Here is a 130,478-nt window from a genome sequence, read left to right on the forward strand (position 1 = left end):
ATGTTTGCTATTTGGGAGAAAAATATTAGCACAAAATAGAACACACAAGGAATATTAATATTAATAATTAGCTACTCACCAAGCCATGCGACCTCAACACCTAGCAGGTCCAGCAGGTCACGCTTTTGGTCCAGGATGTCGGACCTCACTGCATCAGCTGATTGCAGGTGCTCAGGACCCCAGAGCAGTGATGCACTGCCCAGCGTACCCTTGCCTAGCCCTGCTGTTGCTCCCAGAGACCGTACCCAGACACAGGCCTCCCACCTGCTGCCATAGTGAAGGGGAGGTGGCGTTGGACAAAAGAAATAAGCGCTGCCACCTCCACCTCTGAAAAAAGGCCAGGGATTTACCCCGTCCAGGTGCCGGCTTCTGATAGGAAGGCCGTTCCTGGTTGCCACCCTTTTTTGGGTACTCTTCTTTGCTATGATGCTGGGGGTGGGGGGTTGAAGAGAAAAAAAAATGTAAAGTATTAAAACAAATAGGAATAAGAGGATAGGAAGTAAAAAAAAATAGGAAGGAAGTAGATAGAAAAATGAAAGTACAAAACTCACCAAAACACACAAAAAAGTATAAATAACGCAAAATACACACTTAGGAAGACAGAGGGTAAAATGATAAATAATACAATTCAGAGTTTGTTTTTTTTAGAATTCAAGGATTGAAAAGATTAAAGAAGGAACAAAAAGTAGGCCCCAGCACCATAAACATGATTGGCGCACCCATGTGTGACAGCGTGGTGCAGTTTGCGTGATATTTTTACCTAAACACACAATCCGCATTGCCGTACTGCGGAATTGTCACATGAAAAGGTAGGACAAGCAACTCCGCTTGCTTGAGGAACTCTGCACAGCAGAGTTTTTTGTGGCTTCACAGAGTTTCGTGTAGCACTGCTAAGTGAACTTTGACCACCCATTCTGGTAACGCCTCATGATATCACCTGTTTTATTTTGAGAGCCTAAGGTTGCTGAGTCTTGGGCAGCACATGTGCTGGTGGCACCCCAGTGCTGCAGAGCCTTTCTACTGGGTTTGGCTCATGATGTGTCTCTATCAGGTCATTTGGGGCAGAGCAAGACCTCTGACAGGCTTGTCACCCACTATTATTGGCCCCAAATGTGTCAGGCCTCAGATGCGTGGGCTTTGACACTGTGGAGTCTCTGGATTTAAAGCCAGCCATGGGCAACAGGTTCGTCCTGGTCTTGGTGGGCCATGCTACCTGGTATCCTCAAGCTATCCCTCTAAGGACGGGTGATTGAACCCAACATGACCTGCCATTGATGGGATCTTTAACCGTGTGGGTTTCCCCAAAGAGGTGGTATCTGACCAGGGTAACAAATTCACGTTTTTGTCAATGATGGTCATGTGTAAGGCGTGTGGTGTTACCTACAAGTTCACTAACCCATACCATCCCCAGAGCAAAAGGTTGGTTGAAAGGTTCAACTGTACTGTGAAGGGTATGCTTACGGGTCTCTCCGAACCCATGAGGCTTAAGTGGGACCTCCTCTTACTTTGACTTCTGTTCTGTTCAGCCCTTTTGAATTTCTGTATGGGCTCCCTCTGAGAGGACCTCTCAGTCTGGTAAGCAAGCTCCTAGAAAGCCACTGCAGAATGTATTCAGTTACATGCTGGCCTCCTAGAACCAGGCATCCTAATCAGGAAACTTTTCCAAGAGAGCCTAGAAGCTAGCCAGGAGAACATGAAACCCTGTATGATCAGAATACCACTCTGGTTGAATTTTGACCTGGCCAGAAAGTGTGGGTGATGGCACCCTTAGAGCCCTGTGTTCTCCAAGACAGCTTGCTTTGGCCATTAGAAGCGAAGGAGTGTAAGAATAATGTCAGCTACCTGATAGCCATGCAGACTCCTGGGAACCCTTTGAGGGTCCTATGGGTGAACTGCCTCAAATCACATTTTGAAAGGTCTAAGTTGACCATGCTCTTGGTCACGGATGATGGGTTGGAAGAGGCAAATGAACCTCCCCTCAACCACTAGACTCCAAAGAGAAGGATGGATCAGCAGAGGCTGGGAGCCTCTCCTCTACTCTGACCCTAGAACAGCAGAGAAAATATTTCCAGTTGTTGGGACAATTTGCTACTCTGTTCTCACTCATCCCTGGAGTTACCTTATGGTGAAGAGCAGAATGTTGCCAGTTCCTGGGATTGTTTGCCACTCTGTTACGCTCATCCGAGTAGTCATCCAATGATGCACTATTGACATTGACACTGGGCACAGCCTTCCTATTAAGCAAAAGTCTTACAGGTTGTCTGATAGAGTGAGAAACAGTATCAAGGAGGAGGTCTCTTAGATGCTGGAGTTAGGGGTGATTGAGCCCTCCAACAGTCCTTGGTCCTGCCCTATGGCTTTGGTACCCAAGGCTGCTCCACCAGATGTCACACCTGAACTGCAGTTCTGTGTTGAGAACCGTGGTCTCAGTGCCATCACTAAGACTGACACACACCCCATCCCCTCAGCAGGTAAGCTCATTGACCAGCTTGGAGCTGCCAAGTTCCTTAGCATGTTTGATCTATTGTCAGGGAACTGGCAGAATACCTTGACCGAAGGGGCTCAGGAGAGGTCAGTTTTCTCAACTCCAGAAGGACACTATCAGTTCCATGTCATGCCTTTTGGGTTGAAGAACACCCCAGTCACATTCCAGAGGTTGGTCAACCAAGTCCTGACTGGGTTGGAAAAATGTAGTGCCACCTACCTTGATGACATTGCAGTCTTCAGCTCCAGGTGGGAAGACCATTTGTACCATCTTCAGGAGGTGTTGAAGGCCCTGCAGAGTGCAGGCCTCACTATCAAGGCCAGTAAGTGCCAGGTAGGGCAGATGTCCGTGGTGCAATCAGGACACCAGGTAGGGAGCGGCAAGGTGCAGCCTCTATGTCCAAAGATTGATACCATTCTGGTTTGGACACCCCCAACCCAAACATGGGCAAGAGCCTTCTTAAGGCTCAATGGGTACTACAGTAGATTCATCAAGGGGTATGGCACTATTGTTGCCCCCTTGTCAGAGCTGACTTCAAAGAAGCAGGCCTATCAGGTGATCTGGACAGAGGTGTGCCAGACAGTTTGTGACATCCTGAAGGCGGCCAGTGCACGGCTCCCGGGTTACTGGCTTCTGACTTCAAGGAATTTGTGGTGCAGACTGAAGCCTCAGAGCATAGGGTTGGAGGCATGCTTTCATAGCTAAATGAAGAGGGCCTAGATCAACCTGCAGCCTTGATAGGTAGAAGGTTGCTTCCCAGGTATCAGAGGTGGAGCGCAATAGAAAGGGAAGCTTTTGCTGTGGTCTGGGTGCTAAAGAAGCTAGGACCTTACTTGTTTGAGACTCACTTCCGGGTTCAGAATAGCCACAGGCCACTCAGATGGTTAATGCAGATGAGGGGTGAGAATCCTGAACTGTTGAGGTGGTCCATCTTCCTCTAGGGAATGAACTTTACGGTGGGAACTGCTCTGGAGCAGAACATTCCAACGTTGATGGTCTTTCCAGGTTCTTCCATCTTAATGATGAGAACTCCCAAGGGGTTGGTTAGCTCTCCCCACTTTCAGCTGAGGGGGGCATGTGTTTAAACTGACATCTTTTGACATGCTTTCCCCTGTCTTTTTGCCTCTGACCTCCTGTTTTTGACTGTGTGCCGCATTTTGCTTTTGCTGGTGTTAGGACCCTGGGCACTCTACCACTGCTGACCATTACTACATTGCAAGTGCTCCCTGTCTAAAATGTAATGATATTTGTTTTCTCTGTAATTGGTCTATTTGATTCAATAGTAAGCCTAACACAGTGCCCTGGGTGTGCCTCGGGCCTGCAAACCAAATGCAACTAGTGGGCCTGCAGCACTCATTGTGCCACCCACATGAGTAGCCCTGCAAACATGCCTCAGACCTGCCACCGCAGTGCCTGTGTGTGCTGTTTTAAACTACCATTTCTACTTGGCAAGTGCACCCACTTGCCAGGTCCAAAAATGGCCTTTTATTACATGTAAGGCTCCCCTAAGTTAGTCCCAAGGTAGCCACATAAGCAGTGTGCAATGTATTTGATAGGTAGGACATGCACTGTTGTGTTTAACATGCCCTGGTAGTGAAATACTTCTATTTTTGTTTTTCACTACAACAAGGATTATCTCTTCCATAGGTTAGCATTGAAGCTGCAAGTGTATCTGCCAATTGGGATCTGATTGAAAGTTGGAGTTTGGTGTTTCTGACTCACAATTTAAAAACAAACATGTGGGGAGCGCGTCGTACACGCTCCACTTTCAGACGCACTGCATTTGAATGGATACCAGATCCAACCTATTTTTAACTATTTGACCTTGTTCAAAGTTTATCCAATAATATTCATGATTGTTTGCCAGAATTTCTTCATCTCATTTGTCCAATCCCCATGTTTATCGTGCTGTATTTTTTAAACTTCTCATATTCTCGTGCGCCCATCCGGACTTCTTCAGAAAATAAGATCCAAATACACTGAATAGTTCAGAGCAGCATTCATTTATTTAAAACCCAATGCATTTCGGGCTTGTGTCCAGCCCTTCATCAGGGGTAACCGTAAATGGACAATTACAAATAATGCATCATTTGTAGATAGTACCAAAATCTATTATAAAAACATGTTGTGCATATAACGGTTTGTGCTCAAGCAATCTATTGTTTAATGCTAAACAACAATTTTTTAGATGTATGAAATACAATACAATAATCTAAACCCCATTTACTACATCTTAAAAACCTTATGGCTCATATTCATCACTCACCCAAAAACGTGAATCAGAACAGACTTAATTCTAGAAAATTAATTTGAAAGTGAACCATTTAGCAACCCATTTTTTCTGTCATAGCAACCTTTGGAAGTTGGCCTCACCCAACATTGACTCAAACATCATCTTCCACCGGTAGATATAATCACAAATCCTTCCCCTCCACAATTCAACTCATCTTGCTGTACTCAAATCATGTGCGCATTCTAGCACTATTTCTCCTTCCTTTCCTTCGTAAAACTGCCGTTTTTATGTCTCTCTCCTTGTGGGTGCCAAAAACGTTTGCATTTGTTCTTGCCTTCTTCACATACCAAAACTTTATGTTACAAACCCCCTTGCAATCATCCAAAGTCCTGACATAACTGCTTGCTCCATCGTGTCTTTCCACGAGCGGTATGCGCTGCAGGCAATTGTTTGTCCCCCTTGTAAAAATCTGACTTTTAAACCGTTCGTACTCCGCCCACATAATCATCACCTGACCCCTTGTGAGCTAGTGGGTGAACTGCATTACCCATAATGCACTAGAATGGACGCAAAATGTCCTTAGTCAAAACATATTACAATCCTTTGAGGGCGAGCAACGCGGCGGACAAGATGGCCGCTCCCCCCTGAGCTCTGCTATTTCGGCGGCGCTTTCTCGATGAAGGATCCTTTTCCAGCTAGCGTTTCTGGGCTGAAATGTCTTTTGATGTAGAAAAATGCGAAAATGATGACTCCTCGAAAACGGCTGCCATTTTGTTTTTTCTTTTTCACTCGTTTTTTGTGAACTTTTTTATATCGTTTCAGTTCCCTGGATTTGGCCTTCAAATCACATTTTCTTCATTCATTATTGCTTATATGAGGCATTTTTTCTCTTATTCATCCATGGCTGTTTCCTGATACTGTTTTTTTTACCTCAGACTCTCTATTCTAGTGTCGGTCACTGGCTTCAAGATACACTTTGTGACCCACCTATCTGTGGCATCATCTTCACGCTACTTCCTGCCTCCTGTTGTATTTTATCCTCTTTTAAGGTGTTTTTTTTTCCTCATTGATGCGGCTCATTATGTGATTTCCCAGCTCGCGCATCAAGCAGAGTTGTCTTTTCTCTCACCCTACGCTGGTCCCTTCAGCACTGCAACGATGGAACACGCACATAACTCAAAAGCCTCTACCACAGCTTCTGCTACACGCAAAGACCCGGCTTCAACTGGTAAATGCCTCAAGAAAGACCCCCCCTTCTCCCTCCAAATCTCCATTTCCTGTCACTCTTGAGGATATTATGGAGGAACTTCGTCTCATTCGCCCTTTTATGTCAGATAATACTACCACCTTACAGAGATTGGACGCTAAATGGTCCAACCTGGACAAGAGAGTATCGGATGTCGAACAAAAAATTAGTGACGCTCAAGATGCTGCCGCCAAGGTACATAGCCTCACTAAGGATGTTGAAATGCTCAAGAAAACTTCTGAGGATTTGTAAAATCGAAATAGGCGCAATAATTTGCGCATTCATGGTGTTCCGGAGAATTCGGAGGGGTCAGACATTATCCAATTTTTGATGTCACAAGTCCTACCTATCGTTGATTTGCCTAAGCATGTGGATGTGAACATCCAAAGGGCGCACCGTCTTGGCCCCAAGAATTCTTCTTTTTCCTCAAAGCCCAGAGGCATCATCGCCTATTTTCTTCTTCACTCCGACCTCATGACTATTCTATACTCTGCCAAACAGCACAAACAATTATTATGGTCGGGTCACACACTCTTTTTCTCTCAGGATGTTTCGAAGCAGACTGCTGCACGTCGCAAGGAATTTTTGGACTTACGACCTACTCTTCGATCCATGAACGCTAGATATGGCCTTATCCATCCTTGCTTTTGCAAGGTTACATATGAGGATCCGGCTGATCTTCGCAAATTTATCCACTCTCACAAAGACGATTCCATGGAACACAGCAACTCTTAACCTCTCAATGTTTTTGTTCACTGTAATCCGTCTTTTTTTTTTTAACTCCACGTCTTATTGTTCCTCCTTGTAATATTCCTTTGTTTTGTTACCTTGATTTCTAGGTCTCCTCTTCAAGTGTTTTGGTTACTTGATCCCCCCAATGTACTGTGCTGTTGTTCGTTTTAGTCGCCCCAGTTCGCTGCCTTGCCTTCACAACTGTTTGGTAAGTCTCCTTCATTTGTTTTATATCATCGTGTTTGGTCTCTCATTTCATTTGTATCTTCCTTTTCATTCCTTTATTTCATGTTATTGTGACCATGCATTTGACATCATTTTTTTTGTGCGGTCGTCTTTTCCTGTTGCTCCCGCTCTCACTTTACTGATCTTCACGTTAGTTGTTCTGTATGGCTGAAACCCTTTTGGTTTTTTGCCATCCTTCTCTCTTCTCTCTTTTACAGGGGAGCTGTAATCTCTCACTCCTCTTTTCATCGACCGTCCCTCTCTCCTTTTCTTTTTCTTTCTTCATGGCATTTTTCATGTACTTCTGTTTCTCTATTCTCTCTCACTTTTTTCATTTGTTCTCTCTTCATACACTGTGGTAATGGATTATTATCTCCCTTTTGGGTTATCTCTCTCCGTTCAGATTTTTCCTTCCTTCTCCGTTCTAGATAATCTCTCTACTGCTCTTCTCTATCTTCTCTTTTCTCATTTTTTTCTACCTTTCTGCTTATCTTTCTTTTTTATTTTTAAATGAATGGTCTTAGTGTCATTTCTTGGAACGTTAAAGGTCTTCGTAACCCCATTAAAAAGCAACGGGTTTTATCCCATCTAGCCGGACTGAAATGCCAAGTTGCTCTGTTGCAAGAAACCCACCTCTCCCAAAAAGATCTTTCCTCTCTGCGTAAACAATGGGTGGGTGATGTTTTCTGTTCACTGTCAGTTCACAATAAGAATGGTGTTCTTATTTTGTTTCATAAATCGTTGTCAATTCAGTTAAAAAATTAGATTTCTGACTCTGATGGTAGATTGTTGTACTTATATGTTAAAGTTAATGATACTGATTTATCCTTTTGTAATGTTTATGGTCCAAATGGTGTTGACCCTACTTTTTGGACTGAATTCTCCATGCTTCTCTCTTCTCATGCTAGTGTTGATTTAATTGTTGGAGGTGATTGTAATCAGTTAATTGACCCTTTTCTGGATCGTAAATCTCAGACCAGATATATTCCTAATAAAATGCAAAAGTCCTTTTACCGAGCAATTTCCTCTAGAGGTTTAGTTGACTCCTGGAGACTTTCTCACCCTGATACTTTGGAATTTTCCTTTTTTTCCCCTGTCCATGCTTCCCACTCCCTTATAGATTATATTTTTCTCACCCAACACACTTTTCAATTCATGACAAATGTTGAAATTGGCTCTATTCTCATTTCAGATCATGCCCCTGTCATCCTTGACATTGATTTACCCTCACCTGCTTCCAGTTCTCGCCGTTGGCGTTTCAATAATTCTCTTCTTTTGTACCCTCAGTTTGTCAATCAATTCACTCTTTTTATGGATGTTTTCTTTCATGCTAATCTTAATTCCACTTCTCAATTCCATTTCGTTTGGGATGCATTTAAAGCTTCGGCCAGAGGCTTAATTATTCATTTTGTTTCGCGTAAAAAGAAATTGTCCCTTTCCAAATCCTCTCTTATTCTCAAACATATTAAAGATTTAGAACACTTTTTTTACACATCCAACTCTCCTGAAGCTCTCTCTTCTCTCATTAAAGCTAAACTTAATTTAATAAATTTTCTTGCGACTCTGCCTGCAACCATCTCTTAAAATTTAATTCCAAGATGTACGGCGGGTGCAATAAAGCGGGCAGGTCTCTTACAAATTATCTTAAAATCAAGAAACAAAAATCTAAAATAGCTGTTATATCTGATGCTTCTGGGACTCGTCACTGCACGGATGATAAGATTCTTGATTGTTTTATTCAGTATTACTCCTCTTTATACATACCTGAATCTACTCCGACTCCTTCTCAAATAGATTCCTTTTTTCTCAATAAACACAAATCCTCTTCCGCTAATATCGATTTATCTTCTTTGGATGTCCCTATTTCAGAGAAAGAGATACTACAAGCAATTACTCTTTTACTCAAAGACAAATCTCCTGGTCCAGACGGCTTTACTGTTTGTTTTTATTTTCAGCTCAAAAATTGGCTGATACCTCACCTATCTTCTTTGATATCTTCTTTTCTTTCTGCTGGGGAATCTAAAGGCTCTTTTACCCAAGCCATGCTATGCTTACTCCCCAAAAAGATAAAGATCCTTCCCTTTGTAAAAATTATCGGCCCATTTTCTTTAATCAATACGGATTGTAAAATTTATGACAAAATCTTAGCGTCCCGTTTATCTACCTTTGTTCCAGACCTCATCAATATTTATCAGTCAGACTTCATTAAGGGCAGATCTATCACGGATAATTCCAGAGCTCTAGTTAACATTATTCACCTAGCTTCCAAACTGATAACCCCTCTCGCTGTTATCACCCTCGATGCTGAGAAAGCTTGCGACAGGGTTAATTGGGATTTCATGTTCTGTGCCCTTCGCTGGCATGGTTTTAGTCCTCATATCATCAAACTTATCCAATTATTATATTCGTCCCCCTCTATTTCTATTTGGGTTAATGATGCTCAGTCATCTTATTTTCCTCTACATAGAGGCACTAGACAAGGTTGCCCCCTGTCTCCCCTCCTTTTTATCTAAGCATTAGAACCTTTCCTTGAAAAAATGTGTCTTTCCACCTCCTATTCTGGTTTTGTTTACAAATCATTGGATATCAAATTCACGGCATATGCTGATGACATTTTACTTTATATCTCCAACCCTGCTACCTCCTTACCGGCACTTTTTTCTTTACTTACCGAATATTCTTTAGTCTCTGGCTATAAGTTAAACATTGATAAGTCTGAAGTCTTACCTCTTAACAAGTTTTGTCTTGCCCATATGTTTCATGGTTCCGGTTTTGCATGGAATCCTACCAGTATTAAATGTTTGAGTGTCCTATATTCTTCATCTATTAAAGATACTGTTCAAATTAATCATAAAGATATTCTCTCCAAGCTTTCTGCCCTAGTAGAGCGTTGGTCCCCCTTATTCCTATCTTGGTGGGGTCGATTGGCAACTGTTAAAATAATGCTTCTCCCTATTATTAATTTTTACCTTTCTATGTTACCTATTTCTCTTCCAGCCTATTTTTTTACTCAGATTAATCGTATTCTCGTTCGTTTCCTCTGGAACAACCGTAAATCCAGGATATCCATATCTCGCCTTCAACAACCAAAGCATTTAGGTGGCGTAAATTTTCCCAATCTTGTCCGTTTTCATTCTTCCTTTACTTTGAAGCAAATCTGGCCATTCCTTGCTGATTCGCCTCCCCCCTTCCCACTGCATGGAGTGCTTTAGAGCAAGCTCATCTTTTGCCTTTCCCTTTTCTCGCTGCTATCCATTTATCTCAGCCCCCAAAATGATTTCTTTCTCCCACTTTTAAGCTCTCTAGGGCACTTTCCCTTTCATTGTTTCGCTCCTCTTTTTCTCAAGCACACTTACACTCCCTTATCCCGTTATGGTACAATCACTCTCTGAAGATTAACAACAAGGCTCTCATCTGGAAGGAATGGATTGACAAAGGCATTTTGTATTTAGATGATCTCTTTGTTGATGGTTCCTTACTGGATTTCCCTACCATTTGCTTCTCGTTTCAAATATCCAATACACATTCTCCCCAGTTTCCTGATCTCAAAATAGCCCTATCTACTCTCTCCTCATTCCACACCACCCTATCAGATATTGTCCCACCAGATTCCACTCCTTTAGCTTTTACCTCCCCACACAAAGCGGCTACCATTTATAATATCCTCCCTCTCCCGTTCTATTCCTGACCGCCCCAAATCCAAATCTGAACTTGCATGGGAAAAGGATCTAGCACAGGATTTTTCCTTTCTAATTTGGGAATCCATCTGGTCTAAAATTCACACTGTTTCCTGTTCAGCTAGCACCACTCAGACTCTTTATTTCTTTTATAATAGACTTTTTCTTACCCCAAATGACCTTTTTAAGTTCAAAGTCCTAGACTCCAGCCATTGTTGGTCATGCTCTCATCCTGATGGCACTTTGTTTCATATGTTTTTTCAATGTCCCTTGGTTGCAACCCTTTGGCAGCATATATGGTGTAAGCTGAATGAGATATTAAATTCCAATCATATCTTTGATACTGTTCACATTTTTCTGGGTGGTTCCTCTCCTACTTGGAATGTTTCACGCAAAGTTCGTAATTTTATAGATTTGTTTATAGCCATTTCTTTGCAGATTATTACATCAAGTTGGAAAGATACCTCAAAGATCTCTTCAACTGCCTGGTGGAACTTATTATGTCATCATCACAGACTGGATCGTGCACATGCTACGACTACCCCTCTTTTAATTAAAAGAGATTTGTTATGGTTACCCTTAACTGATTTTCTTTCCAGACGCCTACCCTGATATGCCTCATCTTTCTCCTTTATCTTTCTTTCCTTCTCTCTATATTCCTACTTTCTGTTCCCCTTTCTTCTAGCCTTTCTTTCACTCTTTTATTTTCCTTTTCTTTTTCCCCATCTTCTCTCCTTTCCTAATTCCATAACATTTTAAAAATCATTTTCCCTCAGTATATTTTTTATATTTCCTCTTTTGGGGTTCTTGTTTTTATATTCCACATTCATATTGTATTATCCCATTTTTCCTTTTCTTTTTCTGTTATTGACTGTGTTTCTGTATTGATGTTTTACCTGGCTTATTTGATTCAATAAAGCTTTCTAAACCTAAAAAAACCCATATTACAATCCTTCTATATGTTTCTCATTACCACCGTCCACTAATGTTGCTCGGAACGTGTTTCGCCATGTGTGGAATCTTGAGTATAAATCAACCTTTGTTCAAATTTATCTTGATGCCGGGTACAAGAACCAACATAAGGCAATTTAAAAATACATATTTTAATGAAGTTGCTTTTTAATTTGCGGGTCTGGAAATGCCACTTTTAGAAAGTGTGTCCCTTGCTCACTTTGCCACTGGATTCAAGCTAGCCTGGCTGATGAATGGTGTTACCCAGAAACTGGTCCCAGGATGCTGTTTTCTAGTTCAAGAAAGACCTGGATCGGCAGTTTGTGCTGGACTGTTTCCATGAGGCAAAGGGTCAAGACTGATTTGCATATAGCTGGGTCTGAACTGAGATGGCAAAGTGAGCTAAAGAATGATGATGAATTCATCCCAGATCTGTGACTGGGGTGAGTTCTGAAAAGATTGAGCACTCTGTCCATCCTCTCCTTGTGTTTGCTACGTTTGCCCTAAGTTTGCAGGGTATGCCCAGACGTGGGTCCCTTGCTCACTTTGCCACTGGATTCAAGGTAGCCTGGCTGATTAAGGGTGCTACCCAGAAGCCGGTCCCAGGATGTTTGTTTCCGCATTAGGGAAGACCTGGCTTGGCAGTTCGGGTGTACTGTTCCCATGAGGCACAGGGTCAAGACTGATTTCCATATAGCTGGGTCTGAACCGAGGTGGAAAAGTGAGCTAAAGAATAAGGGATTTAATCCTGATCTGTGACTGGGGGTGAGTGTCTGAAAAGTTTCAGCACTCCGTCCATCATCTCCTCGTGTTTACTTTTAGAAAGTTGTCATTTTCATGCTTTAGCCATTTTGTGCCTCTGTCTGTCTTTGAATACACATCTGGGTCAAGATGACAGTTGGGCTGTTTGTGCATTTATTCTAGAAAGTCACACATAGGGAGCTGAGGTGTGCCCTGCATATCCTGATTGCCCATCACCAGGCTGCTGGGCCATCCTGAGCTAGAGTGGTGGGAGAAGTGGGCATTGTAACCTGAATAGGACTGTGTGTGTCCCCACACAAAGAAGCCTACAGCCCCTGTAGTGTGTCTGGAGCAAGGACAGGTAAAGGCAGGTTCTCATGCACTACAAAGAATTCTATTTGAAGTTTGCCTACTTCAAAGGCTGCAATGAGTATAAGTATTGGACCTCTAAAACCATAGACAGAAAACACTTCTGAGATGAGGTCATTCTGTCAGGAAGAAGAACTGGATAGCTGTCAGGAGGGACTGCCACTTTGCTGTTTGCTTTGATGTGTTGGCCTGCTGTTTGCTGCTTCCATCATGCGGGTGAAAGGACTAGACTTTGCTTTCTGCATCCTGCTTCCATTGCTCTCCAAGAGCTTGAGTTAGCCTGACTCCTCTTAAGAATGTTCAGGGCCATCAAATACTTCACCTGCAGCCCATGGGCCCCTCTGCAGCAGTGTCCTACTTTTTAAGTGGTGCCAATTACAGTTCTTGGGTCCTTGGAAGTAAGCTTGGAAACCAAGCTACTGGTGCAAATTGAAATTTAAACCAGCGTCCGTCTGCAACTCTGGCGTTGTTCTGCCACCTGCACTGGGGCTGTGGTCCTGGTCAATGTACCGACTGTGACTTGCACCAAAGGCTCCGATGATGACGCAGCCCCCGAGGCTCCGCCACTACATGAGTGTCAAGCACCACACCAGCAAACTGCGTGGCACAGTGCTCTTACTCTGACACCTGTGACCTGGTCCAAAATGGAAGCCTTGCAGCAAGACTCTCGACACCTCTTCGACGCTGCTCCACCTCCCCTTCAGCAGTAAGGAACCTATGCATCACCTCTCCTTCCCAACTCCATAACCGGCTCTTGCTCTATCGAGGTTGGACTGACTTTGTGGAGTCATCAATGTTGACCGTGACCATAAAGCCCCGGTTGGAGCTTTTTTTGACTTCTAAGAGCTGCACCTGATTTAATCTCTAAAAGTGATATTTTGATTTGTGCATGTTGGAGTTTTGTCATTTTGTTCTTGTTTTATTCAGATTAATATTGGCTATTTTCTTAAACCGGTATGAAGACCTATTTGTAGTGTTTTCACTGTGTTACTCTGTTTGTGTGTGTGATTCTCTGTGTGTGTGTGTACACATTCTTTATACATTGTCTCTAGGATAAGGCTGACTGCGCTTGCCGAATTACCGAAGTTGGTGTGTAACTTACTTGACCTGACTAGAGTGGTGGGTTCTGCCTGGCTTAGATGCCTACCCTACCCAACCAGAAACCCCATTTCTAACCGTAACACCAATGTTATTCTATGGGAGAGGTAGGCTCTGCAGTAGTGAAAAATAAATGTAAGAGTTTTTCAATACCAGGACATGCACAACCTAAAATAATGTCCTACTTTTTAAATACACTGCACCTGCCCTCATGGCTGTCTATTGCCTATCCCAACGGTCACTTACATGTAGGAAAAAAGAAAGGTTTTGGCCTGGTACAAGCTTTATTTTGCCAGACCGAAATGGCAATTTAAAACTGCACCCACAGGCTGTAATGGCAGGCATGGGATGTGTTTAAAAGGGCCACTTAAGTGGTTGGCACAATATGTGCTGTAGTTCCTAAAAATGCACATAGGTACGGTGATCTCCGCCTGCTTCCTCCAGCTATGTAAAATCAGAAAGATAAGCAGGCTACTGTCCCATGCTGCATTGGTACAGGTGGTGATAGCTTTTCATATTGTCTCGTCTAGACTACGCACACATCACATTCGTGTGACTTCCACTAGGCCTTACTAGGCGACTTCAGCTGGTAAAGAACCAAGCGGTCCGACTAATACACAAACAGCCCAGATGGCAACACGCTTCCCCCTCCTCAGGAAGCTTCACTGGCTCCCAGTCCCCCCAGCGCTGCGCCTTCAAAGTCGGCTGCCTGGTGTTCAAACGGTTGCAGCCCCAAATTCATTGATAATCTCATCTCTCGCTACACCCCCACTCAAAATCTCTGCTCAGCCCAACTCCACCTTCTGATGGTGCCCACCTTCAAACTGAAGCGCCAAGGGGGTTGCATGTTTGCAACCCCTACCCCATGCTTGTGGAACTCCATCCCCCTGGAAATAAGACTCAGCACCATTCTACTCAACTTCAGAAAATCTCTCAAAACCTGGTTATTCACACAAGCTTACGAATGATCTGCTCTGGACTGGCAACCCACTAGTTTTCTCAGCGCCATGAAACCAAATGGTGTACGAGCGCTTTACAAATCATTGATCACATAACATAACAGTCCCACTTGTTTTTTCTAAAGACAATTGTCCCTAGACAATGGAGATGTGAGTTAATACATAAAGACTCAATCAGTAGTATATCTCTCTGTCCAGCCGGACAGGCTTTTAATAAGTAATCAAAGTCAGTTCTTCAAATCTACTAAAAGAGTGGGGCACAAGCCTGCATTCAACATAGCGAAAAAAAACAAGGGGACGTACAACATACAGTGAAGGGTTCAGGCATAAAGAGTTTGTTTGTTAGGAGCGAACTTCAAATAGAACAAACAGATCGAAATAGAGACACCATTACACATTAGACATAACCATTTCCAGAGTGTATATGGCGTACAAAGTGTTGACGGTGTTTCGATCCCTTAAATGAATGCTGGGATCATCCTTAGGACATTTCAAATTGCATGCCTTTATACTGTGGCCTATAAAATGGCGAAGGGGATGAGCACCCTGAATAGGGTGCGTAGCCTGCAGGAGATTAGGCAGTGCTCCTATCCCTATGGGGAAGAGGTGCTTAAGGGCACTATGGCACAATGAGGAAGATCCCGGTCATTGGGGATGACGCTGTGACTGTGGGGTGTATGGCTGTCAAGGGTCTGATGATGTCGCAGATAGTGCGCAGATAGTGCATAATGAGCCGTGTCCGCAGTCTCGAGTCACTGGTGGCTCTGGGCGAGTCAGGCTGTAGTCGGGTCACAGCGTCTGCTTCCTGTCCCACTTGCAGCTTTTAATTTTGCAGGGTCTGGGTACATGTAGTATCATTTTACTAGGGACTTATACGAAAATTAAAAATGTCAGCTGGGGATAAGCCAATGTTAACATGCTTTAAGGAGTGAGCACGTGTGATTTAGCACTGGTTAGCAGTGGTAAAGGGCTCAAGGCTAGCAAAACATTATCAGCAAAAATGGAAAATGAAGGCAAAACGTTTGAGGGACGACCAACCTAAGGCTGACAGGTCTAAAAGCAAGTATACACCTGGCTGTCTCAGGAAACCCTAACCAGCTTGAGACACTTCAGAAAAACACTCAAAAAAAGGACATGGCTGTGAAAGCATTAATTCATGTGATCTCCTCATTCCGGCAGACTTACTCAGTTTTTACAATGCACAAAAAATGTACTTGGTCACTATTATGTAAACGAAAGTTGAGGGATCCCTTTATTGTGCTAGAGTATCCCAAAGTGTTCACAGGACTAAGAAACATAGAAGATAATGAAGGATTTTTAAATTCACCTGCACATGAGCAAATCTTAAGGGCTTTTCATATTTAAAAGGTAGTAGACCAGAACCTGCAAGACCTATTCACTATGAACATCATGTCATAATACCAGAGATCCGCTCCCATGTTGTCACCTCTGGTCGCAATACACAAACATAATCTAGAAGGAAAACTTTGTTCATGTACCATGTTTCTAAAGACAAACAAAGACATCAGATAGGGACGGTGCACGAAGCCTCACTTTAGCAACATGATAACACACTTGAGTGGTGCCAAGATTTTCTCAAAGATGGATCTAAAAAATGACAGTCAGCCGGTGGAACTTCACAATAACTCTCTTGACATCACACCTTTCAGAAACCATCTTGCTTGTCCCTTTAAAAGAGCATAAACTTTGATGATTCTTTGGTCGGGAAAATATTTCAAATATTGACTGGCTTTACCTGCAGTGCTGATATTCTGGTGTTTGGAGCCACATTAAAAAATATGATAAAATCCTTGAGCTCAAATGCTAAGCCCAGCAAAAGGGCAGCCTAACCATGACTGTAGAAAAATGTAATTACCACAAGAAAAAGCACTGAATTATTATGATCACTTTTTTATTCAAAGACTTGAGCAAGATCCAGACACGGGTAAGGAACTGAACACACTGGCTTCCACTGAGGTAAGCAGAAAAATGTACATAAGGCGTTAGATGTATATCAAAACATTTTGTAATTAAAAATCTGTTGTGTTGTATCTCTGACTTCTCATTTATCTATCTCTGTGTGATATAGATAGGGAGAATGCCTGTCTGCGGTCAGAAAAAGAAATAATAATACATTTAAAAATGTAGAATTGTTATCAATTGATATGGCTATCATTTTTATTAAATAAACTAAATCATGCATACTTCCAAAATCTTTTACTGGGAAATCACTACTCTTTAAAGCAAAAAATATAATTAATTAAGTAAGCAAACTAGCAATAACAATTACGAAAAAATAAACCTTTCATTTTTTTTCTCTTAGTTTTACATATATCGAAGGTATCAAAACGCTTTTAACGATGACCAGTTGCTCTACACACGGTCACACTCATTTATGCAAGACACAGGGAGATTATGGGCTACATGCATCAAAATTGTAAATAGTGAATGCCTAATTGTGAATTCCAGAAGGAAAATAGGATGTTTTGCAAAAAGGAACATGAAAAGTTTTCCTTTCATTTTTTAAGAGTAGGCAGTGATCTGTGGGACCATTGCCTGATCTTAAAATACACTGTAACAAACATTCACAAAGGGGAAGGTGTCCCTCGGGGACCCCTTTCCATTTGCAATTCTTAATGCTGCTTGATAGTTAAAATAGTTCAATTGAATTCCTAAAACTAATTTATTTCAATTGTCCCTCTCCATACACGCATACATCAGGGAGAGGTTGGCACAGGTGGAAAGTGAATCCACCTTCCTTCGTGTATATCATTAAATACCCCTCAAACAGTAGTACTATGCTGCCCTGCTTCGGAGTTCAAAATACCTATACTCTGTTTTCTATAAAGGAGAGTCACAAACGTAATGGATGGATGCCTCCTTCCTGAAACTCAACGGAACAAAGACGGAGATCATGATGTTGGGGCATGATGCTCCATCCACGGTAGACGGATGGTAGCCTACCTCCCTGGGTCACCCCCCTTCTCCCAAGAAGAAAATTAAAAGTTTAGGGGTCTGGTTAGATCCGACCCTCAACTTTTTGGCACAAGCGCAGAAGGTCGCAGCGACTTGTTTTGCCTTGATGAGATCTTTCAGAAAAATCATGGATTTGCTTCCGTTTGAGGCAAGGAGGATTTTAGTCCAGGCCCTGATTCTAACACGCCTGGACTACGCTAATGCAGTATACTTGGGAGCACATCTAGGGACACTCAGGGTCCTTCAGACAGTACAGAATTGTGCTGCCCGGATGCTCCTAAAGATTCCACGTAGAACGTCCGCCAGACCAGCACTCCGACAACTCCATTGGTTACCAATACAACAAAGGATCGAATTTAAGGCGATGACTATGGTTCACAAAGCCTTGACCAAGACAGGTCCTGGTCTAATTCAACCTCTGTTCTGCCCCTATCAAACCAATAGGACCCTGAGATCTAGTAGTAAGAACTTTCTGGCAGTCCCAAGAATAAGGAGAACCCGTATGGGCGGCAGACGTCTTTCTGTCCAAGCAGCTAAACTTTGGAACAATCTGCCGGACCCTATTCGGATGGAAGAGAACCATCTTAGGTTTAGAAAAATGTTAAAAACCTTCCTATTTCTTTAATCTCTCGGGTGATGAATTGGTTCACTGCAGCGCTGGGATGCCTCCGGGTAACCATGCGCTATAGAAATGAGTATTCATTCATTCATTCATTCATTCATTCATAATACCTTAGGTGAGGCCTTATGTTATGTTTGTGGGTGAAATTGATTTTGATTCGGAAAGAGACCATCTGGTCTTGTTCGACGTAGAGTCTCTCTACACTTCCATTCCCCAGGATGAGACCCTGGAAGTGGTTACCTCTATTCTTGAAGAGTGCAATTTAGACACAATAACACCAGTACCTTTTATCATGGCTTTGGCTAGATTAGCCATGAAAGAGAACTTTTTTCGCTATGAGGAGACGATCTACCTGCAAACGTCCGGCACAAGCATGGGCAGTGTTTTCGCGCCCAGCTTGGCCTGTTTATATGTCCACCAATTTGAATAGCAACATGTCCTCACCCCGGATAATCCATTCCACTCATCTATTAGATGGTGGAAAAGATACATCAACGATGTATTAGTGGAGTGGAGAGGTGATAAGAACTCTATTGTAGCTTTTCATCAATGGCTCAATGGTAGAAATGATTTTTTGAAGTTCACATTTAAGTTTGATAAAGAAAGATTGTCCTTTCTGGACCTCTCGATATATGTTACTTCTGCAGGCTTGCAGAGCAAACTTTACAGAAAGCCAATGGCAAGGAACTCTTTACTCCTGTATGATAGCCATCATCCCAAGGCCCTCCGAGACAATTTGCCTTACGGGCAATTTCTGAGAATACGGAGAAATTGCTCTAATTGGGGGGATTTTGAGACCCACGCCAGCAACCTAACTACACAACTTCTCAAAAGACATTATCACGCACACTTGTTAAGCGTTCACGGAAAAGGGCGAGTAACAGTAATCGAGAATCACTCCTGGAACCGCCGGTAGACAAGGCTCCCTCAGATATATTGACACTGGTGAGCACATTCAATACCAGAAGCAACCAGATTCAGAAGATTGTTCGCTACCATTGGCGGATCTTGAATCACGGTAAAGATAAGATCCCCCAACCACTATTTACCTTCAGAAAATCAAGCAGCATTCGGGATCATCTTGTGCATACTCACCCGAGGGAATCCCCGAGATGGACAGTAGGAACTTTATGGGATTTACCACCAGTTTCGAGGCATCATCCTTGCGGAATTTGCTCTGTCTGTCCCCAAACAAAACATTCCAATCAAATAGACATAGGCACAAACCGGCCTTGGGTACAGACTCATTTCACGAATTGCAACAGTGACAATCTTATCTATCTGTTGACATTTCCGTGCTCCACCCGATACGTTGGCATGACCACGCGTAAAGTGAGAGTACGGATGTTAGAGCACAAGAGTTCGTTCCGTTGTAGAAAATCATCAACTGGTCTGACTAAACATTACCTGGAGAAACAGCACAGAGAAGATGAATTTTATTGGACAGTTCTCGAAAAACCTCTGATCCCATCGCACATCGTGATGTTTCTAAATATTTATTTAGGAAGGAACAGAAATGGATCTACAAGCTCAGAACGAACATAGACGGACTCAACGATGAAATACCGTGGGTCTCACTGTGAATTCTTAAATTGACATTTGCATGGCCTATAATACCATGAGAGAATTTGCATTCTGTAAGTAAGCATCCACAGACAATTGAGCAGTAAACACATCTGGAGGTGCACAGCGGCCCTATCATGCCCATACAACTTTGATTTTAATTTTTGGATGACCCGAGGTGGTGTAGAATGTATGAGCATCCTTTTCTGACTAAGGGTGGATATACATGCAACCTGCTAGATACGAGCAGACAGCACGTGTTGATTTAAATATTAGACATTAGAGACATGGACCCCACACGTGCTACTGATGCAAGATGTTGCTAGTATATAGCTTATTGCCATTAGCTATATGATAGGAATTAAAATTGACAATTTGTGTGTAATAATGATATAGATAAGCGGAGCAGGCGCTATGAGGCACTCACAACCCTAGTACGATAGGGATTGACAGACCAGAACTAATATATCTGTGGTATAATATGAATTACGATCAGACCCTTGTACTATTAGACTGATTTTCTGTACAAACGTGGCTATTGAACCATGGAACCCCGTTTGAACTACTCAGGGCGACGCTGTAACGTCATTTTGTAGTTCTAAGCATGACTCGCTTCTAATAACGCTCAGTGTAGCCAGTAAATCTCGCAGGAACTACTCGAAATGACGCTGTGACGTCATTTTGTAGTCCTGGACGCGAGTTGATTCCAGGAAATGTACCGGCAAACCGGCATTCGGGGAATACTTCAACAATATTGAGATGCGTGCCAGTATAAGTGTATTTGATGAGTGAGTCGACCGAAGTAATGTCGACTCGGGTGAAGCCAGTTACGTTTAGAATTGAAATAAGATAACTCGGGCGCGAGCTCCGCGCTAAGACACAAAGTAGTGCCTCTAGCTTTGATCCTTAAGTATGCCTGTCCCCTTACGCCGGTGCCTCCCCCAAAGACTCAGGCTTGAGCTTTGAGGCACCGATGGACAGGTAAGACAAGGTCGGATCTGGGCAGTAAGAAAGATCTGGGCAGCAAGAAAATCCATAAGGATATTTCATATTTAGTGGCATAGAGTTAGAAGTACTTCAGGGATATACAACCATAATGATACTGAGCGTGTATTATATACGATGGCTGATGTTTTCAACATGCCTTTGTTAGCAACCTAGGAAGGGAAAAGGGTGTGCCAGATTTCTCTTTACCTGGTGGTTAAGAAGATTACTAAGCTTGCTGGCATGTTCCAAAATATTACCATTTCTTATTAAAAACACACAAATGGGTTTGGCACAAAGGGTTTGTGGCCTGCCCTCATGTTTTAACGCGATGTGTGTGTGTTCTAAATTGTCTGTTTAAGGGATTTGTTTTGGAGTTGAGAGAGAGATCCCGTTTGGAGGGATTTGAATGTGGCCAAGGGACCAATGTTTCTAACCATGAGGGGCTTTGATGAACTCAGGAGTATGAACATCATTGTTTCTCTCTGGTTATTGTCTCTTGACCTTTAAAGCGGGCCTTGAAAAACCTGAGCACGGTCCAGGTGAGGTGAGCTCTAGTCCCCGGTGAAGCTGGGTGAGGAAAAGCATTTTACTTTGCACTAATTTGGAATGGGAATGGCGCATGACTGCATTTACATAGAGTAAATCTATCACATGAATGTTTATTGTTTGTTATTGTTCTTCTGTATCTCTTTTTAGATGTGCGTCAGCATTCACTGGCATGGAGGATTAGCTTTATACAGGTTGTATTTGTTCCAACCTTGAGATTTGTGTTATATCTTATAATCACATCATTTTTCAGCAGTAGAAACACATTTAGAGCAGAGGCCCTGATGAAATGCCAGGGGACTTTATGCCCCATTAGGCAGAAACATGTTGTCCTTGTTTTACGACAGAGATTTGTTTCCACTGTCGCCTTCACTGTTCTGTTTTTAATTAGGGGACATGTCCTTTGTCTAATAAAGTTTTGTTAGGACATTCCACTCTATTTTACTATCACCACTAATTTACTTTGCACTGCACTTCCACTAACTTTTTGTTACCATCATTGATCGGCTGTCGCATGGTCGTCCATAAGTGCCTATGGACTCGATCTTGCTCCATCAGCACAATCGTGGTTAAATGGTCTCGATGATCAAGGGACCGACCACGTGCTATGGGAGAACCAGATGATAGGACTGATCATTAAGTTCACTTTTGATGGTTATCTACTTTTGAGCAATTGGTATTGAGTACTGTGGTACTATATGTACGTTTTTTCATGCACACTGACCCATTGTAATTTTGTATCGTTCTCAGCTATCCAGGGTAACTAGGGTACCCACTCACAAGTTAGATTTGAGTGCAGGATAGCTAGCCGCACGTCGTGCTGCTTTAGACCCCTTGTGTTCCTTTTGTGTATTGTATATTGAGTTGGGGACTTGAACCAGGAGTGGTCTTTAAATATTGGCATGTCCCTATGACCCTCTCCTCCTCGTTTGTTATGAGATGTTTGTGGGTGGAACAGCAGAACAGTAAATACTGCTTTCTTAACTTTTGTGACCTCTGTCATTCATTCTCAGGCCAAGACAGACACATGGTTGCTGGCACCTGACTGTATAGTTGTGGATTGCAGGCTTTTTTAGCTGCATCTTCAAATTGGGAGGCAGCCTACCTGTTTACTTAGTAGCCTGTGTTGTCTGCCAAGCTTTGAACTGTTGTTGTCCTCCAGAGAGTCAGATGCGTGTGTTTAGAAAGGCTATAGTGCCCTTGGGGTATTGGAGGACTCCAAGGTGTGAGTCCCAGAATATCTTCAGCTACAGGAAGATGTCCTTCCATGTTATGTGTCATAAACAAGAGATAATTGTCTTTGCTAACCCTGCCTTTCCCTTTGCGGCTCACTCTCCAGACTATGTGCATAGTTTTCTTTGTGATACTAATCAGGTAAAGCTTTTCGCTGCGTTTTGGTAGTTTGATAAAAGCATACTGTACCTAAAAATGATGGTATTGCATTTTTTACATGCAATGGCAAAGGAATTTCTCTATGAAAACACCATTTTAAAGCAAATGTAGATTTTTTCACATCACAAAGAAAACACTACTGACCTATGTGTGCATTATGTCGCCAATCAGAAAGCACTCACTGCCCTTTTCACTTCAACTACACCTCATCCAACCCGCCATCTCTGTTGCATGCCTTTCTATTGTCTATAGCTTTAATAATCACAAACAACAAAGGTCCTGTTCATACTGTGAATATATTACTCAGGGCCCTTCCTATCCATTGTAGTCTATAAACTTAATGTGTTGGACCAGAGGTTAACCTCTGTACAGGAGGGACCTAGATCACCATTCTGTTAAAAAATATGTTATAAAATCTCTGTTGTGTTAATTCGTTTAAGTCTCCAATGGTCAAAGCCACCCCCTGGTGTGATATGACTGAGCTCCGATTTCTTTGCCTTCAAAGATCAGATGTACCTACAGGTATCTGGTACCTCAATGGGGGCTACATTTGCTCCCAGCCTGGCCTCCATCTATGTAGGCCAGTTTGAGTCCAATCACATCAATCATGACACCAATCTCTTCCAGAGGAACATTGTCCTCTGGAAGAGATATATAGATGATGTGCTGTGCATATGGTCAGGTACAGAAACGCAACTCAATGTGTTCTTGGAGTGGTTAAACAATCTTGACGAATGTTCAAAGTTTACATGGATGGTCAATAGATCAACAGTGACTTATCTTGACCTTGACATTCAGGCCGAAAATAACAAGCTGGTGACTAATGTGCATCAGAAACCGACGGACAAAAATTCATCACTTCACTACAGGTCCTATCATCCCAGGGCCCTTCGGGATAATATGCCTGTGGGGCAATTCCTGCGACATCGCAGGAATTTTTCGTCGATCCAGACATATTCAGAACAGGCAGAGGATTTTCTAGAAAATTGGAGGACCGCGCATCCCCCAAAAAGGTCATCAAGCAGGCAAGAAAGAGAACCCTAAATACCACTTGTGCCGCACTACTTGAAAGGACACCAAAGAATAGTGGAGACAGTATTCTGGTGGTTACCACCTTTGGACCACTATCTACTAAAATCAAACAAATTATCAGGAGGCATTGGCACTTGCTTAGTACCTGTAGCATGAAAATGCCCCAGCCAAGAGTCCCCTTCAAGCGGTCAGCGAATTTACGTGACTGCCTGGTACACAGCTGACCCACTCAAGAATTTAGAGAGACTGGTGTGCCCCATGGGCATTATCCATGTGGGATTTGTTCAGTGTGCAGGCTTACTGCCCCTGTCAAGAGCGTGGCTCTTGCTAGTAAAAATAAACCTGTTATTTGAACAGTTTAAGCAACTGCAACACCGTAAATGTCATCTATAGACTCACGTGTCCGTGTGGTCTACATTACATCGGACTCACGACATGGAGAGTCAAAGTCAGGATACAAGAACACCTGAGCACACTGAGAACAGGTAAACTGACCACAAAACGTGTGCAGCATTTCCATGTATTCAATCACAATCCTAAGGACATCCGATGGGTTGTGCTCGAAAGGGTAGTGGGCGACCACAACTATATGGAGACTAGATTGATCATGGGGGAGGCACGCTGGATCTATCAGGAGAGGGGGGATCAGCATGGGCTGAATGACCTCATTGAATGGAACAGAGTAAATGTGCATTAAAATCCCAGTATTTTGATCAGCAGGATTAATTCATTGCCTTAGTCCTTCCTATTCGCATCCCCCGTAGACATGAATGGGGATACTGTCTGGATGTAAGTGGAGGACCTACATAGAAAAATGACCAGACATTTAGGCATGGTTATGTACGACTTCGTTGTCAGTATATCCTAGAGTTTACATCCCTCTGCCACACATTATAAAAGCCTCTGATGGAACAGTTCGTGCATATAGTATCTCAGAGGTAGACAGAAACTGAACGGGACCTCTTTAACACATACATAGAATGTAATATGTATATCCCATTTAGATTTCTGCGGATAATGGGCTTTGTAGAAGTTTGCCATGTTGAATTCTGGTTTTACAAAACAAAAATTGTTTATAAAATAATAAACTACAAAAGTGCATGAATGAGGTCGCTGCATATCATGCACAGCACAGGTCGTTTATATTATTGCAGACTGGGTGCTAAAACAAGAACTCAGAACAGAAGCAATCTGCATGAGGCACAAAACAGATATATTAATTTGGAGTGTTTTGCTTCATATTGTAAATCCCGCAGCGCATTACTGAAATTGAGCAGTGCCTTACACAATATGGCGCCCACACCTGCCCTTCAATTTGAAAGTATACTGAGGTGCCGGAGAGAGGGGTGTGTCGTGCACGCGATTACGCAGTGCGCTGTGTTTTGAAAATGCAGACCGCCCACCGAACCGACGAGGTGCTGAGAGAACGCCAGACACCAACGCGGTCACGGTGAGCGTGGTCTAAATGGGCAGGAAGGCAGCAGAATTTTGCCCCAAACAGAGCGAGTGGTAAATATCAAATAAGATGCCTTACAAAATAGGCTTATGCGGCTGTCCCACTGGCCAGCCTCTGCATTTAAGGTGATGGAGCCAGGCTACAATAGTGGAGACGGCATGTGGCGCTAAGGGCTTGAGGCAGTCAGCAAAGGTACTTTATTGTTAAACCAGGGGCGGTTGTTTTCGTGCTTATAGAGGAGGGCACATGCACTCTTTAGAGATCAGGGTGAGTTCGAAACCCCTGTCGGCACGTACTACATGATATCGGCCTAACTAAAACCACAAAATTCATACCTTTTTATTATTCCTTTTACAACTGTTTTACAGATTGATGCTTGCAGCAACCACGACAGCTAGTGAGATAGTGGACGCGTACACACTCACATGCTAAGAGGGGCACAGGTATGCCCATGCGGGCAGCAACCCGGTAAAAATTCTGACTCAGTGAGGGTGGTTTTCATAACGATGAAAGTCTACATTTGATCAGGTGCCAACTTATGATGTTGTGTTGTTCTGTTTTTGTCTCCGATAGGAATATATAAAATAGACAACTATTGGTGCAGGGTGGAGCAATTTACCCACGCCCTGATGAAAGTGCCGTGAGTTCCCCCTGGCAATGAAACATGTCAGCTTTTAAATGAGCAGACACACAGCTTGGAATAAATGTATATAGCTAGTGTGGTCTAGCTTGGTTTTAATTGGGAAGGGCAGTGTTTCAGTCTGGATCCCGCCTTCCCCTATAGGGTTGATAGTGCCGCACACTTGGTTAAACTATCTGGTGCATAGGTAGCAGTCGATACCACATGTAGCACCTTGTCTTTTGTCTTTTTCTTCTTGTCTTACTTTTTCACAGTTTGTGTTACGGGTTGGTGGCTGCTGATGATGAGAACCTGAGGATGCAGGCGAGTACCGACCTGTTCACTCCCATGGTGTTACATCCGTGAGGCACCGCCAAGCTTTTCTCACCTTTTTTCCTTTCATTTTTGTTCATATGAGCTCTGTCATCACACCAGGGGGTTTGACCGTGGGAGACTTAAACGAATTAACATAACAGAGTTTTTATAACATATTTTTTAACAGAATGGTGATCCAGTTCCCTCCTATACAGACGGTATAAGGTTAACCGCTGGTCCAACACATTAAGTTTATAGACTACAATGAATTGGAAGGGGCCTGAGTAATATATTCACTGTGTGAACAGGTCTTTTGATGTTTGTGATTACATGAGTGGGGGATGACCATTTTTCTACCCCTTCAGCTCCTTGCTGTACATGGTAAAGCTTTAATAAGCCATGGACAATACAGCTGTCTCACACCAGTTCCCCATTGACTTGGGTTAGGTCAATAGGCTGGTACTCTCTGTAATAATAAATTGGTCTTACTACTTTTTTCCTTATCATAGTGGCCTGCGGCAAACATATTAAGACGATGATTATTATTATCATTATTCTTATTATTTTTCTTATTATTATTATTATTATTAGTTATAATAGTATTTCTAACCCTTTCACTCCCACTGGGGGATTGCATTACAATACTTTACAAAATGTTAAAATGTGTTTCCATTTATTTAAATCTCATGTCATATTCTTTTAAGATCATGTAAAAGTTCACGTGGTCTATTGCTGTTCCTGTATGGACTTTCGAACTTTATGTCCCTATTCTTTTCTCATTTGAATCTTCACCAACACTAAATACAAAGCATGCTCCAATTCTCCAACCCTGGCATCTCTGAAGTCATTTGCTACAGTCTGAAATTTAAAAATGTAATAAAAAGCTGTTCCAAAAAAAGAGTACTCTGCAGCAAGCAAGTAGCACAGAGCAGGTTTAAGAGTGAGACTAGTCAGTGATTAGTGATGACATAAGTGGATAGGAATATAACATTCACATTTACTCAAAGGCCTGACATCCTTGGTGTGGTATTTCTCCAGACATTTTGCCTTCACCCTCTTGTTTTTGTTAGCTTTATATAATCTGTGCACTTTACACCTGCTAGCCAGTGGTAACATTCTTATTCTCTCTCTCTTCAACATGGTAAAATTGGTATACACCTAATTGGTACATATCATTTCCTTATAAGGTCCTAGTATATTGTACTACATGTACTCAAAGCTTTTAATTTAAATACTACCAGTGGGCTGCCGCACTCATTGTGCCACCCACTAAAGTATATTTTAAAACTTAACCCAGACCTGCCACTGCAGCTTGTAGTGCAGCTTTCATCTGCCAAAATAAACCTTTTTGAAGGCCTAACCCTTAATTTTGAATACTTATAATATACCCTAAGGTAGACCCTTACAGCTGATAGGGCAGGGTGCATACTTTTTTAGAAAAGTAGGACATCTGTATTGAAATGTTGTTTGTCCTGACAGTGAAAGGCCCTTAAAGCCATTTTTCACTTCGCAGGCTATCTCTGCCATAGACTAACTCTGGGTTACCTTATGACACTAAATAAGTGATAACATTAGTATTATTAATATTATTCGTTTGGGAACAGATAGAGAAATGCTTCTTCCACTGATGTGAATTATAGCTTAAAATGCTCCTAAATTGTAAAGTTGGAGTTTAATTTACTGTTCTAAAAATACTGCTTTTAGAAAGTTGGCATTTTTCTACCTAAACCAAATATGCCTTTCTACCAGAGTCCAAGGTCACATGACTATGAATGGCTCTCCTGTGGTATGTTATGTATTTCTTCGAGATGTGGAGACAAAAGGGCCTTTGAAATGGGGCAGGATGTCTCTCTTCTGAGCAGGATGTCCTGGGGGTTGTACTTAGCCTTCCCAAGATTCAAAGAGGTAGCCTGCGGGCTGTGTCTGCCCCCTTCCTGACTTCAAGGCTGCCTGCCATACCACTGACAAATGCAGCTCAGTCTTAGGACTGCCTGCCCTTTCTTACACGAGACAGTTTGAAACTAGACCCAGGTAATGAGGAAAGTTAGATAAAACCGCATCCCTCAAGCACAGGTTGGCACTAGGTGTTATACCCTTTCAAACTCTCATCAGAACACTACTGGACCTGTGTAAGGCTCAGAAGAAGGCCTGCCCTTCTGTCTGAAGAAGGAAGACTGGGTCTGCTTGCCTTGAACACAGGATCCCCAGGAGTGACTTCAAAGGTCAGTTGACCTCCTGTTCAAACTACAGGGGTACAAAAAGCTCTTAGAGGCCTTCCCTGTAACTGCCCAGCTGACCAGCTCTAACGGAACCTGCCTTGCTGCTGGCATCTGCTGGAGTGAGTTCTGAATCTCAAGATGTGCCTTCCAGGGTCTTGGCCCTTTGGCTGATATGAGAGTGTACTCCTTCTGCACGTGAAACTCCAGATGTTTGGGGGTCGCTGTGACTGCGATCAGGCTCCTCACATCAGCAACAATCCCTGCCTCTCCCACCAACAAAAAGTTTTGACAGAAAAATTATTTTTGTGTCCCACATAAACTGCACTTGAATTCCAGCAATATAAAGCTCCAGCAAAAATCTCCTCCTCGAGCTGACAATGATCTCCTCGCAACCCCTGCCGAGGTGAAGCTCTAGCTGAGACTCTTACGGTGGACATGGACTCAGAAAAGACAAACTCTTAAACCAGGATGAGCTTGGTCCCAGTATCTGGCCTACACTCCTTTGCTCAAGGCCTGAACTTGTATCTTTGACCGAGTTCAGCACAACCAGATACTGGTGGGTGGCACTTTGTGCTTTTTGGAGCTGTTTTCATCTATTAATTTTAAAATTCATACCTCTGCTTCTACCTATTGGATCTTTGTCATTTAGGTGGCAATTTGGTTATTAAGATGTATTCTATTGTTCTAAGTTGGTTAAATAATTTACACATAGCCTCTAATTTAAATGTGACAGCTTTTAGGCCAAGCTACCAGAGGGTTAAGCTCAAGTTTATTTTTATTGACTTTTGTGGTTCATTCTTAAAAGGAATGTGTTTAATATTTGATTGAGGCTCTCACCCCTCTCAACTAATAACCACATTTCTTACATTGGTGTCCAGTGGTTGGATCCAGTGCTTGCATTTTCAGTGCGAATAATCCCTTCTAATAATCTGACATCACAATTGTTTTTTTATTTCTCCTTGATTTTTGATTTGCCCTTGTTTTCCTTTTTCCAAATGTAATTCCTGCCTCACATTTGTGCACCTGTAGCATTTATTTGCAAAAATGGAGGGAGTCCTCAGCAACATTGAAGGCCACACTATGGTGGAGCTAATCAGTTGTGCAGGGAAATGGGACTGCAGACTGTAAAAGGCTAGGCTGGCGGAAAAAGGAATACAAGATACTCTTCAGTGTATTGGTGGAGGCCCACAGACTACAATGTACAGCACAGGAGCAGGAGGAGGAGGAGGATCAGTATGAGTTGGAAGAGGAGGGAGAGAATCCACTGATGATGAACCCAAAGGAGAGCAGAGGGCCCCACCGTAGGAAGGTTTCATGATAGATCCAGATCAGGAAGAAGGGTGACCACCCACAAGCTGTTCCCTGAGGCACTGGAGGACAGGAGGGCTGAAAGAGAGATAAGGCTGCAAATGACCATTCTGGTCATGTAGAAAGGGAAAGCAGAAGTAGTTGCGAAGAGGGCCCTAGTGGAGGAAAAAGTTGAGGTAGGGAGTGCCCTGGCAGAATTAAAGGCTGAGGCTGAAATAGCCTTGGGAGAGAAAAAACTAACCCTGGAAGAAAAGAAAATACTGATGCCTCATAAAAGGAGTTGAAAAGAACCTGTCCTAAAATTCAAACAGCTCTCACAGTATAGCAGCAATGGCGGCAGAGGCAACCATGTGTCCAATAGAGACAAAAGGGTCCACACTCCAAAAGTCCTTGTACCTAGTTATGCTGTAGACAATGATATTGATATGTGGTTAGCAGCATATGACACATCCCTATGTATGCATAGGGATCCAGAGTAGGATTAGGGGGCTAGTCTATGGAAGCACATGCCAGATGTTGGAAGGGATACCCCAATGGCCCTAAGAGAGCTGACCAGATGATCTATTCACGCCCGAACACAGTCCTTATCACCAAGTTTGGTTTCACTCCAGAGAAGTTCCGCTTGAGGTTCAAGGAAGTCACAAACTGTGTAATCAATCTTGGGTGGATTTTGTGGATTTCTGCAACAAGGCACTGAATAATTGGGTGAAGGGCAACACAGTGAGAGATTTTGATTGGCTGTATAATCTGATTCTGAGAGTCGTTGTACCTTGTCTGGTACAACCTAGCACATCAAGACCCAACTCCCTCAACCAGCCACGTTTATTCGAAGATATATGAGTCTCTTGCAGGCATGAAAATCAATCTGCATAAACTGGAGAATTTTAGCATAGGGAACAACCCGAAATTCTGACACATAAAGTTCTGGGTCCAGTCGGCTCATTGGTCTGGGACTATTCGTTCTCCCCAAAATTGAGCAATATGAAGTTGGGCATGGAGAGATTTCCACGGAAGCTTCTGGATTAAATACAGAACCGCAAGATGAAATTACTCTTTCCACCATCTAGCAGAGTATAATGGCCCGTCGAGTGGAGACTAGGGCAGAAGGGTCACAGACTCAAGGAACGGTTCAAAAATTGCAGAATTCAGTGCGCAGAGTTGCAAAGACTTGCTCAGAGTTTGAAACCAAATTTGTAGAAGCTTAAGTTATCCTGGCAGTACCATCTACAAAACCTCTACCATTCCAGGTAGTTCTTTTGGCTTTGGCAAATCACAAAGTTGTGAGCGGATGATGATCACAGGGTTATAATGGGCACATACTACTGAAAACCTTGCTTAAAATATTTGGTGCCCAATCTTGAATTCAATCGGCTTTTTCTATAGGAAGTCAGTGTAACAAAGGAAGAGCAAAAGATACAGATTGATATTTAGGAATGGCAAATATCAACCAGGGGGCTTCATTTTAAAGAGCCTGAAGTTTATTTAAGAATTTTTTTTTAATATTAGGAAAAAGTGAGTTGCATTAATACATTTTTGACAAAAAAAGTGCAGAGATCACAGATTTCTGTAGATCACGTGGGCTAAAAGGGGAGCGTTTCCTTATTATTTTTAATGTAAAAAAAACAACAAGTGCTAGAATTCACTTGGCCTTCATTATTATTATCTTATCATTAAAGTAAACTCCAAGATTTTTTTACCGACTTGACTCAGGAAGGAAGCTCTCCTAACTACTGCATCTGCCATATTGGTGACCAGAAAGATGTATTTTTTACAAACAACAGAACCACGGTCTTATCTGAGTTAAGTTTCAGGCAGTTACCTGGCATCCAGTTCCTAATTTCACTCCTACAGTCATGGAATCTGGATGCTGTGTCATCTGGATTGCAGATGAGAGAAACCACGATTTTCAGTGCCGTCGGCATAAGACACAACTGTTAATCCATAGGACTTTATTCAATTGGCTAGGTGAGTCATGTAGAGTTTAAAAAGGGTGGGCTAAGAGAAGAGCGCTGTGGCACTTCACAAGGTAGAGAGAAGGAAATGAAAACTTTCAAGAAGAAGCCCAAGAAGGTGATGTGTCAGAACGCATTTGACACTTTGAAGGAGGCCATGCGCACAGCACCAGTGCTTATGGTACCTGTCCCCCAAAGTATTCATAGTGTACATAGATGATCTCACAGCTGATCAATGATGGCTTAGACCTTCCTGTAGCCTTCATTTCCCAAATTCTACATTTTGTACAACTGCACACAATTGTTGCACCGATACAGCTGATTTACTTATGTGACAGCTATGTTTGATGTTAGATGAAGATAAAATGAAATTATCTTTGCATGCAGACTTCAAATAGATGAGGTGTCACCAATCTACAGGGATATCAACTGAAGACATTAGAGTGGGCAATAGGTAAGATTTGCTGTTTCGAAGATGGCCCTGCATGTGGACAGCCAATCATCAAAAGCATGGCTGTCTTGGGAAGGGTTCTGGTAGTGTACTTCTACCGTCACTTTACAAGTGCAGTTTGAACTGAGGTATGCTGGGCAAAACAAGAAGGCTAAGAACTCCAAATGGTATATAAAGTGTCCAACTATTTCAGATGCTAAATGAACACATTGTGGAGGCTACCAAGGCTACCACGCTTGTGATATGGTAAAGGCTGTAGATGGAAAATAATAATCATTGTTCGAATGGGGCCAAAAATAATTTCACCTACATCCTTTCCTACAACGGATCAATGCAATTTGATCACTATAAAGGCACGCAAGATTGTAGTCTTAATGGGGCACATGCATTAAGCCTGCATTTTGCGATTTCCAAATAGTGAATTTTACTGATTCGCTATTTGACAATCACAAAAATGCTATGCATCTAGCAATCGCAAACAAAATTATGATTAATTAACATTACTGTTAGACCTGGCACCATTGGCGTGGGTCTCCCCTGCATTTTTGCCTTTGCCTTCTGTGTTTTTGCTGTGTGTTGGACTCCGTTTACTGGTCTAGATCTTTTGGGCACTTTGCTACTGCTGTTTAGTGCCAAAGTGCCAGTGCTCCCTTTGTAAATTGTTGTTATGGATTAGTGATTCCACGATTGGCATATTTGATGTTCTTGTCAGACTCTAGTATAGTGCACTGTGTGTGCCCTGGGCCTAGGGATGAAGCACTGATGGTGCCATCCACAGAAGCAGCCTGTAAAATCTAACTCTGGCATAGCATTGCAGAGCCTGTGTGCAGTCTGGGACTGCCATGTCGACTTGGCAAGTGCACACATTTGCCAGTCCCTAAAGTAAACCTTCCCTTTTTTACATATTAGTCACCCCGAAGGTAGGCCCAAGGTACCCCTGTGGGCAGGGTGCATTGTATGTGAAAGGTAGAACATGCCCTGATGTGTGTGGCATGTCCTGATAGTGAAATACTGCCTATTTAGTTTTCCTCTGTTGCAAGGCTATCTGTTCCCATAGGACATAATGGGGAGTTTTTGTAAATATCTTATAAACATAACTGACCCTGGGAACAAGGGAGAAAAATAAAGTTTAGTATGCCTGAACTCAGAATGTTAAAATGCATATTTTAGGGAGGGTGATTTTTACATTCTGTGTTTGCAAATACCACTTTTGGAAAGTAGGCATTCTCTTGCCTAACCATCCAGTGGGTCTCTGCTAGATTTGTATATTGCATGCCTGGCTTTTGGATGTCAGGGGCTGGAAAGGGGCAGGGGCTCCAGAAGTCTGATGAGTCAGGGCTGGGCTGAAAAGACATGGGCTGCCTTTAGAGTAGAGAGAGGAGATTTCCTTTCACCTGAATGGGCCTGGTCTGCCTTCAACAATGCTTTCCCCACCTCCAGCTAGGAAGTTAAGACAGAACTGGTTTTGGATGGGCACAGACACTCTCTGCCTTCAGAGAACAAATTATTTTTGTGTATAAAAAGAGGGGCTCAGGCCCTGGACTTTTAGATCACTTCTGGGAATCAAGAGACATTTTTGACAAGGAGAAGAGCTGGAGAAGCTGAGGTTGAATATTGCCCCTGTGCTGTTTGCTGTCTGCAGTGGCTACTTGCTGCCAAGGAAAAGAGAAGAGGACTTTGCTGTTTGCTTTGCCACCTTGAGGATGATCTTCAAGGGCTTGAACCTGAGCTTGCCTCCTGTTCTGCAGTCTCAGGGACACAAATACTTCACCACCACTACCAGCAACACTGAACTTCCTTGCTGAGGGTTTTGATCTGCAAGAGGTGTCTGCTGTTTTTGTGGACCTCTAAAGAACTGTTTTTTGCTCCGAGCTGGAAAATCAATGTAACATCGAAGAAGCTTGATGCATCCGTACCTGTTTCCCACGCGTTGCAGAAGAAACCGTCGCAGCACCTGCCGTGGCTTGAGAAATCCTGCACGCCGCATCAAATGCAATGAACTCTGAAGTCCGAGATCACTGCACTGAGTACGATGCAAGCCCTGCTGTGCGGCTGCAAAATCCTTTCATCGTCCTGGATCGTCGCATTGCATCGAGACACCAAGCCTGTCCCATTGTTGGGGGATGCAGTAAGAAATAGACGCATCGACTCCCCACACAGTAAGAAATCGACACATCAACTCCTCTCCGGAAAAGAACAGACACCTCAACTCCCCTGTGCCACAGTAAGGAACCAACGCATCACCTCCCCCGGAGCAAAGAACTTACACATCACCTTCCCTGAGTGTAAGGAACTGATGCATTACATTCCCTGCAGCCTGTTTTGTTTGTTTTAAGCGTGGACAAAGCACTACGCTACGCTTGCATAGTTTGCGCTACTTCGCATTACGCAAATTGCACGTAGTACAGTGCAAACACACGTAGCGTAGTGCAGCGGCAATTTTTTGCTTGCTTGCGGTCCTCAACGTCAAGTTGGCGACTGTGTGCAAGCAAAATGACATCCCGGCGAGACTTTTTCCTCGTTCACGATCAGCAACATCAAGTTGAGTGGAGATTCTCAACGCGGGGAGGTCAAGTTTCTCATTGTGAGTGGTCGCGTATGCTCGCAACCACTCACAATGAGAAACTACTAGTCCGCATTGAGAAAGCTGTCGCTCAAGTAAAAATCTACAAGAGCGGCAGTAAAAGACAGTTCGCACTGTGCAAGATGCCGTTTTCAAAGATTGCACACTGCGGACAAGCATCCAGCAATGTGCAATCATCTCGAACAGCGCACTACGCAGTTTGCTTAGCGCTACGCGTAGCTCGCGTAGGGTGAAGTGCACTTTGCGTAGCTACGCGTAGCGCTACTTTGCGAACTACGTCCAGGGTTTGTTTGTTTGCGTGACGCATCCAAGGTACTTTGTCTGAAAAGTGTTGCATCTGCAATTTGCTTTGAACTGAACTATTTTTACCATCTGAAAGTCATATTTTTTATGACTTTATTGTGGATTTTTGTTGTTTGGCCTTGTTTTGGTTTAGATAAAGATTACTTATTTTTCTAAACTGGTGTGGTGTCCATTTGTAGTGTTTTTACTATATTATTGTATGTGTTGTGTTCACAAATGCTTTACACACTGCCTCTGAGATAAGCCTGTCAGCTCGTGCCAAGTTACCAAGGGGGTGAGCAGGGGTTATTTTAGTAGTGTATCCCCCTTACCCTGACTAGCAGCAAGGGTCCCAATTTGGACAAAGGTACCTACCTCTTCGAACTAGAGACCCCCATTTCTAATAATTACCTGATAGCGATTCGGCAAATAGCGTATCATTATTAGATAATGACTCCATTCATTCCTATGGGCCTATAGGCTCATAGGAATAAATGGTATTGCATTCGCTAGTTGCGATTATCAACTTGGTCATCACAAATGGCAAATGTGAAGCAAAGGCTGCTCGGGGGCCCAAGGCCCCCTGAAGCACCCCGAGAAAAATGCAAGTGTGCACATGTAAATCACACACATGCCCTAAGGGCATGTGTGTAACACATGGCACTTTGAAAAGGCATTTTTGTTCATTTTTCAAAGCATACACATATTAGCATCATCCTGAAGTTGATGGTAATTAGCAGTTCCTACATGCACAGTTCGCATATAGGAAAGGCTTCTTGCACCTGCATTAGGGAATCATAAATTGCTATTGATCTCCAAATCCCCAGTGGGTCTGCAAAAACTCTTGGACCGATTTAGCTCCTTCTGTACTAATAGAGGCTTAATTATCAACACCTCGAAAACGAAACTGATGGCATTTTCCCCCTCTAAAAGATTTAAAAATAACTTTCTGCTTAACGGGGCCCCCCTGGAGATGGTCGATTCATTTGACTATCTTGGAGTTCGCATTAACAGTCGAATGACTTGGAAGGACCATCTGGCCAAAATTTTACTCAGTCACCAAAGAGTATCTGGGGTGACTCTGAGGGAGCTCCGCGAGTCACATAGTAAACCTGTTTCCCCGGCCATGGCGATTTATGAGGGTCAGATTCTCCCGGCGGCATTATATGGCTCCGAGCTCTGGGGGTTCGAAAATGTATCAGATCTTTCCACAGCAGAAAATAGTTTTCTGAGGAAGGTGGTGGCTCTCCCCGCTTCCACACCACTGATCCCCCTGAGACTAGATTTGGGCAGAAGAGCCCTTAAGGATTTGGTGAGACTACGCCCATTGCTCTTCTGGACCCGTTTAAGAAGGACTGAGGAGCTTGCTAAATATGCTGAAGGGTTGGATGATCTTCTTCTGCTTGACACTGGAAACAAAATAGGATGGCTGAATAATGTGAGAAACCTGGTTCTCAAATTAGGACTAAGTGATGCTTGGGAGTCTCAAACGTCGCCGCCCAAGGAAGTGATTAAAAAACTATATTGGGACTGGGTACAGAGCAAGGCACTGAGTGGTTTGGATGGAGGTTCACTCACGGAGCGATTCTTGCAAATTAAATGGGTGAAAAAACTGGAACCCTTCCTCGACCTGATAACCAAACCTCTAGATAGAGCGCTATATCTAAAACTGAGGTATGGGTCGCTCCCGGTGTATGACTTTACGGCGAGGTGGTCCAACTCTGGTGCCCCACTGCGTTCGTGTCCAGGCTGTGCAGCACCCAAGGAGACTGTGGCCCACCTATTCTTTGCCTGCCCTGCCTACAAAGTGGCCCGGAAAATCTGGCTGAAACCTGTGTGCAGGGAGTTGGGGTTGAGGTGTCACAGTCAGGCACTACGTGTACTTTCTTCAGATTCATCATCCACCTTTATGATATGCGGGGTGGCAAAATTTCTGGGTAGTGTGTGGGTAACGCGCTCCCGGTTACTGAAATTGCACTGTAGGGAACTAACGGTCTGATGTTGTAACCGTTGTAGTAAGCTAGTGACTGTGGTGCATTCCGTAAACCCAGGACTCTTCTTTTATATGCTGTAGCATTTTATAGTTTTTAGTGGGAGAATTGATAAAGTATAAAGTACTATGTATATGTATTCTTTTATAGTGATCAAATTTGCCGAATAAAGATTATTATCAATCAATCAATCAAAATTGCTATTCCCTATCTGCTTTTGCAATTTAGGAAATCACAAAATATAGCGATTACCTAAATTGCGAAGTGCCCATAATATACATGTATCAGAAAAGGCCATTTTGCGATTTGCAAAAGGATGATTTTTGCTATTCGCACTGTTTGCAATCGCAAAATGGCTTGATTCATGTGCCCCAATATGTGTACTTAGGCAATACATGCGCTAAACGTTTAAACTAAGAGGGTTTTATTTCCCAGGACAAGCCGAATAGGTGCATCAAGAGCTCATTTGTGCTGGTGAACAGGTTCTTAGTGAACCTGCTGAATTTTGGTGAAAATGAATAAGGTTTAGATAGCTTTAGTTGTAATTTCTGATATGCAGAATCATGGTGCTCATAGCTCAAACTTAGATCACGCATGGTGTGCAGAGTGAATTGTTTCCCCAATTTTTAACTGTAGCTTTAAGGTTGATGCTGTGGGGGTGAACCAAGGTGATGTCTTTTGACAACCTAAGGCTGGGATCTTGTCTGAATTGATCTTGACTTTTTATGTATTCACTTGTTTCTTAATTGACATGGTTTTGCAACACTGAGCCATTGTCACTTTGTGGGTGTTTTGACTCCAAGCAAAACCAACATACATACCAGGCACTGTGAAAGGATAGTTGGAAGCCAACAAGAAGCAATTAAGTCATATCCAATATTCTTTATTTGTTGCCTTTGAAACTGAAGCTGAAGGCCGATGAGAAGAGTTCAATTTCTAGAAGTTGAGTTCTGCCCTGAAGAGTTATAGTAGTTAAAGTTCCAGTGATAGTTCTCTGTGTTTTAATTATTTAAACCCTGTTTGTTGGCTTGGGTTTAAAGTGGCTGAGTGAAAGGTGTTCCTGGAATGTAATTAGGAAATAGCTTTTGTAAGCATTGAGTCTTTCCCCAGGGGGCCCTGTGCATTGTATACAGATTTTTGCAATGTTTTTTTATTATGCATCGGTTATATAGCAATTATTTTGGGAAAATGTAGACATGGAAAAATTGGTATGAAAGACATCTATGTATTTCTATAATGGGAACAAAGTATAGAGTTTAAAAACAGTAGATATTTGCACATTTCCGAAATCGGGAGTACCCATACTAGCATGAGAATTATAGGTCATTTTTCAAAATGACTTCTTTTATGCACATTGTCTTTCTTTTGCAAGGCAGAAATGCATTGAAAGTCAATAGATAATAATGGTTGCTCTACAATTCAGAGTTCCCCTAAGTCTCCCAATAAAAATTGTACCTCACTTGTGTGGGTATGCCTAGTGCCCACGACAGGAAACGGCCCAAAATGCAAGGTGGACACACCACATTTTCACAGTGAAAAATTGCCATTTTTTTGCCACATGCCTAGCTGTAGTTTTTTAACCCTAGCTCTGCCGGCACCTAAGGAAACCCATCAAACCTATACATTTTTTAATACTAGACAACCAGGGTATTCTAGGGAGGTATGGCTTGTGTGGATCCCTCAATGTTTTCTTATGCAGAATCACCTGCAAACCTCAAATTTAGCTGACAAAATCACTTTTTTCACAAATTTTTGTATGGGAAAGTTGTGGCATCACCGGGCTGACACAAATTTCCTACCACCCAGCGTTCCCCCAGGTCTCCTGATAAAAATTCTGCCTCACTTGTGTAGGAGGCCCAAGTGCCCGTGACAGGCCTGTGAAAATGTGATTTTTTTCAGCTAAATTTAAGGTTTGCAGGGGATTCTGGGTAAGAAAACATTAGGGGATCCATGCAAGCCATACCTCTCTAGAATTCCCTGCATGTCTAGTTTTCAGAAATGTGTGGGTTTGGTAAGTTTCCCTAACAGGCCGCCGAGCACGGGGCGAAAAACACCAGTGATCCCGCTTGCAAAAACGGGTCGTTTTGTGATGGCAATTTTGATGCTGCCTCAAAACGTTTTGGGCCCTTGCCTGTCGCAGGTACTTGGGCCTCTGTAGTATACTACTTCTCTGTAGTGCTTTACTGATTAGAATGTTCATGACATCATGGAATGCCTGGGTGACTCTCTGGCTCTTAGTGTCAGTTGATCAACTCAGGCTGAGCTGCTTAGAGCTGGCTCCTGGTGGGGTTTTTATCTATACTTCCTATCTTCTTCTATCATCTAACTTAGGAGGAATCTACAATAAAGAATCTACTAACTTACACAGCTGGACTGTGCATCATTCATTTACCACAACTTGGCGACGATTTTTAAACTGGATGAACCTACGCGTGAACTAAGAAGAAAGACTACCTAAGAATCCAAAGAACCATAAGACTCAGTAACAAAGTATCTAAGGACTTTCAACATGTTAATTGAAACTTAAGAAACTTTAAGGTAACTCCCTGGTTAACCCCACCAGTGTCCCTTACTACCATGGACAGCCTGCATCCTGGGAGTTTGTGGTTCCATTATCAAAGATTCTGCTGTCATCAGGTAAATGTTGTGAGGAATACAGCAACATACTTCAACCTGTGTGGGAATTGTCCTAGCCCAAAAGCAAGTCTTGTGAAGAAACTGTCTATCACAGTCATCAATCGTCTGAGGGCAAAGAGACTTTTCAACAAACTCTACCTACCCTCCCTGTGTGTTAAAATGGGCGTTTACTTGTAAGACATTCTGCTACTGTCTGCAAGTCTCCTACAGAGAACAAGCATCATCAGCAACATTGTACAAGTCTCTCCTGCAGCACTCTTCGAATGTTCTTTTTGCACACTCTCCAAGACAGACGCTGTCCATTAGTCTGTAGGTCGAATTTGACACCTTTTAAGGAGTGTTTGCAGCCTTGAAACCGACTCAGAAGAGACCAGATAAGCGGTAATGTTGGTGAGTTCTTGTACGTATTTAGTAAAGTGCTGTTCAGTGACTTGGGGTACTTTACACAATGTCGCAGTGACTAATTGCATTGCGAGTGGCATCTTTGACAAGCCAATGTGCATGTATATTGGTGCGGGGTCTAGAGTTGAGTTTTCGTGGTGTGTGAGATACTTTATTTTTCTCAGTTGGACATTAAAGATGTTGCCTCTGCTATTTGGCAGTTTAACCGCTGGCTTTCAAACAGCCCACAACCACTCACCACGCGCATGCACGCGACACGCGCAGCCTTACCTCTTTGTGGATGTTTGCAATCGATCTTCTGTGACGTCTGTCTTCTCCGCCAGCTCATTACTGCAGTGGACGCTTGGTGCATGTTTCAGCAGAGAGCCACCCCGCACTACGTCAGGGATACGTGCCGCCATTTTGTCTTTGAATTCTACAGTCCTTGTCAACGCTGTTGTTAATAAAGTTTCGTGGACATTTATCTCCTCGTCGGTTCCAATGGGCTGTTTATCTACATAAGAATCTCCAAGTGTTAATGGCTGGGGCGGCAGGTAAACAGCAGGACGTGATGAAGAGGTAACAAACTTTTGACTCGTGAACAGATGCGAGACCCAGGAGGAAGTTTCGAATGTTATGACTCTTCTTTCTTTATGCGCTGTTCAGCGTTTGCTCATGGAAATAACTCCAATTCTTTATTGTTCGATGACAACGGCGTGAAGTATTGTTTGGACTTGGGGAGAAGAGTTGAGACGAGTTTTACAGTTTATATCTGTCTGCAATGCCTACTTTTATTTCGTTTTGTGTGTAAGGGGTGGGGGCACCTGTTGAGAGAAAGTTTGAGAGGGGTTTTACAGTTTCACTGTTATTATAATGCCTACTTTCATATCGTTTGTGAGTTAAGGGTGAGGGCACTCAGTTTTTGTTGTTGACACTTGTGAGGGCGGTTAGTGAAATCTGTCTTTTAGACGAGTTGTCGTTTTAAGGGTCAGTACTCTTAGGTCATTGTTGTCCTGGTGTACTCTATTATGGGTGGGTTGTCTGCATGTGGGTAGTCAATGCTCATGTCTGAATCCTAGGGTCATGTAGAACCTTATGGTGTACCCTATCTAGGGGATGTTGTAGTTTTGAGTTTCAAGGGTGAGTATCCTATGTTGTACTCTTATTGGTTGAGGTTGTGCATTTGTGGGTAGCCAATGCCCCATTTCAGTTCCCAGGTTTACAATCCTGCGGAGTACCCTACTTAGGGGTGGTTGTGTATTTGTGGGTAGTCAATGCCCCGTCAATGCCCTATTTCAGTTCCCAGGTTCACTATCCTGCAGTGTACCCTACTTAAGGGAGGTTGTAGATTTGTTGGTAGTCAATGCCCCATTTCAGTTCCCAGGTTCACTATCCTGCGGTGTACCCTACTTAGGGGAAGTTGTGTTTTTGGGGGTAGTCAATGCCCCATTTCAGTTCCCAGGTTCACTATCCTGCGGTGTACCCTACTTAGGGGAAGTTGTGTTTTTGTGGGTAGTCAATGTTCCATTTCTGTTCCCAGGTTGACCATCCAGTGGTGTACCCTACTTAGGGGAAGGTTTGATTTTGAAGGGTTAGTACCCTGTGTTGTTCCCTATTTTTGGTGGAGATTTTTAAACATCGTTTTTTTTTACACTCTGCTTCTGTCAAAGTCTACCTGCCTGAGATTCGTGGCCAAGGGTTTCATGTCAGTGGGACTTTGGGTGAGGTGTTTTATCATATTTTTCTCTGTCAGCATGTTTTTTGTCAGGGGAGCTGGTAAAAGGGTCTGTGTCTATGCTCGCCTTTGTTTATCAGGGTGTTTACTCTCTGGTGTATCCAGTTGTGAGCGTGACCACCTTTCTTTGCTACTTTGGTCTTCATTCATCTAAACCATGCTTTTACCCTAAGTGAAGGGGATGTGGCATATAGTAGCATTTAGTTGTTTTTGTTCACCTAAAATGTATTTCTGCTCATGCTAATGATACCTCATGCAGTACTTGTTGTACATTATTTGATTTGTGTACTTCATTTTATACTTTTGTGTAAATGTCATACTTGAGGTATTTATGTCTTTATTTTTCTCTATTCTTCTGTCATTCCCTAAGGAAAGAGGATGTGTAGTAAACTACTTCTCTGTAGTGCTTTACTGATTAGAATGTTCATGACATCATGGAATGCCTGGGTGACTCTCTGGCTCTTAGTGTCAGTTGATCAACTCAGGCTGAGCTGCTTAGAGCTGGCTCCTGGTGGGGTTTTTATCTATACTTCCTATCTTCTTCTATCATCTAACTTAGGAGGAATCTACAATAAAGAATCTACTAACTTACACAGCTGGACTGTGCATCATTCATTTACCTCAGCCTCCTACAGGAGTGAGGCCTCATTTTTATTGGGAGAACCTAGGGAGCGCTGGGTAGTAGAAAATTTGTGTCAGCCCGGTGTTGCCACCACTTTCCCACACAAACATTTGTAGAAAAAGTGATTTTTTTCAGCTATATTTGAGGTTTGCAGGGGATCCCGGGTAAGAAAGCTTTGGGGGATCCATGCAAGCCTTACTTCCCTGGAATCCCCCGGTTGCCTAGTTTTCACAATTGAGTGAGCTTGGTAGGTTTTCCTAGCTGCGCGTCAAGCACGGGGCCAAAAACCCAGGTGACACCCCTTGCAAAACTAGGTAGTTTTGTGATGGGCAATTTTGATGTCGCTTCAATACGTATTGGGCCCTTGCCTGTTGCGGGTAATTGGGCCTCCCACATGAGTGATGCACCATTTTTATTGGGAGACCCAGGAAAATGATGGGTGGTAGGAAATTTCTGTCAGCCCGGTGATGCCTACACTTTCGCACACAAAAATGTGTTGAAACAGTGATTTTCTAAGCTAAAATTGAGGTTTGCAGGGAATTCTGGGTAAGAAAACGTTGAGGGATCAATGCAAGCCATACCTTGCTAGAACTCCCTAGGTGTCTAGTTTTCAGAAATGTGTGGGTTTGGTAGGTTTCCTCAGATGACCGCCGAGCACAGGGCCATAAACCCAGGTGACCCCCCTTGCAAAACCAAGTGGTTTTGCGATACGCAATTTTGATGTTCCCTCAATATATATTGGGCCCTTGCTTGTCGCGGGAGTTGGGCCTCACACACGAGTGATGAACTATTTTTATTGGAAGACCTGGGAAAATGCTGGGTGGTAGGAAATTTGTGTCAGCCCAGTGATGCCACCACTTTCCCACGCAAAAATGTGTGGAAAAAGTGATTTCTTCAACTAAATTGAGGTTTGCAGGGGCTTCTGGGTAAGAAAATGTTGGAGGATCCACGCAAGCCTAACCTCACTGGAATCCCTTGGGTGTCAGGTTTTCAGAAAGGTGTAGGTTTGGTAGGTTTCCCTAGCTGGCCGCCGAGCACGGGTGGCCCCCCTTGCAAACCCATGTCATTATGTGATAGGCAAATTTGATGTTGCCTCAATAAAGAAACGTTGGGGTATCCATGCAAGCCATACCTCCCTGGAATCCCCTGTGTGTCTAGTTTTTGGAAAAGTGTAGGTTTGACAGGTTCCCCTAGATGGCTGCTGAGCCGGGGCCCAAAAACTCATGTGACCCCCCTTGCAAAACCAGGTCGTTTTGTGATAGGCAATTTTAATATCGCCTGAATACGTTTTGGGCCCTTGCCTGTCGCGGCTACTTGACCCACCCACACAAGTGAGGTACAATTTTTATCAGAAGACTTTGGGGAATGCGGGCTGGGTTGAATTCTGTGGATCCACGCAGATTCCAGAACTTTCCACCACAGAAATGTGAGAAAAATGTGTTTTTTTGGACACATTTTGAGGTTTGCAAAGGATTCTGGGTAACAGAAGCTGGTGAAAGCCAGACAATTCCCCCCATCCTGGATTCCCCTGGGTGTCTAGTCTTTATAAATGTATATGTTGTCTAAGTTTCCCTAGGTGCCAGCAGAGTTAGGGTTCAAAGTCTACAGCTAGACAGTTTGTAAAAAACGGGTCAGTTTTCATTGTGAAAATGTGGTGTGTGCACCTGGTGTTTTGGCCCATTTCCTGTCACAGGCACTAGCGCTACCCACACAAGTGAGGTACCATATTCTTGGAAGACTTTGGGGAATGCGTGGTGGGTGAAATTTTGTGGATCCATGCATATTCCTTCACTTTCCACCACATAAATGTGAGGAAAATATGTTTTTTTACAAAGTTTGAGGTTTGCAAGTGATTCTGGGTAACAGAACCTGGTGAGAGCCCGACAAGTCACCCCATCCTGGATTCCCCTTGTTTTCCCGTTTTCAGAAATGTACCGGTTTGCTAGGTTTCCCTATGTGCAGCTGCGCTAGGGCCCAAAATCGACTAAAAAAGGATTTGGTGCCTAGTGGGTTTTCTGCCATCCTGGGGGGGATTTGGAGGAGGGGAAGTTTTCCCCGATATGGCCCCAAGGGGGGCAGAAAGACTGTAGCTATTTTTTGGGGGGTTGGGGACATTAGGATGCCATTTTCGGAAGCCCCCACCCCTACTTATAAAAAGCCAACATAATCGCTGACGCCTAGTTGTTGTGACGTCAGTATCACTAAGTAAGAAGTAGCCACTAACCTCGGAAGACCATCAGCAGGATGGCAAGCAGAAAGTCCCCCCTACTCCCCTTGGTGCACTCCCACACAGAGTGAAGAATACACTACTATGCACAAATGCACCCCGGGAAAAGGAGTCTCCTTGACAGGCAACTATGTATAAGACCTAAATAGGAAGCCAGGAGTTAGGCAATGGCATACAAGGAACCAATTATACCAAACATGTATAGAGGTTAGCTCTATCTACTCTCAAGTACAATACTCCAGGACATTGGCAGAGATTTAACTCTTAGAAAGGATACATCCGGCAACCTCATTCCTTATATAATGTAGCGCTGGTTCTGACTGCAGAAGGAGTCAGCATAAACAGAAAACCAAAATGCTGTTTCTTCACAGCATTTGGCGTAAAACTGAGAGCCAAAATCAGCAAGTTTCAATGGAAAAACAATAAAATCAGGTTTTAGGAAAAACACTCCTGTGCAGCTTTCCCCTCAGCACACCTAAATACCTGAGGATAGTCGAGCGTGTCAAGGCGCTTTGGTCCTGCAATTCAAATCAGGCGAAACTTGCCTTTCTCAGTTACCGCACTGGGAAGGCACCAGGGAAACCCTCGCAGTGCGAGGGCAGGAGAAGAAATGCAGGAATCCGCAGGCGGTTACAGCTGAAAACAGAACACTTTCCGCTTGCCGGAGCTGGAGTCGAGTACTGGAAAGTTTGTCAACCCCCAATCCTGTGGAAAGGAGGGGCTTTGTAGTAGCGGTTTAGGGAGCAATGCTGGATTCTTCTTCTGGTGTGATGAACATAAGGCTTCTGGGATATGTAGTGCCTTACATTCTCAGGGGGCTGAGATAGCCCCCTGAGCATGTAGAAAGTGAAACTAAAATGAGCCTAAAGGTTCATTCCAGTTTCGGTTTCTGTGAAATAACGTCAGTTCAACGTGTGTGCTGATCGTCAATCCACAGAAACAGCTAGGGGGACCTAGGGAGCTGGGGAAGCTCTTTCCCAGCTCCTGAGGCTTTGGGGGAAAAAAAGAAATCCCTCTGCTGTCTGCAGCAGAGGGATTTTGTGCCGCTGTCCTCATGATGGAATGGTTCCATCATGAGCACAGGAGCACTGATGCACATGATGGAACCATTCCATCATGAGCATTGAAGGGGTTAAAGACCACTACATCACAATGCATTAACCATCCCCAACTCAGTTTCCTTTTCTATTACTTGCCAACTTTAGGCTTGCATTTGACCATGTATATCGCTTCGCTACCTTTTGGCTAGGTTTGCAATATCGACATTCTATACACATAATTACATACATCTACACTATACAGTAAATCTGTACTAATCAGGCGAGAACCTTTACATTGCTGCATTTCTGGAGTCTAGCCAGTCATTGATACCCCAAGTTAACAGTGTATAAACAAAAAACATATATTGTTATTGTGTTTTTAATATTATATAAAAAAGTATATACATCCATAGGGAATTCTTAGTTTAAGGGTGAGAATATACATTAACAATATATGATGTGCAATTTGTTTATGGATACGACATGAACCTCTCTTCATATTAAAAGGAAATGCAAAATCTAATAACATAGGTGCCTCTAGGTACCCCAAGATTATGGGGCCCAAGGACGGAGAAATGCACCTACCAATAGGAAATTCAATGTCCAGAATATGATGTCAAAACCAGAAAGTGTTGTCGGAACCAGTTATGTGGCAGACCGCTCTGTCAATCCCTATTTACAATACTGCAACCAAAATCAATAAGAAAGATACGTATTAATAAAGACTCTGAATCTGGTGAAAACACCACCTATGCGAGCATCAGACGCGGATAAATGTGCGAACTGGGGATTAAAGGTGGAAAGAATCGAACAAGCGTATGAATTATTCTATCCTCCCAGAGAAATCCATGAAACTAAATCAACATCAATGCAGAATGACATGTCACTTACAAAATGGTCAGTATCCATATGGATGTTCAAGAGATGTTTCAATCATGTAGGATCAAGTATACACGGGGTCTTGGTACCAAATACTATGATGAAGGATAAAAGAAAAGAAAAGACTTGTTACAAAATATTCTGTTTTTTGATCAAGAAAGTCTGATAGGTGGAGTCCTGTAAGGATTCAATTTATGGATAATAGACGGTCCATGAACCAATATGTGATTTAATCTAGGATTGATGATCTTGGCACAAGTGAGGCAACAGAGAAGAGGTAAAGAGGAATGTATGCCCAACTTGCCTATAAATATACTATCCAAGTCTTGAGGGTAAAATAAGTAAACATCCAATTCTTCATACGTAAATAAATATCCGGTGCACCAAACTTTAGATGTGCACTATAATCTGGGAAGAGAAAAAACAGAAACCTATTTAATATAAATCCTATTATATGACATTGAAGTAACACTAGAAGGTAACGTCCAATAACAAAAAAGTACCTATGGATGACCAAGTGCCCCCTATAGCGGATATCCTGCCATCAAAAGAAGTGTTTTCGTGGTTCCACCTCCGTAGTTTTAAAATATCCAAGCACATCCAATGAGAAGAAGAAGGATATGGCAACAGGCTATCTATTGTGTAATCAACATACAACTACATGCACCCAAGACCAAATGTATTCAAAGTGTAGTCAAACAGTCCCAGATGTTCATGATGGATGGGAATTTTTATTGACTGCCCTCTATCCATCAGGTAGGAACTAGTACCAAAGTGGTAGCCCAACCATTTCTCTATGCTGGAAAGCATGCTACCTAAATAAAGAAAGAATAGAGAGAAAGAGAATAGCCCCCCAAGGTACAATGAGCCCTGAACCAAAATTTAACTTAACTAAAATGTAACTAATCCTCAACCAAAAGTATGGAAAGAAGGAAAACTAGAAGAACTAAAGAAAAACGATATAAACATGCACTTACCTCGGAGAAGAGAAATAAAGCGGGAGATAGCCGCCCAACCGAAAGGTCCCCTCAGTGTGAATAACGCCTGATGGTAACCCGCCATAACAGCACTGGTATATATACCTGCCTTGATTAGTTGATGGGAATCACCTGCGCGAAAAAAGACCGAAGGAAGTCGACATAACACGGCCGCCATTTTGAACTGGTGAAAAACTACTAGTCTAATGGTACTATTAATGGGAAAAACTAGTTAAAGATTGAAAAAACTATACAATGCTATATGAATAACATCATAAAGCACAAAAAACGGTATAGCTACCCGTTCGTTGTGCATGAAAGGTGGTCCGCTAGAATGTCTCCGATGACCGCCGTGTTAAATCAGTCACCGGATGTCCAATAAGGTGCGGCCATCTTTGAGCGGTGTAAACATACCGCGAAAGCTAATAGGGACCATTAATATGGGCTGTATGATTGTCCGGAGCCTGATAGAACCAGAAGGAATAAATAAAACTACGCCCAATGTGTGCTTTGTATTTCGAAATGTAAACTAAAGTAGCGGGACCGGCGCTATGCATGTAACCGCCTATGAAGCCTACACGAATGTTACAGAAAGTGGCGGCCATGATGGAACGGTCTAGGTCCATACCCTCGGTGGCGGCCATTTCGGAGCAGTAAATCATGCCTCGGAATCTATCAGGTAACTCATATGCCAAATACCACCTAACGCAGACTGCGATGAAAAGGGAGCATAAACCGAGGACTATTCATGAAGTAAGAAGGCAGCCCGACGGTTCCCTGCGGTACTAAAAAGGCCATAGTTGTGGAGACATACCTTGAAAAACATGAACGTGTCGGCCATGTTTAAAAGGTCTACATTTATCGATATAACACGGAATAAGGAACTCGAATAGTAATTCCAGAGTAACAAATCGGGGTAGTATCCACAATATAAACAAAGAGTATCAAAAATACACCCTTGTTAATAATACTAACAACCTGTATGCATATACAACAAAATAATTTTAAATAAGCAGCCGTGTTTAGCCAGACAAAAACAGTCTCTATTTGGCACAGGTATCCTACCTGTAAAGATTTATCAGAAGCCAGTGGGGGTGTATAATAATTATTCACATGTGCTCTTAGAAAAATGTTCTAATTAAATAGACCAGAGCTATATAACCCGAAAGAGGAATCTAACAAACACCAATATGGTGTGTTTAATAGTAACTCACCTGTGCTTTCAAGAATAAAGAATATGGTGTGAGAAATAAAAGCTGTATGGGAGATTCCAACTATCACGGTGCATAAAAATAACTGTACAAAATAAGGAAATGAAATATGAGGTACACATGGAAAGAAACAGAGCGCAATGTCACCCAACCGGACTTAAACAACTGGTTGAAACATGAAGGAGGTGTAAGAAGAAATCATAATAAGAAGAGAGTAATATTCTAACATATATTGCTGTGAATTAACATGGTACACATTCTCATGATAACCATAACGTATAATGTAACCGTATTGTACATTTGAGGTGTTACAAAATTGCCCCATTGCTGGTAATAGTTCGTAACACAGAAAATCCAGCAATGGAACTACAAACATATCGAAGAGAGCCTTACTAACATATGAGCAGTTATTATAACAGAGCGACAACTTCAAGAAAGGTGAGTGTTACAGGCATTTCTAGTCAGAGCACGTGGTCAACTTATGATAGAAAATGATGTAATTCATCGTCGAAATTGTGGCCAAATTCCAGTGTCCTCAATCTACATATCCACATTGCTTCCTTCTTGCGTAATGCTAATAGTCTATCCCCTCCCCTGGGGTTAATCGGGATATGATCTATACCCATAAACCAGATAGTCTCACTGGGTAGATGTTTTTCTAGCATATGATGTGTCATTGCATATTTGAAGTCACCATTCCTATGTGCCCTGACATGTTCCTGTACTCTGATCAGACCCTCCAGCATTTCGCGATTTCGCGATTTGCGAAAAAATCGCGAAAACGGCAGATTAGCGCGATGGCCGCGATATTTGCTGATTTGGCCGCTAAAAAGTGTCTCCGTGAAGAAAGGAAATAAAGAAGGCTTCCTATTGGTTGCACGTGGCACACACGTCACTAGGTGTCGCCGTGCAGCCATAAAAGAGTTGCTGCCTGGCTGCCAAACTCTGCAAAACTCGGTGTACAATGATTCTAGTGTAGTTATATTGTGTGAATGAATTTCACTGTGCAAGATGTACTTTTACAACTTTTAAAATGCCATTTAAATTTGGAATGAATACAGTGACTGTTCCGCACAAATAGTGAGCATGGTGTAGCGTTTCTGATAACTTGGGTCACGGGTGGATAGATGAAACGAAGACTACTAATAGAATAACAATACACTGTTTTACACCATCTTGGTGATAGCCGGGCTGTGCCTTACAGGCGTGGAAGTCTGCTTCGCTCCTCTGGTGTGCTCGCAGCACCATCCCAGGTTTGTTTCTGATTCGCACCCTTGTCGACCGGGAAACCTTTCTTGCCTCTCCTACAGAAACAGAGATGCTTCAGGTGCAGAAAGAAACAGAAGGAAACCACTGGCGGTGTTCTCTTGGGGCCGTGCTGGGCGTTTGTGCACAGTGGTTCATTTAAAGGCAAATAAACGGTGCCGTCGGTGGGGTGAGGGCCTTGCAACTGTGCGCCTCCCCCTGTGTCCGGAAATAGGAACCTGCCCAGCACATAAATCCACACATCTCGACGGCTGCTCCTGTGAACCCCAAACAAAGCATCAACACCCTCTCAAACACCGGCTCCAGGGGGAGCAAGCAATCACCCTCTGGGGCGACACACGTGCTTTTAGTTAAAGAGAAGTAAGAATAAAAAGTTGGCAATTGACGGTAAAGATGCTATTTTTAAATCTCCTTATATTGAAAAATAAAGCAATTAATTGCAAGATGTGAACGGTGTAAAAGCAAAGATGTTCTGAACTGCTGCGGGGGCTCTCCTCGTAAAGACAGGCTTCCATAACCCAGGGAGGTGCCCAGACATTCTTCCGCAGCGGCCGTCATTCATGTCTCGGAGGCATCCACGGACCCCTGTTATTTCAGGTATTTCTGTCATTATGGCCAGTGTCACTCTTGCTATTTTACTGACCATAGATGTTGTATTCAGCTAGTCTAATGGTGTAAAAAGGTAACCTCCAACCAGCGCTACACCAATGTACAGCTCTGCAAAGAGTGAGCATAGTTATGCTTCTGGGGATGTTTTAGGGAGGCTTTCCTTTTCTGAAATCATGACATGATTTGTTGTAATTTAGTTTCTTCTGGCTGTCGGTTGTATATTTTAATGGTCATTCATATTTGCTGTAATTGTGTTACGTTGATGGAGCACTGCGGATCACTTAATAAGTAATGACCACACCTAAAAGAATACATCAATAAATTCGTTTTGTTTAAAAAAATGACTTCAAATTAATAATACCTGGTGATCTCAGGCACCCACCCTATTCCACTACTCCTATGCCCAGGATATCTGACTTCTTGGCCCTCCCCCTTTAGATTTATTATGAGATTAGAATAGCCTTAAACGAAACCAGCATAAGTCAGATGTCCCTACATGTCGCTGTTTGCTTGTGCATATCTGGGTCCTGCCCCTGCATCTGTGATCTAGCCTTACATTCTTCTACTTCCACATTTGGAGCAGCGGAGGGCTTTGTGGCGTGATGAGATGCCCATAGTACAGTGCTGCCACGTTTTCAGCTTCTTATGCATGATACTTCTACAATTACAATAGTCTTCTGTGTGATATTCTCATGTCTCATGTGTGAAACTTTGTGTGACACTTCCCAACGGCATTCATCTGAAGAAGTGGAATAGCTTCTAGAAATACCTAGCATTGTCACCTAAAATGTATAAAAGCAAATCCAAGCCCAGGAATTGTTTCAAGTAGTTCCAAAACTATCCAGTAGGAAACAGACATGTGGGTCCTCTGACTGCTACAGAGCTGTCAAGTTTCCCAGGTCTATGTCTGAATAGCTCACCTGGTACAGGTGTTTTCTACTTGAAGCTGTGAATTTATAAAGGGTTAAACGGGACTACAAGTAACAGCTTGCAGACTAAAAATGCACCAAATTAGCTATTTGCAAAGGTGCGCCCCCCACCACTCCATCAAAATTGCTAGGATTGCTGGTTTTTTCTTTCAATTATATTTATGTGGGTAAGGGGGATAATAAGTAATTTTAAATAATTACAAAATATCGTGCTGACACCGAAGCTCGAACATGAGGCCCCATCTCCCTCGTCGTCAGCTTGCAGGGAGGTAACAGTGCCAAAGGGCTCACTGGTTGGCTGGTTACCGGGCATTTGTAAGTAAACAATGAAAAACCAAATGGTTTTAAAGAATGCTTTAAAACCATTTGTTTTGCTTTCTTTATTTAGAGGTACATACAGGTCCCCATCCACAAAATGAGCCCCCACCGCAGTGAAATCCCCAACCCGCCCCCAATCCCCCTCCCCCCCCCAAAAAAGCTTGGGGAGTCTGGTGCTACAGAAATATATATTGGCAGGTATGGGGTTCGAATACAAATTCTATGGCAGACAGCACAGGCCGTCTGAACAATGCTGTGGGTGGCGTCACTGGCGGGTACCACAAGGCGACATTGCTAGAGCACCCTCACAGGGGATGACACGCTGATAGTCCAGTCCTAGGCGCTGCCTATCCCCTCCCCCCGCTTGTGTAATGCACTGTACAGACCCTCCAGGATTTGAGGCTGAAAATGAATGATTATGAGTAAAATAAAGTGCCGCAAAAATGCCGCTAAATTTCCATATTCGTGCCGCTAAATTTCCATATTTGTGCCGCTAAATTTGCTAATCCATGCCGCTATATCCTGGGGGGTCTGTCTGATTTTGAGTGCCCTCTTTGTGCTGCCCACATAAATTTGATTACATGGACCTCCCAAAACGTACACTACGTAGGGAGTATTGCAATTGATGTAATGATAAATTTTATGCCTATGTGAGGTATTGAAACAGAAGTCTTTTGTTTTATCCTTACCAAGGCCACACATATTGCAACCTCTACAAGTATAAAAGCCTGTTGGCTTGCTACTGAGCCAATCCACCCCTTTTTCTCGGGTGATATAGCTAGGACAGAGGATGTTTCTTAAATTGGGACTCCGTTTGTAAGTGATCTTAGGTTTATCTGGTATGATCCCCTGTAGGCTAGGTATGGAAGTAAGCAAATGCCAATGTTTGCGCAAGGTGTTATAGATTCTTGTGCTCTCTTCTGTGTAGGGGGTGATGAGTGCAACACCAGGAAAATTGTCCTTACTTTTTTTAGATGAAGTTAAGGTAGACTCTCTAGGGACATTGTTGATTCTTTTCAAAGCCTTGTTAAGTATCTGTGGGGGATATCCCCTATTCTGAAATCGATTAGTTGTTTCCTTAATATTTTCTGAGAATGCATCGGGAGTACTGCAGTTTCGGCGCATCCTGACCATTTCCCCATAGGGGATGTTATTCACAATATGTCGAGGGTGCGCACTAGTAAAGTGCAGTGTACTGTTGCAGCTGGTGGCCTTCCTGTAGGTTTTGCTGTTAACCTTATTGTTCTCCACAAAGAATGTAATGTCAAGAAAATTGATTTCACTAGCACTATACTCCATAGTGAACTTGACATTATAGGGATTATTGTTCAAATATTCAAAATAAGTCAGTAGCGCTGGGACAGGTCCATTCCATAACATAATCACGTCATCAATGTACCTGCCCCAGAAAATAACATGCTCTGACCATTCTGCTGCATGGCGACTCCAGGCATGCTCCCGCTCATACCACCCCATGAAGAGGCCGGCATAGGCTGGAGCAAATCTTGAGCCCATTGCTGTGCCCTGGATTTGTTGGTACCACATGGAATCATGCAAAAAGAAGTTCTTGGAGAGAATGATATTAGTCATCTCCAAAAGAACCTCATTGTGATCCATGTAACCTGCCGCCCTTTGTCCAAGAAGACTGGGACGAAACGCGTCGGCTGTTCTATTATCACTTTATTGAAAAATAAATCATCTTAAACAAAACGGATTTGCTGGACATTTATATTTACTAAGTGTCTATTGAAAAACTGCTTGTCTTATGGTGCACCTGTGCTTTTGATTAACTCTTGTTTTAGTTCTGTCTGAACTGGCATTGTGTTGGCGGGTGTCATATCAGTGTGCACATGATCCCCACCTAAGGGTTAAAATAAGGGGAATCTTCTCACATAAGTGGCATAATTTTGTATCAGGTGCATTAGTTTCAAGGTTCCGCCATCCATCATGCTTTAAAACATAATTACATACATCTTTCACTGGTGGTTTCATGTGATCGTATTTCATGAAGTTGTGATATAGTCTAGCAGCCTGATCTCATACTATTTTCAGTGCGCGTATATGGTTCTTTGAGTGACATGTATACATTATATTGCAGTAGTGAAGGCTAGCTAATACCAAAACTTAGGTTATTGCCAATGCATGCTAGGTTTGAAAGAGAAGAATGATTTTCTGCAGAATGGTTAGCTTTGACAACTGTATTTTTTTCATATATACCGACTTTATATATTCGGTTAAATCTAAATCGCATTCTTGTGTTTGTGTACAGCTTACTTGTGCCATCGTGTGAATTCAACTCAGTGACATTTTATGGTCATTTGTGAATGATGCCGTGATTGTGGTCATCGCTCCTGGTGTTGCGACATAACGTCGACCTGCGCGCCAAACTGAGGGACACTGCCACAGAGGTTAGGTACTGGTGTGGAACAGAAGACCAGAGCAACCCTGACCCGTTTATTTAAGCCCTCTGGCCATGCCTGGCCAGAAGGTGCTACAATGTGTGGGTATGCTACCGGGTGGGGGGGTCTTGGAGGCGGCCAGCGGTTATCAACTAGACCGCTACATTCCACCCCAAATCGGTTCAAGACAAAATAAAATTAAACAATGGTTAACACACAAAATCAGAAAATCTTTGGTTCGGCTTGGATTAGGCCTCAAGTCATACCAATGTTGGCTGATGGTCCAACTTGTCCCCAAACTGACTGCTTCTACTTCGCTGGGCAAGCCTCTTGGTCCTGTTTCAAGAGGCAGCGTTGGCGCTGCTGGATCCAGAGCCGGGTCATCAGCGGAGCTTGGGCCTGCATTTTTACACACTCTCTCTCTTCTGCAGGACGGACCAGACCATGGCCTTTCGCCTTCCAGAGTGGGGATTCTTTTAAATCATGACACATTTCGTGTAATGACTTCTCCGTTCTTTTCAGTGGTAATAGCAGTTCCCCTGACTGTCTTGACGAGCCATAGCCCTGGCTCATAAGGTGTGCGGAATTTCCCTCTGCTCCGACGGTTCCTCACCAAGATGACACACCCAGGCTCCATGGGCCGGGTTCGTGATCTTCGCCACTGACTGGCTTTTCGTTGGTCGCTGATCTACGGGCTTGCGTGTTGGCTCCATCGTAAGGTTCTGGCTCCCAGTTCTCAGCTACCAGGATGGTGTCACACCTGTGTCTGGATAGCTTCAACAACCATGGGGACATCTGGGTAGAGTTGTGAGGGGTACTCAGGTACTCCTGCAAAAATGTCTGGAGGGTGATTTCCGGGTCTGACTGTTCGGCCACTGCTATGCGTAAGACTTTGTTCAGGGTCCGCATGAATCGCTCGGACTCGCCGTTGGCCTGGGGCCATTGTGGGGTGATGCGGTGATGTCTTACCCCTAGCCGGGTTAGGAATTCCTTGAAGTCACTTCCTTGGAACGGGGGCCCATTGTCTGTTTTAACTACATGTGGCAGTCCAAAGAGTACAAAGGTTTTCTCTAGCATCGATAGATGGTGGTCAAATGCAGTGCTTCCACGACTGGGTATTTCGTGTAGCCATTGATCAGAACAGCAGTGACCCGCCCATCCAGAAAACTCCCGAAGACAAGGCTCACTCATGACCAATGTGATGGGGCTGTGTGCTCAGTTATCACGGGAGCTGGTGACTCAGGGTAGCTAGTGAGTTGGTACGCTCAGCACCCACGTTCAAAGTCATCCACTGCTTCCTCCAGACCAGGGAAACACACTTTTTCCCTCATCCTGAACTTCCTTCTTCTCGTGCCTTGCTGACCTTCACGTGCCAGAGCAGCAGCTCACTCTTGGAGGCTCAGGGGTATGACGATGCGTGACCCCCTCAACACTATGCCACTCGCTGCGGCACTTAGCTCTTGATGGAATCTCAAGATTTCCGCTAGGCGGGTTCGGTCTGACTCGTTCCATCCATTGACATCGTGGAGAAAACCTGCCCAGGAGCCTTTCTACAACACGTCCAGTACTTTTTTGAGGACCATGTCCGTTCGCGTGTGGGCTTTGATTTCTGAGACGGTGAGGGCTTTTGGGCATGCCCACTGAGTGATCATGTTCACGAAATCTTCGGTTTGCCTCTCTTGGTCTGAATTTCATTCTGTGGGATTCGGCCGGATGGTGCAACAAAAAGTCAGTCGGGCTCTTCGCACCCGGCTGGTAAACCAACTCTAGTTAGTAGTGCTGAAGCTGGATCGCCCATGTCTCGATTCTGGGTGGCAGATGGGGCGCGGTTCCTTCGAATTAAGGGAGCAGCAGCTGATGGTCAGTTACCACGCGGAACAGGTGCCCGCTGTTATGTAGATGAAAATGGTTGCAAGCCCACTTGATGGCCAGTGCCTTGCGTTCAATCTGCGAGTACCAGGTCTCCGTTGCAGTCAATGCTTTGCTTGCGAACGCCAGCGAGACCCACGTCCCTGGTACCATCTCCTGCATCAGCAAAGCTCCCAACCCCACCGGACTGGCATCCACTATCAGTGCTGTTGGCTGTATGGTGTCGAAGTAGGCCATGGTCATTTTTTCTAGCAGAGCCGACTTTACCTCACGTAATGCTTCTTCCTCTTCCTGGCCCCATCTCCATCCAGCATCTTTCTCGTCAGGCTTCGCAGAGGCTCTGCGATTGTAGCGAAGTTGGGTATGAACCTCCCACAGTATGTCAACATGCCTAAGAAACTCTGGGAGCAGGGGTAAGCTGGATGGCTTGAGACTTCCGGGTATCTACCTTCACTCCCTCCTGGCTGAAGATGTACCCGAAGTATTCGATGGATTTTTTGAAAAATTGACACTTCTCCCTGTGGAGCATCACACCATGATCTGCAAGGTGCTGGAGGGTGGCTCGGAGCTGACGGTGATGATCTTCAAGTGTGGTTGAGTGTATTAGAATGTCATCACTGACATTTAGCACCCCTTTGAGCCCGGACAAAATTTCTCTCACGGCGTTCTGAAAGATCTTGCGGCCGACGGTATCCCGAAGTTCAGTCTTTTGTAACGCCTGAGCCCAGGTGCGTTGACAAGGTGGTGAAGTACCTGCTTTCTTCGGCTAACCTTAACTGGTGATATCCAGCATTGAGGTCTAGTTTTGAAAACCACTGGGACCCATTGACGTCTGCTAGGATGTCATCAACTGTCGGTGTTAAATATCTCTCTCTCCATATCGCCTGGTTGGGTATGCGCATGTCTATGCAGACTCTGATCTGTCCGGGTTGCTTCGGTTTTTCAGCTATGACCATGGGGGACATCCAGGGAGTTGGTCCAGTGACTTTTTCTATTACCCCTTTTTGTTCAAGCTTTTGCAGCTCTTGTTCCACTAGCGGTCGTAAGTAAAACGGGATGCGCCGGTGTCGCAGAGCAACAGGCTCTATCAACGTGTCGATGTGTAGCTTTACAGGTGGTCGCTTTATGCTCACTAAGCTTTTAAATAGATATAGGAATAACTCTACAATGTCTTCTCTCTGTAGTGTCTTTACGGCATTTGTGAATATCACCAGGCTCAGGTCTTCCACGGTGTGGCTTCCCACTAGTATGTCTGCTTCCCTGTCAACCACATAAAATGTTTTAGTGACTTTGTAGCTTTCCGACTTCACTTGGACAGTCATTTTCACTTTCAGGGGAAGTGGCATTTGGCTGCTGTATGTGAGGATTCTCACTTTGGATGGTGTGAATGCCCGCCTCGAGTTCAGCTTTTTGTAGTGTTGACTCCCCATGACGTTCATGAGTGTCGATGAGTGCAGTGACAGGGGATCCTGCGATTTCGATGGCACATGTATGCTGAGAATGCTGCCTCCGCTTGAGGTCATTTGCAAAGGATATGAGGTAGCATTCTTCCTCTTCATCAGTGGATGAGTCTTCGATATACAGCCTATGTTATGTCGGTGTCTTCGGTATCCTGGATGCTTCAGGTTCATCTAGTGAGAGGTGTGTCACCAACCTGGCTGGCGGCCTTCGTGTGGAGATCCCACTGTTTCGCATTTCACCTGGCATATGTTCGAAAAGTGATTAGGGATTCCACACTTTGAGCATGTCTTGCCTTTCGCTGGGCAGTCATTTGGAGCGTGTTCCTCCCTTCCACAGTATCCGCACTGTGATTATCCCGGTCTTCTGGTGGGCCATCGTCCCCGGCTTCCAAGAGCTGGGGTGCGAGCAGAGTCCACTCGCTCTGTCTTGACCGTCATTGCCTGTTCAGCTGTGGGGGTAAGCGCTGCTTCCATGGCTGTAGCTCTGACTTCTGACAGGTCATGGGAGCGTGCCAGGACAAGCATATCTTCTAAGGTAATGCAGGGTTGTCTGAGGATGAGGGTCCTCAGGCTTTTGTTGGGGCACCCCTGGATGAGCTGCGCCCGTACTTCTTTGACTTGGTCATCTTCAATGCACGTGCTGGCCAGCTCTCTCAGGTGTGCATGGAAAGTGTCCATGGATTCGCCCTCTCTTTGATGGGCTTGTCGCAATTTAAAACGTTCATAGTCTGAGTTAAGTTGGGGTTCATTATGTGTGTTGAGCACCCTGACTGCAGCTTCGTACTTGGGGGCTCCCGTGTTTGGCAGATGGGCGAAAAGCTTATAGATTTCATCCCCTGCGAAATGCAATAGCAGCGACCTTTTAACCGTGCCATCTGTCTCTCTTGTGGCAATGAAATAGTTGTCTAGGCGGCCGATCCACACGATCCAGCTCGGGGATGCAGTGGCAGGTCCAATCAGCTCACTAAAAGGGGGAAGTGCATTAACTTGAGAGTGCATATGCGCAAGTGGTGCTGGTTGGGGAGCTGCTGTTATTGCAGCCAGTTCAGTCATGGCTGAGTGTAGCACGACGGTCCTCGTGGCTTAGGGTTCTTTTATTCCCTTTTAGGTTGTGTGCCTGTCAGAGCAGTGAGCCTTGCCAATGCTTGTTTGCTATGCTTGCTTTAGTGGTAGCTGCTGACAATTTGTCAACTTGTCTTTGTCAACGCTTGTTTGCTCTTCTGGCTGAGAGCTAACCATGTGCGCATTTGTTGCGTGTCAGCATCGTGGCTCAGGGCTTTAGGTTTGTCCAACTTGATCATGGCAGGGCGCTGCTGTGCGTGCCACGGGCTTCAGTGCGGACGTCGGCTCGATGGTTCTAAATTGGTTGCAGCAGGGCGCTGCGATAAATGCGTGTGCTTTGGGCTTCAGCGCTGGCTCTACCAGGACCTCACCGGGAGCACCAGCGCACTCCTGTCTAACGCTCGGGTGCCACTTCAGAGTTGAGCGTGGGGTTTCTGGCCATACCTCAAGCCTCTGGCCGGTGACTTCTTGACCCTGCTCTGCCGAGCAGAACCTCTCAGGGTCTCGCGCGCCGACGTGCCAGCGGCACATGTGCGTTTCACCATTGTCCTGACAGGCCGACGGGCCGGGTCGGACCGTTCACGCCAGCTAGGGGTATGGCAGGTTCTTTGCATCCCACCCTCGTCGCCAGTGTCGCGATCGTGGTCATCGCACCTGGTGTTGTGCCATAACGTCGACCTGCATGCCAAAATGAGGGACACTGCGACAGAGGTTAGGTTCTGATGTAGGGCGGAAGATTCGAGCAACCCCGGCCCATTTATTTAACCACTTGGATGCTAAGGCCCTGGAAAGATTTATTAACAGTTTCCATTGAAATCAATGGAAACTCCATGACGAGCTGAGCTCGTCATGAGCGTCGAAGGGGTTAAGCCCTCTGGCCACGCCTGGCCAGAAGGTGCTACAATGTGTGGGTATGATTCCAGGTGGGGGTCTCGAAGGCAGCCAGAGGTAATCAACTAGACCGCTACAAAGGAGAAGAGACAGCAGTTGACAGATATGCCTGTCCTATTAAAATGAATGTCAGTTGTAAAGGTATCCACGCAGTACATCAAGGAGAGTAAATGCCTTGACTAAGGTGACCAGAATATTAAAGCCAAAAAACCGGGACATTTCCCAAAAACAGAAGAAGGACTACCCTTTTACTTAAACCCAGCACACAGAGTGACAGTGCTCCTTAGCAGAGAATTACAGAAAAGGTAGTAAGAACATACATAAAATGCCATTTTTAAAGCCTGGTAATGAAATTGCTTTTTTTTTATAACAGTTGATAACTATCCCTACTTTGTAAAACATAAAAAGATACCTCCCACCGTTTTCACCCATCCCTCTCTAAAAACCGGGACAGGAGCTTCATTTCCTGAAATCTGCTGGGACATCTGGGGAAAACCGGGACTGTCCAGGATGCCTGGTCGCCCTAGACTCGACGAATCTGCATGCCACAAGTGAGAACCGGCTCAGTCTTGAACAGCATTGATGGTGCTACTGAATACGTGTGCTGCACTGTGGACATTGGGGCAATGTATACTAGGTGTAGTCATGATATGATATTATGTATGTGATGTGAGACAAGGACACCAACTTTAATGTGCATAACCTTAACATTAGCACGTACTCACTTACATTGATTTTGTTTTTTAATTAAAGCAATGTAGCACATATGCTTACTGGTTAGATTACACAGACATGTTTGGCAATACATTTCATGTATGTTTCCACAGAGGAGATCCTCCAGCGGATCTCCTTCACACCACCAGATCTCTTTGGGGCCCATCGAGAGATGGGGGGGGAAAGTCCGACCAGAGACAATATAAGGTGTGATAAAGGCCGCTTTATTGGGAACAGGTGCATCTTACCACAATACCACTTCCTTGGCCTTTGCTGTACAAAACTAGACCTAACTAAATATATACATACAGACCAAAGCCCCAACCCCCACCCCTAAAATGTTCCCCCGCAAACAGCATATACATAATTACCAACTACCCAAACGCCTGCCTCAACTGTTTAAACACTCCCTCCCCCTCTGTCCAGGAAACCTCATTCCTCCTATCCTACCCCAACTAAACTAGAAAAAACGCCACTCGAAAGCCCCATACGGCTTTCGACCCCCCCCTAGGGCCCCTGCACCTTTGGATACCTGCGCATCCCAAGTGCCCGATCCACTGCCTCTTTGAGCTGCACAATATAGAGCTCCATCCCATAGCGTGACAGATGTACACCATCCTCCCTGAAAAAATATACCACCCCATACCTTAGTTCCGGGTGCTCCATCCTACCCAAACCTTCTTTCTCACAGAAAGCCCGCATTTCCCTGTTAATTTTCCTCCTTGTCCTGTCGACAGCTGCAGGCCTCTATGCCCCCCTCCAGCACCGTCTAGGGATGAATTCAGACCAAATAACTCCACACCCCGCCCACTGCCTCCTAATTTCCAGCAAATCCCTCTTCATTTGTTTCACTAGTACCAGTCCCTTACACTGCACCAAGTCGTTTTCTTTCTCTCAGGTGGATGACTACCACATCCGGACAGACCCCCCCCCCGCACAACATTGTTTAAGGCCGGCACCAACTCATGCCAACGTATGCCCCTTTTCCCCTCCAATGACACCTAAACAACTGTTCATCTGGCTCCAAATTGAGGTTCCTGTGTTTCTCCCATTCGGCCCTCTCCGCTCTCTTAACAAAGGAATGGCCCACCACGTAAATGCTCATCGCCGCCGCAGTAGGCCCCGCCGCCGCACCTGCAACGATACATATGTAAGCAATGGGCCAAACATGTCGAACTTACTCCCCCCCACCCTCTGAATCCTGACGTATGTCCTATAACAGTCCGATTTCCAACACCCCAACCGTTTGATCTCCTCCTTATCCCAACCCCTGCGCGCCGCCTCCGTCACCGCACCAATGTGAAAGGAATGTGTCCCGAATTCCTTCGGGTCCTCACCCATAGACCGTAGGGCGTGCCGCAGGACCCACAGCATCTGCGCCGCCATCACCTGACCGGCCTCTACCCGGTCAAACACCTCCGCACTGTCCTGCGTCTGCGCTCCCGCCAGCCGTCTCCCCCACTCCGCCGGACACACCGCCACTGACCCCCCAGGTCCCAGCTCCACCCATGTACCCTCTCCACGCTGATCAGTCTTTGACCTTCGCAAACGCACCACCACCTCCCGGCCTCGCAACTCCACCTCCCCCCACCTCATTCCCGGCTGTCCTTGCAACCCCACCAACTCTGACACCCGGAAAGCTCCAAAGAACATCCACGACATCAGCGTTGAAAACAAAACCGTCTCCGACTGATCCCTGCACACCCCCGGTAGGCGGCGCACCAAGCCTTCCAGCATCCTCTCCGTAATAGGACGCCGCTGCCGCACCTTCTCCCATCCCTCCAAAAGGCACCCCCCAACTCTCCCGCCGAAGGCGCATATCCCCACCAGAGCTTACCCATGAACGCCACCCCTGCCAACTTTCCCACGATCGTCACCCTCGCCAGCCCCTTGTCCATCAAACCAAGCATGAACTGCACCACCTGCTACTCCCGACGCCATCTGCCCCGCTGCCTTACTGCTACAGAACGTAGAAACTCCAGCCAAGCCTGCTCGTACGCCTTCCACGTGGACGCCGCCAGAGACGCCTTCACCAACTGAACGACCCGCGCTCTCCCACCAACCACAGTTCCTCCGGCACCTGTGTCTTGACTGCGGCCACCTCTGCCACTGTGAACGAGACAAAGCATCCGCAATGTCATTGTCCACCCCCGGCACATGCTGAGCTTGAAAAAGAATGTCATGATCCAAGCACTTCAACACGAAAACGCGCATCAACTTCAGCACTTGGGGTTCCCTCGCGGACTGCCGATTCACGACCTGCACCACCGACATATTGTCCACCCTGAACAAGACTCGCTTGTGCACCAGATCCTGCGCCCACACCGTCACAGCCACCACCAATGGGAAAAGCTCCAGGAGCGCAATACTCCGTCCCCCGGCCTGCCACTGAGCCGCCCAGTAGAGACCGAAGCCGCCGACTCCCGCCACGACCTACAACATCGTGACATCCCACTCCCAGTCCTCCGGCGGCGCCATGGGCACCCCAATGAAGCGCCCCAGAAAAGCCAGCCACATGCTCAAATCCTCTTTAGAACCTGTCGACAGGCGTACGTGATGGTGTGGCAACGTCAGACCGGACAACGCCAGCCCCAGCCGATGGCAAAACGTCCGCCTAGCCCGCACGACAAGGCACGAAAAATTCAAATGCCCCAGTAACACCTGCACCTCCCGAACTATCACCTTCCGCCTGGTCAACATGCCACTCACCAAGTCTATAATCACTGACTGCTTCTCCTCCGGTAGGCGTGCTTCCATGGCCGCTGAGTCGAGCTCTATACCGAGAAAGGTCAGCACCGTGCTGGGACCCTGAGTCTTCTCCGGCGCCAAGGGAACCCCCAGGTAACCCATCAGGTCTGTAAAACTGTCCAGCTGCTGCTGGCAGTCCGTCGAACCGGGCCGACCCACCAGGAAGAAGTCGTCCAGGTAGTGCGTCACCGCCTCAGAGCCTGTGCGCCAGGAAAAAGCCCACTGCAAGAAGGAGCTGAACCTCTCAAACAATGCACATGACACAGAGCACCCCATGGGAAGCGCTCTATCCATGAAAATGAGGCCATCAAACTGGATCCCCAGCAACTGGTGATCCACCGGATGCACCGGCAACAACCGAAACACAGATTTTACGTCACATTTTGCCATAAGTGCACCCCGCCCCGCCGCCGTCACCAACCTCCTTGCCTTATCCACGGACGAGTATGACACCGACGCCAATTCCGCCAAAATATAATCAATCACCGACGTGCCCTCCGGCCATGACAGATGTTGAATCAGTCGAAACTGACCCGGCTCCTTTTTGGGGACCACTCCAATCGGAGAAATGATCAAGCCCGGCAGGGGCGGCTCCAGAAAGGGGCCCACCATCCTCCCTTACTTCACCTCCTTGAAAAACTTCTCCCGGACGATACCTCTGTGCGCGTTCACGGACTTCAGATTCTCAGCCCACCAAGCAATCCGCGGACCCTCGTACCCCAACCGAAAACCCGCCCTGAAACCCCGACGCAGCACGGCCGCATCGTCTGCCCGCGGATAAGCCGCCAAGAGAGGTTCGAGCCTGTCCAGCCTAACCGGTGTATGAGCCTTTGCCCATGGCACCGCTCCCTCCCCTGCCGCCCCCTCTCCCCCCAGCGGGAGCCCCTGCCGGCTGCTGCCCATGTGCGGGACCTCCCCCGATCCCTCAGCAGTGCACCACTGGGTGTTTCTTCCCGCACTTGGAGCATTCGTGCCAAAAACGGCACACTTGCCTGAAACAGGACCCCTTATTGAAGTCCCAACAGGCCCCGACGCCGGTTGGACTCGCGGTGTCCCCCAACCCCACCCCCCTACGGGTGGGACAGGCCGAAAAGGGGGGCAACGCTGGCCGTGTAGATGGTGCGGCCAAACTTCGCCCCACTCATCGTCTGCTGGTACAAGTCCGCATCCAATTCCCCCCACTTTGCCTCCGTATCCGACGCCATGCGCACCCGGAACTCTTCGTCATAATGTGACCACGCATAACCCCGTATGTCACTTGCGCCCGCCGCACCACATCCATATATTTGAACAATGCGACCGACCTGTCCGGATACTTTTCACAGTATACACTGGCGTATATCAGGAAGGCAGCCGACCAATTTTCAATGGTCACTGGCACCTTCGGGCGTCTAGCCAACTCGTGCTCTTCCTCTTTCGAACCCTCCTTGGCCATCAATTCCCTGTGAAGCAACTTCAAAATCTCCACATACTCCCCTTTCCCAATCTTCTCCTTAGTTGCCAGGGACAAGTGCACCCCCAGTGGTTTCGCCACCCCATATAGGGCGATTTCCTGACCGGCACATCACAACTCTCCTTCGCCCCCGTGCCAGTCGCCGCCGCCCCTCCGGACTTTGCCGCGTCCCCCATCCCGGAGCTCACCAATGCCGCGTCCCCCGCCGCCCCCTTCGCCTCCGCACACACCCCCGCATCCATCACATACCTGCCCTTCACCAGTCTCACCAAATCCCCCCCGGCAGCCTCCGTACCGACAGACACCTGGCCTCCCTGAGGCGTGTCCAAGCCACTCCCCCCGGCATCTGTACCCACAGACACCCGGCCTCCATGAGGCCCGCCCAAGCCACTCCCCAACCGTGTACCTGCCTTACCTGGCGTCAAGGCTGGCTTCCGCACCAGATCCCGCCGCCTAACCAGTTCCGCTGGGGGGGCCGTCACTCGCGGCACCGCCTGCCGGGGGCGTACCTGCAAAATACTTCCAACAGCATTCCTCGTTTCCCCCTCCCCCTCCCGCAGCTCTCCTTCCTCCTCCGACTCCATCTCCCTGCCTTCTACTCCATCCCCCCACTGCCTCGACTGGCCACCTCCTGGGTTCACCCTGCTCAGATCCGCCTTGTCCCTGCACGCCCTCATCAACGCCCCCAAGTCCACGCTCTCTCTTCACCCACTCTCAGCTTGGTAATCCGCATAGCCTGACACATTCACGCTCCATCCCCATCCCCCGGCGGCCGTCTTGACCCATCGGGGGGGGGCGGTGGAGACCTATGGCCCTGACATCCTCTGTCCTCACGTGCCTGGTCCCTCGGTGAAGCGTGGCACCCCGTACAAGGCAGAGCCGGCCCATCCTTTCGGCGGGTTGGAGCCACATGCTGCTCACCCGAGCCCCCTCCCAACTGCTCCTGCCAAGAAAAAAGCGAGGAAGTCCAGCATGCCGAAGAAAACTCAACCCCCTCACCCTCCCAACCTCCTGGCGCGCCCCTCCCCCAGGCCACCGAATGCCCTCCCCATTGTGCCGGCCATCCCCCCACCCCTTCCCACCTCCCCCACCCCTCACCCCCGCTTTCCCCCATCGTCCCCCTGCACCTACCCCCCAGTCTAACTCACTCTCCCCCCCACTCCTCAACCCCCCCTCCACCTTCAACTCCTCAATCAGTAACGGCGAGCCGCTCCCCACCTCCAGCTGACCCTCCAGCCCCACCTCCCCGTCCACAGCCTGGGCCAGCCCCCCTCCCCCCACCTACCCACTCCCCACACCCCGAACGCCAGGCAGCCCCCCTTGGTCCCCCCGCCCACCTTCCTCCTGTACCGCGGGCTCCTGTCACCCTTCTCCACCTGTCAAAACCTTCTGCCGGGCACCCCTCCCCTTCTTTTTGGCACCCCCCCGCCCCTCATCACCTCGCCAAACCCCCGCTGCCCCCGTGCCCTCTTCAAGCACCCCAGTCGCCGTGATCTCACCGCCTGCTCCCCCACACCCCCCGCCCCCTCCACGAAAACCAGTGGCGCCTTCCGCGCTCCTCCTCTCTTCCTTGCCTGACCTCTGCCCCGCTTCGGTGCCCCAGCCACCGACCGACCGCCGCCGTGCGTCACTCCGCCTCCCTTCACCACCCCCTCCTCCCTCTGCGCCCGCGACCTAGGCGGCTCGCAGGCCGCAACCGCCGCTGCGGCGCCATCTGCAGCGCGCCGCGGGGGCCTTACCTGCACGTCGCCGCGGAGCAGGTCCATCCTGCCAGCTTCCCCCAAGAGGCGGAGAGCCTCGCGCACTCGGGGATCAGACAACGCCTCCTCCACCATGCCGCACTTCAGGTAATCTCGTTCCAGACCCGCCGGTTCCGTGACCAAACAACCCCCGCTTCCTGCAGGCACTGCTAGAAACAACAACCGCTCGCCAACCACCGCCGCTACAAGCCCTCCTACCCCTAACTTCACACGACCACGAACAAAAACTCTCCTACCTACCACTTGACTGCTGGGTCACTGTCCCTAAAATGGTGGACAGCAACCCAACATGGCCGGTATTATACCCACCAGCCCAAAAATAGCCCAGGGCATGCCCACCAGCCCAAAAGTCGCCCAATGAGCCCAAATCCCCCCAAGCAGCCCAACCAGTCCAAACCTACTTAATGTCCCTTGCCTTTCTAGTCCCCCCCTTCCTCCCGGGGCCCCAAAATTCCCCGGGGGGGCAAGCCTCCCTCCGGTCGGCCACCACCCACAAAGCCCCATTAGACAATCTAGCTTCGTTTCTAAATCTGGCTTCATTCGTACTGATTCTAGACAGGCAGAGATTATTAAAAAAATGCAATGTTGCTCTCTGTCTGCCCTCTGTGTTTAATTTGCTTCTCTCCTACATTATGGACTACCCTACCATGCTAACAACCACAGCAGTCCTGGCTTAGAGACTAGCTAGTTTGTGGTTGCGCATACCGCTCAAAACTCAAACTCACCACACAGCCTAGCCTCTCCCTCAGTACATTATAATGAGTTCATACAACTAACACCTCAATCTCATATTCTGGGTTCATCAGCTATCCAACAGCATTCCCCACTAAATAATGTCAATGAGTGTCAGCATTCCAGACACAACCCAAAATGGTCAAACTCACAAATCACCCAGTCGACAGAGCCTTCACAACTTCATACTCGCAGTATTGAACCAATGGCAACATGGAACTAATCCCATAAAAACCACCGCATGGCCAACAGCCATACATTCATCACAGTCACACACAGCGGCAAAAACTTTCGGCAACGTACGCGTATGCATGCGACTCTAAAAAGATCTCTCAAGATCGAACATAATGTATCTTCAAGTTGACACCACTAACCATATATAAGATAAACAATGAACATAAGCTCTACTAGTCTCATACATTCATAGTAAACAAAATATCAGACATGATTGTTAACGGCCTTCAAAGTTGCACACGGAAGACGCCGAGTTTGAAAATGTACTGCGATCCCATAGAAATGCGTACCTGAACTTTACAAATGCAAATGAAATAACCCGCATTTTTCAATGCCATTGCATAGACTTTAACTCTTTCTATTATGTACATTTTGATGGAGATAGGAATGCATATCTATTAGACTATTTTACACCAACAAGAATTTTTTTCGGAGGGTTAAAAGAGTTATGAACTGAAAAGGAATGAAAACTAAGGTAGTTTAACGCATTGCCTAAAATGGCGCTCTAATAATGGAAAGTATTTCAAGCCGATGTTTTTCTCAGCATTTTAAGTATGGTAGTTGTTGGTACCGAGAAATAAAATTGCTCTGAACCCCTGTGGGGATCCTGTGCATTAGCAGATGCATTTGTAGGACTTCTTGGTCCGTTTGAGCTAGAAACAAGATTTATTTTGTTAAAAATCGCAGATTATGCAACAGCTGATGAATTAAGTGGAAAATGGAGCAAATCCATATTTATGCAGAAAATTCCACAGCCACAAAATATGATTCCATTGGCCCTGCCTATGGCACTAGTTTGAAGTCCATGTGTCATTATAATTCCCACCACCTCACTATTTAAACTGTGCTTGTGCATATTCATGTTTCACTACTAGTGCTCCCGTCAAATGAAACTGCCCGGACCTACGTACTTTTTACTTCTTATCACACGAACATGCAACTGCCCCAGATACTGGAATGCCTCACGCCCCAATTTTAATGCATACCTGACACTAAGATCACTCTGCACAATCAGATAAATCTCAATAAGTGTGCGCTAATATTCAGTTTGTGTTGTAAATAACAGATCTCTATGTCCTCCCCTCCACTCCTTCCCTCCCTTCTTTCCTTTTTCAGACTCTAACAGGCAACTGTCACAGGCATTACTTGTCTTGTCCTGAAGACTATCCTAGAATTGTAATAAAAGTAACAAAACGTCGCCAACTTCTCATACTTCGATACAAACGTATACCATTTATTATGCTGTGCCTGAGTACCTTAATGTAATTTATGTTGGCCTAATGTCTGTATATTCTTTTGGCCACATTTCATCAGTTGCCTCAGTTCTTTTTCTTTCACATGTTGTATATGAATCACTGATATAATTTCGAAAGAAACTTTATCGACCTACAGAAATATCGATACAAAAATATAGAGAACACTAATATCAAACTCCTATACTTAACTAAAAAATTACAAAATTAGCGGGTACACAATATCGACATACATAAATATCGATACCACTAATATCGATGACATACATATCGAAATAACAAAATATCGACCACCATTACAAAAGATACACAAAGTAAAAAATATCAGAAACAACATTATCGACAACACTAATATCGCAAATCTTAACATATCAACGAGATACTATAGGAATAAATACAAATATAAAATGACAAAAACAATATTTCATTACTATAAATAACAAAAATAATTATTAATTTATAACAACACTTCTACTACATTAAAAATTAAGTAACACATAAATAATAAAAATATCACTACAAAAACTACTACATAAATATTATTAACTTTATATATAACAATACCAACAAAAATTATATAATACGTAACGAAAACTTTTTAAATAAATTAATTAAACTATACATATCATACTACTAATTAGCGTTTTCCTTATTTGGAAACTAACCACCTCAAAAAAATTCGAAATATACAAACTAACCAATAAAAACACTGCAAATTCAAATTAACCAATAATATACTAATTGCAACTTCAAAAACACTATATAAACAGTTAAAAATGAAACACAATCCACACCCAAAAACAAAAACTACAAGAGAGAAAACTCTAGAGTACTTCAACTACACATAGAAGAAAATCAACATATAACAGAAAAGAAACTGCATTAAAAGTAAGTAATTAAATTAAACTAAATAATACTAACAGCTAAAATGTTCAAAAAGCACAAAAATTATCCAAATAGTAATGAATCTTTTCTTTTCTTTTCTTTTCCCACTACAGCTTAATCTACAAACAACAAGCAACCAACAGAATACGCCAAAAAGGATACAAATAACAAAGTAAGGGGGTCATTAGGTTGGCGGGCGGACTTTGCCCGCCCGCCATCCTCGTGGTAATCAGGACCTCCCGCCATAGGGTGGGTCGCGTGGGGAGTATTAGGATGTGCCCGCCACAGTGGCGGGCACATCCTGTATTTTTTGCATTGTCGTGGGAGGTGCTCTCTGCACAGCCCGCCACAATGCCTAAAAAGCATTTCAGCATTTGCATAATCAAAGCAGCAGGCCCTGCGCGGTGCCAGATGCTTTGATTATGCTAATGCAGGGGGGTACTTAGGTACCCCCCGTGTGCACCCCCATACTCTCCATCACTCTGGGGGCCCGCACGGGCCCCCAGAGTTACCTGTTTACATTTACAGCCATTGATGGAAGCTATAGGATCCTTTTTAGGGAGAATGCTAGGAATTGAGACTACCCTTACACCGTAAAGGGTTGTGTTAGGAGTAGATGATGATGGTATAGATAATCCAGGAGGTTATTTTCTATTCTTGGCAATGGCAGTGTTACGATTGTGCATTGCCTCAGCATGGCTTGACCAAATACCGTCTACATTTCATCAATGGTTGGCTAGATTTCTGTCTTTATATGACCTTGAGAAGGGGATATATGCAAGGAAGGGTAAACGGGGAAGAAGTTTAGGGCTTCGTATATGGGAACCCTTTAATAACTGGAAGGAAAGGCAGGAAACAAGTGTGTAGGGTATTTCATGCTTTTACAATGCCTTCATTTTTCTCTTTTCCTTTATGATCAAATTTAAATAATTTTTCTTTTGGGGATATTAACTCCTGTGTCCACATGGGATTATAGTGTTATGCATTACTTTGAATCAGTGTTACCCTCTGTAAATATTTGCAAGTTGTTATTGTTTTTCTATTTATTGTATACTGTGTCCTGCAAAAAAGGGGAAAAGATTTTCAATAAATATATATATATAAAAGATACAATATACATACATAATATGGACACTAATTAAATATAATATGCTATTCCAACTCCAGTCTACATTAACTTGGGATAGCTGCTGGATACTCATTTATTATAATTTACTATTCCCACTCCAGTCTACATTAAACTAGGATAGGTGCTGGACACTAACTAAATATAATTTACTATTCCCACTCCAGTCTACATTAAATTGGGGTAGGTGCTGAACACTAATTAAATATAATTTACTATTCCAACTCCAGTCTACATTAAATAGGGGTAGGTGATGGACACTAATTAAATATAATTTACAATTCCCACTTCAGTCTACTTTAAATTGGGGTAGGTGCTGGACACTAATTAAATATAATTTACTATTCCCCTCCAGTCTACTTTAAATTGGAATAGATGCTGGACACTAATTAAATATAATGTACTATTCCCACTCCAGTCTACATTAAATTGGGGTAGGTGCTGAACACTAATTAAATATAATGAACTATTTCCACTCCAGTCTACATTAAATTGGGGTAGGTGCTGGACACTAATTAATTATAATTTACTATTCAAACTCTGGTCTACATTAGATTGGGGTAGGAGCTGGAATTAAAACAAAACTAATTAATTATTTTTCAATTTTTTTAAATAAATTTAAAAAATATGACTACATTTGAATGATATTTTTTGCAAAAATGTTTAAAATGAATATTTAAAATATCTATTTTTAAAACACTACCCACTCCTAACACCTATAGACAAAGCATCCCACTCCTAAACTAATTTTCCAAATTATTTAAAACATTTAAATACAATATTTAATATACATTTTATATGTATTTAAATATGTTAAATGTAATTTTTAATTTAAAAAGAAACACTCACCACCCTTAACATCTATAAACTCAAAATCAAAATACAAAATTAAATTTCAAATTTTTTCAAAATGTAAAAATATTTTTATGTAATTTTAATAATCTATAAAAATGTAAAAAAATATTCTATTTTTGAATATATATATTTTTAAAAACCTTCCCACCCTTAACACCTATAAACCCAACATCACACTCCCAAAAATATATTTAAATTTTCTTTTTGAATAAAATTGTAAAAATTAATAAAAATTTAAAAAAATATTACATTTTAAATAAAATTGTAAAAATTAATAAAAATTGTAAAAAATATTACATTTCAAATATATATTTTTAAAACACTCCCCACCCTTATCCCCTATAAACTCAACATCCCACTCCTAAAATTATTTTTCAATTTTTTTTTATAAAAAATACAAATTAAAGTTTAAAATTGAATAAAAATTGTAAAAAATATCACATTTCAAATACATATTTTTAAAACACTCCCCACCCTTATCCCCTATAAACCCAACTTCCCGCCCCCACAAATATATATGAAATTTAAAACACATATACATTTTTTTAAATATACAATACATTTAAAATTACATATTAAAACACTGAAAAAAACTATTACATTATATAATAAAACTAACAAAATGCTACATATTATCGATATTTATACACAACGATATTTCTACAATCGATATTTTTCACATCGATATTAAAACATACATACCTAAAACGATATTATTGCAATCGATATATAAAACATCAATATTTTTTACTATCAATTTTTAAACATCGATATTCTGTCTTTTCGATATAAAAAAACAATATTTGGACTACTCAATGTTGTATATGTTCCCACTGGTATGTTCCTTTAATTACTTACTTTAAATGTTTATGTCCAGTTGGACAGCCACATAGTTTCTCTATATAAAAAAAACTCCTTTACCATTTATTTTCTTAAAAGGGACTACTGTTCCTGTAAAATAGTCTGTACACCATGTCCCTCACCATTAATTGTGTTCCCTTGTTCAAGTAAAACATGGTGACGGTACTAACACAGTCCATTAGCATTCAAATCAGATCCTTAATTACATATTAAAAGAAGATGGTTTATACTACCTCCAATGTGATTGATAAATCAGGGTTAATGCAACCCAAAGTAGGCCACTTTGGCATTAGCATAGGACTAAGAAAAAAAATCTTATTGTAAATGTACAGATCTGGCACTGCTCCTGGCTAAAAAGCTGATAGCTGCTCATTGTAAGTCTGCCAAACATGCAAATATAAAACTTGGGTTCGCTGATGGTCAGAAATGGGTAGTGATAGCAAGCATGATATTATAATTATAGCAGAACAACACAACACAGAAAAGAAACACAAATTGCATTAGGCAACACTTTATAAATGAGAGGAATATTAGCTGCAAAACATCAAATATACTCATGCAAAAAGTAGTTACATATGCAGCGCACTTAATATCTCATTTCCCTAGTCTATTATCATAACTTATATGTTCTCGAATATGATACTTAGTGGCTTAAATGTTACTGGGAGAGAAGGCATAGTCTTCTAAAGTTGAAATATGTATTTGACAAAATAGTTATCACTATAATATTGTATAAGCATGAGTGAGAAATTGGGCTGGTGGTTGAGGAGGTGACACCCTACTCAAGCAACAGCCACAGTCTTTGTAAATTCAAAAAGTGCATAAATAAACATGTGCTTAACCCTCTGTTAGCTGAGCAGAAAAGCAGTCAGGCTTAATTTAGAGACAATGTGTAAAGTATTTATGCGGCACACAAACAGTATTAAAGTGAAAACGCAACACAAGAAAAATTCAACATCAATATAGAAAAATAGAGTTAATTATAATAAATTATTTGACACCAAAAAGACAAAAGTTCTAATCAGGAGATTTCGCAATTTCCCAGATTTCAGGTAAAGACAGCGCCTAAAAGCAAAAAGTGCCACTTGAGTTTATCTGTTCGTGAACAATCCAGTTTGTGATGGAGCAAGGAGAACATTGCAGATGATCGTTGCAGTAGCACGAAGAGCAGGCCAGGCATTGTTAACGGTCATTGCTGTAATGCAACAATCCTTTTGGGCGTGGCGGACAGTCATTGCTGGAGCTTCACATTTGTGGTCATCGAAACTGTCAGTGTTGTAGCGTGAGGTGCAGATCTTGTGTTGTTGGTCATTGCTAATGGTCACTGTAGATCAAAGAGTCGGTCCCTTGGAGCTTTACCTTGGCATTCAGCGTGGGTAGTGAGATCTTGGCACGAACAAGCCTGTTCACCATCATGAGAAGCACAAACCTTTTGGATTTTTTCTTTGTAGTCAGAGGAGTGCACTTTGATGCCAGCCAAGGGCAAAGACCTGGGGAGGCCTTCTTGAGGATCAGGTACTTACTCTAATAGAGGCCAGCCAAGTTCAGGCAGGATAGCTGCAGGCCCAGGGAGACCCCGTTGCAGCAGGTCAGATGGGCAGTTACAAGGAGCCTCTGGAGGTTGTTCTGTATCTGGAGCCCTAACCTGGAGTTTACACAGCTGACCATTGGAGTCACTTCAGGTAGCCTGGGATGAAGAGAGCCGGTCCAGTCTTCCTCCTCAGGCAGCATGGCAGGCTTCCAGCAGAAGGGCAGTCCTCTGGCAGCAGGGCAGTCCTTCTTTTGTGTTATCCACAGGGCCAGGCGTGTACTCAAGTGTTGTCCTAAGGGTCCAAAATCTTTACCGGGTGGCTGGTTTGAAGTGGGAGAAATTTCCATATTTCCCTCCACATCTGGTTATGAAAATTGTTTCCTTCCCCTGCCCTGGTCCCAGGATGTCTTGAAAAGGCAGGAATTAAGGGACTCCCTCAAAACTATTCTAGGTCAGGGAAAGGAGGGGAGTAAATGAACACAACAATATACATTTTTCCCTCATTGACCATTATACTTTACCATTTGACATTATTCAGATTCTTCATAAAATAGTTTTTAAAGTACAACAGTGAAAACAAAAATCATCTCATTGTTCTCTTTATTTTCTCAATACATTTCTTTTCTTTTTTATCTTATTTCATTATTCATATTTATCAAAAGTTATTTTCTTCTTTTTATCGCATTATTTCATATGATTTATGTTAAAAACACATACATGGTAAGCAATTCTCAATCATAAATACATTTCTATCCAAATAAGGCTAATACAAAATCAAAGGTAGAAAATTTCAAAACAAGTATGTACAGTAAAACACCCCTGGATTCAATTCAATATACACAGTCATACTCCAATCATTCCATTGCATCCAATCTCACACCAACTACACTCACACAATATCTGTACACAGTAGAGTTGTATTTGACAAGAGAGAGCCTCTGCCAACAATAAGATCTCAGTGCAAAGCACAAGACTCCGCACTAGGTCGACGCGCGTTTTGGTGGGTTTAGAGCTGAGAATACCACCTTCCTCAGGACCTTTCCAGATATAAACTTTCACTTCTCAGGGGACATCCTGAAGAGGGGTAAGTATTACTTCAACTAGTTTCCTTGTCGTTAGGTGGAAGCAAAATGCCACTAGGAATATCATCCGATATCCAGTAAGAACTTGTCAAAGCACCAGGTTTACAGTGAGAGTATACTTTTACTAATGGGGGTTCCTCTCATAAATGATATTGGCTGGCCGGTACACTGAACATAAACGTAATTTTTTCACGTATCATTGGGCGGCCGACACAACAACAGCAACGTATATTAGAAAAGGCTCTGAGCTACTAACTGGGTCGGTTGTAAGGACGAATATATAGGAAGGATATATATCTACATGCCATATGAAAATATAAAAAAGTTTATGGGGTCTATTAGGATGGCGGACGGACCTGCGTCCGTCCGCCACCCCCGAGGTGGGGGGAACGTCCGCAGGGGCTGCGCCGTTCCCTCCATGCAGATTAGGATGTGACCGCCACCCTGGCGGTCACATACCCTATGTTTAACATTGCGGCGGGTGCTGCTTGAAGCAGCGCCCGCCGCAAGGTTAAAAATGCATGCTTTGCATATGCATGCACAAAGCGGCAGGCACCGCGCGGTGTCTGCCGCTTTGTGCATGCATATGCAGGGGGTACCATAGGTACCCCCCATGTGCACCCCCCCACCCCCCAACACCCTGGGGGCTCGCAACGAGCCCCCAAAAACGAAAGACCACTTGCTTTTCCACGGCGGAAAAGCGGCAGACGGTCTTCCTGAGCCACCAGCCATCCTAATCTGGCGGTGGGTCTTTGGAGCCTCAGCAGCGGTGAATCCGCATCCTCCGGGCCGGCGGTGGCTTCCGCCGGCCCGGAGGATGCGGATTCACCGCGATCCTAATTGGCTCCTATGTTTCGTGTACCAGCCAGCCAATATCAACACCAATTTCCAACACCAGTACATGGGTTGATACATGTGGCCCTAAGAGCTTATCCAGAGTAGGAATGCTGGAAATTGGGTGGAAATTGTGAGGTGTAGTGTGGTCTGCTGTCGGATTTTTAAAGAATAGGGTGACCTGTCCCAATTTAAGGCAATACGGAATCATACCTTGAAGCAGAGAGGCATTAATTATCCTCGTCCAAAGAGGGAGTAAGGAAGATCTGATTACAATGAAGAGATTTGATGGTAAGGGATCGCTGAAATGATTGGATGGTTTCAGAGATGCTAGAGTTTTGCGAATGGTGCTTTCAGCCAAGGTTTGGAATATGTTCCAAGAAGCATTGTTTTTTGGGGGGGAGTACCCGAATTGGAGGGGACATCCCCAATCTGGAGCTAGGATAGGGGACAGGAAGGTTCTCCAAACCTACTCTTAGTTCCAGTTCAATCTTTGTTGTCTTTTCCTGGAAGGTGGTGGCAAATTCCTCACAATTTGTCTGAGCACAGTGGTCATTGGGTGTGGATTGGGTGGCTATTACATTAAAGCTTTATAAGTTCAAACAATTTCTTTGGCTGGTTCTTTGCCTGCTCAAATTGCTTTCTGTAATAACTGGCTTTAGAACATCTAACGCATTTATTATATTAGTTTCTCAATGACATCAGCTGAGTGAGATGGTCAAGGGAGTGAGAGGATCTACACAAACATTCCGCCAGTCTGAGATTTCTTCTTTCAGTATTTAAACTACCATTATACCATTGGTTGGAGATTTTGGGGGGCATTCTTTATAGCCGCCGGGTGCCATTGAGTCTAAGATGTTAGCCATGGAGTTATTGTAATGATATGGAAGTTCACCAACATCAGACATATCGGGGGCAGGCTGTAATCAATGCTTGTAGTCAGAGCATATAGGTTAATGTTTCTAAGACTTCTTTGCCAGTGCCTAGGTTTTTTAGCTGAGATTTATTAAGTCTCACTGATTCTGTGATTAGGAAAGAGATGTAGTGGTGGTCTGTCCAATCACAGGGGGCGATAGCTTCAAGTTGGATGGAATCTATTTTACCAATGACCAGATCTAGGGTCTCTCCCTTGATGTGAGTAGGGCTAACACATATTTGAGTGAGGTTGAGGTCTGATAGGAAAGATTTGAGGCTGTTGACTGACAAGTCATTCTTATCATTCCAATTGGAGGCTAAAGTCTCAAAGGAAGATCTGGGTACCATGGCGCACCACGTTTGATGAGATGATTTCCATTACCAGCTCTACAAAGGTGACACTGTTTTGTGGAGTGTGGTAGAGTGGGTGGAATTTACAAGCTTGCCTGTTGCTGCAATATACTTTGAATCACAGGTATTCGCATGACGACATAAGATCAGCATGCAGTTGTCTAACCGGTAGATTTTTGCGATGTGTACATGCAATGTCTCCCCTTTGTCCAAGGAATCTATTTAGCCTGATGATGCCAAAGTTAGGGGGCAGTAGTATGTCAATAATGGGTGCAGAGGAGTTGTTGGCCAGGTTTCAGTCATTACTAGATTGTCAGGGTCTTGAGCCAAGATCAGGGCTGCGATGTCAGCAGCATGCCGTACCGCAGATCTGCAGTTAAGAAGCATTCATTTAACCTGTGATTTGGGATCACCTGAGTGAGGAGTAGTGGTGGGGACAAATGTAAGGTTGTTCTTATTTAATGATGTCACGTTTACAGAAGGTTCTCTAAACGCGTCAGAGTGGATTGCTTCAAATTGACAGACATTTTCTATGTTAGCAACATGAGATGGGTCATAAGAGAGACTCTCCATGTTAACAGCATAAAATGTATCATAAGAGAGAAGGAAGATAATATCCTTAACTTGAAGTGGGTCTTTAACTCTGTAGGGCTATGAGGGCTCATTAGGGGGAGAGGTTTCCCATCTGTGGTGTGTAAGGCCACTAGTGAAGGTTCACAGTGTGTGAGGGATGCACAAAGGCCCTCGGGTGAGATTCAGAGGAGAGTGTGTAGTTGAGGTACTCAGACTTCGGGGGTCAACTACTTTTCCTAATTCTCAGATAGCTTGGAGGTGAGGTGTAAGAGGCTTTGAACATTCGCCTTGAACATATAACGGGTAAGTGAGATCTCATCCAGTCTACATTCAAAAGCTGTGTGATTGGAATCCTGATACTTGGGGAGAGGAGCTATGCTGTGGGTTTGGTCTAGGGGAGGAGCAGATAAAAAGCTGTGGAGTTGAGGTGGCAATGTGAGGTGCATCAATAGGTGGGAAGATAAGCACCTGGTTAAGCAGAGGTGCAAGGTCATATGATTCAGGTTGTTGGCCTGGTTAGGTGAAACAGGGTACGGGCATGACACTGGAGTGAAATGGGGAGAGACATGGGTACAGTAGGCGTGTCCACAATAATGTGCGTGAAGACCAGTGAAGTAGAAGGGGTGAAGGTATGTCCTAATGGGTTATGTGTCTCAGACCTGGTTGCTCTTAGCATGTGGTGAGCATGTTGACTCATAGTGAAACGAGAGGAGAGGGATTATGGTCCAACTGATGTCATCGCAGCATATCTACTTAGCATACAGGTCCAGCTAGCAAGCAAGGAGGGGGAGGGGAAGGATCAACTGAAATGCCGTGGTCAGGTGAGGCCACTATTACTGGATTTCGGGGTTCGCCAGAGGAAGTAGGGGGGCCACGGGAGGGTGAGGTTTCCTTGCTAGACAATGAGTTCTTGATGATGGGGAAGAAAGAGTCGAAGAATGCCAGGTTGTAGGCAGATGATTGAATAAGGATGGTCCCATTATTATACAAGGAGATGGTTGCTTCAACTTTGAATGTAGGTGAGGGAGTCACCATAAGTATAAGCCCATTGAGGGGTTTTCTTGGATGTGGTGATGTGTAGCAGTGAGTAAACTTCTGACCTCCATTTAGCATGTCCTTTCATAAAGAAGATCAGATTGGTTATTGTCTCACCATTTCGTATGCAGAAATAGGGATCTGAGATGAGGGTTTCTGGGTGTGATTTTAGGAGTTTGTGTTTGAAGTTTTTAGATGAGTTTTTTATATGCTCAGCAGGTAAGTAATTGTATAAGCATTATCGCCTGCAGGCTCCAAACTCGAAGAGCTGGATCTTAAGGATTTAGAAGCCATGACCAGGAATCTGACAGCTGTTGAATGAGAGAGCAAGATCCTGGGCACATATGGTCATAGACCCAGGGATGAGTTAAAAGCTCTATGTGTTCCCCTAGGGCCCTCTGAATCATGCTAGAAAGTGAAGGAGCACAGGGTGCCTATGCAGGAGTATGGTGGTGCAGGCTATGACCAACAATGAGAGTTCAGGGAAACTGGGAATGATTAAGACCAGGGGCATGTGGAGAACTCAGAAGTAATGTTCACCTCTTGACATTCCTAGGCCAGAGCTCAATTTGGGAAGAGAAAAAAAAATCCTCCTTCAATTTCCATGATTCCCAGGCTGAATCAGACTCTGTTACAGTGAATCTAGTGCTGCAAAATTCCTCTTTCAATTTCCATGCCCACAGTCAGAATCTGCTTCTGTTACAATGTATTTAGCACTGCCTATAGACTATAGCCCTAGAAGAGCAGTGAGAATGTGGTAAATAAATAATTAAATACCGGTTCTATTTTTGACAATAAACAATAAACTGTTAGCTCAATAAATAAGAGTCAAGATACGAGGTAGCTAGAGTTGACAGGCTTTAATTAAGCATAAAGGACTGGAACAGGACAGCCTGCATGGGAATAGGATGGCAGGGCCCGGCAGCTGCCGGGGCAGGATCTGGGAATGGCTAGCAAACTTTTAATAACAGTGCATAATATTTATAGTTAAACAAATACATTGTATTCAATACAGTAGGCGTAGCAGTAGGCGGAGTTTGTAGCAGTCGCGAAAGATAAGGCATAAAGTGGGTGTAACAAGAGGTGTGTACAGGGCGTATACATAGACATGTGATGCAAACATAACAGAATATGTCATAAACGGGGCGGAAACATGGAGGGGGCTACCTGAGCAGCTGGGACCTCTAACCTAGTGGTGCGCGCAAACTGGCAATGACGTGTTACTAGGGAGAACTGGGGGGCTATGACTTCTGTGCTAGAAGAGGAGACGAAAGTCTGGAGTGTCAGAGCGACATGTACCTAAAGTCTATCTAGTATCTCGTGTTTAGAGAACATGTTGATAGAATCCAAAAGTTATCAGGGCAAAGGCTAACAGACACTAAGACTGGTGCATGCATTATTCTACATGTAATGCGTGTGCGAGGAGTATTCTAGGAATATTAATACAGTATTTCTCTTACATGGAGACATAAAGGCTAGACCATGACGGAAACTATTGATGCGATTCAGTAGCTTAGGAATGCAGAGAAGGAGGGCTGGACTGATAACTAGAATCATAACATACTCTTGGCAGACTAAGAGGCAGAGCCAGGCCGAGCCGGGCACTGCGTAGCATGAAAGTAAGCTAAGGGTCAGGGATACAGGTGGGGGCTGTATCACTCCTCGGAGAGGGTTCAGGAAACAGGAGCTGAATCTGAGTCCGGGCCCTTTTGAGGCCTAGAAACGGGGATAATTCAATGAATTAACGTGCACACTGAAAAACGTGGCAACGTAGCTTTACATAGGCCTAATATTCGTTGTTTTCACGAAGACTGGAAACTGGCGTACTAGAGATGGACACAACTGTAATTGCGTCTTTAATCGATCATAGGGAATACATATGCATATTAATCATGCACATATAACATAACATGGGGAACACGTAGGCACATATAACATGGCAAAATTTACTTTTCCACATTCCCTCCTTGTGCCCTACGTTTCCATCAGGAAACATCTATATTCATGATACCATCTATCATTTCATATAGCATCATTTGCTCGTCTCGAATTGTCTTGGAACGGGACTTAGGACTAGGAATACAAGAGGTAGCGCACATGCCGCAAATCGCAGGGCCACATTGTATACAGAGGCAGCAACTGAAAATGATCATTACTGCAATACCTAGAAATGACAATACTTTCCATCCCCAGGCAGATATGATACTCCAGAGCCAACCGGACCATGTCCAGGTGCCTGGATTTCTGGTGTAACTGATGGGCAATTTTATGAAGTCTGGTTATAGCTGAATAAACAGACGGCGCGTTATTAGGAATGAAAATGCAGCAACTAGATCCGATGACTCTACATGCTCCTCCTCTATCGGCCAGTATGACGTCAAGAACGAGACGATTTTGGAGCACGACAAATCTCATAGCAGATTGCTCTTCGGTTAAGTTACCTAGAGCAGAAGTAGTCTCATTCACTACTGCTTCAAGGGTTCTGGTTAGTCTACGTATTAACTTACTATTCTGGACAGGTCCTATAAAGAAGAAGAAACCTTTATTAAAGTCTTGATACTGTTCTAGAGTAGTTTCAGTTTGATCGACAATTGGGGACTCGATCTCCCTTCTATGTCTGACGTGTACTAGATGCGTGTTTCTATGATAATCGGATGGGGCTAGAAAAACTGGTGGCAGTAGGAAGGCAATGTAACATGTTCCATCTCAATCGAGGGGCAGACGAACATATGCGGTCTGACCACAAACAAAATAAGAATGACGTGATGCTTTGAAAATAGATTTCCCACTGTCACTATACTTGACAGTAGTAGTACAATCACTATGTCCTACATGTGCGGAACCATTCTTTCTGACACATAATTCGCCCTTGACTGGTAGTACTGAAATAGCAGGTAAGTCTGGAGTAGTATCAGACTGAACATTCAGGACCATAAAATTCGAAGAATAATTACCTAAATTGTAAACTTCATTTTCTAGATCTAACCCTGTTCTATGGGGGAGACCTTGCTTGTCTGGGAAACATGTTCTATTCAGAAGGGACATATCATTGGAAGATGATGTTAACGTGGACCATGCTCCACGTGAACCATTATGTGAAAACGGATAAGGAAAGAGTGGCAGAACTCCCTTCGGTGTCTGGAAAGAGGGAGTCGACCACACACCCAACAATTGGTGGCATTGCTGGTCTGGTGTGAATAATGCAACATTCTAATAAATGTGTTATTGCGCATAGCAAGACGATAAGATAACTCGTGAGGAGGCAGATCACTAAATGTGTGCTCTACTGTGGCATTAGAAAACTTATTTACATGAGAAATTGGAAAGCATAAATGCAATGCATAACTTGTGCAGGTAACCATCAAACTTAGAAACAATAGAAAACTTAGAAAAACGATACATCTGATAGAGTTTTGACTAACTCTCTCACTATGGGGGTCTATCTCATACATGTCAGAAACCTGTCTAACCGTTTCACCCGAGAGGGACTTAGACAATTAAACTGGCTGACTTATTTTACTAGACCGGAGTTTTAACTTATACTCCTGTTGCGGAGTTTTCTCTAACAGAGGAACATTCAGTTCTGGATTTGACTTAATGTCAGGATTAGAGTCTGGTTTCAGGCAGTCTTTGGAAATGGAAATGTCTGTAGAAATGTCATTAAAAGTCTTGTTTCGGAGTCCATGAAATTTCTTGACATGCGACAGATGGACCCAACCCTTGCGGCCCTCCAACTTCACGGCCGTACGGGTGGTCAGAAGGACTAGTTTCGGTTCTTTCCAGCGGAGCTCCAGCGGACTTGAACGATCAAAGTTCCTGACCAATACGAGGTCGCCTGGAATGACCTCATGTGGTTTCACTTCAGTATTGTCTGGAAATGCGGCGGCAACCTGTGAACGACAAGAGTGTAGGGCAGACATCAAGGAAGCTAGGTAATCTGTCAGCATATTACTTGAAACATCTGTAATACTGCGGGGTCTAGGTGTTCCCCACATGTTTGGGGGGCGGCCGAATACGACCTCATAAGGAGACAGACCTGATCTGGAGTGTGCAACCATTCGCATGAAGAATAGAGCAACTGGCAGGGCAACTAGCCAGTCTACACCTTTCTCTTTACATGTCTTAGCAATACGGATTTTCAGAGTTTGATTATGTCTCTCTACGAGACCGGCTGCTTCAGGATGGCGTACACAATGGAACTTCCACTGGTACCCTAACAAAAGGGAAACATGTTTCATGAGCTCAGATGAGAATGGCTGGCCGTTATCAGAATATACGACCCTAGGGAGTCCATAACGGGGGAAGAATTCACGAACCAACTGCTTGGCAGTGGTCGCTGCGGTGTAATCTGGAACTGGATATGCTTCTGTCCACCTGGACAAAGCGCATACAACTACAAGAACATACTTGAAACCTCGACATCGCTCCATCTGAATATAATCCATCTGGAGGACTTCAAAAGGGTGGTCAGGAGGCTGGAATCCACCTTGTTCCACCGGGACACTTTTACCTGGATTGAACTGGCAACATATCATACAAGTACGGACTTTCTGCTTGGCTGCAGCTCGTAAGTGCTTGTTGAACCAAAGGTTCTGTATACTGTCTAACATAGCTTTTTCTCCTAGATGTGCTGGACTATGTGCGGTATTAATAATGACTTGAACCATAGAGTCGGGGAGAAACCATGTGGCTTTTCCCTTCGTCACCCATCCCTGATCTGTCTGGACCCCTCCTTGTTCGGACCATTTCTTGATTTCTTCAGGAGTAGCATGTAACTGTATGTCTATGACATCTTGTGTAGGGTCCTTAACTGTCATACATGTAGTCGGATCTGGAGTGGATGTCTGTGTCTTGTTAACTGGAATGTCTGGTGTCTGAGCTGTAAGCTTGGCTGTTCGATCTGCTAGATCATTACCTTGGGAAATAATATCAGTAACTTTCGTATGTGCCTTGCACTTCATAATAGCGATAGATGTCGGTAAATGTATTGCATCTAACAGAGCTTGAATGAGGAGACCATGCTGAATCTTGGTTCCATGAGAAGTCATGAAACCTCTCTCCTGCCAGAGCACTCCGAAGTCGTGTACAACTCCGAATGCGTAACGTGAATCTGTGTATATGTTTACTTTCAGGTTCTTGGCACGTATGCAGGCTTGGGTCAGAGCAACTAGCTCTGCTGCTTGAGCAGACAGGGTGTCAATACGGTGTGTTTCAATAACTTCAGTGTCAGTAGTCACTGCATACGCGGCTACTAGTTCTCCTGTACTAGTTCTCATACATGAACCATCCACATGAAGTGTCAGGTCGGGATTAGGTAATGCAATGTCTGTCAGGTCTTGTCTTGGTTTTGTCATAGTGTTAACAACTTCCACACAGTCATGTGTGGCAGGATTTGAAGTAACTGACGGTAACAGAGTAGCAGGATTTAGAACGTTGCAGCGTCTGATTTCTATGTGTGGCTGGAACAGTGTCAGTTCATAACCTGTTAAACGTGCAATGGTCAAGTGCTGAGTCTGTGTTCGGTTTAAAAGAACTTCCACGGAGTGTGGAACTTGTACTGTCAGGGAGTGTCCTAATACTATGGAATCACTTTGTCTGATAGCTAGAGCTGTAGCTGCAACTGACTTGAGGCACGCAGGCAGAGCCTGGGCTACTGGATCTAATGCGCTCGAAAAATAAGCACAGGGCTTGTACTGTCCGGCTTGATCTTGTGTGAGAACAGATAATGCAGTACCATCACGTTCTGTGACAAAAAGTGTAAAAGACTTACTGTAGTTCGGTGTAGCTAGAACAGGTGCTTGGCATAAGGCTTTCTTTAATTCATTGAAACTAAGTGTATGTTCAGATGTCCAAGGGAGGACAGTCGATACGGCTGCCTCCTGTGTCGTTAACTGTATCAGTGGCTTGGCTAGAAATGCATACTGAGGAATCCATTGTCTGCAGTAAGAAGTGAGGCCAATAAAAGCACGTACCTCCTTCTGTGTCTTGGGCTGTGGAAGACTCGCTATCAACTGGATACGGTCTGGTGTCAACTGCCTACCCCACTTGGACAGCAAGTGGCCTAAGTAGATCACTTGCTGGACACAGAACTGGAGCTTCGAAGGGGACACCTTGTGCCCCTGCTCGGCCAGGAAATACAGAACCGTAAGTGACGCACGCTCGCAGTCACGTTCAGAACGGGCTGTGATCAGTAGATCATCGACATACTGGAGCAGGGCAGTGTCAGTTGGCATGTGAATATTGTCTAGTTGTCTTTTAAGTGCTTGACTGTAAATACTAGGACTTTCTGTGAAACCTTGAGGAGCTCGTGTGAATTTATAGCTCCTTCCATTTAAACAAAAACCGAAAAGGTACTGGCTGTCTGGATGAATCGGGACACTGAAAAATGCATTCTTGAGGTCTATTACAGTAAAAAATGTAGCTTCAGAATCAATAGCTGTCAATAAGGATGAAATATCTGGGACTACTGGATACTGGGGTATGATACATTTATTAAGTTCTCGAAGGTCAATCACTAATCGATATACTGGAGGTGCATTTGGATCAGTACGTTTCATGACTGGAATGATAGGAGAATTACATATATTGGAGTCAGTTTCTACGACCACTCCTTGAGCAATAAGCTCGTCAATAATTTTGGATAAGGCTGCTACAGCCTCAGGTGGCAATCTGTACTGTCTGATTCGTGGCAGGACTATACCTTGCTTGAGGGTCACACGATGGGGTGTGATTTGCATAAAACCAACATCAGTTGGACCTTGCGCCCATAAATGCTGCGGTACATTGGATAATCTTGGATCAAAATCGCGTAATACATAGTGACCTTTATAGTCCCTTAAAAACAAGCGTATTCCTTCTGGGGAACAGCAAATAACTGCACCTAATTCTTTCAATGTTTTAATGCCTAACAGATTTTCTGGACATGACTTTGTAAGTAACAAATCAGTAGTTCGGGACAATGGACCAACTTCTAGAGTAACTGGCTTTGATATCTCGTTTACAATAGGCTTTCCTGAAAATCCAAGGGAAACATTTCTTGAGCCTGAGAGCGGAGCCCCTGGAACCTCGTCATGACTGATAGTAGTCCTACTTGCCCCTGTATCAATCAAAAACTTTCTGTCTTTCCCTAATACTTGACTGTGTACATAGGGACCCTCTTGATCTACAGGTATCTCGATGAGAGGCAAGCCTACCTCCCTCTCTAGGCTGTTTCATGAATACTGTTGATACTCTGGATACTCTGACTGGGCATATTGGTACATTTGCTGTGTAACATGCTGTGTTGCAGCGATGGGCTGCGATGCTGGAACTGTCTGTTGTGCATTCTGTGATGACGGTGAAGTCTGTGAAACTTGTTCTTGTCTAGGCGGACGTGGTCTTTCTTTAGTCTTACCAGTAGCTATGTTGTGTTTCAGAACTGCACACTCGTTTATAAAATGACCTGGCTGTTTACAATAATTGCATGTCCCTTTAACGGGAGCTGCAGGATGACTGGCTTGATTCGGACCCCTCTTCTGACTGTCTTGTGGAACAGATTGTGCAACTAATACTTTCATTTTCGTATCTTTCATACGTCTCTTTTCGTGTTCTTGCTCTTCTCTGATTCTGTTCTGGTGATACTGGAGCATCTGGAGCATTTGTGACGGGGTATTAGCTTGCCAGGTACTTTCGACTTTCAAAACTCGATTTTTAACTTGTTACCTTGAATTCTCGACTAGTTTAGTAACAAAAAGATGAGGGTATGACTCGCTACCTGTCTTCAAACCACTGTTGATTATAAAACATTTTTCAAATCTAGAATAAAAATCACTAGTATCTTCATCCTGTTTCTGTTTGCATGCTGAGATTGCATCCCAATCTTCCTTTTTCATGGCTAGTAATCTTGGCAAAACTTGTATCAATAACTCAGGTAATTCTTTACATTTATCTCCAAGACCGGTACCTGGTACACGTGCATTATCTTCAGCTTCTAGAGCTGTCCAATCTATCTTTTTCTCTCCCACCTCCCATTCTTTTTCCTTGAGTTTTTCATATATGCCCGCAGGCAACAGGACCTTTAACATTTTAATAATATCTGGATACGTGTATTCTCCCATACGGAGCATGTCTTTTAATTCTCGATGGAACCCTGCTGGATCTTTGTCGTGACAGGGAATTAATTTTTTCATCTCTAAGAGTTCCATCTTTGTGATCGGGGTGTAAACAAATACTCGTTCTAGATCGCCACCCGTTCCTCTAACTGGGTGTACTTCTCGTAACGGATGCTGTCTATCTATGTAAAATGGTTTACTGTCTGGAGGTGAGACATGAACAAAATGCGGGTTCAGAAACGTTCGGTATTTGTGGCGCTGTTCTAGAATGGTACTAATTAAATCGGTACCTAAACCTTTCCATTTATACTGGAGTAACTCGTTCAGAACATCATGTAACGGACCTGGATCAGAATGTTGACCCTCATACAGTGTAATGAGGTGCTGGATCATATACATACCCACCAGTCGCTGCTCGGCTGGGGGCAGTTTCAGAAACATTTGTGCCACTATTTCGTCTGGAAAAGTGGTAGAATCAGTAACCCATCGGACTGCTGATCGGGCTAGTTCTTGTTCATGTATGGTACTAAGTTCACTATAACCGATACGTGATTTCAGGATGTGATCGGTAGCTTGAAATACTTGTTCTAGAGAACCTTGTTCTGGTGCTGGAAGATGAAATACTTTCTTGTGTTCTGGACGTGAATGTCGGTCTAGAAATCTAGATTTACCTACATACGCTATTCTGGCGGTATTCTCGTCATCTACTTCTTCGGTATCAGAGTTACTTTCTTTCTCGCTTACTTGTGCTGCTATACGTTTCTCGTGTAACCTTATTATTTCCTTACGAATTTTCTTGTACATACTCTCTATACTACTGAGTGTCCTGTGTCTACCCTCGGCTATATTATCACTCCACCTTGTCAGGACTTTAATTTCGGTCAGATCTTTAGTCGGACAATCTTGTTCCCTTATTAAACAATTAATTAGAAATTTTAATAGCATGAGCTGGGTCTCAGCTTTCCTTAGAGACATGATTTCGCCAATACTTTCTGAATCTTCTCCTGTACGGATGAAACGATATATTCTGTCTAGATCTTCTTTCATATTCGGTAGGGTGTCCAAATACTCGGTCACCCGTCTTACACGCAATGAATATATAACCATATTATCATCGCCTGGGACTGGATCATAGCGGCATTCGGTAAGAGCTCGTCTGATATCTGCAACAGACTGATATTTGGGCGTACGCTGTAACGCACGTTCATGTAACTCGACTAATGTTACACGTTTGTTTGGCGGCGGGGTACCAGGAGGACCTCCCCCCGCGGCCCCTAAACTGGAATCGTCGACTGATACTCTTCGTGCTGGCAGAGTGACCGATGTAGCGGGAACTTGTACTATGGGCTGGACCGGGGGTATCGTAACAGGTGCTGTAACAGGTGCCCCGGTGGCTGGAAGAACAGGAATTACATTATTTACAGGAGCTGGCGGAGCAGGATTTGCATATTCTGGGACTGTGTCGTCCAAATAGGACGAGAGAAAAATATCGGCTGCGGTCGGTTTGTGACGTAGCTTAATCGGAACTAATGGCGGCGGAAAATTACATGGTGCTTCCGGGGTTGCTTTCGGCAAGCCCTCGGCAAGAAGAGGATACATACCCTTAATGAGGGCATTTCTCTGTCTGTCTGACTGTTCAGCTTTAACTCGTTCACCTATTTCGATTAATTCCCTTTCTTGGGCTCTTTCTGAGGATTCTCTACTTAATTCTGACTTTCTGATTTCTTTCTCTGTTCTTTTGTGAGATTCTTTGCGCCATAACTCGATGGCATCTTTCTGGGACTGTCTGGATTTCTTTTTCCATAATGCTTCTTCTACTCGCATGATGCACTCGGCATCCCATGTACCTGATACAGGCCATCTATATTTCTCTTCTAATTCCTTGGTGTACTCTACCCATAAATCTAGATATAATATGGCACTTATGCCATGCTTATGATACATAAAATGACCTGGACTGTCCCTAGGCGGGACAGGAACTGCTTCCTCGAGCAGACCTTTTCTAGTTTTTAACTGACGTAACTTTGAGAACAGAGGCATAACTAGGCTAGAGTCTGGACACAGTACAATACACGATAAACACAATAATAACTGTAATACGAATCATTCATACCACGACATTGAAAACACATGGAATAACATTAAGAATAACAGTTCGGACAAGATACTACCTGAAATACTGCTGATCAAAATACATGAATTTCTCGAGAACAGAACTTACTAGAACAGACTAGATGCACTGCTAAAACAGTACGAAACTTACCGGTCCCATAAAGAGACACGTCAAGACCCGCATCCACCTAAGTGAACACTTCGTGTTGGATCTGTGTACCCAAACCCACGGACCAGAGACAAATTAATTGACCCTGTCTAGATACTACCCCAGCAACGGTACTCACCGGGCAGCAAGAACGGAAGGCCTCGGACTGGACTGGACTGGACTGCTACGACGACGGACGGACGAACTTCGGACTTCAGTTACAGGTGGGCCTCCGGATACCTCGGACCTTGGACTCTCGGCTTGGGCTCTGGTCGGGACTCGCCGCGTTCCTCCACCGCCTCGTCTGGACGCTGGACCGCAACCTCCGTCTCCTCCGTGGGCCTGAGGGATACTTGAAGCAGAAATATCTGCACGTGCACGGTATGGTTCCGTCATGGCTGCAGAGGATCAGGGGGCCTGCGTGGCTTCTCCGGCGCGTGGGGAAAGGGCAAGTCCCTATTCGGGCGCCATTATGTGGTAAATAAATAATTAAATACCGGTTCTATTTTTGACAATAAACAATAAACTGTTAGCTCAATAAATAAGAGTCAAGATACGAGGTAGCTAGAGTTGACAGGCTTTAATTAAGCATAAAGGACTGGAACAGGACAGCCTGCATGGGAATAGGATGGCAGGGCCCGGCAGCTGCCGGGGCAGGATCTGGGAATGGCTAGCAAACTTTTAATAACAGTGCATAATATTTATAGTTAAACAAATACATTGTATTCAATACAGTAGGCGTAGCAGTAGGCGGAGTTTGTAGCAGTCGCGAAAGATAAGGCATAAAGTGGGTGTAACAAGAGGTGTGTACAGGGCGTATACATAGACATGTGATGCAAACATAACAGAATATGTCATAAACGGGGCGGAAACATGGAGGGGGCTACCTGAGCAGCTGGGACCTCTAACCTAGTGGTGCGCGCAAACTGGCAATGACGTGTTACTAGGGAGAACTGGGGGGCTATGACTTCTGTGCTAGAAGAGGAGACGAAAGTCTGGAGTGTCAGAGCGACATGTACCTAAAGTCTATCTAGTATCTCGTGTTTAGAGAACATGTTGATAGAATCCAAAAGTTATCAGGGCAAAGGCTAACAGACACTAAGACTGGTGCATGCATTATTCTACATGTAATGCGTGTGCGAGGAGTATTCTAGGAATATTAATACAGTATTTCTCTTACATGGAGACATAAAGGCTAGACCATGACGGAAACTATTGATGCGATTCAGTAGCTTAGGAATGCAGAGAAGGAGGGCTGGACTGATAACTAGAATCATAACATACTCTTGGCAGACTAAGAGGCAGAGCCAGGCCGAGCCGGGCACTGCGTAGCATGAAAGTAAGCTAAGGGTCAGGGATACAGGTGGGGGCTGTATCACTCCTCGGAGAGGGTTCAGGAAACAGGAGCTGAATCTGAGTCCGGGCCCTTTTGAGGCCTAGAAACGGGGATAATTCAATGAATTAACGTGCACACTGAAAAACGTGGCAACGTAGCTTTACATAGGCCTAATATTCGTTGTTTTCACGAAGACTGGAAACTGGCGTACTAGAGATGGACACAACTGTAATTGCGTCTTTAATCGATCATAGGGAATACATATGCATATTAATCATGCACATATAACATAACATGGGGAACACGTAGGCACATATAACATGGCAAAATTTACTTTTCCACAAGAACCTCTTCTATTTCTAAATGAATCCAGTGCACATGCTACAAATTGGCCCGGCTAAAGACAAGGGCAAATAGCTGCCAAAGTTAAGGCTAGGCACACTGAAAAGGTGTGTCATGGGCACACAAACATCTTAAGTAAGCCTGCCTGCTCTGTGCCAAGCTACCAAAGGGTGTACACAGGTTAATTTAATGTGTGTTTATGACTTACGCTGCCTTGGATTGTGGTTCATGTATGGACAGGGTGCATACCTCTGACAACCAGAAACTAGGGGTTGGTGGTAAAGCTTATTTGACAGCCAATGAGAGACAGACATGTCTTATCTTCGTTCTCCAGTGACTAAGACGACCGTCTATGGCTTGCCTTTTATTGTTAGAGTGTGACTCCATCACATTGGAGCTGGGACAAGCGAATTGGGCCAAGAGTTCGAAAGAAAGCTTTTGATTGGATAAAGGGCAGATGCAGTGGGGAAGTTCTGAGCTGCAGTTGGCTAGATGTGGTGAAGCAGGAACCAGTGGAGGTTGAAAGGTGAGGTGCAGTAAGCCATGGTGGATCCCGGGGCTCAAGTAGTGTGGCAGGCTGATGAGGGGTGGTTGAGTGCCCTTATTTGCTGAGCAGGTGTGTGCAGGGGTTCCCTACTCTGGTGGATAATAGGTTGGGAATGGCTATGCCTGCTCCGAAACTGCATCTTCCTCACGTCGCTTCTGTGCTACTGCTGGGCTGCTGCCGTTGAGCGACCATGAAGGGTAGCCTCTCATAATGGGAAATCAGTATGAGACGGCTGCTGTTTGCCTAGTGATAGGTAAGGGGTGCACAGAGTGAGAAAGCATAGTCTATGTGTGCATGAAAGAAATGAGTGGAGCTGTTCAGTAAAATTAGGCAAAGGATCCCCCAAAAATATATTTTCTTGTACAGCTTGATTATAAAGTTGTTCTTTTTAAGTCAAGGTGAGCTACATGTGTGTAGCAACACAAATCGTTTTTGTAAATGTGCCCATTCACTGCATGACTGTATGTTTCAATTACCACATGCAAACAAATTCCTGCCCTGTCATCCAAGTGCAGGCATTTGATGAATTGTAATGGGGTGACAGTGGCTAGGGGCACAATGACGCATTCTGTCGAATATCCGAAACACTTAATTTGTAACATAACAATACTTTCCTTCCAAACAGTATACTCCACTCTGTACCACCTCGGAAAACTTTACAAAGTAGTCATAAGAAACACTAAATAAACACAGGAAGAAATGAGGCAGACTTTAATCAAAAGTAGGGGTGGGCGGATCTCTGATGAATCTTGCAGAGTTTTTATGTAACTCCGTGGGATTACGCAGAGTAAAACTTCACGAGTTCCACCTACCCCTACCAGAGACCCAATTTCTAACATAAACATTTTATTTTTCCGTTTGGGTTTCTTTTTGGCAAATTCAGAGGAAGGAGCTCAAATGTCCACCAGTGAAACAACAGCTGGTTTAGAAGAGGCTGGGGGAGCATTACTGGAGAATTGAGTCCGTATCAGTTAAGAGACAGCTCTTGCTTCTGCAATACTCTTTCTATTTTTTATGAGGTTTGGAAGGGCACTAATAGTCTTATTGCCCTTACTTGCAGAGCATTAGCGACTGTTACTTATGCATCCTCACCCGCCTGCAGCTTATAATCATAACTGCATGGAGGGTAATTAACAGCTGTTATTGCACAAAGGTGTGGACTTTAATCCTTAATTAACACACAAATCCATATTGTTGTTTGGAACTGGCATTAAAGGAATATCAATGACAAATACCTGTTCTTAGTAAATAATTTAAATTTAGGGGACATGGCAATGCTCATGTGAGCTGCCATAGCGAAGCTAAGGGCGCAGGGGTTCTAAGGGAAATAATGATGCCTTGTAAAGAGCATTGAAAAATGCTTCCCAGTCCCTACCAGAAATGTAGTTATTGGTCAGGAGCTTGACCTATTTATCTGCTGTAGAGAAATTCAGCGTGAATAGGCTCAGGTACACAATTTTATATGCAAATTCAAATAAAGCTCAATTAATTTGAGCATCAATTGAGCTTGACGTACTGAGTCTTATTTGAACCTGAACATCTACTTAGTCTAATATTTGTAATAGTCAATCAATGCTCAACTACACTTACATAAAAGCTGCCTAATTGATAATACAGTTTACATATACAACATGCCCAATTGAGGGTTAATTGGGTAGTGCTTGAATGAAGTGCTCAACTCTGATAATTTAGGCATTTTTATGGCATTTATGATGATGTTCAAATTGTTGTGAGTAAATGGATAGTAAGGGGCAGATTTCCAAGTCCCTTGCGCCCCTTTTGCATCATTGTTCCCATGTTAAAAATTACGCAAAAGTGGCGCAAGGGGCTTGTAAATAAGCCACTAAGTGTTGATTTACAATTTTTTCAAGGAGAGATTATTTAACTTTTTAATTATTTAAATTACCCACCCACAACAATCCTTTAAATGTAAATTACAAATTGAGGCATATATGTTCTCAGTCAGCAAACATGCAATGATGATCAATATCTAATACTCACATAATTATTTTTTATTTATGCTATGGATGTTTCTGCGGGATGTAAGAAACTAACTGTCTTTGTCTCATAGATTTTATGAGATAAACTATTCTGTGATGAGTACAAGAATTTACATTGAGGGTTAGGGGAAACTATGTTAGATGCAAATCTGTAATTTTGCACTGCATTTATGCATGAAATGAGTCCTTGTGTCCATTATTGGTGTGAGGATGCCTTTAAACAAAAGCACCCAAACAAGATCTGTTCAAGATCTGTTGCTCCCATGCATTTGCGGTAACGTTTTACTAAAAACCGAGCGTTAGCTGTAAATGTTTTCCACAAATTATGTGTAAATATACAAAGTGGCCTACAGGCACAATGTTAAGATTTTTGTGCAACAAGCATATTGTGAAATTCCCCAAATTACTAAGGGACAGACTTACAAGCCCCTTGCGACATATTTACGCCGCCGTTGCGTCACTTCTGTGATGCAGCGGTGGCGTAAACCATGCATCATATTGCGACGTATTTACAACGTGACGCATCTAGGGAGATGCATCACGTTGTAAACCCCTGCGCCACATGAAACCTGCGTCAGGATTCATGTGGACTTTCCGGCGCAGGGTGGACATTCCCTCGCAGGTATGCCTCGTAAAAGTGACGCAGTGAAATCTACAAGATTTCACTGAGTCACTTTTGTGGCCATGCTGCGTCAAAACCCTGCACCTACTTGAAGCAAGCGTAAGGATTGATGCAGCATCTTAGGCATAGGGCACCCCGAGCCTTGCTGAAGCCGTGTCATGCTTGCGAGTCGACTCCAGCAATGCGCCACATTTCCGCCGGGGGATGCTACACGCATCTCCCCATCCATGCGCAACCGGCGCGCTGCATTATAAATGCGGCACATCAGTGGTGGCCCACGGGTGGTTTTGCTGGTCGCAAGTGTTCTGGCGCATCCCTGCTGATTTGCTGATCAGCAAAAACTCTGCCTCCCGCAGTGCAGAGTTTACCGGCATCGGTCACCATCCCACCCCTAGCCAGGAGTTCCCCTTGCGTTGCTTTCTCAGGGCAGGACAGGATTATCCAAAAATAAAGTGAGTTGTAAGAGGTTTGCAATAGGAGACAAGTTTGGCTATGTCCTTACACAGCAAGGGTGTTCAAGTGTCGGGAGCCTGAAAAGAAAGTGTCTCGAGATGTACTTGTAGAACATGCTACAAAAGCGAAATCAAACATTGCCTCTGCGTGATCTTCTGTGAATCACTCCCTGCCCGAACATCAGCTCCACCCACTGTTGCTTGAAAGCATTTGGGTGCAGGAAACTCAAGAAACTCCACCAATAATACTGCAGTGACCACATATTTCACCAGGCCTCGCCTCTGACGAAGCTCTTCCGAAAAGATGTTCTTGGTGATTGGGCTAGTCCCCGCTCAGCCTTTCACCCCCTACTGGCCTTGGCACAAATCTATGTTCCTTCAAGGCATGACGTCCTCCTTTCCATGCCTTCACAAGCTAAAAGAAATGCCGGGCTGGCCGGCTGCCTTGTTGGATTATACTGCGAGATCTGGCTCAGCACACTGGAGATCCACCCAGGCTGGCTTGTGTCCTCTGTCAGTGACAGTTACATGCTTGAGCAGAGTGAGCGATGATCATGTGATGTCCCGTGGTTGCTTAGGGTTCTTCCTCTAATAGAAACTTCTGCCTGCCAAGTTGAAGCCAGTAGAGGAGAGTTGCGCCGTTGATTGGTGTGAGATGGGGGGATTTGGGATTGGAAGGGCTGGGTTGAGCAGTATGGCTTCGCAGGAACAAGGGCTGCACAGGGTAGTTGGTGTTGTTTTGGATGGTACACGGATGAGGTGTTATTAGGCAGGGTGGGTGGATTTTGAGGATTTGTCTAGGGTGGAGCGGAACTCTCCGGAATCCCACTCCAAGGAATTGTGTGTAGTGCAACTCTGTGAGCTCCGTCCACCTTTACAAATTACAAATGTATGCCAGAATAATTGACATTCCATCCAGGCCTATTTGAAAAAGAAACTTTTCTGAATATTGGACAAATGAAAACTCACTTAACATCGCTTGATATCAAGTGGACGCAAAATAATATCCTGCCTTATTAGTGTTATAGGAAGTGCTGCCCAAGCATCTACAGCCCCTCCTGTAATAAGGAAGTGTCCGTGAACAATTAAAAACTGGTTCAATTTCTGGTTGCATCCCTGCGGTACTGCTGTAATACAGCTCGTGATGTGTTTTGAATGGATATGAGTTACCACAGGTGATGCCTAACTGACACTGGGTATGAAATGTGCAAAGTATCCCTATTCAAGTGTCTTTCTGTCTTATTAGCACACTGCAAGAAAGTGACTCTGTATATACTGGACCAAAGTAAGGTACAGTGTGTACAGAGGCCACAGTCCCCAGAGGTTTGGCAGAGGCTAATGTTTGATATAACCTTACTCTTTAAAGTGGTAGCTTGGTCAAGCAGTAAGGCAGCATCAGAGGACAGTGTAAAGCATTTGTTGTACACCCTCAGTCAGCAAATGGTCTCACACACTCAAGAACTGAACTCGAGGCCAATTTTTTTGTATCAAAAGAATTGTTGTTTTATTTTAGAACCAACAAGGTATCAAAATATACTTTCTCAGAATGGATTACTTTAGTTAAATACTATTCAAATAGGCAATAGACTCTTTGAATACAATAGTTACAGTCTGTTGCAATAGGCAACCCAATTTCAAACACAATGCAACATTGAGCTCAATGTGAGTTTTCAGTTAAATGCAATAAGTTACTTTGTAGATTACTTTTCTAACCACAGAACTGGATCCTAGATTCAGTCCCAGGAAATGAGCTGTAAACAGTTAAGTAAAAGCGTTTTGGTTACAGTAGTGATTTTTAAGGAATAGAATTGCAATTTAAAAGTTGATTCAGAAACTTTTTCAGGTGAAATTACCAATGTTATCCTATGGAAGAAAATTCAATTTGCAGGTAAAGTATGTTTGCGTTACTTTTGTAATCCAGTGCTGGGCTCCTAGGTTCTGCACTTGGACATCTATCTAAAACAGGCAAGTAATTGTGTTTCTATTGTTGGCACGATTTTATTGAACATTTGTAAGTTTCAAAAATCGACACTTAAAAACTTTTTCGGCAAAAAGCAGACAATGATATCCTATTGGAGGAAATTCAAGTACGGTTATAATTACTTTTCAGGGTCAGTACTGGGCTACAAGATGCAGCACAGAGGTCACCCCTGATAACAGGTGAGTAAATCGGAATTCATTGTTCGGCTAATTTTAGATGAATGTTTTAAAGTTCCAAAATTCCACACTTAGAAGAATTTGCAAGTGAAACCAGTCAATGCTAGCCAATAAAAAAAAGTGAGTTATCGGCTTTTAGGTAGGTACTCGACTGGTAGAGTTAAGGTTCTGGGTATAGAGTCAGGGGTCTCCCAGGGCCAGGTAGGTACAGTTGATACCCCCTCAGTGGCACAGGGTCAGCCGGGTGCAGAGGTAGTTAGGCCCAATGTTATCCAATGAGAGGCAGGGGGTCTTCGGTTGATGTGGGAGCTGAGCTCCTGATCACTTGCTCAGGGCAAATGGGGAAGTGGATTAGGAAAAAGGTTGCATTTCCAGGGGCACTCGGGCAGCTGGGTGCAGGGTGCTTTTGAGCCGTCGGGTGCTCAATGTTATTCAATGAAGATCTTGGAAAGTGAACAAAGGCTACAGGCTCGGGGACGGAGGATCTTCTGGAAAGACCAACACTTCGAGGGGTAATTTGGGATCTTGGAGTATAGGTAGGCACCCCGGAGTTGGTCACAGGGGGTCGGGGGGCGCCAGATGCAGGGGTGTCTTTTGGCATTGGGAAATCTTACCCTCTGCTGGTCGCGGTTGGGGGGTCCCTGGTTCTGAGGCTGCAGGCGTCTTCTGGGTCATCGAGGAGGGTCCATGGGCACTGGATTCCAGGTCAGAATCACCGGGGAGATGTCCTCAGGGTCTTTGCCCACTCGAGCAAAGTCCAGGCTCGGCAGGTGCAGAGTGGGCTGGATTCGCGGTTCATGACTGGCACCAGAGGTATTGTTGTTTAAGCAGAACCACTGCTCATGGGAGTCCCAGTCTCTAAGAGGGTAAAGGCAGGCATGTCCTCCGGGGTTCTCGAAGTTGCTGTCCACAGGAGACGCCGGTATTTAGCATTAGAAGGTTTAAGGATCAACAGGCCTGTACGGCTGGGGCCAAGTCAGTTGGTGTCGTCCTCTTGTTAGCAGCTGCCCAGCAGGTCCTCTTCTTCTTGGTCTTATTTCTTGTTTCGAAATCGGGATCTGAGGAAGGAAGGTTTAGGGTGCCCCTAAATACTAAATTTAAGGGTGTTACAGGTAGGGGAAGGGCAGGGACCAATAGGTCCCTGTCCTGGGGCGTGTACACCCCCTATCCTGCTCCTCTCCTGTGGGAGGGGGGGCAGGAGCCTATCTCTGATTGGGCAGGGCTTCCCATCCTCAAGATGGACTGAGCCTGGAGTTTTGCTTAACCTCGCCTCTCCAACCTGAGAGGTGGAGTTGGCATAGGCTGGCACACGCCCTTTCCTCATGTAGGGTTTCCTGCCAGTCTTCCCACCAGAGTGAGGGTCAGAACCGGTGGGGGCCAGTTGCTCAGTACAGCAAGTGGTCTGGTGAAGCTCACAAAGGTGGTATGCCTTCAAAGCTTCCCTCTGCCCATCCTGGAGGAGGAGATCTAGCACCTCGCCCAGGATGTGCATTGTTGCATGCCCAGGAGAGCGGGGGCTCTCCACCCAGGGGTCCAGCAATATGTCCGCTGTGTGGCAGCCTAGGCAGCCTCTCAGACAAGACCTGGATTGTAGGCTAGGTTTCAGGGGACATCTCTAAGATGCCCTATGTCGTGCATTTTGATATCAAACTTATCAGTCTTCAGAGTAGTCATTATGGTGCTGTGGATTTCGTAATGACAATCTCCCAGCAACATATACTCTTAATGGCATCACTGCACTTAAAGTGCCCAGGAATGGCCCTGGGTACTGTAGGGGTACAGGGCTCATGCACCTGTGCCCACACCACTGGCATAGGGCACCCAGCTAGAGGGGTGACTGATGTATGCCAGGGCAGTGGGTTTGTGGGTATGGTACACAGGGATGTATGCCATGTTGACTCTGTTTAGTCCAGGACACTCAGCCTGCAAAGGCAGTGTGTGTGTGTCAGGATGCAGGGCCCCGAAGGTTGGCACAATAAGTGCTGCAGCCCTTGGGGGTCTTCCCTGGTCACAATGCCCTGGGTACCTAGGGTACCATATACCAAGGGTTGACATGTGGCCAGGGATGCCAATTGGGTTTCAGCTTCAATACAGTTTTAGGGAAGGAACACAGGCCCTGGGCACCTGATTGGGTGGAGCCTAGGGCACACTCAGTCAAAACACATCAGCAACCTTCTACTGCCCTGCATCCTGAAATGTCTGATAGTTAGTGCAGAACATCAGCAGTATATCCATAGGAGAATGATGTAAAACACATTGTCAAAACAAGTCAGTGTTAAGCTTCATAAGTAAGCTTTAACCCCATTCATGCGCGGTGAATTTTTGCGCTAGCGGTGTTTTGAAAAGTGGGTGGGACTCGGACGCCTCTGGCAGTCCTCGGCACATGCCCACCGTGACGCATGACGGCCGGGAGCTGTCATGAGCATGCAAGGGGTTAATTGACAAGCTTACCTTGGAGATCTCCACCTGGCCAGAGGGATATTAAGAGAGTGTGTCAGCTGAGGAGGATTCTTGTGCCAATGACCTTCTGGTAAAGATCATGGCATGAGTAAAGACAAGCATGCACAGGACTTGGTCTTCCAAAGATGGGGCCAGGCAATGATAGCCTAGCAAGTGTCCCCCATTGGTATTGGACTGGACTGGAGACTGGCATGGTGAGCTGAGCTGCATTGGCCTGGGAAGATGAATGACTATGGGTCCACCAAACTTTCTCCTGCCCACATAAATGCTCTAATTGACAAAGACATGCTGGAGTATGGTGGGTGTTTGGCCTCAACTTGTGTCCTTCCCTACCTCCTGGGATTGAACGCTAATTATTTTATTGAACCTGGGTGTAGCACTTTGCCTTGGAAGGGCATTAGATCAGGGCATAGAGCAGTGACACCTATGGGTCTTTCCTGCGCCTCAGTGTTGCAGGAACTATGAAGCTCTGAGAAATGCGCTCAGAATAGTTGGTTATGCCCCCCTGCTTATTGATAAATAGTGAGCAGAATGGACATGGAGATTTGATTGCCTGTTCCACAACAATGTGGCAACATGGAGCTTCAGTTCAATAACATACTTGCAATGCACCTGATGTGATGTGTAGATGCGTCACTACGTTATATTTGCAAATTGGGTATTATTATCCTCAGCCTTCTTGCTAATGAGTGAGATGACCAGACTTAGTGGCAGCCCACTGTCTAGATGGTACAGGGCTGGTGGAGGTTTAATTTCTTGCTGCGGGGAAGCAGTGTCTATTTCTCACTTCCCACCCCGAGCAGGGTGGGGACATACTCCATGGAGTAAGGAACAAGAGGTTGCTGTAACTGAAGTCATCCACTTTATCTTTCTCAGCCCAACCCCTGTTTGGGAAACCATAACCTACGCACCAACCACTGTGCTGCCTAAGGCAGAAGCCAGTCTTATCAAATACTCAGTATTGGGGGGGGGGAGTGACCCGGATTCTCAGAGCAAACTTCTAGAGAGCTTTATGCTGAGAATTGACTGGACTAAAGATTCCTACTGATAATGGATATGCAGTAGGCCCTTGATAATAACATTTATTGTGTGCCCCCTGCTTATCAAATCAGCAATATCAATTGGACAGAATATTGAGTACAGCATAATAAGAATACATTATTAATAGATAAGTAAGTCTAGATTTTCTATACCTAACTCCACATATATGTACCTATGTGGCACATATATCTTCAAGATACATAGATGTGGAGACAGGAGTAGTACATCTTTACTTCTCTATATGACCAACCTTTTGATATTTTGTTCCTCAACAGTCCACCCTTGATATTAGTATGCCACAATAGTGTTGGTGTCGATATTCAGTCGTACAATCGTAATTGGCTGTGTGGTCATTGAGTTTGGACTTCTCAGGGCTGACCAATGCAAGAGTGCTGAAAGAGTGAAAGCACCTGAGTCATTGTTGGTGACTCTATAGATCCCTGTGCCCAATAATGCTGCCAAGGCATGCATGAAAGTATGTATTTCTCTAAATATAGAGTTAAAGGAATGATCTCAATGTGGTGGGCCTTCTTGTAAAAGTAAAGGGCCTCATTCACAAAGGGCCTCCACTCTTGTGGCAGAGGCCCTGCAATCATGGTAGAGTCTCAGCACTCATGGTGGAATCTCCGTAATGAGAATTCTCGTTGTGAATATTCTACATCAAGTGCGGAGAAAAACAAAGGCAGGTGGAATGTAACTGGCCGATAAGGATTATATATGAAGGAGGCATTATGTATGCAAATTATATGATTATAACATCACAATATTCAATGTAATATTCCTCAACATGGGGGCTGATATTACTTTAACTTTGTTATCTTTCTAAATTTGTATTAGTAAAATGAAAATGTTTCTTCATTTTTATTTTTAAATCCTAAAAAAGAATAAAACCATTTTACATACTTGAAGTCAGCTAGACTTACAGCACATTATGAATTTACAAATCAATATGAGTAATGTTAAGGCACCTCAAATACGTATGATTTCATTATACTTTGCATATTGAATAATCTTGTAATATTGTGGGTGCATAATGGGGACATTGCCAACAATTACATTAAAACCAAATATAATATTAACTTGGAATTCATGTAAAGAGTTAACAAAATATTGAACAGCTCAACAAAGTATCCTTGGTATTACATGCTACACAATTGCTGCTATGATTTTGCATACCAGGCTACTTTTAAGTATGAATTCCCTTGTGCACGGCAGCCATGCTGTGCTCTTTCTTAGTGATACATACTGTAGGATCCCCCTAAACTTGCAGGCATTAGTTAAACAATCCACTGGCACTAAGAATGTTTTTTATACCATTCCAGACCAGTCCTATTATTACAGCCGTATGGCATTGGACCGTTTTCTTGACTGTAAGTTTACAGCCTCGCCGTTTCCCCCCATTGGAGTACCCGTCATATTTAGACTTTTATCTTCATGAATTCTCGAGTGGTTGTGGAAATCTTGGTGTTTCTCTCTACTGGGAGCATTCAGGTATATACTACTCCAGGCCGTCTCTAATATCAAGACCTTTGGGGACTGGACTGTGTTTTTGATTATATGTGTACAGCCTTGCAGTTGCCCCCCACTTGGGGATCCGGTCACAAAGCACTCCAGGTTAGCTCAACCACTATCTTGGCCATGGCATAGTGGCACTTTGTATGCACTAGCATCCCACAGTATATCCACACGGATATCGCATCAGGCTATTTACTTATTGCCAGCCTGCACCTCCCGGGATATGTGTGTGTGTAATTTCTCCCAATTCCTCTCCTGTGCTTAATCTTGTGACTGTTAACAACCTGGACTGACATAATATAGGCCTCTCCTTTGCCTCTAACCATTTAGCACTGCTCAAGGTTTCCTACATGTTGATCCAACATCACACGGTCCTGTTGGTTATTTTAGCTTTTCTTTGAACTGTTTCCTATTGCAATACCTTATCTCCCTTTGCAATCATTTTTATCTGGTTTGCAACTAGAACATTGAGCAGTCATTTGCACCCCACCTGAAGCATGTATATTTAACTTCTCTTCAACTGTATTTTTATGTATATGTATGACTGGACATCAGAATCAAGCCTTTTTGTCCCTTCCTAATACAGGGTTTAGAAGCAACCCCGAGTGCGTGTGCCGAGGTTGAGGGGCCACTATCTTCCCCGACAAAACGGGTAAGCATCACAAATTGACTACTTGTAATAACTCTGTAGCCACATTTATACTGAGAGTTTATATACATGTGGCAAGTTACTCAAGGTGTGCCCTGTGAAATGTGTAAAACTCAATTTTTAAAACTTGTCTCTTTACAGGGACGACGCTGACCAGCTGACCATTTAAATTGATTCAATAATCTACTAGTTGGCTGTATCCTAATAAACCACCTTCCAGATCTGGAATTGTGGTTAAACTCACTTTTTTTTACACTTTACCTGGTCCTGAAGAAAACCACGTCACATCTATGAAGAGCTTCAAGGCTGAAACATGTCGACCATTTTGAGACCATGACATGTTGAATCTTCCTGCCATAGCCCACACTCTTTTTAATCCTGACCCTTGGATGTCCCATTAAAGTTTGTTCCTCACATACCAGGTAGTTAGTTTTAACCTCACTTTCACTTTCCCACACACTCCCTCCATGCCCAGCTCTTCTGTAGGTTTTAGAATACCTCTCAACTACATTGAGAAAAGATTCCTGAGCTCCTTCCTCTTAGTGAGGGGGTTATAGCCCACACGGCGACTAGGTTTGCAGTGCGAGGAGGTTCCTGATGATGAACCATGCCACCAACAGGTGGGTGAGATAAACCATCCTTAAAAAAGGGACTCCCCCGCAATCCCCCTCTTCACTTCAGACCCAGGGGTGCTTGTTTGTGTTGCCATATTACCCGATATGGTATATTACAATAGGATTGAAATGGCTTAGTCTAAGTTGGGAGCAAAATGCACAATAATAAAGATCTAACCATGGCTGTCTTCATGACTTCATACACATGGAACATAGAATAAACATAAAATAATTGATTGAGATATCCGATCTATTCCTCATACTTATTAGCCTTTTAGTATTCATTGATGAGAGAATACAGGACTATACGTCCATTGCCAAAAATTAATGTAACTGAATTCATTACTGTGGAGATAATAAACAACACTGAAAAAATACTGTTCATCTTAACTGTACCACTAAGGTGTAGATCATATGATAAAATAATATTACAATTCCAGAATTCAGATTCGTTCAAGTCAATACTACAAGTACATATCAACTTGCAATGTGAAACCATAATGTATCAAATTCAGTTTTTTACAATGTCAATACTCAATAAAGAAACCGACCATATGCTTGCAATGTATGGATAATGCTGTCCACTGTGTTCCAAGAAAAACTCCCAGGGTGAGAGTGTGTAGTGTGTAACTGGAAGGAAAGTGAAAAAAGTTATGTAATTGAGGCTCTAGCATGGGTTGGTCAACCTGTTATAGCATATGATATCCATAGGACTCGCATTCATCCGCAGAGGAAAACTGACTGGTGATGACAAGGTTCAAGGTATCCAAGAACTACAGTTCAGAACATGATTATCCTATGGGTCATGCGCTTATGGGTTCATGTATGATATATTCTAGTCAATTCAGACAAACTAATTTGACCCTGATATAATGAATATCTTCCTGGTGGCAACATTGCTTGATATGTTTAGGTACTGAAAAGCTCTTCTCATAGTAATTCAATTATAGTATATCACTGTGACGTTTCGCAGCACAGTATGCATAATAATGGAAAAAGACAAAGCATATAATGGCGGCTGTGGAAAAATGAAAATTCATCTGTCATTAGAAAAAGCAGCTGAATCCCCATGGCATTGCTAGCAATCTAGAACATGCACATTGCAGTCTTCTAATCATACACATGAGTCTAACAGAGATTATACTTGTGAAGTAACTCCTGGGAAAAATAGAAAAATACAAAATAATTTAGGTAAATGGCCAGTATGTCCAAGACCAATTTTTACACACGTATTTCTAACATCCCATGGTCTAAATTAACAAATACAAGCCTTGTGAGTGATCTGCTCATGGTACCAAAGTAAATGTATCCATATCGATGACACATCCGCATGGCTTCAACAAGGATGAGAAAATTAAGGTAAATATTAAATGAGATGAGACCGAGTGACTGAAGTGTTATTAGGCTTACTTTGGTGCCAGAATCAGTTCACTTGTATGGTTTTTATTTGAAGAAGAACTTTATTAACATAAGAGAACATTCCTCCAAGAAAACATTTCAATATAAAGGAAACGTTTTTCAGTATAAATAACCTATGGCAGTCTCTGGCTGCCCCCTTCCTAGTGCAGGTTACTTAGAATCATTTGCTTCAGGAATCCTCTGCCTATATTTAAATCATAAAGACCTTATGAATCCAGTTTGATAATTGTTTTCATCTGTTTGATCATAAAAAGTTTCAAGCACATTATTGTTATCTTTAGATTTTCCTTCCCTTACACTTTGCATTATTATGTTAACCTATTGCCAATGGTGTATTTTTTAACACATCTAACATTTCCTGTTTCAGAATGATGTATTGAGCTTGAACAGGGCTATCAAAGATGCATCGGGTATATTAGGGAATCTATTGCTGATCTCCATAAAGCTTAGTGCTATTGGTGTGCTGTATGTTGTGTTTTTTCAGAAATCATCTTGTGTTAGGAAATTATTAGTTTCCAGACATATACCTCATTCTTTGCATGGCCAAGTTCCTGTTCCTGAAAATGATCCACAAAATCTGAATCAATGGCAACAGAAATATTCAGTGTTGTGTTGCAGTGAAGGATATTTCCCGATTACATTAATACTGTTTGTCTGTGAGAAAATGCCCCCTTTTGTATGGTCATCCGCTTTTCTTGATGAATGTTATCACTGGTTTTTAATCTCTTCACACTGGGGCACTGCTGTCCAGTGCCTAATGTATGTTCTCTGTCCCCTAAAACATATAGAAATGGACTAATACCTGATTGGTATATTGAATTTTCCTATAAGGCCATAGTATATGGTATAGAAGCTACACCAATGGCATAGAAAGCAAATGTCACCTGTAGACTGCATCACTCAGTGTGCTATCTACTAGTGTCCAAAATAATTACAAAAAGGGGGTGGTGATGGACAGAGTATCCGAGTTAATCAGAATACTCCTACCCAGTCAACAGATCAGGGCTTGATCCATCACCGTTTTTTAGCTCACTGCACCATCCCAGTTCAGAACCTGGCTATATGCAAATTAGTCTGTCCCTGGCCCAGTGCATCATGGGAACAGGGCAGACCAAACTACCAAGCCAATTCTTCACTGGAAAGGAAACAAGCTTCTGGGGACCGGTTTCTGGCATTACAGCCGTCTTCGGCCCGGCTTGCTTGAATCCTGATGGAGCAATGAGCAAGGGACTCATGTCTGAGCATACCCTTCCACACTCATGGTGGCCAAAATAATTACAAAAAGGGGGTGGTGATGGACAGAGTATCCGAGTTAATCAGAATACTCCTACCCAGTCAACAGATCAGGGCTTGATCCATCACCGTTTTTTAGCTCACTGCACCATCCCAGTTCAGAACCTGGCTATATGCAAATTAGTCTGTCCCTGGCCCAGTGCATCATGGGAACAGGGCAGACCAAACTACCAAGCCAATTCTTCACTGGAAAGGAAACAAGCTTCCGGGGACCGGTTCTGGCATTACAGCCGTCTTCGGCCCGGCTTGCTTGAATCCTGATGGTGCAATGAGTAAGGGACTCATGTCTGAGCATACCCTTCCACACTCATGGTGGCCAAAATAATTACAAAAAGGGGGTGGTGATGGACAGAGTATCCGAGTTAATCAGAATACTCCTACCCAGTCAACAGATCAGGGCTTGATCCATCACCGTTTTTTAGCTCACTGCACCATCCCAGTTCAGAACCTGGCTATATGCAAATTAGTCTGTCCCTGGCCCAGTGCATCATGGGAACAGGGCAGACCAAACTACCAAGCCAATTCTTCACTGGAAAGGAAACAAGCTTCCGGGGACCGGTTTCTGGCATTACAGCCGTCTTCGGCCCGGCTTGCTTGAATCCTGATGGTGCAATGAGCAAGGGACTCATGTCTGAGCATACCCTTCCACACTCATGGTGGCCAAAATAATTACAAAAAGGGGGTGGTGATGGACAGAGTATCCGAGTTAATCAGAATACTCCTACCCAGTCAACAGATCAGGGCTTGATCCATCACCGTTTTTTAGCTCACTGCACCATCCCAGTTCAGAACCTGGCTATATGCAAATTAGTCTGTCCCTGGCCCAGTGCATCATGGGAACAGGGCAGACCAAACTACCAAGCCAATTCTTCACTGGAAAGGAAACAAGCTTCCGGGGACCGGTTTCTGGCATTACAGCCGTCTTGCATATAGCCAGGTTCTGAACTGGGATGGTGCAGTGAGCTAAAAAACGGTGTTGGATCTAGCCCTGATCTCTTGACTGGGTGAGAGTATTCTGCTTAATTCAGAAACTCTGTCCATCACCACCCCTTGTTGTTAAATATTTTGTCCACCCTAAGCGTGGAAGGGTATACTCAGATGTGAGTCCCTTGCTCATTGCACCATCAGGATTCAAGCAAGGCGGGCCGACGACGGCTGAAATGCCAGAAACCGGTCCCCGGAAGCTTGTTTCCTTCCCAGTGTAAGAATTGGCTTGGTAGTTTGGTTTGCCCTGTTCCCATCATGCACTGGGACAGGAACAGACTAATTTGCATATAGCCAGGTTCTGAACTGGGATGGTGCAGTGAGCTAAAAAACGGTGTTGGATCTAGCCCTGATCTCTTGACTGGGTGAGAGTATTCTGCTTAATTCAGAAACTCTGTCCATCACCACCCCTTGTTGTTAAATATTTTGTCCACCCTAAGCGTGGAAGGGTATACTCAGATGTGAGTCCCTTGCTCATTGCACCATCAGGATTCAAGCAAGCCGGGCCGACGACGGCTGAAATGCCAGAAACCGGTCCCCGGAAGCTTGTTTCCTTCCCAGTGTAAGAATTGGCTTGGTAGTTTGGTTTGCCCTGTTCCCATCATGCACTGGGACAGGAACAGACTAATTTGCATATAGCCAGGTACTGAACTGGGATGGTGCAGTGAGCTAAAAAACGGTGTTGGATCTAGCCCTGATCTCTTGACTGGGTGAGAGTATTCTGCTTAATTCAGAAACTCTGTCCATCACCACCCCTTGTTGTTAAATATCTACTAGTGTGACACAGGACCACAGAGGAGGGGATTATTAATTTCCCTAGTCACAACTCTGAGTGGGCAAAAAGGACCTGACAAAGGGAACAAAAGTGCCCCATTTTGAATTTGGAGAGTAAGGTATAATGTGGGATTTTTTGCAGAAATGAACACAAAAAGCAGTTGGCTGACCTCCTGTGTGGCCACAGGGACTCAACAAGCTAGAAGTGGCCTTTTCCCTGAAATGCCAAGTTGACCACTGGCAACTGGACCTGGATTAGACCCAGCTGTTAGCCTCTACTGAAGTAAGTCGTGACCACCAAGTGCTGTTCTGGCAGAAATGGGACGCTTGCCTGAGTCTAACATGACTTCCCCTAACAACTCAGAAAAGTTGGGACCTAGATAATTTTTAGACCTCCAGATCTGTGGGGAATCAGAACCAAGCACCCAAACCAATTTACCAAAGGCCCGACTTTTCTGGTTTGAAGAAACATGTTCCTCCCTCTCCTGGCTTCTACACTTGCCTACGTCTAACATGACTTCTCCTAAGAACTCGGAAAAGGTGGGGCATAGATAATCTTTGGACCTCCATACCAGAGAGGGAATCAAGACCTGCCACCCAAACCAGATAACCCAAAGCGCAACTTCTCTGCGTTGAAGAAACATGTTTCTCCCTCTTACGGCTACTACACAGCAGCAAATCCATTTCCGTGAGCCATCAGAGAGAAGGTATCAGGCAGGTTTGCAACCTTGTCCTGCCGAAAGATTCCTAACTCAAAAAAGAGACTACATTTGAGCATAGAAATTTAACTGGGTGAAGGTATCAAAAGTATCTGTCCTATACAAATATTTCCTTGGATGCATAATCTGAATTTTTCCACTCTGAGGCTAACTGCTTTAGAGGGACCTCATCCTATGCCAATCTGACTTTGAGAGGACTTCTAGGATACAGTCTGCAACCTTGCTACACTGTAGGATTTCAACTTCCATATTAGAGACTAAGGGCCTGATTCATGTGTTGGTAGAGAGGGAACTCCATTGCGACATCGGCAGAGTTCCCTCTCTAGCAACATAAAGGTCTATCCATCAAATTTAAAATGGGTGAACAGAGATTGCCAAACTTCTCAGATGAGCTGATGGAAAGAGGGTTGTTGGAGGACTGGCTGTATGCAGGGCCACTGGAATTATGCAAACGTGCGTCCGCTGTGATTTTTTTATAATTATAGATTTGCTGCACTTCCCACATAATTCATCATCTGCCGCATAATCTGCAGATTTTAACAACAAAAATTGTTTCTAACTCAAATACTTCAAAAGTTACTAAAAATACAGCGAAACATATTTCTGTGCAGTTGAAGGCCCTTTGCAAAGGTTGACAGGTCCCCTTTGTGTTGCTTATTTCTATATGTGGGTGTTAAAATCCTTCTAATGAGGTCTAATCAATTGACAGACAGTGTTAACAAGTTTAAAAATGACAAAATAATAAAATATTACTATCACAAAATATGCTTCATTACACTGCATAATTGGTCTTTCTTGCCGCACAAATTACTCAACCCTTCTGCATAATGTGGCCCTCTTCTGCAGCATAATGCCTGTGGCACCAGCTTATTTTTCCACCAGCCCAATTTAGATGGGTGGACATATAGCCATTTTTTGCTGTCGGTCAATGCCAGTTTTTTTACTGTCTGTTGGCTTGGTGATAAGGTGCACTATAAAACACAACAAATTCTCCCTCACCATGGGAGATGACTCCCATAGCAAGGTGGATAATATTATTTTTTTTTCATACAGAAACACATGAAATGGGATTTTCTTTTTGAAAATAAAAGCATTATAACTGTGATAGATGGTTTGTCATGTTTGGTGGAGTTTTCCATCAAAGTTACAATGCATTGCAGGATCTGCCATGATGACGGTTCCTGCCAATGCTAAAATATCCACTGGCTTGATGAACATTTCTAAATCCGTTGGGTGGTATCTCCATCGGGCAATGGACTACTTTTCTCCATTGCCATGGCTAAGAAATAGGTCATTCCCCAACATATAATTTAGGCCCCAAGTTAAAATCTTGCACTGGGACAGACCTGGTTGATATAGCCCATCCATGCTCCATTGTGGTTGGCATCAAATTGTCACTAGGTCCCGGTCTATCATAACCAAAGACCATCATTGGCGCTTAGTACATGCTGGAGTTATTTTTCTTAAATCTTCTAAAATACATATCTCCAATTTTCTTTATTGCATTTTTGTCATTTTGGTGTCATTCGGTATTAAATGTTGATCTAGTCTTCTAATATTGAGTGCACATTTTATTATGTCGTGTTTTTGGACGCTTTACCTGTTTTGGGTAGTCTAAAGGAGTGATATTCAAAGTACGGCCCGGGGGCCACTTGCGGCCCTCTTGACATTTACATGCGCCGCCAGTGAACAGCAGCATGAGGTGCTGTTCAATTGCTGAACACTAATATGTAGGAACATTTTCTAAATAAACGAGCAGGCATTTATTGACCTGCAACTAAATACTTGCCTGTTTATTTAACATGTTTTCCACCTCCCTACACAATCCCTGGCCCACCCAGACCCCCTATGGCCCCCTGCAGGCATCGATGCGGTCCTTGGTCCTACTTCGGACTGTACTTTGTGGCCCCTGGGCCAGTGATTGTGAGTACCTGTGGTCTTAAGGCTCCACACATATTGTTTAAGTTAAACTCGTCTACTTCGTGCCGTAGTCACCAAGGGCTGAGCTTAGGTTTAAATTAATGAAACCTTTCTCTGGATCTAACAGGTTACTGAATGTGTTATTTGTGGTGGACTTCCATCCAGTCCAAATAATAATCCACTTTGTTTCACCCCTGATGATCAGTTTTCTTTTATCTGATTGATACTGTTTGCTGCATGTATCAAAAGTCACGTCTTCTTTGCTATATTGGCAGGACTAAAGGTCGGCACTTATTTACTAAGGTGTTTGCTAGGGTGCTCAGGAACACAATGCAAAATAGCATCAATGTGCTTACCTTTTTCAAGGCCTAAGTATGCGGCACTAAATTGTGAACATAGTGCGAGTGCAAACATTTGGTGTTCATATTGTTTCCTTTCAAAATGTAGATGAATGGCAAGATCTGTTTTTCCTCTCCACTCTAAATTACAGCAAATGCTTCATTTTGCCGTCATGTTGTACTTATCATGTTGACATTCTTGGTTTTGTATGCTATTATTAGTTTTGTGGGTATGTGTAGCTCTTACAGCTTTTCCTGCTTGCCACTCCTATTGTTTGATGACCTATGCCACGCCAATACCAGGTGATGGAAAACATGCTTGAAAATAGTCTAAACGCTGGCTATTCATCTGGGTACCATTCAAACCCATTGTTTGAATATACCACTCCATACAGCGACCTCCTGCTTATGTTTGGCATATGTCTAGCAACTGCTCTCAACTATATATGTTATGCATGGCGTCCATTGGGAACCTTATTGTGGACACCAGATTCTAAATCTGGTTATTTCCTGTGCTGATTGCAATAGCGGGAATGAAAAGTTGTTTCCTACTGTTGCTATGTCATAAAGGAATTTAAGTCTTTCTGAAAGGCCCCTCTGAGGGCCTATCAGTGCAATACTAGATCCAGCATAGTTTTCCAAAGTTAGAGAATCATACGGCAGAGAGAGTGATGGGGCTGGGTGGCAGGAGGATAGGTATTTGGGACAGGGTGGAGAAGCTAAGGGGCATATTACCAAACAATAGCGATAATTATCGCTATTGGTTGGTTAGAGCCAAAATTTTACCGCTGAGCTGCGGTGATTTTTACCGCAGATAAACCTTGGTATTACCAAGGTTTATCGCAAATGCGATAAAAAACGGCAGCAGTGCATGAATATCGCTGAAAAGTCAGCGATATTCATGCATTACCGAGCTAATGCTCTTAGCCATGTTATCCACCTCCCATTGGATAACATGGCTAAGAACTGATCAGGGCAGGTGTTAGCTTTTGGAGATAGCGATGTTAGCGACTGTTTCCAGTCGCTAACATCTTGGCACGCCCACTTTGCATGTCATTAGTGATAAATATCACTGACATGCAAAGTGGGGCCCAAGATGGTCGCTATCTCCTACTAGCTGTCGCTTACTGGTTTTGTCCACCCTAAGCGTGGAAGGGTATACTCAGACATGAGTCCCTTGCTCATTGCACCATCAGGATTCAAGCAAGCCGGGCCGAAGACGGCTGTAATGCCAGAAACCGGTCCCCGGAAGCTTGTTTCCTTCCCAGTGTAAGAATTGGCTTTTGTAGTTTGGTTTGCCCTGTTCCCATCATGCACTGGGACAGGAACAGACTAATTTGCATACAGCCAGGTTCTGAAACTGGGATGGTGCAGTGAGCTAAAAAACGGTGTTGGATCTAGCCCTGATCTCTTGACTGGGTGAGAGTATTCTGCTTAATTCAGAGACTCTGTCCCTCGCCACCCCTTGTTGTAAATATGCTTACTGGTGTTAGCGGCAGCTAGGTAATAGGGAGATAATTTTATCTCCGCTTTCTTGGCTTTTAAAGCCAAAAAAGCGGAGATAAACCCCCTTGATAATATGCCTCTCTGTTCTGTAGGACTTCCCTGTTATTCCTCATTTGAAAGCAAACGAAAATAAGTGTAGGGGTCATCCAGAAACTAAAATGATCGATGGGCATAACAGCAATGTTTTCCCTTTAGCTACCTGAGGTCATTGTAGAGCACTCAAGCTTCACTGTCATTGTCTATTTGATCTCGGTCATAATGACTCAATGAAAAAGATCCTTGTATGCATGTTCAAATGTCCTATTTCCCTGTCAGTTGCTTGAATTTGCTTTGTTCAATTGCAGTAAACCTTCATTGTGGATATTTCCGGCACATATATAGTAGCACTCACAGTTTTCTCATGTAACTACTGTATACGTTTATATCTTAGGTGCATTTTATATTTATAGCTTCAGACTGGTACATTTTGGGTATTTCAGAGACATTTAGGGGCATATTATCAAGGGCTTTATCTCCGCTTTTTTGGCTTTAAAAGCCAAGAAAGCGGAGATAAAATTATCTCCCTATTACCAAGCTGTCGCTAACACCAGTTAGCGACAGCTAATAGGAGATAGTGACCATCTTGGGCCCCGCTTTGCATGTCAGTGATATTTATCACTAATGACATGCAAAGTGGGCGTGCCAAGACTTTAGCGACTGGAAACAGTCGCTAACATCGCTATCTCCTATTACCAACTTTTGGAGATATTCGCGCTAAGCGCGAATATCTCCAAAAGCTAACACCTGCCCAGGAGCAGTTCTTAGCCATGTTATCCAATGGGAGGTGGATAACATGGCTAAGAGCATTTGCTCGATAATGCATGAATATCACTGACTTTTCAGCGATATTCATGCATAGCGGCCGTTTTTTATCGCATTTGCGATAAACCTTGCTAATAGCAAGGTTTATCTGCGATAAAAATCACCGATTTGCGGCGATAACTTTTGTCTCTAAACAAGTTAGAGACAAAAATTATCTCTATTGGTTGGTAATATGCCCCTTAGAGATTAGATTCTCTTTTTTTTTTCTTCCTTGTTCAAGCGATTCTCTCAGTGAAGAATGCTTGTTCCATCGAACTAACATTGTAGTAAAAACTATTTTGCAGCTGCATCACGGGTTTTGTTAAAGAGGCAAGGGTCATATTATAAACATTAATATTAAAAAGACAATAGTACTCAGAAAAAATTAGCAATTCTGAAAATAGCAGCATGGCCTGGTGGGTGTTACTTCCTTAGATGTTATGTAATTTAGCTTTCTAGGTAAGTACCAAACTATTTAGTGAAACATGACTAAAAAGATATCCAGTGAATGTAAAACAACATACTCAGCAGAGAAGTAAATGAAGCATATCAGCATGAAAATGGAATAGCAGATATAAATATTGCTAAATTCAATCTAGAACCAAAGCTGTCATATCCTATTTGTCAATATCTCCTTTATTTTACTTAGCAGCAAGTCGTGATACTCAAAGCTGAACAGTATTTTAATAAATTGTGATGTATACATATATTATCCAGTTATATATATTTTTATCTTAAAAGCGTCAGTGAATTCTTTGCACATATTTATTAGAGTTTTAATTATTTATGTGCATAGAAAATGTGACCTTTAGATAATATAATAATAAATGCTTATGGATTTGTTTACATTGACAAATGCCGTATAAATGTAGTCTTGTTTCTCTGACAATGACCATGTGACCTGTGATGGTGGTCAAGGGGGTGTGTCCACTTTAGAAATAAAAACGAAAATGGCATGTATTCAGATTACACGTGAGCGAGGGCATGGAGCTCGAAATGCGTTGTGTTGGGTCGAAAATAAATTAAGATCTTGTCTGACGTTCTGAGGGGTCTGTGCCTCCTTCTTCGCCGTAACCACCGCAGTGTGGGGAGTCGGAAGTGGTGGGAGCAGTCGAGTATGGATAATTTTACGAAGGACGGTTACCTTCATTTCCAGACGCCCTCCTCGTAAGCTGGTGGTCGGCCTTAACCGGAAGTGCAAAAGGATCCGTGGCAGATTAGTGGCAGCTGCCACCTAAGTCTAGCTAAAGATGAACAGGAACCGGTTGGAAGACGCGATCAACCGGGTCGGAGGACTTGAGAGAGAGCGTCAGATACTGGCAAGTGGATATTTGCGAGAATTCGTTGGAGAGGAGAAACAGATACACAAGGCTTTTTTCGCAGCTCAAAAAGCAATTGAGCTTTGTGAATAAGAAACAGTTACGTATTCAAAACGACCCATTATGTCCGCAGCAGAGATGAGGGAAAGAGAAATGCCGGCAGATGAGTTGTTCGGCAATCTGCCGAGCGCATCACGTAATACTACACATACCGCCAACACAGGAAATAATAAAGATTTGGATGTTAAATCCTACTAAAAAACCTTGAGAAGAAGCGTAAACTGGAAATAACCAAATGGTGGGAGCACAGGTCGCTCTCCAAATATGTGGGAAAAGTGCTGAGGGGGTTGCGAATACTTTTGGCGCCAAGTTTCGACAAGCCCAACCCAAACATGCTACGAGAATGGGGTGAGAGCAACCTGGCAGCCTCTATGAATCTTGTCAATATCTTGATAAAATATGCCAACATTGATCGTATAGAAATCCAGAAGGAAATTGATGATATTAACAGTGAATTAGACAAACTTAAGCTGTCAGAACAAATTGGGAAATTAAAAGGAAAGGTTGAAAAAACATGAAGAAAAAATTAAATTTAGGAAAGCCAATAAGTTCGCCTGCGATTAGGCAGACTATGAAAATGGACAGATGTTCACTTTCTCATGTAAGTTGGATTCGATTAGAAGGCAACAATTCAGCGAAAAAATCAAAAGCAATGTGGCAGTGATCAGCGTGCATATGGAAAATGATGATGATTGTTCAAGTGTGGAAACAGTATCACTGACTAGTGAATCAAGTACAGAACCAGATCAGACTCGCACGAGCAAAACCAAATTAAGTGTGGGACAGGAACTTGATTTTTTAGTAGAGGAGAGACTACAGACACTTTGGCCCAGACAAAAGAGATTAGCAAATGCCGAAGGACCAAAAGAAGACGCGATCAGCGCAAAAGACGGAAACAAAAACATGAAAAAGAAAACGCAGTGGCAACAGAAAAAACGGCGTTGAAAGATAACAGTGTTGTCAATTCATCATCAGTGGTACTCACAAAGGCAGAAGAACAACTACTAGCCTTAGGCCTTATCTACTGTCCAGGAGATGATTTTAATTATGCACGCACACGAATGGATGTCTATTGCTACATTAGAAAGTTGAAGCTAAAGAAATTCTTTGCTCTTAAAACTCACAAAGAGAAAAGTGGCACAGATATGGGGCAAGAGGAAGAAACGGAGCCCATGCTTGCAGCCTCTGACATTCCTAATTTGCTCATGTTACATGAACTCAATGATGTGTGCACACGCCCATTGGTCATGAGGTGAATATTTAAAAAGACAATTTGAGCCACGAGTAGCGAATTACCAATGCCTCTGAAGAAATGCGCTCTGCGCATGAAACGCGTCAGGCACTTTCATTTTGGTGAACACCTCTTCCCAGCGCCTTGCTGCTTGCTCCAATAAAACACAGATGTGAGCTTTCCTGCGAGGGGCTTCTCTGAATTTTGGGCAAGTTATTTTTGGATGTTAACTGGCCGGCCCTGGTCGGAGAGAAGCCCAACCATGACCTAATGGACCTGTGCAGCATCTTGGGATGCAGCATATCGAGGGGCAGGAAGGTCGTGTGGAGGAAGTTATAAGATGCAGAACGCTGTGGTTTGAAGTCTTCCAAGCCCACTGGGGTTTTAATTTTTTGAATCCATTTCGCTACCACGAGCAACTCAATCGAGTTGAAAACAATGAACTACTCATACCAGAATGCCCATTGGTCACGAGGTGAATATCTAAAAAGAAAATTTGAGCCATGAGTAGCGAATTACCAATGCCTCTGAAGAAATGCGCTCTGCGCATGAAACGCGTCAGGCACTTTCATTTTGGTGAACACCTCTTCCCAGCGCCTTGCAGCTTGCTCCAATAAAACACAGATGTGAACTTTCCTGCGAGTGGCTTCTCTGAATTTTGGGCAAGTTATTTTTGGATATATATATATATATATTTTACCTACTGGCGATAGCCAGTAGGTATATATAGTTAGGATTGTTTTCCATCGGGAAATCGCAACATTCTATTGGGAATAACTTTGGCGCCGGTTGAGGAATCTTCCTGAAATTTTCCTTAACTTTGCCTCGAGGTGCTCCGCTCCTTCCCTGAAAGTTTGGGGGGGGATTCGTCAAGCGGGGGCCGAGATAAAAGGGGGGTCCCAAAACGTTTTTTCCCCATGTTAATTCCCATAGGGCAGTTGGACTCACTTTTAGCCCGAACGGCTGAATGGTTTTCCACCAAACTTGGCCAAATTGTAGGGACTGGTAGCCCGATGTGCCTTTGCTATGTCTCAAGATATGTGCTCCAGTGGTTTTTACGAAAATTAACTTTGAAAAAATATATATTGTGCTACATTGGGCTATATATATGTTAGAGCCCAAATGTAGCCCAAAGATGGCCACCAGAGACAAAAAAAAACAAATGTAGCCCGAATATCAGCCAGATGTAGCCCAACTATAGCCCAATGACAGAATGTCCCAGAGTGTTCTAAAGAACAACTAGAGCGCTAACAGTCTTACTTATGACAAAAGTATGGCACACCTGAAGTCATCTTGATTGGAATAAAGTGTTAACACTTAAAACATTTAATTTGCAAAGGAACAAAATGAAGGGGTTCATTTTGCCAAAGAAATTATGATTAGTGCTGAAGAAAGAAAAATTAGGGCACATTTTGAGTGACTTCTCAAATCCTCTTATATTTCATTAAAAAAATTCTGATATGCAGTCTCCCAAGATGTCCACCAGAGACAAAATAGCCCAAATGTAGCCCAAATATCAGCCGGATGTAGCCCAACTATAGCCCAATGACAGAATGTCCCAGAGTGTTCTAAAGAACAACTAGAACGCTAACAGTCTTACTTATGACAAAAGTATGGCACACCTGAAGTCATTTTGATTGGAATAAAGTGATAACACTTAATACATTTAATTTGAAAGGAACAAAATGAGGGGTTTCATTTTGCCATAGAAATTTTATATATATATATACTCACTGAAAAAACCATAGGTTACACACCAGTTATAGTTAGGAATTAGCATTTAAAAAACCTTTGAAATTCACTGAAAAAACCATAGGTTTCACACCAGTTATAGTTAGCTGGAAATTTTACCCGGATAAAACCATTGAAATTCCCACGTTATAGTTAGTTGGACTCACTATAACTTGCACGTCTGCAATGCACTGCTGATGACGTCACATATTACATCACTCATGCATATATTTAAATATTTAAACATTACTCGCTAATATATGTATTCACTAAGATACACTTAATAAACCAGTTGCCCAATCATTTTTTTTAAAAAGCACTGAAAAAACCATAGGTTTCAGGCCTTATATAGTTAGGAATTAGCATTTAAAAAACCTTTGAAATTCACTGAAAAAACCATAGGGTTCAGGCCTTATATAGTTAGGAATCAGCATTTAAAAAACCTTTGAAATTCACTGAAAAAAACATAGGTTTCAGGCCTTATATAGTTAGGAATTAGCATTTAAAAACACCTTTGAAATTCACTGAAAAAAACCATAGGTTTCAGGAGTTATATAGTTAGGAATTAGTTTTTAAAAACACCTTTGAAATTCACTGAAAAAAAGCATAGGTTTCAGGAGTTATATAGTTAGGAATTCGTTTTTAAAAAACCTTTGAAATTCACTCAAAAAACTATAAGTTTTAGTGGTGTTATAGTTAGCTGGACATTTTACTCATACAAAACCAATGAAATTGCTCCTATATAGTTAGTTGTACTAACTATATTTCGTGCACCCGCAATCCACTGCTGATGATGTCACATATTAGATCATTCATGACATGGTCAGTGACATCACATGACAATGACATACACCTTTTCATACACTATTACAATTTTTCATCACTGTTTGTAAAATACAGAGTATCATATTTAAATCCATTGTAGAGTGAAAGGATGAAGGGAGACAGGATAATATACAACGATTGAGGGAAATGGACTGAGGAAGTTATAAGGTAGACACACTAAGAGAAAAACTGAGTGAGGTGGAGTACAATGAGTGAGAAAAGGAAATGAGTAAGTGAGCAAAAAGAAGGAAAGAGAGGAGAAGACGACTAAACCAGTGGTACTGATAGAAAATAATTTGGTGATGAAAGTAAAGAGAAGGACATTGGAAGAAAGGAAATGAGGGATAGTAATGGAACCAGAGTAAAACAAATGGGATGAAGAACGATGAGAGAGGAGCAGTGAAGTTGTTGTAAAAGAAGTGATAGAAGGTAGATAAACACAAGTGAACATAACACAAGTAGAGTGAGGCACTGAGGACATAGAAGTAGTGAACGAAAAATAGAGAGAAGTGGTCAAAAGTAAGGAACAAACAAAGATAAGCGAGGGAGAGTGGATGATTTATAGTGATAGAGTGCAATAATACTGCTGAGTGAGTAAACAGGAATTACTAAAAGAGCAAAGGAGGCAAATACGGAAAAGAGAAGTAAAGCAGAGAGACTGAAAGCTAAAAAGTTATGCAAGGGAGAGACGGGATGCACACAGTTGAAATGAGAATGAGGGGTTGTCAAAGAAGTGGAGTAAGGGAACGGGGGTTACAGAGAGTGAGAGAAAGACATTATAATTGAGTAAAAAGAGCTGAAAGAGGACGGAAAAAGGAAAGTGAGTGTCAGAGAATAGGAATACAATTTAATTTACACAATCCAAAGTATAGAATACTTTGTACAACATGTTACATAGTTTATTTTTGCTGTTCTCAGAATATATTGAATTTCACTTAAAACAGTGAGTTCAAATTACTCATCATATGACAGCGGGAAAAAAAAACACAATCTAAAAGATTGTGTTTTAAAAAAAACCTTAGATACTGACAAATGACAAATGTACACTAATCTTTGATTGACTTACTTTTCCTTGAGGCCAAATAGTATATCATGGAGGTCCTTTTCTCGTTGCAAAGTACTTTGCTGTTCACTTAAAAATCCATTTCATCGACTTTCTATAAGAAAAGCTCCAAGAACATCTGAAATATTTTCATTATTTTGATATACTCCTTTTTTTCAGTCATGACTCTTTACTCATTCCTGCACCTTTCCATTTGGCCAAATAGTGTCAGATGTATGAGTATATATGAGTACTCCTCCCGTCTTCATAGGCCAATTACCTTTACCTAAATTTTGGCTGTAAAAACACTAGGTATGAATTTATAAAGCCAAAAGGCAAACGTTGTTTGAAAGTCAAATGAGTGTCGTTACATTGGGTCCAACCTTTAGAAGTTTTTAAATAGCATGTGTAATGCCCTGATGTTGTAGAAGGACCGTCATGAAAAATAATTGCTACAGTTGTAAAGGTTCTTCCTGATATCGATAACTGAGAAGACACGAAATTTTTAATAGAAGTTGTCAATTTAGTTCCATCAGGTCTACATCGTTGGAACATTAAAATGACATAGTGACCATAATTTTGTTGAAATAATGTGGACAGCATTGCAGACTTACATTGGGTACACACCATATTGTGATCCGCTGCTTTAACTAGATTATTAAAAGGCACTGATTTGCAGTCTAGTAAAGTCAAATATATAAATCTTTCATAGTATATTCTAGTAGTACTTGATGAAGCACAGTTATCACAGTCATGTTGCCATTGATAAGAAAGGTTAAAAAGATTTTTGATATCTACTCCTTCATCTTGCAATACATCAAACATATACATTAAAAATTCCTGACAATCCTGCTGAATTTTCTGTGAAAATTGATTTTGACCTGAACATATGTCCAGAAGGGTATGTAACCTTTACAACAAAACTTTTACAACGACCTACCATTACAATGCAACTTTTACAATGCAAACTATTACAACGCATTGCTCTGGGGGGCGCTCTAGGATAGGGAATAGGTTAATTTACTATCCAATAACCTTCCCTACTATCCACGGGGACTGGAGTTGGAATAGTAAATTAAACTATTCACTATCCAGCACCCCAAAGCGCTATGGGATGTAATGGTATGCATGGTAAAAACCGCGTTGTAAAGGTAGGCGTTGTAAAAGTATGCGTTGTAATGTCATACATCCGTCTGGAAGATTTCTAATTTCTGAAACACTTTCTATTTTTGCTCTATCACTACTACATTTCTCTAACACAGAATTCAATAAACAGCACAATGTTTGTTCCCGATTTTCGACAATCTGTTTTTGTAAATTTTGAAGAAAAAAAACAACATTAACTACTACATTAGCATAGCAGTTGACACCAGAACTGTTTTCAAACTGAAATCCAACAACATCTTCAACAGAATCCTTTTTCTTTCTCTTTACAATTACACTTTTATCTACTTTATGCCTTTTTTCTGATACCTCACTGCAATTACTCTCATTTCTTCTTTTTCGGCCTACCACACGTTTTTCAATCAGAGGATATTGAGGCAAATGTGGAGCATACTCTCTTCTTAACCTATTGTATTTTTTAACACAATCTAGATCTGCACAAATCTTTGTTTCATCACACTCAATCAAGTACAATCCTGATAAAGTTCTGACTCGTGATAATGCCACATATGCCATACCCTCTTTAAACACAGAACTTCCAATGTTCACCAAAGCGCTATCTACACTTAAACCTTGAGACTTATGAATTGTCACCGCATATGCCAAACAAATAGGAAACTGTTTTCGGCGAACATATAAGTCTTTCACGAGCAAAAATCTAGCTGAACAACGACAAATTTGTTCTATTTCATCAATGCCATCAAATTTAATTTTTAAAATTTCAATTCCATCTCTATTTTTGTAATTCACAAAACCAACAACATGACCCATTGCTCCATTTACCAGACCTCTTTCAACATTTAAATTCCTTCTCAAAATGATAGGACAATTTAAACACACATTGAGAGTCTTTTCAAAACCAATAGTTTTAGATATAGTCTTCTCTAATGAATCCAATTTTGATTTCACATTTTCAGACAAAATAATTGTTGCTCCCATATGCTCTATTTTATCTGTAGCTTCCAGTTTCACTATCTCTTCATTTTCTAACTGTAACATTTTGTTATTGAACATGGAACATTCTTTCAGATTTGGCATCAAACATATTCCAGATTTCTTCTCGTTAATTTTCTTAGAAATATTCTCTGGAAGAATGTTTTCATTTGGGTACAAATTTGAAATTATTCGTCCATGTAAAGCTTCTTTCCCTTGCTCACTTAGTTTTCCGATTCTTACATCTTGTAAAATATTTTTATAATCTTCATCCTTTGCCTGCCGCATATTTTGAAGCAGTTCTGCATATTTGAAGCACTTCCTGGTATCTTCATGCGTGAGCATTTTGAACACAGGTTGTCCTTTCACTGGAGTCAACTGCAGAAGATCTCCAAAAACAATAATATGTTTTCCTCCAAATAAGACATCATAGTCTGTTCTAAGAATTTCTTGTATTCTCTAATGCACAAAAGCAAGCATTATATTTGACACCATGCTTACTTCATCAATGATAAGAAGTTTCATTTTCTTCAGGACACTCGAAACTTCGGAACACGCATCTCCAGATAGCTTGTGATACTCCAATTTGTTATCATGCTCCACTGGCAGCATCAGTAAACGATGTAAAGTAATCCCTTTAATGTTATGTGCTGCCAGCCCAGTTGGAGCGGTAACAACACAAGACAGCGATGATTCAGTCCTTTTCTGCAGATAAGTTGCAATTGCTTTATTCAGAAAACTTTTTCCAGTTCCCGCTTCTCCACTCACGTACAGTTGGACAGGCTTAAATGATGTACATGAGCACTCTTTTTTCTCATGACTGAATCCATGTTCAATCTGTTCTGTGACTTCGTCATATATCTGTTTCTGCTCAAGGTTTAGTTGTTTCACCAAATCTTCTAAGTTAACTTCATCATCTTGAGCATGTTCCATAGCTCTTTCCATCTCATCCATGGCAGTGGCAGCTTCATTTTGGATAATTGGTCCTCCAAGTGGATCCTGACTCAATGAAGCAGAACTCTGACTGTCTTGAGAACTGTCTCTAGCAATCTCTGCAGCAATTGTGGCTTCTTGCTCTATTTCTTCGTTCAACATTTGCAGATAATTTGGAAAAACAGGACATTCTATGGTATCCTTGGTTGCATTAAAAGAATCTTCATAACAGAGAAAATCTCCAAGTAGTTCCTCTTCTGTACGCCATGGCTTAAAGAGTTGCAAAAGAGCTAAATAGTAAAATTCCCTTTTCTCTGGATTTTCGCAACTCAATTTTCGATGATTAATCAAATGGCCTTTTTTCTGTCTCACTAGACATCCTTCACACCCAATGATAGCATATATTCCATTGTTAATATCTTCTCTGATGGTTCTCTTATAAATATAGTTTTGCAGAACTTCGTACAAACAAACGTTCTCAAGATGACTACTTCTATTTGGATAGTATGTATCCAACATGTTGGTCTTCAAAATATCTGTACTTTCTGGTTCTTTCTCCGCCAAATACTCTATTTCTTGTACAGATTTCAAAACTCGATTTCGTGTTGCAGCAAGACCTAGACTCCCCCAAATGATGGTTCTAGATTTGGCATATAGACTTGCTGATGACAATCGATCAGAACATTCATATGCTCCAATTTCTCGATGCGACAACATCTTCAGACTGTAACTGTATAATTTCTTGCTTAGACTCTTTTCATGTGAAATGTCCTCCCACATTTCCTTCAGTTCTGTCTTTTCTTTTTTTGTGATGTAAGACGTCACATATCGAGCCACAGCAATAGAGTTGTCAGCAACAAATTGAATATCCATGTTAGCATTCCACATGGACAAAATCACTGGGTTGTAGTCGTTGATGTACTTGGACTCTTCGTTTCTTTTTACATTGTATGTATTTTTTGGTGATTTCCTCGTCACAGTATGTCGCAGAGAAGACATCAAATTATTTACTCTTCCTTTAGAAATCACTGGTCGTGGAAAGGCGAAACAACATTTTGTGTAGAACTTGTCCTTGTTTCTGAATTTTCGACGACAGTACTTTCCACAACGATGGGATTGAAAGCGTAAAACTTGTTGCCTTAAACTGTTTTCTTCTGTAGTTTTCGTAACAGCACATGTTGAATACTCTTCAATAAAGCTCATCACTGTCTCATCCGAATCTGTTCCAAATTTGGGTGCATCTTTAATCCACAACAACATATGTATGTGAGGAGCACCTCTCGCTTGATACTCCTTTCTCCAAAAGAAATCCAAAACCTCTCCAAGGGGAGGATTTTTTTGTTGGTAATAAAAGACATCATAGCTTCAAATCTATGATTGAAATATCTGCATACATTTACTGGATCCAAAGAACACAGTTCTCCAGGTGTTTTGAATTCTATATTTTGTATATTTGCATTTGCCTCTCGTAGAAATAGAAGTAAGTCATCCCATGCATACTCGGCACAGCTAAGAGTGAGGAACCATGTAGGAGTTCCTAAGTTTCTTATCATACATTTCAATTCCCCATGACGACGGTACCAATACACGTTTGTACCACGCTGACATGCCATGAGATTGATTAGATGAGATTCCAAAATATTATCTTACAGATTCACTTTCTCCATAAAGTCCCTCGCCGAAACATTTTGTAGATGTGCTCCACTTTTCAGTATATGGTTTACTGCATAAGAAAGCCCAGACAAGTCACTTTCATACAGTAAATGAAACAAATAAGGAATGCATTGGCGAAACCTTGGATCTTCAGCATATAATCTTACAGTTCGATATTCAGATGCAGGAATTTGAAGTGGTCGATCGTCATATCGTCCACCTCGACCTGTTGGAAATAGCTGTGGAAAACAACGAGCTTCCAAACTTTCTTCCCATACACTAACGGGACTTCCTTTTGCTGCTTTCATTTGAAACAATTCAATTGCATTCCCCATTACTTCTTTGGAATGCAAAGGATGAACAGTATAATGTTCATATATTTCTTCACTTCTAGAGACATCAACTTTTTCAATTTGGCCGACTGAACAATCACTGTCTTCATCTGCAGCTGTTTCCTCTGCTGCAACACATACATGTTTATAATACTCATTGTTTTTGACTAAATACAACGTTGCCTTTTTGACTTTCCTAACATCCACTAAATCTTGCCAGATTTTTTTACTCTTTGTCGGAACCCCATTAACTAGAATAACTAAAGGTTCCTCTTCTACTTTTTCTATACCAATTGTATCAATATTTTTTTTGAAATCTAGAGGCAAATAAACAACTCTTCCCTTTAATCCTCTCTGCAAATCTGTAGGAGGCAATTTCCCTATCTTAGGCTCCATGCGAACAATTGCCTGAAAAGGGTGGCCACATTGAATCAAAATAGACTCATATGTATTTGAATCCATCAATTCAGGGGGAATGTCTACCAACTCCAGCTCTAGCAGGCATTCTGTTTTGATTTAAAATATAACAATATTTACAAATACGCTGATCAGAACTCAAATCAAAACAATTCTCCACCCACAAATAAGTTGCAAAATCCTTCCACTCATAATTATTCATCTTTTCACTTTTTACGTATAAATCAACTAATCTAGTTTGATGCTTATAATGACTTCGTCGACAACACACACAAGTAAAATTCGGCCTTTCACTTGATTTCACCTTAAACCTGGTAATTTCCTGCTCAAACTTTTCTGTACTTGAAATCTGTACATTGTCTTCCACATTACCTTGAATTGCTGTGCCAATTTCTACACTATCCTCTTTTTTATCAAAATAACAAATCTCAATTTCTTCACAAATCTTCTTCACATCTAATTCAGTTCCGTGCAAAAGAGCACTGTTTAATTGTTTAAGCTTAAGTGCTCGACTTTTTGCATAATACGACATTCTCACTAATTTCCTCATTTTGGTATGATGCACTGCTAACATCCTAAAATGATGAAAAACACTCTGACAGACTTTTCTAGAAAGACAAGCCAGTGAATGGCCTTGCAAACCTGTCTTTTCTCTCACTCTGCAAGGATCTAAGTCTTGCAACAACTTCACTTTCTGCTTAAGACTTTTCTTACTATATGTACGTAAGAAATTACAAAACAAATCAATTGATTCCTGTCGCACACTACAAATACGACTACACTTCCAAGTCTACACTGGACCCTTAGTACGTCTCCCTAAAACCTCATCAGTTAACACATCTTCTGGTTCTCTAGGCACAAGTTTCTCTTTTTCAATCGGACAACCGTCTTTCACTTCATACGCTCGATGACTGGTGTCAACTGCATGCACTAAATCATTCTCCTGGAAGTAACTCTCCTCATTAAAAAATGGCTCACAACTTGAACTGTGCATCCATTCTCCAGAAAAAACTTTACAAAAATTTGTCCGATTAATTACTCTTTTCCATCTACTGTTTGATTTGAAAACATCAATTGTCTTGTTAAGTGTCCTAATTCTATTGATTATTAAAAGAAATAATTTTTTCTTAACTTCAAAAGCCTGATCAACAATCTTCTCTACACTTTTCCTTTTCTTATAAAAAGCAGCTCTCTGTTTACCTTTCCTAATGTTTTTTAACAAATTTAAAACCACCCTATTGCGAAACATTTGTCTACGAATGTCTCTAAACTGATTCTGCCTTCTATTCCTATACATATTATTCTCTCCTGCTCCAGTTGTAGGATTCTTTGAGGTTCTCTCCTTCCTTTTCAAATTTACTCTCTAATTTTCTTTTTCTACATGCTGTCCATCATTTTTTTTTAAAGTACATATGTTCCGAATAAAAGACTTAGTTGTCTTACCAGGAGCGTGGTTCCTGTTTTTGAAGTATTTGTTGTGGAAGAGTACTGTAATTCCATTGCTGTTTTTGATTTTTCTCGGTTACGTTGTTTTCTTGTCCTTTCCTTTGTGGGCATGTTTGCTTACTCTTGAAATCTTGATTTCAATCTGTGTTAAAGAAAAAAATGATACCGGGCGCCACGGAAGGACGAATAGGTCCAAGGAGGAACCAGACCGAAAATCTCGGTCTCTTTCTCTGCCAGGGGACCCATGAAGCTTTTTACAAGTTAAAACAGATCAAGCTTGAGGGAATCCCCTCTAACAGCTACAGCGCCTTAGCGAGCGCCACACATAGCGAAAAAAACAACACAATCACTTAAATTAAGTTTATTTTGCACTCTTTCACATAGTAAATGGTCCTGAGGAAAGCCAGCTTTAAATCAACAAGGCACTGGCTGAAACATGTAGACCGCACTAGACGCTGGAGGTCATAATTAGCACTCCATCACGTCTCCTTGCCTTTTTATCTGCTAGCAGAGGCCCAGTTCATTAAAAATAAACAACCCCCGGGTGCTGGGACCTCCTGCATAGCTTTTAAACTACACCTTCTCACCCTTTTTCACCGCACACTGAGCAACATACCAGCTCCGCAGTCTCCTGGCGTTGAAGCACACCCGGGGCACATTCGGTGCCACTGTGGTGGGCCCGATGATGAAGCATGCCACCGACTAGGTCGGTGGGTGAGGGCTTTATGAGGAAAACAACGTCTTTCCTCACTTTATGTTGCTCTTTGACGTACTTAACTGAGTCTCTTATATCCTACTAAACTAGCTAGCCCTTATTGATATAAATACATATAACCCTGGGGATCTGGCCTAGCTTATCTAGTCCTCTCTCTCCCTTTTGATCTAAGCAAAGAAAAAAATAGCACATTATAGACCACTATTACCAAACAACAAAGCAATGACAAAAAGCAAACAATCTATTCAGGGTTACAGATCAGGTGAGGATTCTCCAGGGGTACACAAAAGGTGAGGCCTGTATTGAAGAGTATAGTGGAAGACAGCTCTGTCCACAGGTACAAAGAAGATGAGACCTGTCTCTAAGTCCACTGCACTCTTATACACAGGCTTCACCACCTATGCTTCCCGGGAAAGCCCTCTCTCCCACTACAGTCTTGATCATAAACCTCACCTCCTCTGTCCCTCTGGACATGTCTCACCTCATCTGCACAATCTACTTCCTAATCTCAGGTAACACAGATGACATAATTGATCCTCATTTATAAAGCCATGCGTCAGTTTTGCGATACTGAAGCGTCACTTTTTGTGACGCATTGGCATCATAAAACATGTGCCTTGTTGCACCATATTTAAAAAGTGACACATGTAGGTAGATGCGTCATTTTTTAAACCTTTTGCACCACATTATACCTCTGTCAAGTGTAATGCACAGAGAGGGGTCATTTCTCTGCAAAAAGCCTCGTAATAATGACACAGTGAAATCTATAAAATTTCACTGCGTCACTTTTAGGAAACTGTCAAAAACTTGCACCTGCCTCACAGTAGGGATAAGACTGAGGCAAACGCTTTCACATGGGGCTTTCCCCATGTGATACGATTCTCACACCTAAGCTGGAGTGCAGATGAGATGAAGACTCTCCAGGTGAGCACAAAACGTGAGGCTTGTGTCCAAGAGTGCAGTGGACAGGACTAAACTGGAGTAGTGTGCAAGAAAAAGATGAGCCTCATTTATAAAGCCATGCGTCAGTTTTGCGCTACTGATGCGTCACTTTTTGTGACGCATTGGCGGCATAAAACATGTGCCTTGTTGCACCATATTTAAAAAGTGACGCATGTAGGTAGATGCGTCACTTTTTAAACCTCTGCGCCACATTATACCTCTGTCAAGTGTTATGTACTTTACAATGATGTTACCTGTGTTAACTCAGTGTAGGAACCATATTCAGTTTGTTTGCATAGAGGAATTGTATTTTGTAAAATAGTGAGGGTTCAGTAATGACATGGAATGCTTGTACATAGGACCTGTGCTGTGTTTCCTAAATGTGATGTCGAAAACGATTTTGGGGAAAATGAATGGCTTTTACATAGAGTATACAAGTCTCTATGTATATTAAATGAATCATAACTCACCTTTACAAATGCTTTAGGAGATTCACAACAGTGTCAGATACACACACCAATATTTCTTTAGCTGAGCAAAAGGTATGTTCTCCAGGCACTACAAACCTTAATGGCACAGAAAAGCTCTAATTCTACACACATATTGCTCATGGTAACCAATCAAAACTCCTCCCTCTATATTTTCAAACCAACACCCTTGCCCCCCTCAGCCCTTTCTACCTGTTACCATAGCAACTCCCTCCTCACTGAGCTCTCAGGTTTAAAAGTTTATTCTACAATGTTGCAAATAACCTCAGCAAGGATGTTTGACCTGCGAATACACCAGCTTATCTGGTGCAATGTTTCTTTAAATGACTTTTTTTTAACCATTCAAATTACTTCTTACACAGAACACAACCATGCACCCTAACTTTCAGTTTTCAACTATCTCAATCTACCAATCATTGCTTGTGATTCAAGAGCACTGAAAGTCTAGTTTTTTTTTGTTGCAAACTCCTATTGTTCCAACTGCCATTTCTTTCCCACACTTCATCTGACTGCACCAGAATCTCCTCTCACCATGTATTCTATCTGAATTATTGGACATAGCTATATCCACTGGGCTCAAAGGTATGCAGCTACCAGAAATTTTCCCAACCTTGATTTACAAAATGTGAACATTAAATGGATTGGCCAGAGAGGATTAAGATGTCACCAATTGATTCCATTGGTGAAAACCTTTTTGCATTTGCCACACCCTAACCTCATAATTCTGCACTGTGGTGGAAATGACTTAGGCACTTTGACTGGGGTAGGTCTGGAAATGCTTTTAACGGACACCTTTGGGCAATTGATGGCACTTTTTCCTCAAACTGCCTTAGTATTTTCCAATATATGCCAAAGGCAGAAATGGAAGTGGTCCAACCAATTTTGTCCACAATTTGAGTCCAAACAAGAACTGGAAGAAATAGCCCAATTAGAGTCTGAAATAAATAGCAATCCCACGATAGCAGATGCAAAGGCATTATTAGACAAGGTTGCAAAAGAAATACAGGATTTCAAGGACTATACAATAACACAAAAAACTAACCAATTTGAAAAGGATAAGAAGACCTTCACACTAGAAAACGTGTATCCATTCTTACAAGTAGACTTTTATACAAAACCAGATTCAAGGCGATTTTTACCAGGTAATCGCGGCAGATCAAGAAACCAGTTCATTACTTTTTCGGATACCTCGTCGTCGGGCGGCGATAGTGATAACAGCGGCAACAAAAGTAACAGTAGACCAAATAGGAACCGACAATGGAACCAGAATCAACAACAACAAAGCAACACCCAGAATTCTTTTTTGGGGAGAGGCCAAACACGACCGAGGGCGAAAGTGAGATGGGAGATGACAACACGCTGCCAACATTATCAAAATTGATGGTGTCACCCATCTTTAACCTCTCATCCAAATCATTGACTGTAGCAGAGGAAAGTATCCTGTCCAAGGGCCTCTCCTTCGTACCATCTAAACGCACAGATTTTACAAGAATGAAAACTGAATTTATCGAGTTCTGCCGTAAATTAAGATTACTAACCTTCTTCATTGAAAACCCTTCATCTCCAATCCTTGAAGTCACGGGTTTAAGAAATAGATCGACTTTTTGTCCCCCGGGACATAAAATACCAAAAGAAATTATTATCTTTGAAAAAACTGTACTTTCTGCAATTTCTGCTATGGAAACGCAGAAAAAATATGTCAAATTCAATACAACAAAAGAACAAACAAAAGCCCTTCAAGACTTATGTAGTGACCCCACTATCACTATAAAGCAAGCCGATAAGGGCGGGGCGATAGTGGTGTGGGAGACAACAGACTACAACAATGAAGTGCTTAGGCAATTGAATGATCAGGCATGCTATCGCAAAATCGGGAAAGACCCCACGTTAGAACTACAGCATCAACTCTTCGCTATCATTAAAGATGGTTATGAAGAAGGTTTTGTAGGTCCCAAAGAGCTGGATTTCTTACAAAATAAACACCCAAAAGTACCTCTTTTTTATATTCTGCCAAAGGTACATAAGGACCAAAACAAACCCTCGGGGAGACCAATCGTGGCAGGATGCGACTCCCTGCTTGAACCAGTTGCCAAATATGTCGACGTTTTCCTGAAACAATTCATGACTCTTGTTACATCATATCTGCAGGACACTACAGATTTTATCAATAAACTTGAAACAATAGAGTTTAGTGAGGGCAGTGACATCCTGGTGACCCTGGATGTTACTTCGCTCTATACCCAGATCCCCCAGGATGAAGCGGTGGCTGTGCTCACCCACTTCCTGGAACTGAGATCAAGACCTGTACAGGTGCCAACAAAATTCCTGATTGACCTCGCTTCTTTTGCACTTAAAAAGAATTATTTTTGCTTTGGAAAAGATTTTTACTTTCAAGTAAAAGGGGTGGCGATGGGCTGTCCTTTCGCTCCAGAACTGGCAGTCCTTTTCATGTCACTCTATGAGGACACTTATGTATATAACAATAACCCCTATAAAGATCACATTGGAGTGTGGCTACGCTTCATCGATGATGTTTTTATGGTGTGGAAAGGTGGGGAAGAGGAACTGAGATGCTTTTATGACTGGCTGAACGCACGTACTGCAGACATCAAGTTTAGCACGATACTGTCGAAAGAAAAAATATCCTTCTTGGATGTGGTAGTTTTTCCAACCGAAGGCAAATTATCCACTTCCCTTTTTGTTAAACCAACGGATCGGAATAAAGCCCTCTTATTCTCTAGCAACTACCCGAGGAGTCTAAGAGAGAATCTCCCACTAGGGCAATTTCTTCGGATACGAAGAAATTGCACGACTAATGAGGACTACAAGTTCCATGCCACAAATTTGATGACTAAACTGTGCGACCGCGGGTACCCAAAAAAACTGGTATCAAACTGCATGAAA

General features: G+C 43.3%; 1 long non-coding RNA gene across 1 annotated transcript; it reads left to right on the forward strand.

The window, feature by feature from the left end:
- The first annotated feature begins 25,254 nt into the window (after window positions 1–25,254).
- On the forward strand, window positions 25,255–103,090 carry LOC144827703 (uncharacterized). The gene is made up of 3 exons (XR_013610317.1): window positions 25,255–25,343; window positions 101,874–101,939; window positions 102,078–103,090. It is a non-coding gene; the product is annotated as an uncharacterized LOC144827703 (long non-coding RNA).
- The last annotated feature ends 27,388 nt before the right edge of the window (window positions 103,091–130,478 follow it).

This window comes from Lissotriton helveticus, chromosome 4_1 (assembly GCF_964261635.1).
Source record: "Lissotriton helveticus chromosome 4_1, aLisHel1.1, whole genome shotgun sequence".
NCBI lineage: Eukaryota > Metazoa > Chordata > Amphibia > Caudata > Salamandridae > Lissotriton > Lissotriton helveticus.